The 109,987-nt window shown below is 46.5% G+C and overlaps 3 protein-coding genes and 1 non-coding gene across 9 annotated transcripts; 3 read left to right on the top strand and 1 right to left on the bottom strand.

Moving 5' to 3' along the window:
- The first annotated feature begins 28,125 nt into the window (after positions 1-28,125).
- On the top strand, positions 28,126-51,538 carry EIF4H (eukaryotic translation initiation factor 4H). Of its 2 annotated transcripts, XM_037054744.1 has the most exons (7): positions 28,126-28,199; positions 43,736-43,923; positions 46,094-46,158; positions 46,244-46,340; positions 46,641-46,700; positions 50,538-50,675; positions 50,916-51,538. In XM_037054744.1, exons 1-7 carry the CDS (start codon positions 28,141-28,143, stop codon positions 51,053-51,055), a joined length of 747 nt encoding a protein of 248 aa, XP_036910639.1. In that variant the 5' UTR covers positions 28,126-28,140; the 3' UTR covers positions 51,056-51,538. The 2 variants fall into 2 exon arrangements, with proteins under 2 accessions (XP_036910639.1, XP_036910640.1); XM_037054745.1 differs by lacking the exon at positions 46,641-46,700.
- Positions 51,539-58,658: 7,120 nt separating this feature from the next.
- LAT2 (linker for activation of T cells family member 2) lies at positions 58,659-72,609 on the top strand. Of its 5 annotated transcripts, none has more exons than XM_037054742.1 (13): positions 58,659-59,078; positions 62,989-63,122; positions 63,599-63,638; positions 66,066-66,109; positions 66,278-66,323; positions 66,579-66,616; positions 66,805-66,840; positions 66,920-66,950; positions 67,510-67,565; positions 68,709-68,777; positions 69,093-69,164; positions 69,631-69,751; positions 71,824-72,609. In XM_037054742.1, exons 2-12 carry the CDS (start codon positions 63,014-63,016, stop codon positions 69,732-69,734), a joined length of 645 nt encoding a protein of 214 aa, XP_036910637.1. In that variant the 5' UTR covers positions 58,659-59,078; positions 62,989-63,013; the 3' UTR covers positions 69,735-69,751; positions 71,824-72,609. The 5 variants fall into 5 exon arrangements, with proteins under 5 accessions (XP_036910637.1, XP_036910638.1, XP_036910635.1 ...); XM_037054743.1 differs by having other exon boundaries at positions 58,659-59,080; positions 62,993-63,122; XM_037054740.1 differs by lacking the exon at positions 58,659-59,078 and adding an exon at positions 60,732-60,827 and having other exon boundaries at positions 62,993-63,122; positions 68,712-68,777.
- A 1,267-nt stretch (positions 72,610-73,876) lies between these two features.
- Positions 73,877-92,017, bottom strand: RFC2 (replication factor C subunit 2). The gene is made up of 11 exons (XM_037054738.1): positions 91,882-92,017; positions 89,037-89,106; positions 86,879-86,920; positions 86,466-86,572; positions 83,616-83,717; positions 82,522-82,622; positions 78,787-78,944; positions 78,511-78,576; positions 77,039-77,119; positions 75,489-75,602; positions 73,877-74,292 (listed from the first exon to the last, which is right to left on the bottom strand). The coding sequence occupies exons 1-11, from the start codon at positions 91,986-91,988 to the stop codon at positions 74,182-74,184; spliced, it is 1,059 nt and encodes a 352-aa protein (XP_036910633.1). The 5' UTR covers positions 91,989-92,017; the 3' UTR covers positions 73,877-74,181.
- LOC118992893 (U6 spliceosomal RNA) lies at positions 84,882-84,987 on the top strand. Its single transcript, XR_005067729.1, has one exon. It is a non-coding gene; the product is annotated as a U6 spliceosomal RNA (small nuclear RNA).
- Positions 92,018-109,987: the final 17,970 nt, after the last annotated feature.

Here is a 109,987-nt window from a genome sequence, read left to right as displayed (position 1 = left end):
CTTTCCCAACTGCTTACCACCCATTGATATTACTGTCAACATCACCCCTCACCATGCTCTTTTGCAGCACTCCAAGTCAGGTCAGGCCCAGCAGCGAGGCTGCCAGCTTTCATGGCTTCCATGGCGTTTGGAGGGGAGGAGAGGGACTTGGGAGCAATTTAGAGATAAAATGCCATCGATGTTACTGTTATGACAGTAACAGTTCAGGGGTTTCAAGGTTCAGGGGTTTTTCTTGAATACATGCCTTTCAATTTGGTGCATGCCTTTAGTTTACTTCCAGAGCACTGAAATGGTTGCATTTGATAATTTTTCCAGTTTCACCGTTGGTTTTTTTGAGGTGAGATCTTCCCTCCGTCACTTCCCTTCTATATTCTTACAGTGCTCTGTGTAAAAGTTTCTTCTTCATAGAGTAAATCCGTTAGCAATTGTTTCAGAAAGGATCTGCGAGTGATAAAATCTTTTTTAAATCTCTTTTTCTTATGAGCCCAGTTAAAATTATGTTTAGGATTTATAGTGTTTCTTCACTTTTGAGAATTATGATTCAGCTATTCCAGAAAATTCTTAGTCATTATATCTTCAAATACTATTTCTACCTCATTCTTTCCACCTGGGGACTCTATTACACATATGTTGAATATTCTAATTCTATTGTCTGTGTCTCCTTTTTTTCATATTCTTTATCATCTCATTTCTCTGTACCTCAAATCTCTCTTTCAGTTCACTAGTCTTTTCTTCAACTGTGTTCAATCTGCTGTTGAATCCACCCATTGAAGGATTTATTGTGATCTTTGTTTCAGTTACTACATTTTTCATTTTTAGAACTCTATTTAGTGCTTTGAAAAGTCCTCATAGCTTTATAGTGTTTATTTTCTTAAGGCTTAGATTTCTTATTTTATGTCCTTAATAATTTTCAACATAGTGACTTTTTAAGAGATTTTATTTATGTATTTTTAGAGAGAAGCGGGGAGAGGGAGAGAAACATTGATGGAAGAAACATTGATTGCTCTCCTCTCGTATGTGCCCTGACCAAGGACTGAACCCATAACCCAGGCATGTGCCCTGATCAAGAATCAAACCTTTAGTTTTATAGGACAGCATCCAAACATTCAGCCACACTGGCAAGGGCAACACAGTGAATTTTTACATTCTCTTTCATGTTTTATTTGTATAATCTCAACATCTAGGGGCTCTGATTATCTTAACTGTTGTACTTTGAGTCTCACATGTGAAAATTATTCCCTCGAGGTCTTCAGCCTTTCTTAACTGCAAATTCATCTCTCTCTCTCTTTTTTTTCACTCTATTTGAGAATCCCCTGCAGCCTGGGGGCATACCTTCTGGGCTCTCCAGTCCTCCATCCTCACTTATTTTTTCCTACCTCGGGAGTATCTTTATTTCTGTTCATTTCTTGGCTTCCAACTTATTGAACCATTTCTAAGATGTGATCTGGAATCTCACAGACATTTGAAGCCAGGTCAGGGCTTTGACTTCTCTGGCTGAGGCAGGGAAGCTTATCACTGTCCTGAGAAGACACATTATCTCTAGTCTGTCCTTTGACTGGAAGTGTGGATTTTCAAGAGTCAAGTTTTTTTTTAAAGATTTTATTTATTTATCTTTAGAGGGGAAGGGAAGGAGAGAGGGAGAGATATCAATGTATGGTTGCCTCCCATGCATCCCCCGCTGGGAACCGGCCTGCAACCCAGGCATGTGCCCTGACTGGGAATCGAACCACGACACTCTGGCTCACAGCCCTGCGTTCAATCCACTGAGCTACACCAGCCAGGGCTCAAGAGTCAAGTTTTACAGGGTTCTTGGGTACAATTTCCATTATAGGTGGGCCTAGGTTGACATATATAATGTCCATCTCTGTATTTTATACATACACACACAGGAATCCTGTATTATCCTGTCATTTTTAAGTATATTTTATTAATTATACTGTTACAATTGTCCCAATTTTCCACCTTTGCTTTCCTCTACCCAGCAACCCCATTCACTCCAGCAATTCTCCCCTCAGTTCCCGTCCATGGGTCATGTGTGTAAATTCTTTGGCTTCTCCCTTTTCTGTACTATTCTTTACATCCGCCGTTTATTTTGCTCCTGCCATCATGCTTCTTAATTCCTATGCCATCTTCCCTTTTTTCCCCTTTTCTCCTTCCAGTTGATAATCCTCCAAATGAGCCCCTAACTATGATTCTGTTCCTGTTCTGGTTGTTTGCTTGTGTGTTTTTGTTTTTGTTTTTTACATCCAGTTGTTGATAGTTGTGAGTTTGTTGTCATTTTAATGTTCGTAGTTTTGATGTTCTTTTTCTAAAACAAGTCCCTTTAACATTCCATGTAATAATGGCTTAGTGATGATGAACTCCTTTAGCTTTACCTTGCCTGGGAAGTACTTTATCTGCCCTTTTATTCTAAATGCTAGCTTTGCTGGTCTATAGGTTGTAAGTCCTTGCTTTTCATCACTTTGAATTCTTCTTGCCAGCTCTTTCTTGCCTGCAAAGTTTCTTTTGGAAATCAGCCGATAGTTTTATGGGAACTCCTTCGTAGGTAATTCTCTGCTTTTCTTTTGCTTTTAAGATTCTCTCTTTGTCTTTAACCTTTGGCATTTTAATTATGATGTGTCTTGGTGTGGTCCTTTTTGAGTCCAACTTGTTTGGAACTCTCTGTGCTCCCTGGACTTTGTGTCTATTTTGTTCACCAGATTAGGGAAGTTCTCTTTCATTATTTTTTATTCTTTTTATTTTTTATTTATTTATCTTTAGAGGGGAAGGGAAGGAGAGAGGGAGAGAAATATCAATGTATAGTTGCCTCTTGTGTGTCTCCTACTGGGAACTGACCTGCAACCCAGGCATTTGCCCTGATGGGGAATCGAACCACGATCTTTTGGTTCACAGGCCCACGCTCAATCCACTGAGCTACACCAGCCAGGGCTCTTTCATTATTTTTTTCAAATAAGTTTTCAATGTCTTGCTCTTCCTCTTCTTCTAGCACCCCTATGATTAAGAAATTGATATATTTAAAGTTGTCCCATAGGTTCCTAAGCTTCTCCTTGTAGTTTTTAAATTCTCGTTTCTTCTTTCTGTTCTGGTTGAATGTTTACTCCTTCCTTTTCTTCCTAATTGTTGATTTGAATCCTGGCTTCCTCCCCTTCACTGTTGGTTCCCTGTAGATTTTTCCTTTATTTCACTTTGTGTAAACTTCATTTCTTCCTTTATTTTGTGGCTGAACTGAATGATTTCTCTGAGCATGCTGATCCCCAGTGGTTTGAACTCTACATCTAATGGTTGGCTATCTCCATTTCATTTAGTTCTTTTTCTGGGGTTTTGTCTATTTTTCATTTGGGCCATATTTCTTTGTCTCCTTAATACGGCAGCCTCCCTGTGGGGTGGTTTTCTTTTTCTGTGTATTAGGTAGAGCTGCTTTTACTCCCTGTCTTAGTAGCATGGCCTATATGGAAAAGGCACCTGTAAATTGTGTAAGGCAGAGCCTTAGGTAATAGCCAGGGTAGGGCAACCCATTTTACTGCTTTGTGGCTCTGGGTGAGGGGAGGGGGCTCAGAGACGGGACTCAGAGAGGGGACATCTCCACTGCCTGGCTTCTGGAGGTTTTTCTGGCACTTGCCCCATTTGTAGTCACTTCACCTACTTCCCGTATCCAATGGGCACCTTTCTAGATGCTGCCCTGGGATGTGCATAATTTAACATCAACTGGACCTTTTAAGTGGTGAAAACCCAGTAGTTCTTCCACCCCCCCCACCCCCCAGTGGTTTTTACAACCAGAGGTAATGGGGGTTTATCTTACCTGTGCTGGAACCCTGGTCTGTGTTGTTCTGCCTAGGGCTGGGATAGCTCACTCCCAGGGTATCCCTCCCACTTTTTATTTACCACACGTGAATATGAGACTGTCCATGCCACCATCACCTCTCCGCCCTGTCTCTGCAACTCCACCCATCTTACCTGTATGGATGAATGTGGCTTCTGTAAATCATTGGTTGTCAGACTCCTATACAACTCGATTTTCTGAGGGTTCTGGGTATTTTTTGCTTTTGAGATCTGGTTGTAATTCTTTCTATGGTTGTTTCTTTCTTTGCCTCGAGGAGGCAAAGTGTGTCTACCTATACCTCCATCTTGACTGGAAATGCTGTATTATGCTGTTTTGTTTTCTTCTTGGCAACCATAGTGCAGGGCCTCATCTCCTGTCGCTGCTGATTACTGACTCTCCTTGACACCTAAGGGAAGACACATTATCAACTCACTGGCTGTCATCTACGATGTTTTATCCCCTATTTCTTATGGGACTCCTGAGATTTCCCTTTCTTTTGTGGGATTTAAATTTTATCACACATTTCAAAGAGTTTTAATAGGGGAATTTTTGTTGGTTATCTAGCCTGCCAAATCAGAAACATATGGGGAGGTTTTTCAAAGTATGTTTCAAAACCCCTCTTCCTCTGCCAAAATTCTGATACAGCCCCCTAAGGAATATGCAGAATTTGGGTGGAGTTGGGCTAGTAATTGGATAGAGGTGGAGATTATTCCTGTACAATTTGAAAAACAACACATAACTCACTTCCCTAGTGTTCTGATTCAATTCCTGGTGTTTTAGACTTTTGTATCCCCTATCCCCTAATAGTGCCTAGTGCAGTTTCGTGACCTATAAAAGACACTAGGTAAATGTATACTGAATGGATGAATGAATGAATGATTATCAGCACACACTTTGTGATCAATGTAAAATAACAAGAATGCCTATTGTGCATGTCTAATATACAATCAAACTAGACAGTACCTGACACAACCCAACACATAGTAACTGCTAAACAAAGGTCCATTTTTCCTTACCCCAAAATGGGAAAGAGGAGCTCACCACTACTCCAAGGGTTTTGCAGGCTGAGGTCTGACTAATTCCAGGGTGTGGACAACCTGCATTCCAGCCTCAGTCCAGGTCTCTGACGACCCTGATGGAGGTCAAGTGGGAAGCATGTGGGTTGGCCTAGTTTCCATTCTTGGATTTGGACCACAGGTGCTTGATGACTGGGCCAGTCAGCCTAGAGGACAGGCCCTAGGGGGTGTGTCAGGAATCTGTATTAGGCCCCACCTATTCATCTGTTTAAAGGTTGGCACAGAGTTGTAAAGAATTAGAAACACATTCAGTTAGCACCCAGGATGGCACCTTTTGCCCCATAGTCTTATCTTTCCTTCTCCATTCCCTACCCTCTCCTCCATTCTGTCCTCAGCCCTTTTCTGCCTCTGACTCTCTCCAGAGAGCTCCTCCTCCGGCACAGCTGCCTACCCACGAGGCTCCAGCGTATCCACTCCCCAGGTGTGTAGTCTGTTGCAGGGGGGCCCAGAGGCTCTTCAAAGGCCATATGCCCAGGCAGAGACTCCCCTTTCCTCCGTACTCTGTCCTCCATGAGTCCACCTCCAGAGTGTCACCCTGGACTCTACCTCCCCTTTTCTGCTTAGTCACCATATCTCTGGGTGGAGTCCACCTCTGGGCATCTCTGCAATCAGGCCTCTGACAGCCACTCTCTTCACCATCACCTGTCAGCCACCAGCACTGCCATCTGGATTATCACACCAGGAATGGTGGCCCCTGAGCCTGACCAGGGCCTCAGAACTGCTTTATCTGCCTCAAACAGTTGTTTGCTTTGCTTTTGTTTTTAAATGAGCTAAGACTATAAACTAGAAGATTTCACATTTTAAAAAAAAGAATTCTGTCTGCCTTTGAGAAGTTGGCTGAGCCCACATACAGTTCACTCCCTTGGAGGGAACATCAGCTGCCTCTGAAGGCAGTTGTTCCCTTCAGAAAGGACAGACTCCTGACTAACACAGACCCGAACCAGTCTGCCTTGCCCCTGAAGGCCCTAGAGATTGAGCTCCTGTCTCTCCAGTCTGTCATCACCCTCACTGCTCCCAACAAAAATGCCAGAGGTGACCCTGCCATTTAGCACTTGTCTAAGTCCCATAGAAGAAATCAGCCTCTTTTCACTTCTGCCAAGATGGAGGCATAGGTGGAAACACTGTGCCTTCTCCCACAAACAAGTTTGAATACAACAAAGGTTTGGAGAACAAAGACACAGCAAAAAACCGGAAAATTGAATTATACGGAAGTCTGGCAACCACTAACCGTTCAATGGGGACGGTAAGAGGGGCGGAGCCAGCAGTGAGCAGGGTCGGGCAGGACAGATCCCCCAACCTAGGCACGGAGGCAGCCCGGAACCAGTTGGGGTGCGGGGCAGACTGACCGTGGTTGCACATTCGCGCACAGTGAGACGGACCACACAGGCCCCAGGGGGCGAGGGCTGATGGCGGTGGCACACTCGCGTGCAGTGGGACGAAACGCTCGGGCTGGGTAACAGTGGCAGCTGCAGCACCTGTTGGGGCTGCGGTGGGATGCGGCAGACAGGACGCCATAGTTCCTCGTTGAGCCCGCCCCCACATACAACGTCACAACCCAGCGACTTAGTTGCCCTGCTCTAGTGAACACCTTAGGACTCTGATCCTGCTACGGAACAGGCACGAACAGCCCGAAAGATGGCGCAAGAAGAACTCAAAGTCCCAGAGCCAATAACTCTAAGAGACCGAGAAATTGCCAGCCTCTCAGAAGCACAATTCAAAACACTGTTTATCAGGATGCTAACAGAACTGGTTGACTATAATCACAAATTAGAGGAACATATGAAGGCTAAATTAATTGAAATGAAGGGAGATTCACAGGAAACCAATAGCGATGGAAAGGAAACTGGGACTCAAATCAATGGAATGGACCAGAAGGAAGAACGAAACATCCCACCAGAAAGGAATGAAGAAATGAGAATTCAAAAAAATGAGGAGAGGCTTAGGAACCTCCAGGACATCTTTAAACATTCCAACATCCGGATTATAGGGGTACCAGAAGGGGGAAAGAAACAGCCACGAATGGAAAACTTATTTGAACAAATAATAAAGGAGAACTTCCCCACTCTGGCAAAGGACATAGACTTCCAGGAAATTCAGGAAGCTCAGAGAGTCCCAGAGAAGTTGGACCCAAGAAGGAACACACCAAGGCACATCATAATTACATTAGCCAAGACCAAAATGAAGGAGAGAATCCTAGAAGCAGCAAGAGATAAGGGGACAGTCACCTACAAAGGAGTACCCATCAGACTGTCAGCGGATTTCTCAAAAGAGACCTTACAGGCAAGAAGGGGCTGGAAAGAAGTATTCCAAGTCATGAAATCCAAAGACCTACAGCCAAGATTGCTTTATCCAGCAAAACTTTCATTTAGAATGGAAGGACAGATAAAGTGCTTCTCAGATAAGGTCAAGTTCAAGGAGTTCATCATCACCAAGCCCTTATTATATGAAATGCTAAAGGGACTTATATAAGAAAAAGAAGATGAAAAATATGAACAGTGAAAGGACAGCAAACTCACAGTTATTAACAACCACACCTAAAACAAAAGCAAACCAAGAGGACAGCTAGATCAGGAGTGGAACCATAGAAATGAAGAACACATGGAGGGTTAGCAACAGGGGAGTGAGAGGAGGAGAAGGGGGGAGAAGGCACAGAAAATAGCATAGAAGGTAGGTAGAAAATAGACAGGGGGGAGGGCAAGAATAGTGGGGGAAATATAGAATCTAAAGAACTTGAGACACGGTTATAAACTAAGGGGGGAGAATGGTGGGGGAGGGAGTGTGCAGGTGGAGGGAAATGAAGGGGAGGAATAGAACAACTGTAATGGTATAATCAATAAAATATATTTTAAAAAAGAAGAAGAAATCAGCCTCTTTAACCTGGTATTCAAGATGCTTCCCCATTCTGTTTCTGGAAAGGGGACCTGACCCTAAGCAGGTCTGCCTAGGGCTGGCTAGTAGTGTGTGGGCTCTTGACTTTATGCAGGAAAGATTTCACAACACAAGTCCAGATGATTTTTAGAGGGTGTGTATTAAAGCTTGGGGCAGTCAAACAAGGAAGGGTCTAGGATAGAAGAAGCAACAGGAGAGGGACTAGGTGGGAAAATGAGCCTAAGCCGGGCTGCTTCAGCTCACTAAGAAGTCAGAGAAAAGTGTCCTTGGGGACAGGGTCATGGGGTTAGCCCGGGATGATCTGCCACTGCAAGTCTCATGGGGTCCCTTAAAGTTTAGGAGATGTGTGCCCACAGGGAAGAAGAGGAGAGGGAAGGGAAAGGTGCAGGTGTGCTCCTGGGAAGGAGAGCATGCGCCAGAACCTGCATATTGAGGATTTTTAAAGGCTGAGAGTTTAGAAGAGGATCTCAATAGAATAGTTACCAGTTTTATGCTGATGTGCCAAAAGGAGATTTATCCCCTTAATTTCATCTGTCCTTGGGTGTGGTTGGCAAATGGCATTAATTGGATTTCTGCTATCCATCTCCCCGAGTAGGGAGATTTAAGCTAGGTACCTTCTGGTTGGGGAGAAGACAAACCATTTACTTTTAACTGTTCTCCATTTAGGAAAGATAAGACTGACTAGACAGTGGCATTTTGACTTACTAGATTGCTGCAAACTGCTTTTTTAACTACCTCAGGTTCCCTATTCAGCTTGTGCTGGCTTACTAGCCTGTCTCAACCCTTCCCATTCCATGTCTCTAAACTCGCTCCAGTCCTCTCGCTCCCCTAGAGCACCACAGCTTACTGCCTCACGGGTCTTCTCACATCTGTTTTCCTGTTTTCCCAAACCCTTCTTGCATATAAGGTGGCCCTTTGATCCTCCTTAGTTTACATAAGAATAATTGTACAGAGCTATACACACCAAAGTGTCCATGTAGGAAATGTCCAAACCGGTAGGGAATTTTTATGGGTTTATTTGAGCCAAACAACATATGCCAGGGAGCAAGATTTTAAATACTCCAGAGAATAGCAGTACTGCAGTTTATTTTATGCATTTGAAATTAAGGAGAGAAGGAAAATTACATAAAAGTGGGAGAAAACAAGGTGGAGAGTGGATTACAGGAAGTTAACCAGATTATGTGCTCTCTTTGGGGTGGTCACTCTTTAGAAGAAGGCGTGTTTCAAATGTGCGCTAACCCAGGGCACAGAGACAACGGACAGGGCTTGGTGAAGGCAGAAATGGCCTTTTGCGAAGAAGTATGTGCCTGAGTCATGACTGGCCACCGTGACCTGCCCAGTTAAAAATTTATGATCAGATTGCCCTGTGAGGTTGCTTCCCATAGATCCTCTTTTTCATTCACATGAAGTATAGAACTCTATCCAATGGGCTGTCTTGGAGGAGAGATTTTTTTCCCAAACTTTAGGTTTGGGGAAAATCATAGGTTAATGAGTCCCTCTGCCCATCATCTACGTTCAAGAATAGATACCATATGCCTATGTGGATATAGGGTTGGTTAATTGGTTGGTTGGTTTTGCTGAACCACTTGGAATTAATTCATAAACATCGTAACATTTCCCTTCCTGAGTACAGTGAATATTTTAGCATTCATCTCCTAAAAGTACATTCTCTTCAAAACACAATACTATGATCAGAGTCAAGGCAACTAACAATGAACAATTTCCAGTATAATATGATCTAGTCCATAGTTTCCCCAACTGTCTCAGAAAATATTTTATATGTTTCTTGTTTGGTTGGTCACATCAGGATCCGATCAAGGCTTGAAGACTCCCCTGCCTGTTGTGTCATTGTGTAACTGGGCAGTATGGGGTCTAGCTGCTTGTCACCATGTATACGCACAACATGAAGATTTGTGGGGCAGGAAATAGGTTTTTATTAACAGAGTCCCCAATTTGAGGGGGCTGGGAGCGCTCCTGTTCTGAGCCCTTCTCTTCTGCAAGAAACAGAACCTCCCTTGCTCCTAAAAAGACTGCAACCCAAAGCCATGCCCAGAAGTTCCATATTATTGTTCATCTGTCCTTTTGGAGCTTAAACTGACCATGCAAATAGGTCTCTATCCTCTTCGGGGTGTGCACTTGTGGGTTTCGGAGTCACCATCATCTCACAGCAGCTCACGCTCCCGCTCGCGCTCGCTCTCTCTCTATCTCTCTCTCTCTCTCTCTCTCTCAGGTTCTCAGGTGCACTGCCAGAACACTCCAGACAGTCGTGCAGTGGAAACTCCATCTGCAAGGAACTTTCCAGCTCATGCCTCCATGTGCTGCTCTCAGAGCAAAAAGAGTGGAAGCAGTCCAGGACCTGTGTGCCATGTTGCACTGTGTCATAGCGTCCCAAGGGCTGATGCCCAGTGAGGCACACATCCCAGTGTGTGACCCTGCCTCCGGGAACTGGTTTCCAACCCTGTGAGGCCTAAGCCCCAAGCAGCCCTGGTGTCTGCCACTCCTGCCCATGCAGAGCAAAACAATACAGAGCATGGGAAGCCCAAAGGCCAAGCAGCCAAGCGCCAAAAAAGTGGGTTTTTGCCCACCCTCTGTTTAAAAGCCCTGTGGCAGAATCCCAGGTTCTCCGGAAGCCAAAGGGAGTGTCCAGCTTTTCAACCAATGAGAGCTAACGTCGGCCACGTTCGCCTTTGCACCTCTTCCGGCCGCCATGTTGCCTGCGCGGGCAGCCTCCTGAATCAGGATGGTTTTGTACGAGCTGCCCTCTGCAGAGTCACGAACTCGGCGCCTGCCTCTGGCCCTTCCCTTCACCGTTGGGGGGGGGGGGGTGCTGCTCTCGATCTTCATCTCCGCTGGGGGTTCTCCCTGCCCTCTGCCTTCTGCAGCAATTTGGCCTCACCAGCCTGTTACAGTTGCCTCCGCCTATCCTTTGTCCCTTACTTTTTTTTTTTTTTAAGCAACCAGGCCAGTTGTCTCATATAAAGTTCCATCTTCTGGATTTGTCACATTTCCTAGAGTTGTCATTTAACACATTCCTCCATCCCCTATATTTCCTGTAACTGGGAAGAGAAGCTAATGTAACTGCTTGTCTGGGATCAGATTAGACGTTTTGACAAGGATACCTCTTAGGTGATGCAGGGTACATAGGGGAAAGGAGTTTGATTTCGTCTCCGAGGTCAGACTGATTATCTGGAACTAACTGGTGAACATTACCAGGAAAAAGAACAAGCTGTGTACAGAGACCAGTGCCGCTGAATGTGGCATGGGCTGCCTTGTGAGACTGTGAGCTCCTTGTCACTGGGAGTGTTGGACGTCAAGTGCACTCATGAGGAGTCTCCTGCGTTGGGCAGAGCATCACCCTCCCTCACTCCAGCGGGACACTTGGCTGTCACAATGACTGCACATGTTTATAGACAGCGAACTTACGGCCCTGGGACAGTCCCATAAAAAGAACCGAGAACTTCTGGGTGAAAAGTTTGTTTTAAAAATGGCTTTCAACCTTCCTTCAGCAATGAAAATATTTTTCTAACAATAGTTTTGCAGACCCAGAATACATAATAGAATCACAATGCTTAAAGCCAGAGCGGCTTCCACCAGGGCCCCTCTCCAGAACACTAAGACACCAAAGAACTTGTGTGAAAACCACGGAGGTTGGTCGCCTGAGATCCAGACATTTCTGAAAGTCTCTGCCTCTATCACAGGCACAGGACATTCATTGCAGTCCTCACAGCCGCCATCACTCAGGCTCGGACCCCCTCATGCTCTGCTGAGGGGACAGCAGTGCCCACCCGCTCTTACAGCGTGTAGGAAATGTGGCCCAGCCAGTGCCTGGCTTGTGGCAGGGGCTCCATGTTTGTTAAAGCCAAATCCAAGTTTCTTTTTTAAAGATTTTATTTATTTTTAGAGGGGAAGGGAGGGAGAAAGGAGAGAAACATCAATGTACAGGAGATACATTGATTGGTTGCCTCTCACACGCCCCTGACCGAGGACCTGGCCCACAACCCAGGTCTGGGAATCTAACAGGCGACTTTTTGGTTTGCAGGCCAGCACTCAATCCACTGAGCCACACCAGCCAGGGCCTAAATTTCATTTATTTGCTTGAATTAGAAATACATTGATGTGGCAGCAAATTCAAAAGCTGCAACGATTTGTACCGCAGCTGTGCCCAGCAGATGCAGATACTCTCCCCCAGCTCCCAGCATGCACTTGTTTCTAACAGGCATACACACCTTTGTTCCTTCGATGCACCTTGTAATCTCAGCGATCACTTCATTCCAGTACATGAAAAGGTTTCTCATTCCTTTTTTTGTAACTTCTTTTCAAAGTGTACTACAAACATGTTAATGTGTACCTGAGGACACGTTCAGTGACTTCTCACAAAGTGAAAGCACCTGTGTCACCAGCACCCTGATGAAGACACAGGAGAATCCAGCCCCTCATGCCAGCACTGAGCTACCCTAAAAGTAACCACGACTCTGACTTCTAACATTGGAGTTTAGTTTTGCCTGCTTTTGTATTTTTTTATGGACACTCAGAGTATGTTCTGTTTGGCTTCTTTTACTCAACATTGTGTTTGAAATACATCCATGTTTCGTATAGTTGTAGCTGACTCATTCTCACTTCTGTGGGTTACTCCGGTGAAGGAATGCATGACAACATATCCATTCTACTGTCCACGAGTGTCTGACAGGGTCTAAGGTTTCATTATAAGTAATAGTCATTCTGTGAACATTCTAGTCCATATCTTTTAACAAACAAAATTCTGTTTATTTCTGATAAATAGGTACCTATGAGTAGATGCCTCATTTGTTTTAAGGGCTGCAGAGTAAACTGCTGTGTGGATGAGCCATAACTTGTAGGTATTTAAATTACTTCCAACTTTCTTACTGAAATAGTCTTGTATATATGTCATTTCCCATGAGTGTGAATATAGTGAAAGTGGAATTGTTGTGTTTTAGGATTCTGTATAAAATGTTTCATTACTAAAATAAAACTTAAAACTACTCTTCAAATTAATCCTTTCTCCCCAGTGTTTCTAAATACAGGCACTCTTAGCATTTTAGTCAACCTTTACTGTGTGCATTGGCCCAAAAAATTGGCTTCATTAAATGTCAATTGGATTCCCTAGTCATAGAGAAATTTAAAAAAATATTTCCCACACATTTCCCATTGGGAAGAGCAACACTTTCCCTATGGGGATTATCGCTGCAACCAACATGAGAATTGCCTCGTCAGAACTCCTGAGTCATACCACACGCCTGTTGGAATAGCTCCAGTGAGGGAGACCTTGCTGACTCACAAGGCAGCCCCTCCGATTTCAGGCGGCTCTGATCACTGCTCGGCCCTTCCTTCTTCTCTTTCAGCCATTACCCAAGTTTACTTCTCTCAACATGCGAATGGTAGATCTACAGTGTCTTGAGCTTCAGCTTTCTCTTTTAAAAATCCCCAGGTCATCCTCTTTTTACACATAGGACATGGTTTCCAAACCTTTCAAATACAGAGAAGGAGTATCATTTTGTTTATTGAACTCTAAATTGTCCTGCTCAGAGCTGACAGCCTCCCTCGCAGTCCAGGAACACTCATTCTACTCGATCTAGCTTGTGTTAGTTGAACTCTTATGGTCTCTTGATAGAAACCAACTCAAAGTGGTTTAAGAAAAGCAATACAAAACCCAAATCAAAGTCAGTGATTCGCATAGCAGTCCCAGGTTAGCAACCCAGCAAGGGGGATTTGTCTCCCTGCAAAGGTGCATCAGTCCAGGGAAGGCTACTGATTGACCTGTTGGGTCATGTGCACACTCCTTAGACCAGTCATTGTTGCCAGGAAGATGGGTGCTATGACTGCCTAAGCCTGGATCCTATGTCCTCACATGGCAGATGTGTGAATGTGATAAACAGCAAAGCTGACGAGATGAAATTCAATCGATGTCTATTACTTTAAAGATGGGTGGCATTTGCTTTTTGAAAAGCAGAGCTCATTGAATCTCAGAATGAGAAATGACTTTATGGATGACTACAAAATTCACATCAACACAGTTTAAAGCCAGGTCTCAATTTTCCTGAAATAACACTACAAGCATTTTCAAAACTCCATTTATTTAGCAAACATGTTGCACACCCAGTTACCAAGATGAGGGGGATAAAAATAAACCCCATGTTGCCCTCGCACTGGCGGACCCACAGTTCAGTGGTGAGGCAGATGTGCTAACAGACAGTGTTGTACAACCAATGCTGTAAGGAGCTCCCAGGAGGAGGTGGCACTTGCAATAAGCATACAGAAGGAGCAGGTGTTTGCCTGGTGGACATGTGGGAGCAGTGAGGACAGACAGGAAGAGGGGCAGGGACATTCTGGGAGAAGTGTGTGCAAAGGCACGGGTGTGAACAAGGACTAGGAGTGTCTCAGAACCACCAGGAGCCCAGCACTGTAGGAGGATGCACTATGGTGGAGAGGCTGGGGATGGGGCTGGTAATTAGGCTGGACCAGATGGTGACTTCCAACCAAGCGTGGTGACTCCTGTAGCTTGAGTCATCAAGTTCCCATGAATGTGAATCGCCATGATGCCTTACAAAGGAGGCAAATTTCCACCAGTATTCCAGAGAAGCTGGGAATGGCTGAGCCTGAAACATTTGCACAGTCGACAATGTAAGAAACATCTAAACCTGTAGGGAACTTTTATGAATTTGAGCCATACTGAGACACATGCCTCAGTCTGAGCATATGCAAGATCTCAAATGCTTCCTTACAGGTGGTCTAGAAAAGAGGTTTACTCTGGCATTTCGAAGGCATGTTAACCTCCACGCACAAGAACAACAGAGAGGGTTTGCTTAAAAACCTTTTCCTACAGAAGTTTCAGGCCTGGGGCAGTGACTACCACCATAACCTGCCCAGTTGAGAATTTATGATCAGATCACCCTATGAGGTTACTTTCAGAATTGCCACAGCATTCCTTTTTTGTCCACAGCACTGATGGGTTTGATTGTCCAGGACAGTATCGGGAGCCACGGCTAATGTTCACGCATAAGATCGTCCTGGGAACAAATCCCAGCTCCTACCCTTGGTGCCCTCGGAAAGCTACCAGGTGAGTTTCTTAGTAGCACTGCCGTCCATGCCTCTGTCAGGGGTTCACAAGTTTGAGTTTAGGGTCAGATCCCTCATTACAGCTCCACCACGTTCCCTATCCCAGACCCCTGTCCTCAGACGGCCGCAGTTTTGGTTTGCCCAATCATCAAACCCTTCCTTGGCGCCCTGCAGCCTGCAGAGAAAGAACAAGATCATCCCTGCCTGGCACTGTCTGATAGGTTAAAAGAAACCCACATGGCCCTTAGGGAAGGATGTCCCACAGCTGTTGCCCTTGGGAAGAACTGGGTGGCTGGAAACCCAGCGGGGTGGGGAAGGCAAATGTTTCACTCTATACTTGTGGATGGATTTTGAATCTTGCACATTGTGCATATAAAGCTTCCTTCAAAAATGAATTTTATATTTATATATGCACTATATATATATATCCATATATATATATATCCATATATATATATATATATATATATATATATATATATATGGATTAGAGTAGAATATGTATGTTAGCAAGTTTTGAGAGCATAGTTTTGAGAGCATAGAAGTTAGGTTTTCTAGGGGAGGTAACACTGGAGATTGGTTCTGAAAGAGGATTAAAATGTACCCATCAGGCCCTGGCTGGGGTGGCTCAGTGGATTGAGCACCAGCCTGTGAACCAAAGGGTCGCTGGTTCTATTCCCAGTCAGGGCACATGCCTGGGTTGCAGGCCAGGTCCCCAGTAGGGAGCGTGTGAGGGGCAACCACACATTGATGTTTCTTTCCCTTTTTCTCCCTCCCTTCCCCTCTATCTAAACAACAACAACAAAAATTCAAGTGTATGCATCAGGAAAGTGGGTAGGGGGTAATACAGAGAGTTTGCTAGGAAGGCGTACAGCATGGGCAAAGCCTACAGGCTTGGGAAAGCAAGATGTGTTTGGGGAATCATGAGATGTGTGAGGCTGAAAATGAGGTACCTGAGGTAAACCAGGGAGCCGTAGCTGCTTGGGGCACCCCTGCTGGAGGGGCTCTCCAGGAAGAATATGAGGGTCAGGAAAGGGCTGAGGACAGAACATAGGAAAAGGTAAAAAGCCAAGGTTTAAAGGGCAAAATAGTCAAAGTTACAACTAAACTATAGGACCATCACTCAGAACCATTAGAAATCAAATTGAATGGAAGTCCAACAATTATGGAATTAAAGAAACCACATCCATCCACCCTGTAGGAAGGGTGGAGACATGGAATGGTCTGGTCCCACACCTACGTGTGGTGGATACAAATCTGGAAGGGCTATCTCAGGAGTGAGGAGTCCCAATCCCACACCAGGCGTCCCAGCTCAGGGTTCCAGTGCCAGGAAGAAGTTCCCATAACTTCTCACTGAAAAATCAGCAGGGACTGAGTCAATGGAAGAAACTTCTAGAGTCCCAAGCAGTTCCTCTTAAAGAACCTACACATGGACTCACTCCCTCTGAGCTCCAGCACTGGGACAGCAGCCTGGAAGGCACCAGTGGCAGACAGAGAGCAACTGAAGTACCTGGTGAGAGCTGGGGGACAGCTTTCTTCCAGACAAAAACAGTGGCAATGGCCATTGTTCCCTTTTAGTTTTTTAAATATATTTTACTGATTATGCTATTACAGTTGTCCCATTTTTTCCTCTACTTTTTCCCTCTCCACCTTGCACTCTGCCTCCCACCAGCATCCCCCCTCCCCCTGACATCCCTTAGTTCATGTCCATGGGTTGTACGTGTAAGTTCTCTGGCTTAACATTTCCAATACTATTCTTAACCTCTCCCTGTCTATTTTGTACCTACCTTTTATGCTTCTTTTTAAAAAATATTTTATTTATTTTCTTTAGAAGGGAAGGAGAGAGGAAGAGAAACATCAATGTATGGTTGCTTCTCGTGCATCCCCTGCTGGGAACTGGCTCCTGCAGGGAACTGGCCTGCAACCCAGGCATGTGCCCTGACTGGGAATCGAACCACGATCATCTGGTTCGCAGGCCCACGCTCAATCCACTGAGCCATTTATGCTTCTTATTCCCTGTACCTTTCCCCCCATTCTTCCCCTCCCCTTCCCCACTGATAACCCTCCATGTGAACTCCATTTCTGTGATTCTGTTTGCTCTAGTTGTTTGCTTAGTTTGTTTTTGTTATTTTTATTTTTATTTTATTTTATTTTATTAAAATATTTTATTTATTTATCTTTAGAGAGGAAGGGAAGGAGAGAAGGAGAGAAATATCAATGTATGGTTGCTCCTCGTGAGTCCCCTGCTGGGAACTGGCCTGCAACCCAGGCATGTGCCCTGACTGGGAATCCAACCACGATTGTGTGGTTCACAGGCCCGTGCTCAATCCACTGAGCTACATCAGCCAGGGCTATTTTTATTTTATTTTTTAATTTTTATTTATCTTTAGAAGGGAAGGGAAGGAGAGAAGGAGAGAAATATCAATGTATGGTTGCTTCTCGTGCATCCCCTGCTGGGAACTGGCCCCTGCTGGGAATTGGCCTGCAACCCAGGCATATGTCCTGACAGGGAATCGAACTGTGATCTTCTGGTTCACAGGCTCGCGCTAAATGTTTTTGTTATTTTTAGATTCAGTTGTCAATCGTGAGCTTCTTGTCATTTTACAGTTTATAATTTTGATCATCTTTTTCTCACACACTTCCCTTTAACATTTCATACAATAAGGGCTCGGTGATGATGAATTCCTTTAACTTGGCCTTATCTGGAAAGCACTTTAACTGACCTCCCATTCTAAATTAAAGCTTTGCTGGATAGAGTAATCTTGGATGGAGGTCCTTGCATTTCACGACTTGGAACACTTCTTTCCAGCCCCTTCTTGCCTGCAAGTTTTCTTGTGAGAAATCAGCTGAAAGTCTTATGGGAACTCCTTTGTAGGTAACTGTCTCCTTTTCTCTTGCTGCTTTTAAAATTCTCTCCTTATCTTTGATCTTGAATAATGTAATTGTGATGTGCCTTGCTTGTGCTTCCTTGGGTCCAACTTTTTGGGGACTCTCTGAGTTTCCTGGACTTCCTAGAAGTCTATTTCCTTTGCCAGATTGGGGAAGTTCTCCATTATTTTTTTCAAATAAGTTTTCCATTTCTTGCTCTTCCTCCTCTCCTTCTGGCACCCCTATGATTCAGATGTTGGCATGTTTAAAGTTATCCCAGAGATTCCTAAGCCTCTCCTCATTTTTTAAAATTTCTGTTTCTTCATTCTGTTCTGGTTGAATGTTTATTTCTTCCTTCTGCTCCAAATCATTGAGTCCCAGTTTTCTTCCCTCCACTGTTGGTTCCCTGTATATTTTTCTTTATTTCACTTTGCATAGCCTTCACTCCTTCCTTGACTTTGCAACCATACTCAACCATTTCTGTGAGCATCCTGATTACCAGTGTTTTGAGCTCTGCATCTGATAGGTTGGCTATCTCTTCATTGTTTAGTTCTATTTTTAGAGCTTTGACCTGTTCTTTTATTTGGGCTTTTTTTTTTTTTGTCTCTGCACTCCTGTTACATTCTAAGGGGTGGAGTCCTAAGTATTTCCCAGGACTCAGCAACCCTCTTTGCTGTGTTGTAATGCTGTATGTGGGGGAGGAGTTCAAGAGGGAGCAATGCCATTTGCTCGGCTCTCAGATGGATTTCAGTCACTTCCCCCACTACCCACAATCAAATTGGGCCCTTCTGGTGCTGATTCCTGGGTGGGTGGGCTTGTGTATGTTCTAGGACCCTGTGGGTTTCTCCAACAAACTCTCCTGTGAGGCTGGCAGTTTCTCCTGCTGCTGCAACCCCCATAGAGATTTTTGCAGCCAGATATTTTGAGGGTTTACTTCCCTGTGTTAGAACCCTGGGTTGTGTGGTCTGTCTTGCTCCCAAATTGTTTATCTGCATGCAAATGTGCGACCCCTGGTCTGCCAGCTGCCACCTTGCCAAACATCCTCTCCACCCCAGCTGCCCATCTCTGCCCCTCCTACCAGTCTGAATGTTTCTTAACTCCTTGGTTGTCAGACTTCCATACAGTTCAATTTTCTGGCAGTTGTGGTTATTTTTTTTAATTTGTTGTTGTATTCCTTTTGTTTGTGTGAAGAGGCAAAGTGTATATACCTACAACTCCATCGTGGCTGGAAGTCCTACCCATTGTTCCTTTTCTGGACCCTCCCCCAACAGAGCCACACAGCCATCAGGCCAGTGACATACCCGAGACTCTATCCACTGGCCAATACTGTTTTCCCTGCCCTAGAGATCCCCTGAGGCTCTGAACCACCCTAACTTATGGGTCCCCCCAAGCTGTAGTTTTTCCATGTGAATGGCTGGTAGCTTTTCCATGTGAATGGCTGGCCTTGGCTCAGGCTTCACAACTTCCTAAATCCTCTCAAACAAGCAACAGCTGGCCTCAGTGAGCCCCCCAGTACCTGTTCCTCTTGCTAAATGGCCCCAGGCCCAGCACTAGCAGCAGCCAGCCTAGGTTCACAGCTTGGCCTCACCTAGGCACCTCCAAGCCCAATAGAAGTAGCAGCCACCTCAGATTGCTTTGTAGCTCATGCTGGGTGGCCCCAGGCAGAACAGAGGTCGGGGTTGGACTTGGCCTGCACCACCCAGGGAACCCCAGTGCCTGTGTACCCAGTGGGCAGCTACAGATCATGTTGGAGCACTACTACCCTGCCTCTGCACAGCTGATCCTCCATAGAGGGGGGAGGTTAGTGGTCAGTGGTCAGAATCAATCCTTACAGCTGACTGGCCTAGATAAATCCCTCCCGTTGACCTGCAAATATCAATCAAGGCTCAACTACATACGGCGGGTGTACTCAGCCAACATGGAGGGTGCACCAAAAGTACCCAGCTTGGGTGATAAGTAGAGTCTGTGCCACTGGACCCTACAGGACACCTACAACATTAGGCCACACTGCCAAGACACAAAGTCATAGCAACTCTGCCTAATACACAGAAACAAACATGGGGAAGCTACCAAAAATGAGGAGACAAAAAAATGAAAGAATATCAAAACTCCAGAAAAAGAACTAAACAAAATGGAGATAAGCAATCTATCAGGTGCAGAGTTCAAAACACAGGTTATAATGATACTCAAGGAACTTAGTGAGGACCTCAACAGCATAAAAAAGATCCAGTCAAAAATGAAGGATACATTAATTGAAATAAAGAACAATTTACAAGGAAACAGTAGTACAGTGGATGGAGTCGAGAATCAAATCAATGATTTGGAATATCAAGAAGCAAAAAACCACCAATCAGAACAAGAAGAAAAAAGAATCCAAAAAAATAAAGATATTGTAAACGGCTTCGAAGACAACTTCAAATGTTCCCATATTCACATCATAGGATCACCAGAAGGAGAAGAGGAGCAAGAAATTGGAAATCTATTTGAAAAAATAATAAAAGAAAATTTCCCTAATTTGGTGAAGGAAATAGACATGCAAGTCCAGGAAGCACAGAGAGCCCCNAACAATTTACAAGGAAACAGTAGTACAGTGGATGAAGTCGAGAATCAAATCAATGATTTGGAATATCAAGAAGCAAAAAACAACCAATCAGAACAAGAAGAAAAAAGAATCCAAAAAAATAAAGATATTGTAAACGGCTTCCAAGACAACTTCAAATGTTCCCATATTCACATCATAGGATCACCAGAAGGAGAAGAGGAGCAAGAAATTGGAAATCTATTTGAAAAAATAATAAAAGAAAATTTCCCTAATTTGGTGAAGGAAATAGACATGCAAGTCCAGGAAGCACAGAGAGCCCCAAACAAGATGGATGCAAACAGACCCACTGCAAGGCACATCATAATTAAAATGTCAAAGGTTAAAGATAAAGAGAGAACTTAAAAGCAGCAAGAGAAAAGCAGTTAGTTACCTACAGGGGAGTTCCCATCAGACTGTTAGCTGTTTTCTCAAAAGCAACTTTTCAGGCTAGAAGTGACTGGCAAGCAATATTCAAAGTCATGAAAAGCATGGACCTACAGCCAAGATTGTTCTACCCAGCAAAGCTATCATTTAGATTCAAAGGGCAGATAAAGAACTTCTCAGACAAGAAAAAAACTAAAGGAGTTCATCATCACCAAACTATTATTATATGAAATGTCAAAGGGACTTATTTAAGAAAAAGATCAAAACTATGAACAATAAAATGGCAATAAATACAGATCTGTCAACAACTGGATCTAAAAACAAACCAAGCAAACAAGAACAGAGACAGAATCATGGATACAGAGAGCGTTTTGATGGTTGCCAGATGAGAGAGGGTTGTAGGGGAATGGGTGAAGAGGTGAGGGGATTAAGAAGTACAAATTGGTAGTTACAGAACAGCTGTAGGGATGAAGTATAATATAGGAAATGGCGCAGTCAAAGAACTTATACACATGACCCATGGACATGAACAAAGGGGTGGGGATTGCCTCAGGGAGTTGGGGGTGCTGGGTAGAGGAGGGCAAAAGGGAAAAAAGACTGGGACAACTGTAATAGCATAATCAATAAAATATAATTTAAAAATAAATAAAGGGCAAAATGGACCATCAGAATCCTGACTCCTCCTGACCACCCAAGGAGTCCCTGCTCCTTCACAACTTGGTGCCATGCCCCAAGCAGCCAAAGAGGTGAGGCCTAATGCACATCCCTGACACACCCCACTGGGGCCTGTCCTCCAGGCTGATTCATGCAATTCATCATGCACTGGTGGGTCCAAAGCCACAGAATGGAATCTAGGCCAGCCAACATGCTTCCCACTTGACCTCCACCAAGGTCATCAGAGACCTGGACCAGACCAAGGTTGGAATGTAGGTTGTCCACACCCTGGAATCAGTCTGACCTGGGACTCCCAAGGCTGTGGGGCCATGGTCAGCTCCTCCTCCTCCTCTAGGGCTTCACTGTCTAATATGGGAGCCAGTAACCATGGATGGCTATTTAAATTTCAATGCCAATTAAAATGAAATAACATTTAAAAATCAGTTCCACAGCCACATTTCAAGTATTAAATAGCTCTGGTATTTCTAACTTTGCCAATTAAGTAACCTAAATATTTTCTCATCACATATTCTTTTAAATGACCAATGAAACAGAATAGAATTTATTTAAAATGCACAGCTGAGTTCCCATGACAGGAAGAGAAACAAGATGGGACTGACCCCTGCAGATGACAGCTAATGAGCTCACCCTGAGTCTGCCTTGGGATGAGGGTGGAGTGAGCAGCAGGGACTCATGCTTAGAGCCCATGTGGGGACAGGACACAGCCTTGGGGTACACCCAAGGTCAGAGAGGACCTGAGATCTCCACATAGCTGGACCCTTGTAAAGGCACAACTCTCAGTAAGAGGGCAAACTTGAGAAAATGTGCCCATCTACAAAGAGGTGACAAGCAAGCCTGTCTGTTTCAGGCCGAGAACCCAAAACTCCCAATTCAGCATTACATGGTTTGGGATGTCAATTTACTTCCTGCCGATACACTGGCACCCAGTCCAGTGATACCCGGGGGCATGAGCAAAAGGGGAAAAGCCTGAAGCCACCCTCCCAGCATCCAAGGTGGCAACAGATTGTATCTGAGGTAAAAAAATAATTAAGACTCAGCCACCCTAAGGTTGAATTCACAGTCCTCTGGGATTGAAACTCAGGAGACACAAACAGATGATCTCCAGAACACACAATCTGAACTAGCACACAAAATGTCTTAAAAGTGGCTATGAAGAGTGTTTGCCTTTAGAAGGAAGGAGTGCCTGGGAGGCCTTATGAAGGCTTTAGGGGGCGGAGCTGGAATGTTCTCTGTCCGGACCCCGGTGCTGGTTATGAGGGTTTTTTTCAGCCTTCGAAAACTGAGTGAGGTATACACCTATAATTTGTACACTTTTCAGGATGTATATTGTAACTCAATAATATGATTTACAAATGATTAAAGAAAAAATATTAGGATCAGAAAAACATTAGAATCAGAACTGTACAGAATAAAATTTTATAGGGGGCAGGTTTGTAAAAGAACCAAATAAAACTTAAAAACAAAACAGTGAAACAGTTTTAAAAAGGAAATGTTACTTATCAGGTAAAATGTACCTGAAATGAAAATTAGTGAACTGGGAGACATGTCCAAGGAACACACTATCTGAGCCTAGATGCACAAAAAGCTAAAAAGAGGAGAAACACAGAAGTTAGGAGACACAGAGGAAAGAATAACAATGTATGGCAGACATCTAATAGGAGTCTACCAGGAGAATGAAAAAAACAGGTCAAAGACAATATTTAAAGGGAGAACAATTCATGAATTTCCAGAATTGACAAGACACAAGAAGCACAAACCCTCCCACACTTAGAAGTCTACACTTAGTACCACCATAGTAAGAGTACAGAATAAAGCCAAATGGCAAAAATGTTTAAAGCTACCATAGAAAAAAATGCTAATTATTTGACAAGATTGACAATAGGAACCATAGCAACAACAGAAGATTAAAAAGAACAGAATACCATCATTGAATTTTATAGGAAAATAACTCTCAAGTGTAAAATCTATACCCAGCTTAATTATCCTTCAATAATAAAAGTAAAAAAAAATTCAGAAAAGACTGAGAAAATTTATCTCTCATAAAACCTTTCTAAAGAATTGTAAAGTACATATTCCGGGAAGAATAGCAGTTCAGAATGAAGGGGTAGGATGCAAGAAGTGAAGATTGCAAAGATATTAGTATGTATGTGGATAAATCTAATAAGCATGGACTTTTAAAAAGCCTAATTTTAGTTTTAAAAATAAAATACTGGAAATCAATAACTTGTAAGATGTTGTATTTGTTTTTTCAGGTCTGTGCTAGCGACTGCCACAAACTGGGTGGCCTAAAACAGAAATCTATTCTCTCACAGTCCTGGAGGCCGGAAATCAAGCTGTCACCAGTGTCGCTTCTTTCTGGAAGTTCTGAGGGAGAGGCCACTCTGTGCCGCTCTAGCTTCTGGTCGCTGCTGGCACTCACTCCTTGGCTTGCAGCTGCCAGTTGCAGCTGCATCATGATTGTTTCTGCCTCCATCTTTACATATATTTGGGGGCCACTATTCAACTTACTACAGATGGCAAGAGAGTTATTAAAGCATTCTAGGGCCCTTGTTTTGTTTGGGGTTAAATTTTAGACTTTTTTTTTTAGGGGAAGGGAAGGAGAGAGGGAGAGAACTATCAATGTATGGTTGCCTCTTGTGCATCCTCTGCTGGGAACTGGCCTGCAACCCAGGCATGTCCCTGACCGGGAATCGAACCACAGTTGTTTGGTTTGCAGGCCTGTGCTCAATCCACTGAGCCACACCAGCCGGGGCAAATTTTAGACTTTTTAAATCAAATATGCATGCTGGAAATTGAACAGCAACTTCTAATTTCTAACATATTTGAAACTGGGGAAAGCTGGGGAAAGAATAAAAATTTTGATCAAAGCCCTGGCTGGTGTAGCTCAGTGGATTGAGCATGGGCTGTGAAGCAAAGGGTCGCAGGTTCAATTCCCAGTCAGGGAACATGCCTGGGTTGTGGGCCAGGTCCCCAATGGGGGCCACACGAGAGGCAATCACACACATTTCTCTATCTCTCTTTCTCCCTTCCTTCCCCTCTCTAAAAATAAATACATTAAAATCTTTGAAAAAAAGAAAGAAAAAATCAGTAACACTGATCCTGTCTGTATTTAAAATACTTATATTCAAAAAAATTTGATCAATGGAAGATAAAATCACAGAAAAGCAATCAAAGAAAAACAAAGTATATAGAAAGCACAAAAGAGGGTGACATAAATAATCTAAATATATCAGTAACCACAATAAATGAAAATGGACTAGCCAAATGATGGGTAAACATAATCTGATCATTTGCTATTAATTATAGTTTAACCACATGCTATTCTTAAGAGGCTAACCTAAAAATATAAAGATTTAGACCTGGCTGGTGTGGCTCAATGGATTGAGTGCCAGGCTGTGAGCCAAAGGGTCATTGATTCGATTCCCAGTCAGGGCACATGCCTGAGTTGCTGGCCAGTCCCCCAGTAGGGGGCGCATGAGAGGCAACTCTCCCACCCTTGCCAAGCTGATATTAGAAATAAATAAGTAAAATCTTTAAAAAAATAAAAATATAAAGATCCAGAAAGGCTAAATGTAAAGTGATAAGGAAAAAATAAACTAGGCAAAAGGAAGCTGTTGAGCATGTGTGTCTTATACCTTATGAACATATTTAGACTTTAAAGCAAAAATAAAAAAACACTACTATATGTTGAAAGGAGTAGTTGACCAAAATAAAGTAATTCAAACTTGTATGCATGTAACAATATAGTCTCCAAATATACAATGCAAAAATTACAGAATTACAAGCATAAATGGACAAATCCACAAGTATAGTGAAAGATTTCTTTTTAAGATTTTATGTATTTATTTATCTTTAGAGGGGAAGGAGAGAGGGAGAGAAACATCAATGTATGGTTGCCTTTTGTGCGTCCCCTGCTGGTAGTTAGCCTGCAAGGAACCAGCCTGCAACCCAGGCATGTGCCCTCACTGGGAATCGAACCGCAATCGTCTGGTTCGCAGGTCCACGCTCAATTTCTTAGGATTTTCTATATACAAGATTATGTCATCTGCAAATAGAGTTTTACTTTTTCTGTTTCAGTCTGGATACCTTATTTGCTCTTCTTCCCTAACTGAACCTCCAGCACAGTGTTGAATACAAGTGGCAATTGGGGTGGTGAACACACAACACAGTGTACAGGTGGTGTGGTATAGAGTTGTGCACCTGAAACTTGTATAAATCTGTCAATCGGTGTCACCCAATAAATTCAGTAAAAAGGAGAAAAGGTAGTAAGAGCAGACATCCTTGTTTTATTGCTGATCTCAGGTAGCTTTTAGTTTGCTTTTGGGATTTTTGGACACCCTTTGTCAAATGGAGGAAGTTCCTTTTATCCTTCATTTGTTGGGTGTTCTCATCATGAAAGGTCATTGAATTTAGTCAAATGTTCTTTCTGCATCTATTGAAATAATCATGGGTTTTGTAGGCAATATTTGAATTAGAAAAAAACACTAATTTTCAAGTAGTTTAGTATGAGCTATGCCAGCCAGGGCTGAAAGATTTTAATATAAATCTCACTTCTCCCACTGAGAGTTAGATCAGACAAAAATTATTGTGACATAGATTTAAACTACCTTCATAAAACTCCAGAATCAATAATTAGAGAATATACAAGCAACATTTTCAAAAACTGACCATCTAAGTCAGAAACAAGCCTTAATAAACACCAAAAAATTCATATCATACATACCGTATTATCTGACCATAATACAATGAGAGAAATCAATGACAGAAAGCATAATCAAGTCTCCATACAGCAGAAACTTTAAAACAGACTGAGTATTTACTGATCAAAGAAGAAATGAACACAACACATTAAACTTGTAGGATGTGGCCATATGAGTATTCAGGGTAATTTTTTTGTATCTTTGTCCAATGATATGTTTATTGATTTGAGAGACATCCATTGGTTGCCTCCAGTACTCCTGCCCAACTTAGGACATCAAACCCACACCCTAGGTACGTGGCCTGACTGGGGATTGAACCCCAAACCTCTTGGTGTACAGGATGACGCTCCAACCAAGTCACCCAGACAGAGCCCACCCTGTGTTTTTTTATGACTATCTATGATGGGGAAGGGGACTCAAATTTTGGAAAAAATTTAGTTCCAGGTAATAGCTAATAAGCTTAGTAATCAATGTATATAAAAAGCTATTGTTTCATCAACTGAAAGTGTGACCCACCCTGACTCCGGGAGACCATAAACGGTTCCACCTTTGTGCCTCAGGAAGACTGCAAGGAATGAAGATGGTATCTGAGCCATTCTGCTCCAGGGTTGGACGGCCACCACCCAGGACACAGACAAAAGAATGCTGTTTTCTATCTGATTAACTTTTTCCCTGAATTCCAAAACCCTTACCTACATTTTTCTTCTCCTTATAAAAAGGACAGGTTTAAAATGAAATTTAAGATGGGCTCTTAGGGTATAAACCCACCACCTTCTCATATCACCATCTCAATAGAGTGCCCATAAAGATTCAATCCCTATCTCTGCTGTTTGGGTCTGGTGGGAACCAGCAAGAACGCTGGCTTTTCCGGTTTCATCTAGAATTCCACTATATGGTGTATCATAATCTAACTAGTCTCCCATCAAAGATCTCCCTTCAGCTGTTACAAATAATGCAGTGAATTGGTTTCCACAAATGAAATTACAGACTCAAGAGGTTTTTGAGCTTTTGTTTTTGATAGTTGTTTCCAAACTGCCCTCTATAAATGTGTAGTGTCCAACAGTGGATTGGAGTGCTGTTCACCCACCCACACTATCACCTTCACAGTGATCCTCTAAGTTTTGCCAAGCTGATACTTATAGTGAATGAAGTTGGGTACTCCATATATATTTTCCTTTTCTTTCAACTGTCTATTCCTTTTGACCATTTTTTAAAATTACTGGGTGTTCTTAACTTCTATTTAGGTGGTCTTTATATAATAGAGAAATTAGGCATTTTTTCTGTGATGTATTACAATGTTCAAATCATCAGAGACTCTGCAAAAGCGAGGGACACCAATTCGATGACAATCTACACTCTAATCTCATCTCCAACCCCTACCCCAACTCCAATACCCAGGTCTCCATCAGACCCTGGAAAGCGACTCATATGTGCATTCCCACCTCCTCACAAGCTCGGATCTGACCCCAATCTCACCCCTTCAAGGCCCTTCGCCCCTGTGCATTCTCATCGAGAGCCCAGCTCTGGAGTCTCAAACTGGAGGTGGCCCTTTGGTGCCAGCCGGCAACCCCCTGGCCAGGAAGAGGGTTTTGGAGTGGGGCGAAGCTGAGCAAGATTACAGGTCCTGGCGAGTCCTGGAATAGGAAAAGCTAGGAGAACGCAGAGAGCGCAGGGTCCAAGGCCAGCAGGGAGAGCGGCCCTCAAAGAGCGCTGCACCGGAGATCCCCGAGGGAGGCAAGGCTCGCGCCACGGGTGGGGCAGGGGCAGGGGCAGGGGCAGGAAACGGCTGGCGGTGAAGCCGCAGAGCTAGCACACAATGGGCGGGGGCGCGAGGCCAGGCGCGGAACAAACACGCCGCAGCAACACGTGGGCCGCAGAGCTCGCTGGGCCCAAAGCAGCCCGTCGGCCCAGGCAGGGCGCGGCGCGGCGTACGTGCGCGCGCGCGCGCGTGCGTGCATGCAATTTGCGATCAGGCGTCGCTGCGGACAGCCCTGGCAGCGAGGGGGAGGGGGGGAGTTATATTGTGGGGTCCTTCCTCGCTCACCCTGGTTCCTCTCGGAGCGGAGACGGCAAATGGCGGACTTCGATACCTACGACGATCGGGCCTACAGCAGCTTCGGCGGCGGCAGAGGGTGAGATGGCCGGGCACGGACTTTAGCCGGGTGTCGGGGACGGGCGGAGTCCAGGACCCCAGGGCGGCGGCCTCCCCGTTCTGAACCCAGGGCGGCGGGAGGTAGGGTCTGGGCTGGGTCGGCAGAGGCCTGGAATAGGCGCCTGGAGGGCTGGGGCCTGGAAATGGCGCGCTCGGGGAGGGGGCAGTTAGGTTACTGGGGTCGTGCTCGCAGGGCGGATCCCTGGCTCTGCCGAAGACGACGTTTCGTCTTCCCTCTTTCTCAGTCTCAAAGCCAGGCGGTAGCAGCATTGAGCACCCGGGAAGACGAGCTCCCCCATCCAACCCCATCCCCCAGTATGCCAGCATGGGTCTCTGCTGCAGCCTGGAGTCGGGGCCCGGCCTGCCCCGATTGGGTTGGGGCCCGATCCCCGCTTCGACCCTCCTGGCCTGCCCCGATTGGGTTGGGGCCCGATCCGCGCTTCGACCCTCCTGTTTGCTTGCGCAGCAGGCACCCTGACCGTTTTCGCCGGGAGGCCAGCCGACTGGGTTAGGTCGGGAGGCCGGGAGAGGGACGATCCACTTCCCCTTACCTGTGAGGCAGGGATTTGGTGACTGGAGCCCGGGAATGGTCCGGTTTACGTCGGAAGTGGGGAGACCAACCGAAACAAATACATCAGAGGGTTTTTTATTCTTTCTTGAGGTAGAGTGCTTTATTGACAAGGTGCTACGTGCTTGCTGGCAGAAAATTTTATTTCTCCTAGTTTCTCGTTCTGATTCCGGCCAAATACAGACTATGTATATTGAGGTGCCCGGTTGAAAAGAAAAAACTTTGACTAGTGAATAAAAAGCTTGTGGTGTTTAATTCCAAGAGCCCACACTGGAGTACTTTTTTAATACAAGTTACCTCATACAGAATTTAGAAGGTAGGCTATAAACATCTTGCTGTTTGTCAAGGACACACTTGGCCTTTGTGTGCTTTTACAAAAAGATTACTTTCCCAGGATAACACCACAATAGTACCTACTGAGGTGTCCAGTCTCCTGGGTTTCAATCCCAAAAGTATCTTTGTTTGGTGAAGAATGATCTTTTAATGCCTTGGTTTGGGAATGGCTCGGAGGCTTGTTTGGGTTTGGGAGTGTACCCAATATCATTCATTACACTATAACGTGGAAGTGGAGCCACCTGTTATTTCAAAGAATATTTTATTTGCTAATAAAAAAGAAATAGATGTTGGATGACATGTGAAATAATGTTGCCCCTGGGATAGGTTTCTAGAGATCAGATTTGTAATTGAAGTTTAATAACTAGGATTTTTTTCTCTCCATTCATTTAAAAGTATCCAGTGAACCTACTCTTAAAACATAGTGGTTCAATGTAAGGCAGATCCAAGGATTTTTAGTTGGTTTGGGACTACTGTGAGTCATTATACTGAGCCTGGGGGTTTTGGGGGGGTTAATTCCACTTTTTCACAGATTTGCCAGCTTTTCTGGTGACTTGAGGTGTTCAAGTTCGACTTTTAGTGAATGTCAATTTTGACTGTTGGAGTGGGTTAAAGTGGTCAGAAGTAAAATTCTCGTAAGATACTATTTCACATTTCAAAAGACAAATGGAAATGTTAGCCATTTGCCCAGATGTGCTCCAAAAACTGGTAGGAGGGAACAGCAGCTAGCACTCTGTATCACTGTAGCACTTCTAATAAAAAGTCTCTTTACTGTTAAACATCTATACCTGACCTTGAAGTTTTCCATTTGACTTCTTATTCATGTAAAAGTAAATAGGAAATATTGCTCAGGTTCTTAAAAACCTACTGATGAATTTGTATGTTCATTCAGATAGTGTCTGGAGTGGGTCCCAATACTTCGCAGCAGACCAGACTTATGTTATTGTGATCTCTGGAATTTAGCAAGGTGGTAGAATAGTTGGCTGGATCCTTGTTTAGGGTAATTGTACTTGTTATTTGAAGTATATTCACACCAAAATGTCTTGGTGCTATTTGCTTATGTTCAGATACAATGCTTAAGCATTATAGAAGATTATACTACCTATAGAAAGCCAGTCTTTTTTTTTTAATCTTTAGAAGGGAAGGGAAGGAGAGAGGAAAAGAAATAATCAATGTATGGTTGCTTCTTGTACGTCCCCTGCTGGAAACTGGCCTGCAACCCAGGCATGTGCCCTGACTGGGAATTGAACCGCAATCTTTTGGTTCACCGGCCCGTGCTCAATGCACTGAGCTGCACCAGCCAAAGCAGAAAGCCAGTCTCAATGTTGCTTTGTTTGGTACTTTTATAAGGTGCCTTCCCTCTAGCCTAAAATACCTTAGGATGCCTCAACTCTAAACCACTTGGGTAACAGGTAAGAAGAATTCAACTTTATGAACTGTACAGTCATAATCTAAAAACTTGGTTTTTTATAATTACTCATTCCCCATAAGTTTATTTTATAGCCATATGTAATAACCAGTGCAGTTGTAGGGAAACAGTACTGGCTTGCTTTATTTTCCCAGCCTGTAGAGGCGTGTTCCCAGCAGCCAAGCAGAGAACCAGAGACCACACTGTTGCTCAAAAAGGAAGACAAAACAAAATTCCAAAGTATCAAGAGTTGATTATACCAGAACTTGAATGTATTTTGTTACCACATTTGCTAATTTGTTTTGAGGTTCCAGTTTTTCGTTTGCCATTGTCGATAAAGTGGAGAGTAAAGTGGTTTTACATTCTTGATTGCAGTAAAGCCTTTTGAGTGTTTAACCTAAAACCATCAATCCTGAAAATTGGGTTGGAACTTGGAATTAGCAAGAATTGAGGTAGCTGCCCTAGCCAACATAGCTCAGTTGGTTGGAGCGTCGTCATCCAGTAGACCACAAGGTTGAGGGTTCAATTCCAGGTCAGGATACATATTCGGGTTGCAGGTTCAATCCCCAGGTGGAGCACGTACAAGAAGGCAGTGCTTCTCTGTTTCCACTCCATCTCCCCCACTGTAATTCCCGTGTCTCAAAAAGAATGAGAAAAAATGTCCTAGGGTGAGGGTTAAAAAAGGGGAATTGAGGTTGCTGGAATGGTACCTGCTAAAAGTTGATTAAACTACCAAACTTAAAATATTCTTTATTAGTTTACAATTAAGGGGGTTAGAATTTTAAATTTCTGAGTCTTATAGGACTTAAGCTTGCATCTCTAAATTTTTAAGCATACTTTAACTTAAAACTAAAAGGAAAGCAGTGTATAGTAACAGTAGCTATTTTCACTGACACCAGGATCTGTAAAGGTATTGAAAAACTTATTTTAAAATTCTGTTTATGTTCAAAAGTTGTTTGGGTTTATTGTTACCCTTCTCTTCACTCCCCAGTCCTCTAGTGGTTGATTCCAAATCGCCCTCTTTGGAAAGGTTTACAATTACAAATACTTGGTTTTATCAAGAAGTATCTGGGAGACAGTTTAGGCAGAAGCCCTACTTCAGAATCAGGCAGACCAGAGCTTGAGTGTCAGTTCAGCTATGTATTTAGCTGTGTGATCTGGAACAAGGTCTCTCACCTTGCTGAGCCTCATTTCCCCCACATGTGAGATAGAAACTTGTCTATAGGGGCTGTTGGGAATATTAAATGAGATATATCTAAAGTGCACAGCACAGCATCTAGTGTATACAAATGCTTAGTTATTGGTAGCTATTGGTTTATTATTTTTAATTATTAAAATATTTCCTTTGTGGTTAGTGGGGGGGCTGCTTAACTGGCTCTATTTTTAAACCAAGTAAGAGAAATCTGTTCATAAGTATTATAAAATGAGTATTAAGTAACTCATTCTTTGAAATTACTGGTTTGTTACAGAATTTAGAGTCAGACGCACTACTGTTGTGCTACAGAATTTATTACAGATTTATTACAGAATTTATGGTTAGAATATTTAATATAAATGCCTCCTAGATTTCTCAAAAGTTTTTTAGCATATTTTTTAAGTTCATATTTCTGTTTGAAATTAACAGTATTCTGGGAAGACTTGACATAATTTTAGTCTTCCCAGAACTTTAGAACATCCAAAGCAGAATGTTTGCGGGAACTGGGGGATGGTCAGTCCAAAATCAGATTCCATCTTCCAGTTTTTCAGCCTCCCCTGAGAAACTGAAGGGAGAGTTGGGCTGAGGAGCCTGCCCTTCCTCTTGACCTTTTCATCAAAATTGGCTTTTAAAATTGAATGTCCTGGGTTCTTTCAAGTTTTCCCCATGCCATAGTTTCTGAGTTTCTTTTTGATGGGTCCTTTGGATATATTCTAACATGTTGATACTCCATTGAAAATATGACACCTCTAGTTAAACATTTTCTTCCAGTATAGAGTAGGTGGAGATGTCCTTGTCTCTTGTTCTGCACACATTCTTCTGTGATTAATCAGTTGCATTTTTGGAGTCTTTTGAATGTCTGACTTAATAGGAAACAGTCAGTTTCCCATACCTGCTTCTGGGATAGGTTCTGGTTGACATAGGTGTATGAACAAAGGTACATGCTGTACTCCAGCCTTGCACAGTTAAGTAGTTGGAAAGGGGAGTATTTTAATAGCTTCTTCGGCGATTGTGGATATTCTTATTTGCTATTATACCAAAACTCAACAAGTGGTAGTTTACATAAAGGTTAGTTGATAATCTGAAACTTTATCAATAGACTTTTCATACTGTTACATTAAAATTCTTCAGTCTGTCTTAATACCTTGAATGACATGATGCACAGTGGTCATTTGGGAGATATCAATAGACTGAGTTATACAAATCTTCCAAATGTTGACACATTTCTTTATAAAGTATCAAATACAATGTTTATTACTATCACCATCAATTTCACCTGAAAAATTTCAGGTATTGGAATTCTGTCAAGCTTACATTGATGAATACAACTTTTCTAATATATATGGCTTGAAAGCCTGCATTTTATCATCAGCTAAAGGTACTATTATAGTTGTTTTCCTTGTAGTGACAGGCTCACTTATTTGTTTATTTTATTTGGAGAGAGGGAGAAAAATAATGGATCTGTGATTCCACTCACTTACGCATTTTCATTGGTTGCTCTTTGTATGTGCCCTGAGCAGGGGGTGAGCCTGCAACCCCGGCCTATGGGGACGATGCTCTAACCAACTGAGCTACCCAGCCAAGACCATACTGACTTCAAGAAAATGTCCGCCAAATATCCAAATCTGAATGACCAGTTTGTCAGTTCTCTCAGGTAAAAATGTAGTTTCATAAAAAGAATAGGGAATTCATCTTATAACTCCTTTACATGAGGGCTTTTCCTGGAGATAACCATTGTACTTCTGTAAGCAGATGTGCTTTGTCCCTATTTCATTCATTAGATATAAAAAATGTGTCACGATTTAATAAAATTAATAATTTTTACTGTTTTATGAAGGACATTCCTTATTGAACCTTATTTTTTTTCCTTCCTCTCCTTTAAATACTGCAAGTGAACCATGAGTAATAGTTGGGTTTGGTGTTCTAACCAGTGTGACTCAGTTGGCTGGCCGTCATCCTGCAAAGCAAAAGGCCACAGATTCAGTTCCAGGTGAGGGCGTGTGCCTGGGTTGCAGGTTTGGTCCCTGGTCGGAGCACATACAAAAGGCAACTGATTATCACTGTTTCTCTTGTGGATATTTCTCTCCCTTTCTTTCTCCTTCCCTTCCTCCCCTAAAATTAATAAGTAAGTAAATTAATTAAATTAAATAAATAACCTCTAAAATGACTACAATATCACATATGAAAAATTAATACAACAGGCCAGTAAATACTTAGATTTCTCTGATAGCATATGTTTTTAAAAGATTTTATTTATTTATTAGAGTGGGTGGAAGAGAGGGAGAGAAACATGCATCTCATACACGCCGAACCAGCAACCCTTTGTCTTGAAGGATGATACCCAGCCAACTGAGCCACACCGATCAGGACTTAGCTTATATATTCTGATGTGCAGCTGATATTTTTGGGTCAGGACCAGACAGGATTTGTACATTGCATTTGATTTTTCTGCCTTTCAAATATTTTAATTGATAGGTTCCTCTAGTTTTCTTCGCTGTTCGTTTGTAAAGAGGGAGTATGTATAGCCTTTTTTTTCCCAGGTACTTATCATACATTAAATTGTTGTAATGTGTGAAGTAAATATAAATTAAAATAAATTTGATATTGGTATACATAATTATTAGTGTTGAGTATTCATTATAATATTGTTTTTTAATACTAGTAACTTAGATTTTTGGTTTTTCAAATGTTACATGAAGAAAGGGTCCGTGATAAGCTAAGGTTGCAGGTTTGATCCCCAGTCGGGCATGTACAAGAGTCAACTAATGAGTACATAAGTAAGTGTAACAACAGATTGATGTGTCTGTCTGTCTCTCTCTCTCTCTCTCTCCAGTTCCCTCTCTCCTTCTCTCAAGTCAATTAAATAAAAAATTAAGAAAAAACGCTCTCACTGAATGCCTTGAACTCTAGATTTTAAATGGTAGTCTTCCTATAACATTTTGTAGTTATCTAAATAGTTGAAAATTTTGAAATATAAATTGTAGAGTTGTAATTTATTTGTTGATCATATGAAATACAACATTGAATGAAAAACTGAAGTTTCATTTAAAATTAATTGCAGCTGGGTTGCGGAATGTCAAATCAAATAATAAGCATTCTAACTTGGGGGGGGAAGAACTCTTGGCATATAAAGTTCAGAACTAATCCATAGAAATACTTTACACCATAGCTTTTAACACTAGTGTTTTTATGTGGCAATATTCTCTGAGGGCCAGTAAATAGATCTGAGATTTAAGATTTTATTTCCTTTGGAAAATCTGGGACTTTTGGATTGAGTAACCCATATGAAGTAAATTGATTACTCATTTATTTGCTTTCATTAATGTGTGGGAATCCAAAACTTTAATATAATACAATAAATGCCTTTTGCCTAGTAAGAAAAATTTCCTAAAAGAGTATGTAAACCAAAAGTCCCCCTGTGTTCACTGTTCATCTAAAATAAGGCTTACGGGCTGCCTGTTGTATCCTATTGATAGATGATGGAATTAATTATTGGGTCCTGACAAGCATTTTTGAAGGTGAAATATAAATATACATTAACTTAGTATGTATTACTGAATTAGTACTATTGGGCAAGCTTTTATTTGTATAGTTAATGTGTAGGCATGTATATATGTATGTATTGTTAAGTCATGATGTAAAGTATATTTATTAGTGTTGGTCACAGTCAAAAAGTTTTTTGAAAAACACCTAAGTGTGCCTAATTGGGGATGTCAGCTAAATACATGGAACCCTGCCCTGCCTGGTTGGCTCAGTAGATTGAGTGCTAGCTTGTGAACCAAAAGGTCACTAGTTCAATTGCCAATCAGGGCACATGCCTAGGTTGTAGGCTGGATCCCTGGTTGGGGGTGTGAGAGAGGCAACCAATCACTGTTTCTCTTACTCTCTTTGTCCCTCCCTTCTCTTCTCTCTACAAATAAATAAATAAAACAGGGGAAATTTAAATTCAAAATAATTAATACGTGGAACCCTCTGGTGTATTCAAAAAAGTTTTTTCTGGGTAAGAATACCCATATTAGTGAGAGAAGTTATTTGCAATGCTAAAGAGACCTCATTGCTTCCACCTCTGGTAAGTATCAGATAATACAAAGTTCTGGAGATAAAGCAGTGTACAAGACTGAATTTCTGGCTTAGAACTACTTTGCATTTTCCTGCAAGGCTTTTTCATCTTACTGATGTGATTAAGATTCTAATGAGATTATTAGAATCTCATTCACAGCAGAAAAGAACTCCTTGAAATAGGGTACATTGAAGAATTCACCATAGATACTGCCCTGCCTCCAGTGCTTACCAGGAACTTTCAGAGGCTTCCATGCACATTCTATAGTAAATGACAGTTGTCATGATGAAGGGATTTAATTTTGAGTGCTGATTGAGGGCCTTGGAAAATGAATATACTCAGAGGAAGATATGTTTGGAAATAAAACATGAGCTAGTTTTTTTAAACGTTACAACTAAAATCCATGTGGTGTCTTTGATGGGATCTTGGAACAGAAAAAAGGACACGGTAAAAACTAAGGAAATCTGAATAAACTGAACTTTAGTTAATGTATCAGTGTTGGTTCAGTGATTACAACTAGTATATGTTTACTAATGTACGATGATAGGTGGTGTAAATGAAATAAGGGCTTCGCTTTTGAGAGTGTAACTTTTTTTTTTTATTGTTGTCTAGGAACTAGGTTACACATTTTGACCATTCTTTTTTTTTTTTTTTCTTGTAAGCATGCTCACTGGGTTCTTTTTGCTTGGCTTGTATTTTACTCTTCTAACAACAGTCTTACTGTGATTTTTGTGTAGGATCTACATGCCAAATGATATGTAGTAGTAAGTGTTTCTAGGTGGCACATGAAAGAACAGGGTTGTTGATCAGCACTGATGAAATTATCTCATTTATCGCCTAAAGGTAAAAGTGGGGTTAACCCCTCCAAATACCAAAGAGGGGTTAATACCTCTTGGTTTCTTAGCATTGGTCTTGAAATTTTAAGCTTGGCAGCAACAGTGCTTAAGTTGGGTGTAGTTAGTTTTTAATTCACCTAGAAATCTTTATCACCTAGAAATCTTTATAAATTTTTTTCCAGAAGTTAGCATATGTCCTACATTTTTCATTAACTTTTATAAATACTTTGGAAATAAGCCTTAAGCACTTAATTTCTCCTTTATCTGTTTGCTAGATCTAATCCCAGTCATAATAATTTTTTTTTAAAGATTTAGTTGTTTTTGGAGAAGGGGGGAAAGAGAGCTAGAGAAACATCGACTGATTATTTCTCACACTCACCCAGATGGGGGACCGAACTTGAAACCCAGGTGTGTGCCCTGACTGGGAATCAACTGGCACTCTGTGGAATGACACCCAACCAATGGAGCCACAGCAGCCAGGGCCCAGCCCTAGTAATTTCTAATCTTTATATTGTTTCTTACGGTCACCGTTTAGCCTCCTTTCTGTCCTGCATACTTCACTAACTCCCACATCGCCATCTTGTTAAGAGTCCAGTGCTCTCCCTGTCTACTCTCTGGAGAGTAGTGTCCAAGTCCCTGTTCTGCTCTGCAGTGACGGCTCTCATTGCTGTCTCCTCAGTCTTCTGCAGTCCTTTGCTCGGGATGGGATTTCCTCTTCCCAGGTGCCTGGACACCCCCCTCAGTTGAATTATAAGCTCCTTGAGGGCAGAGACTGAGGTTTAGGTTTGTTATACTGCGCTCTGTACTTCATGGACATTTAGATACTTTTAGTTGATGGGAGTGAAGAAAAGTGATTTGTCTGAAACGTTTTGGTCATACTTGGAGTTGAAAGTGGGATTTTGTAATTCTAAGGGTGCAATTTATTACCTTAATTATCACATGTATTTTGTGGTTTTTTAAAGATTTTATTTATTTTTAAAAATGGGGAAGGGAAGGAGAAAGGGAGAAACATCAATGTGTGATGTGTGAGAGAAATGTCAGGATCACCTGCCTCTCACATACCCTCAACTGGGGATCTGGCCTGCTACCCAGGCTTGTGCCCTGACTGGGAAGCGAACCAGTGACCTTTCAGTTCAGAGGCTGGCACTCAATCCACTGAGCCACACCAGCCAGGGCTCGTGTTTTGTTTTGATTTAAGTGTTTTTTTCTTTTATTGATTCCAGAGAAGAGGGAGGGAGAAAGAGAGGAAGAGAATCATGAGAGAGAAACATCCATCTGTTGCCTCTTGCACACCCCCAACTAGGGAAGGAACCCACAGCCCTGGCATGTGCCCTGACTGGGGATCTAACCTGCAGCCTTTTGGGTTGCCAGTCAGTGAGTGCCCAAGCGACTGAGCCCCACTGGTCAGGAGAGTCACATGTTTTAAAAAGCAATGGACTGTCCCCCAAGGGACAGTAAGAAGGGGTAATGCACAGGGAGGGTCATTGCTCAGTGGTGTGATGGTGTGGCCAGGGAGTTTGCTGCACAGACCTTCCGGTGCCCACTCTGAATGGGGAGGAGGGCCTGCCGTTTGTGTCAGCTGTTTTCTGGTTTGCACATACCCACTGCTGGTAGTGTGACCTCCAGCAGGTTAGCCTTCCTATAACACGAAGAAGTTTCGTTAAACTTTTATAAAGCAGTTGGTATTTATGAAGTGTTTTTATGGTCAATTTTAAACTTCTTTAAAAATTAAGATTTAAAATAGACAAGGAAACTTGAGGCACAGAGGTGATTTGGAAGATGCTCTACACTAAACTAAGGTCTCAAGTGAGTCTTTTCTGTGTTGTTTTTAACCTGTCTTAGGAAGTGCTTTCATGTGATACAGCTTACTGATTTAGTTAATAGCCCCTTCTAAACTTATATTAGCTCAAAGAATTTTCTGACACCAGATTTTTTATTTGGTTGATAACAGAATGTTTATTTCATTATGTGTGTGTGCATGCTCCAGGATTTGTCACTCAGTTGCTGGCACACTAGATGCTTCATAAATGTTGGAATGGATAAATTGAAGTCTAGCTAGATTGCTCCATTTGGGGGTGCCCTGCAGTATCTTCAGGGCACTGCTCAGTGAAAGGCTTAAAAATGCTTAAATCCTGTAAAACTGTGTCAGATAGGGTATTATTTAGACCTGCTTCAATAATTCTTGAAAGTGGTCAGAGCAGCAATTTTTGGCCTTTTTATCTCGTGACACACATAAACTACTGAAATTCTGTAGCACACCAAAAATTAGGGTTTTTTTTCCTGATCTCACAAAAAAAATAGGTGTTTTTAAACTTTTTTTTTAAGATTTTATTTTTAGAGATGGGGTGGGAGGGGGAACGTTGATGTGTAAGAGATATACATCAGTTGGTTGTCTTTTTCATTACCCCAGCTAGGGACCTGGCCTGCACCCCAGGCATGTGCCTTGCTGGGAATCAGACCAGTGACCCTTAGGTTCACAGGCTGGCACTCAGTCCACTTAGCGGCACCAGCCAGGACTAAAATACTTATTTTTTAGAGAGAAGGGAAGGGAGGGAGAAAGGGAGAGAAACATTGATGTGAGAGAGAAACATCTATTGGTTGCATCTTGTACACAGCCCAGCCTGGAACCAAATGCACAGCCTAGGCATGTGCCCTGGCCAGAAATTGAACCGGCAACCTTTTCTTTGCAGAATGATGCCCAGTCAACTGAGCACACTGGTCAGGGCAAAAATAGGTATAATTTTGATTCATTCACACTGGATGGCTGTTGTTTTGTGGGCGGTTGTCTTTTGTTGTTGTTGACAACCTAAATAAAAGAGGTTAGTGCCTCTGAGTAGTCAGGTGTTGCATGTTTTAAAAATTCTTGAAGCACACCAGTTGAAAATCGTTGGTCTAGAATGTTAAGCCACTGATGGTTTTGTGATACTAGAGTGAAATGAGCAAGTTGTTGGATTTGGGTTAGTTTGCCTGTTTGCACATCTCTAGCTTGTAAAATACTGCTTTCCTTACCTCCTCAGTTCTACACGGAACACCCTCCATAAGTTCTCATATATGCATTTAACATACCCTTTAGCGAGCCTTCCCACCTCCATTTTCCTGACGCAGCAATCACACACATGGAATTTGTCAATCTCTCTATCTTCCCCTTTACCTTAAATTTTAAAAAAACATGATGGATTTTTGTTTTTTTGTATATATTGTGCAACAGGTCCTCAAACGACTTCATTTCATTCAACGCAATTTCTTAACAATGACATGGTGCTATAGGAGCTTAACTCTTGGTTTATATTTGTTAGCCTGTGGTAAAATTGGTTTTGTTGTGTGTTGTTTTGCTTAAAGTCACAGAATCTATCAGTAATAAATGAGAATTTACTATATGTGTACACACATGCACGAACAGCTACATGCATGTGTGCAGTTATTTGTGTTTTATAGGTACTATTCAGTTGTGAGGGGCTTGAAGGCTGTTTTCCATCAAGATATTTTATGGATGTTGCGCGATTTATTTAAACTGTTTATTATTATTCATTCTCCATTTTGGCATTTTTTCCATATGGTTATATATTCAGTATCCAATTTCAAAGAGTATCTTACTGAAAATTTAGGTTTTATGCTTATTGAGATAATAATAGTTGTGTACTATCAGTAGTGTTACAGATGCAAAAATGAGTCACATTTGCTAAGCTTTAGGTGGGGGAAGTGGGATACGATTCACTTATAAACCTGTTTTTCTGGTGTTCTTACAACAGAATGCAGAATAATACTTAATACTTCCTATTGGGAAGTAGCAGAATTCTGAGTCAGTAAACTTAATTTTTTACCCTCTGAGAATTACACCGTGGCTTGGTTCTTCTGCTTCAGAAAAATGTCTTAAAGAATGATATTTAGCCCTAGCCAGGCAGCTCAGTTGATTGAAGCATCATCCAAGACTAATACTCGTAGCCCTGGCTGGTGTAGCTCAGTGGATTGAGCGCGAGCCTGCGAACCAGACGATCAAGGTTCGATTCCCAGTCAGGGCACATGCCTGGGTTATAGGCCAGTTCCCATCAGGGGACTCATGAGAAGCAACCATACATTGATATCTCTCTCCCTCTCTCCTTCCCTTCCCTTCTAAAGATAAATAAATAAAATAAAATAAGACTATTACTCGTATTTCCCCTGCAAAAAGGATGACTTTGGGCAGATCTTTGTTGTGATAAGATTCATTTATTTTAAATATTCTTTTAAAAGAAACAATACTCCCTTATTCATTTTTTTTCTCTGTGTTCTGCAAACATTGTATTTTGAAAATTTTCCAAATCTACAGTTGAAAGAATAACACAATGGGCTCTGATAGATTTTTAACAAGTTTCACATTTATTTTATATATATATACATATATGCTTATATGTCTTTCATGCTGAACTCTTTGAAAATACGGTAAATGGCCCTCAGTGGATTGAGTGCGGACCTCTGAACCAAAGGGTCACCAGTTCGATTCCCAGTCAGGGCACATGCCTGGATTGTGGGCCAGGTCCCCAGTGGGGGAGGGGGGCGGGGGGGCATATGAGAGGCAACCAACCACACGTTGATATTTCTTTTCCTCTCCCCTTCCCCTCTCTCTAAAAATAAATAAATAAAATCTTTTAAAAAGAGAAAGAAAGAAAATACAGTAAACATTGGCTATCTTGGCACTTCATCCTTGACTACGTTAAATCTCTTGAGAATAGGGGATTCTACTGACTGCAATACCAGTTGTCACTCGTAAGAAATTTAACATTGATACAAAAATCTATACGTGCCATATTCAAATTTCTCCAGCTGCTTTTTCTTTTAAAGCTGTTTATTTCAGAATCCAAACATCATACGTACCGTTGGGGGTGCTTTTTTTTTTTTTGTTAGATTTTATTTATTTATTTAAGAGGGAGAGAAACATGGATCAGTGCCTCTCACATGACCTCCAACTAGAGACCTGGCCCACAACCCAGGCATGTGCCCTGACTGAGAATCAAACCTGTGACCTTTTGGTTCACAAGCCGACGCTCAGTGGACTGTGCCACATCAGCCAGCTCCATAGCTTTCATATTTCATTATTAGTCTCTGCCTTTTTTGTTTTTCCTGGCTGACATATTTGAAGAATCTACACCAATATAGAAGGCATATAATATAATGTGAACTTGTTCCATTATTAGTGGTACTAATTACCTGGTTAAGGTGGTGACTGCCGGGTTTTTCCATTTGAGAACCCCCCCCACAGATTAATAATCAGTGGGGTGATAATTTAAGACCATGTGAATATCTTGTGTCGTTCCCCCCCCCCCCCCAAAAAAAACTGTTTATCAGTGGTTTTGGCATCTCTTGATGGGCCTTGGCCTAAATCAGTTACTGCTAACCACATTGCAGAGTAGTGATGATTCCTTCAATGTTTATTAGCTGGCATTCTTATTGATGTAAAGAATAGCCCCCCTTCCCATTCATTCATTCATTTAAATAGAACTTTTTAGAGCACTTTTATTTTATTTTTAAATTTTTTTTTAGCCCTGGCTGGTGTAGCTCAGTGGATTGAGTGCGGTCTGCGAACTAAGGAGTTGCCAGTTTGATTCCCAGTCAGGGCACATGCCTGGGTTGCAGGCCAGGTCCCCGGTGGGGCCACGTGAGAGGCAACCACATATTGTTTCTTTCCCTCTCTTTCTCTCCATCCCTTCCCCTCTAAAAATAAATAAATAAAATCTTTTTAAAATTTTTTTAAAGATTTTATTTATTTATCTTTAGAGGGGAAGGGAAGGAGAGAGGGAGAGAATATCTATGTATGGTTGCCTCTCGTGTGTCCCCTGCTGGGAACTGGCCTGCAACCCAGGCATGTGCCCTGACTGGGAATCGAACCATGATCGTCTGGTTTGCAGGCCCGCAATCAATCCACTGAGCTACACCAGGCAGGGCAGAGCACCTTTAGATTGACAGCCAAACTGAACAGAAATGGTAGAGTTCTCATATACGCCCTGTGCTTGCACATGCACAGCCTCCCCTGCTTGCACAGTAGTAGGACATTCACTGCAGTCGGTGAACCTCTGCATTGAAAACATCATTGTCACCCAAAGTCCAGTTGCATTTGGGTTCAGTCTTGGTGTTGTACGTTCTGTGTGCTTGGAGAGATGGTCCCACTTAATTATCTGTAAAACGTTTTTAACCTCAGGTTGTCGGTGGCAGTGACAATACTACTTGTTACTCTGCATACATACTGTCTCTTATGCAGTGTTTGTTGAAGCACCTTATATTTGTTATTTCTCAATAATTCAAGGTCTTAATTAGTACTAACCCAATTTCACAAATAAATAAGTGCTTAGAGAAAGTGAGCCTATTAGATCATATGGCTGGTAAGTGGCAGAGCTGGGATTTGAACTGATAACCTCTGCAAATTAGCAATGATGGAGTATAATCCAGGCCCTGCCTTTGCTACTTCTTAGCTCTGTAACCAAAGACAAGTACACCACTCTTGTTACATCTGAGGAAATGGCATTGAGGTTTAAATGGAAAAGTAATACACACCCCATATGCGTATTTGAGAGCCCAGTGAAGTATTGCGTGGGTAATAGAGAGTAGTATATACACAGTAGTTGCTAAATGAAATCTAAAATTTCTGTAGTGTTATCATCCATAACCAAATAAAGGCAAGAAACAATTGTATTGTTAATACATTAAACTTTGACAGCTTCAGTAGTTCCTCTTGAGTTCAACACAGTGACTGTGGGCGGTCCATTTATGTATGCAGTAGTATTATTGAGTGTGAGGGAAGGCGTTTGCTTAGGTTTTAGGAAGTGAACACTTTGCAGATACCGATTCTGTGTGAATATGAGACAACCATTAGGCGCACGTGTTAAATTTGCATTTGATTTTTCAGAGAAATATATGTTTACATAGAGTCTATGATTCTGTGGACATTTCTATCACTAAAAGTACAAGCACCTTTTTCAGAAAATGATATTTGGCATCCTCATAATTTTCAGGTAAAGATAATGGTACATCAAGGAGAAGTGTTTCACGTGGGTGGTGTAGCTAGCTGGGGGGGCATTTTTATTGTTCCTGGTCTGGGGCTGGAACACATGGGCAGACTTGAATTCTGACTGTTTCATTTCCTAGGTCCCGTGGCAATGCTGGTGGCCATGGTTCCCGTAGCCAGAAGGAGCTGCCCACAGAGCCCCCCTACACAGCATACGTAGGAAATCTACCTTTTAATACAGTTCAGGGTGACATAGATGCTATCTTTAAGGATCTCAGCATAAGGAGTGTACGGCTAGTCCGAGACAAAGACACAGACAAATTCAAAGGTGAGTTTGAGGGATATTCTTATTGTACATTATTGTAAAGGGGGGGGGGTCTAAACCAGACTGTTAGTGAACTAGAGGGCTTTAATACTGAAGTTTTAAATGTTTGCTTAGGGTTCAGGTGTTATATCTGAAATAAACAGCACTTTAACCGGAAGGCCCTCAGTTCTACTTGAGGGAAAATGTTATACACATCATTTGGAAGTATATGGCACATACCCAGGTAAACCTGCTGTCTGCCTAACTTACATAGCAGTCCTGTGTGGCAGTGCAGGTGTTCACGTGGAGGGCAGTGGATAGATGTGAGCATACAGATCTGAAGACTTCAAATATGTATCACCTTAGCCAATACATGCTTTTTTTCTTGGTAGTTTTCCTATAATTCAATTATTTATTATAAAATCCAAAAGATAACCCAGTAAGTTATCACTATACATTTGTGACTTCAGAGTACTATATTTTTAGTACTATAAGACACACCTAGGTTCTAGAGTAGGAAAAAAATTTTTGAAGCAAAAAAAAACTGTAAGATATTTAGTAACCCATGGCCTTACTCCCCCACCACCCCAGCAAGCCAGGCATGCTACATTCGGACTATAAGACGCACCCCCATTTTCCTCCCACGTTTGGAGGGAAGGGCGTCTTATAGTTTAAAAAATAAAATATGTGTTTGGGAGAGGGTTGGCTCAAAATTCAGATAGTGTCTATAGATTAGTATCTTCAGGGCACTTGAGCAGAGAAGGAGTAAGAATGAAGTATCGAATGACATCATCACCTAGCTTTCAAGGTTGCCCAAGGGAAAATGTGCCCAGCAGTGAAATACGTGGTGCAAGAAGGTACAAGGTGTCATTCATCTGAGTGGTTCTGTGTGGTGGTGGCATTTATCTTTTGAAAGGTGTTTGACCTTAGAACCTGAAGCCTTGTCATCAAGTGATCAAACAATAAAACAAATATATTGACTAAACTTGGGTAAATCCTACCCAGTTTGCTTGCTAACAGACATTAGGAATTCACACTTATAGTCAAAATGTGTGAATGAAGCCAACCTTCGAGCTGAGTGAGTAGCAGCAGCAGGTTTTTGACTTTGTTCTGCAGACGGTCCTCCTCGTCGGTGTCGGCAGCTCTAGGGTATCAGGCGTGTGACTGGGCTGTTGTTGCCTCTTTGAACTTCAGAGTGGTTTTCTCGATTCCTCTCAACGTATTAAATCCACATAGAGAATAAAGTGGGGGTGGGGAGACCGGGGGACATTCCCCAGCCAAGCAGTGCATTCTTTGTGTGAGTACTTACTGAGCAGGTGGTGAACAGGAAAAGTCTGGACCCAGGCCTTCGAAGCACTTGCAGTCTCGTGGGCTTCAAGTAAAGTATAATCTTCACATAGGATGAGGGTACTCTGGCAGGAGTGGGGAGGGAATACAGGGTGCAGTGGAGTATGTTAGGGCAAGGAGAGTATTTAACCCAGATGTAGACTCTGGAGCATGTGGTCAAGAGTACTGCACGTGAAGGGAAATGCTTACCCAGAGATTTGTATACCACCTACCTGCGTAGTAATAGGCGCCTTCAGCCTCTCCTTCAGAGCATGTCTTTACTGACTAAAATCTGTCCTAAAATTCCATTTAGATTATATTAAAGTCATTCAGAAATTAGAACCAATAACTCTGCAGTGATCCAAGAAAGGTGTTTTTTTTTTTAAGATTTTTTATTTATTTATCTTTAGGGGGAAAGGGAAGGAGAGAGGGAGAGAAATGTCAATGTATGGTTGCCTCTCGTGGGTCCCCTGCCGGGAACTGGCCTGCAATCCAGGCATGTGCCCCGACTGGGAATCAAACCGCTATGCTCTGATTTGCAGGCCCGCGCTCAATCTACTGCGCTATACCAGCCAGGTTTTAGTATTATGATTAAAACACATGAGAAGCAAGTTTTATAAAACTACAGCTGCCGTTTTAGTGCCTGTTTAGTTAGCGCTTTCTGGTAGAATATAACTGAGAGGGAGGATTACCAGTCAGGTTCTACTTACTGAAGAGTAAAACCTGTTCTTTCAGGATCTGCTAGTCTTCAGTCATCTAGAGGCAGCACCAGTGGTAGTTCCGATGTGGGCAAGTTGTGCAAATAGGGAGCCCGCTGTATTTTTGACCTGTAATTTCTTGAGGAAATGGAGTTCGTTTTCTCTTACAGGATTCTGCTATGTAGAATTTGACGAGGTGGATTCCCTTAAGGAAGCCTTGACATACGATGGTGCAGTAAGTATGTTCATGTTTTCTCTGTCATGTTAGTAGTTGGGCTTTTGTCTTGCAAATACTGACACTGTTTTCCCCTTACCATTAGCTTTTGGGCGATCGGTCACTTCGTGTGGACATTGCAGAAGGCAGAAAACAAGATAAAGGTGGCTTTGGATTCAGGAAAGGTGGACCAGATGACAGAGGTGATTGGTTCTTCTAAAACTGAACATAAAACTTACTGGTTGCAACTCTGGAAGGTTACTGATAGAACTCTGTCCTGTAGGTGTGATAGGTTTTTGTGAGCTTTTTATAAAAATAAACTCTTAGAATGGATGATGCTTCTGCAAGCCTGGGGTTGTTTTTATTTTTCCTGTTGGCAGCAAAAACTCTAATTCTGTTGAACTTCCCATCACAAGTTGTACATCGTCCCAGTGAATTTTTCCATGTTTGTGCAGCAAGGTAATGATCCAACCTCAACTTTACTCTTTTTTGTGTATCCTCAGGAATGGGTGGCTCTCGAGAATCTAGAGGTGGATGGGAGTCCCGGGATGACTTCAATTCCGGTATCAGTATTTAAAGTATCACCACTTAACCTTTTTCAATGGCCTTGGCGCTATTGTACATTTCCTGTGAGTAGCCGACCTGGCTGGGCTACTTCTATAGTTTCTTTGACGAATGAAGCTTTCCCAAAGGTACCCAGGCATGCAGCAGTTTTTTCTCGGGCCTGGCCAAGGAAGCACCTTGGTGACTCTTGTGTGTGTGGCACAAAAAGAAATCCAGTTACTTCTAGAAATAGTATGGAGGTTCTAGAAACGGAGGAGAAGCCTTGTAACTGTGGTTTCTGGTGGCTCCCTCTGAGATGGTAAGAGTCTGATGACCTGTTTCTTCCTGAGAGGCGAGGGACTCGTCCCTTCGTGAAGGGTGTGGCGTGCCCTGCCTCGCCGGGTCTCACCGACCACGGCAGGCCAGTGGGGGCTGCCTCGGCTCAACTGAAGAAGCCAGTTTGCCCTCTGCTTTCAAAGATCTCTTAGACATTTCTCCATCTTAATTATACTTTTTAAAGTAATTCATATATTTAATAAACCTGTCAATTATAACAGAAAGGCAGGAAATTTTTAAGGGTTTTCTTCCCTTTGAACTTGAGGTTATTTCTGTATTGTCCAATATATGAGAACATCAGCATACCCCCCCCCGTCACCTAACCCCCACCAAAACAAAACTCAATATAAAGTAATGGGTAAGTATGGAGAAACTGTTGCAGAATGTCTCGTGAGTCTTAAAAAGTTTAAAATTTTATTTCCAGTACTGCTTTAGCTAAACAGATGACAGTTTATATCTGTTGAATAATTTAATTTTTAAAAGTCCTATAGCCAGTCAGAAATGAGCTTATTCATAAAAGTACAGTATAATCCAGTAAACCTGTAATTTTATGTATAAGCTAATCTCTGATTGAAACATGCAACAGATGTCTTCTCAAGGCCAATCCAGGAACAGCAGTCAGTAGCTTGATAAGCGGTGGCCTTTGACCTGGCAGTTGTGCGTTTCCTGGTGCTTTGGGAACGGCACAGTGAGCTCATGGCTCTGGGACTGCGGAAGTTAAGTAACTAATGCCTTTCTGCTATTGACTTGGCTTGTACTTTTACTCTGAAGCAGAGACGCATACAGTGAACACAGCCAGAGAAACTACCTTGCCAACCACCAGGTTCACTGTGAACTGCACTGTTTCAGTGAAGTGCCCACGTGGTAGAGTAATGTCTACTCATATGTTATTTGTGAAAATGGATCTCTTTTATTCTTTTAAAAAATGACGCTATTTTTAAGTGGAACATGCTTATAAAAAATAAGCATTACTGAAGAGCAAGTAAAAACCTAAAAGTTCCACCACTAGAAATAGTCACTGTGTTAAACTAAACTTTGTAAAGAAAACTCAGAAGATTCTTATGAATAGTGTATCTCTTAGAAATCTCATCAAATTGATTAAAAGATACTTGTTAATATTAGCCTTGCTTTTCTCTCGTAATCTCCTCACTGCTCTTACCATATTTTGAAACAATCAGTGATAATGTACAGGGTTTTCTCTTCTGCACTTATCTCATGTGGACACAGCAGCATTTGTGTTTATTTGCCTTGTCAGTGTGGGTGTGAGCTAATGGATTTTTGCTGAACTGGCAGCATAAAGGACTTAAACCCCAATAAGAGAAAGTACTTTTCATACTCAGTGGAAAGGTACACATCACAGTTTAGATTGGTTTGGGGAATGTCAGGTTCAAAGACTGAAGAATCTTACACTTGACTGTATCCCAATGTGTCTTCCCCCAAAGCAGTGTTCCTGTTGGGTCTAAATCCTTTTGGAATTGTTTTTATTGCCCATTTTGTTAAAGTTGGTATTGTTCAACTCAGCCTCTGAACTGGGTTTTTAATAACTTGATATATTTCCAGAACCCTTGCCACCCTTAAAGAATAGGAAAAGCAGCGTTGTTGCAGGTAGGGTTGGGATCTCCGACTCTGCAGTGGTTGGGTTCTGGAGAGTCGCCAAGAACACCGAATCAGCAAATGCTGACCCACTGCTTCCAGGGGCAGCGACATGGTCAGGGTCCTTTGAGCCTCTGATCACTGCATTTTGTCATCCAACCAGTCAACACAGACTTGCCTTATGTGTGTTTCTGTTTAAAGACACCTCATTTAATATGCATCGTTGATTCATTAACATTGAACTCATAGCCAACAGCATTGTAACTCTGCCCCGAACGAAGCTTATCGACATACACTAAATATAAATATAAATATAAATATAAATATAAATATATATACTTTCTCCCTGACACCTCACACTTTTCTTGTGCTTAGGGAGTACTACAAACTCTTCAGTGCTGTTTGGGGGCTATTTTAGACAGAAATCACCCACAAAAAAAATATAAGAGGGGAAAAAAACTAGCACTTAACAGATCATAAAAGGGTCTGTTTACATTATGAGCTAAAACAAGGCATTGTTGCCTCAGGTGTGAACATGTGCCTCTCGCGACCCAATCTTCAACTGCTCTGCGTGTCTGGATGGCGGAAAAAGCACCAAAAGTGTTGATTTGGGGCTTACAAGTAAATTTTAGGGAGTCAGTAAAATTTGTGAAAAGGACATCTTTGGATAATGGGGATCACCTCTCTAGAAGAACATGCCTCAGGCTTAGGTTTCTTAAAGATACATTCTTAAAAACTTTGGGCATTGGCGCCATTCTTTGAGTGAGAGAGAGTCAGCTTTGGGAGCATGGACAAAGGTTAAGCACATCCGTTTCATCACAATCTCATTTCTTATATTCTTAGTGGAAGTTAACTAATTTTAGTAGGCTATACTATTAAAAGGTTACTTAGCTTAAACCCCTGTAACTGAAGGCTTTCACTTAAATACAACACTGAAGCCTAAGCTTCTCAAAGTCTATTGAAAAAATACTCTATTCTACACACTGATGACAATTGTAACTTAATTTTTAGAGAGGGGGAGGGGAGGGAGAGAGTGAAAGAGACATCTATATGCCAGAGAAACATGGATAAGTTGCCTCTCACACGCCCCCTACTGGGTACCTAGCCTACAACCCAGGCTTGTGCCCTGACTGGGAATTGAACCAGTGACCTTTTGGTTCACAGGCCAGCTCTCAATCCACTGAACTACACCAGCCAGGGTGTAACTTACTCTTAACACTTATAAATGGAGATGAATTTTACTTGTGTTGGTAATTGTTTTAGCAGATACAGAAATGAATGAAGAAAACCCCATTGCAACCAGAGGAGGTGAGATAAGGTTGGGTGTGAATGAGCCCTCTTCAGCACGCCCCCCTTAGGGGGTGGGCCTAACTCGGATAACTGCTCTGTTTACCACACAGGTGCTTTGCTTTTAGAATGATCCACGCTGAAACGCAGCAGGAACAGGGAAAATGGGGAGTGTCACCCAGAGGTGACTTTGTATTTTTATTTTGTCTTTGATCTAGTTTTTTCTTGTGATTTTTGCATTCTAAATTGTAACTTCTAAGTTTCAGGTTTATCTTCGTAATAACTATATAGATTTATAATAGAAAACAATAAAATGTGCTTTGAGGACTTTCATATTGTTTTAAACCATATTAGAATATAGGCTTATATTGTTTTCCACTTTTACTTGCAAGCTAAGAATGTAAATGGCTTATTTTATTTTTCTCTCCTAAGATTCTTTTTTATTTAAAAAGTCTGTTAGCATTGAAATTACCAAGCAGATTCACATTTGGACTCATTTTCAATGCACTGTATTTTGGAAGAACTTCAGACGCTGGACAAACTAAAGAACTTAACGTTTTGAAGTCAGAAACAGTCTATTCAAGATCGTATCCACTTGGAGACAGTTTAAAAAGTAATTCAGTGTCGTTTTTTTGCTTCAGGTTTCAGGGACGACTTCTTAGGAGGCAGGGGAGGGAGTCGTCCAGGGGACCGGCGAACGGGCCCTCCCATGGGGAGCCGTTTCAGAGATGGCCCTCCCCTTCGAGGGTCCAACATGGATTTCAGAGAACCAACAGAAGGTATGGCGACCACTGGTAAATGGAGGGTGCCTTTCACAATACCTTCTTAGGCCATGGACACCTCCCTTAGTCTTAAATAGTAAGTTTGCCTTCATTAATGTATCTAGGGATGGAGTAGTTTTTCAAGGCTGATAATTTTTAGAAATTGGGCTGGGCTGTAGGGATCAGCATCAGTGTAGCATTTTGCCCGGTGGGGAATAGGAACCATTCTTTAAAAACCTTGTTTTTCCCCCCTACCAGAGGAAAGAGCACAGAGACCACGGCTCCAGCTTAAACCTCGAACAGTTGCAACGCCCCTCAATCAAGTAGCCAATCCCAACTCTGCTATCTTCGGGGGAGCCCGGCCCAGAGAGGAAGTTGTTCACAAGGAGCAAGAATGAGCTTGCGGTTGGGAGGGAATGGGGTGTAGGGGCAGTTAGAGCGAGACCGCAGCCCGGCTAGCCCCCTGGACTGGTAGTCCTGCAGTTACCATTCCTGCGCCTGACCTTTGTCCTTCTTACAAAGGAAACAGAGCTTGTGAGTGCATGTCAGCAGTTAACAAGTGGTTTTTAGTACATTCTTGGCTTTGCTGTATCTAGTGCCTGTTTCGTGCATTTTTTTTCCTGCCACTCCTCCCCCCATTTTCCTTGTGTCTTTTTTCCTTCTTGCTCCTTGTTTCCTTCCAGCACATGAATTTCTCTAGTGGGACAAAGGCAGCCGCCGTGTGGGAGGTCTCTGGGTATAGGTGCTGCTTCATTTTTCTGCTTTGCTTTCTCTTCTTTCTTTAAACACATTGGCCAGACTCCAGTCACTTCCTTTGATTTTCTCAGTGCTTCTGACCTGCATGTTGAGTTCTGTATTTCTGTGGCTTCCCGCTCCCCCCCCCCAAAAGGGTCACAAAGTGAATATATCTTATTTTTATTCAGCCTTGTTCAACATACAGATTTTGAGGCACCTTGTTTTCAAATTCCTTCCATCTCTATTTATAGGTAGTCCTGTCTCTCTTGCCCCCTCTCCAAATGGATTATTAGAGCAGAATATATTTGGCTCAAATTTCAAACAGTGAAACGTAAAGAGTGATGTGAAATATTTATAGGGAGTTTACACGGGAGAGCAGTTGAATGCACTATTGTGTGCACGCATCGATTCCTGCTTTTCAACACTGTCCGAACTGGTTCCTTCCTTCCTCAGCTGTGTCAGAGGCTCCTTGGGCTGCTGGGTGTAGTGAACTGCCTGCTACTGGTCTCTTCTCTGCTGGGCACAGGTGCTTTGGGGGACTAAAGGTTGGGGACGAGGGTGGTGGCAGTAAAGCTGTGCTGGGCTAACTTTATCGTGTAGGCATTGCTTTTTCCAAATTCCCATTATCTGTGTGTTCTGCGTCTCTCCCTTGCGTTTATCTGTCTCCTATATAACAATAAGATACTGTGCTTCCCACCATCCCTTAATTTTATAATGAAAATGGGCCTAGAATCTGGCACTTTACTGTTTCACTTGATGAATTGAGAATTTTACTATGCAGTGCTATCAAGAACCTTAAAGTAATTGGTGGCTTTAAGTTGCTGGGTCTCATTTTTGAAACAAAGTTTATTGTTTGCACACACTGTGTGCAGCGTGTCCACAGGGCTGGGGGCTGGGCAGTAGCTTTGGAGCTTGAACACCCACGTGTGGGCAACTTAAATTCCTTAGCACCTGGGTCCCAGCTGTTTCATTCAGAGCAGTTTTGGGGCAGCCAGCAGCTGGAGCCTTAGAGAAAAGAGACCCCCAGCAGCATGACCGGAGGGCCAGGGATATCTGGCCGACACAGCGCAGTGCGCTGAGACAGGAGTTCCTCACTAGCTGGCATCCTTGGCCCCTCCTCTGTCCTTGTTACGAGGGCTCAGCAATTTACAGAACTCTCCCTTCTTTCCTTCCACCTGTCATCTTTGCTTCTGGAATAAGAACCATTTGTGTAACACCAGTACTTAACTTAAGAAAGACATGCATTATGTGGTTGTAATCAAACCTGATGCTTTCAGACGACCTACTTATATCTTCAATGTGGAAAAGACTAAGAACAAAACAAATTCATCTAAACTTCTGGCAATCCAGTTGACTTTTAAATGTAAGAATGGAATTCCAAACACTTAACACATTCAACTATATGACAGAAAGTAAATCTATGGATATGGTATTTTGTGAATGATCTTTTAAATAAAAGAAAACCTTACGTAATATTTAATGCTTGTCTTTATTTTTGAGTTTTTACCCTCATGAAATGAGCAATTTCAGTATCCAAATTTAGTAGACTACTGCAATTTAAGTGAGAAAAGCCTTTTTTTTTTTTGAAGTTTCAGGATTAGTAAGATTATCTTTAAAGGAATTAATGATGATTAAAAATGGGCCGGCAATTTTTTTCCTCTTTGTTGCCTAAAAAATACAATTTTCCTAGCACATAGAAACCTTGTATGATGGTGTGGCTATAGTTTTGGGTTGGACAAAGGGACTTTTTCCCCCAGTACGGAAGAAATCAGGTATTTCATGTACCCGCTTTGTTTAACTGCTTGTTTTAGGAGAAATTCTAGGTACCCTTCCCGACAGTGCTGGGTGCTACTCTGGGGCAAGTAGGTCATGTTTGGGGAGGCACTGCTTTGTAGTTTGGTGGTTTTGTGGCCTTGGGCAAGGTGCAGAACTTCCAGCCTTTTGGGACCAGCCTGGCCCGCACAGGAGAGGTGGAGGGCCTGGCGCCATGCAGAATTCCCTTCCTTGAGTGGGGAGCCTTGATGGTGCTCAATCTAGAGAAATAAGCTTGAAGAGGGAGTGTATGAGTGACTGTTCAGCTACTCCCCAGCCAAGGGCGTGCATGGAGGAGAGGACTTGATACCTGCTGGTATTTTCTTTGACTCCCTGAGACCGAAAATCCTCTGCCCTAAGTTGAGTTGGGACTTGTCTCCGGGAGGGATTTCCTATGTCCAGAGGCTTGAAATCCAACTCTGAGGCTTCTTTCTGAAGGTCCTTTTAGATTCCATCTTTGAAGGGCCTGTGGAATGTTCAGACCCTTGCACCAATCAGCCAGATTTGCCAGGAATTTAGAGGGAATTAGAATGGAAATGAAACTCCTGTGCAGCTGCCTTTCTGCCTTCCCTCCTGGTCTGCCAGACTTCACAATGGTGGCATCTCACAAGCACCTATATCCCCTTGGGGTGTAATACTCAATGTTACAGAAAACGTTTTAGTATCTGCCTCCTGTCCATAAGTAGCTTAATTAAGAGAGGAGGGTGTGTCTTTCCCCAGAGAAGCACCTAAATAAATAGTGTCATTTCCATAAACTTTTGCACCTACTTTGTGAATGGTCCACAGATGAATTTGAGTTGATGCTTGATTTCTCTCTACTTTTGAGCTGGCTTCAGAGAAAATTTCATGAAGTCACAAATGAGGCCCCTTGGTTATTAATAAGGGGCTCAGGTTTCTAAGAATGTTTTTACCTCCAGTCCATTTTGCCAGAGGCCAGATTGCTTCTCTAAGGCCCTAGGGAAAGAGTTGTTTCCACTGCAGACAGAAGCCCTGGTTTCCTGTCAGGACTTAGGTCTTGTTCCTTCAGGAAAGAAAGAATTCGGGAGGTGGGCATCCAGTAAAGCAGGGAGGCGTTGGACTTCCACTTGCAATCCTAGGATAGCCTGGTTTTTTTTCAGTGAAGGAGATTACTTGGTAGAGATTAAGTCTAGAACGAGAAGAGCTAATTAACTTCAAGGTAAAGCCACTCAAGCTTGAGACTCACTAGAAATAGCATTTCTTTGCAGTGTGCTCTGCAGCCTCCAGAGATCCTGGTGCCTATTTGGTTTTTAAACAGCCTTAGGATCTGCTTTTTCCAGGTTGTACTTTACATACATTTTGTTCTTTCCCCTCCATCCCCTTCTCCAATTCCAAATGGCTGTTGAGGTCATGCACGGTCACTACCTCTGTAACAAGGTGCACACTGAAATGTCCACTGCAGCAGGACCTGACAGCCCAGGGTCATCCGTGGGGCTCCTCGATCCGCTGGAGAAGTGGGTAGGCAGCCCGTGTTCTGCTCAGCCACTTCTTGTCTGTCCAACGGGACATCTCACCTGTGCACTTGCAGGACGTCAGGAGTAGAGAAGGACGATGTGGCACACCTCAGATTTCCTAAGGGATCTTCATGACAAGACAGCAGGCCATGGTGTGTGTGGCAGGCAGCTGTCACCCGGGCTGCCCTACCATCACGGAGGGCAGGCCACTTGCTCGGCTGGGCTCCTCGCGTTCAGAGGAGTGGCCGACCTGCGCCTGGCCGCGAGGGCCCTTTTTCCCTGAGGAGCTTCACTCCATCTTCCATATTTTCTTGGCCAGTGTTTTACGACATTGAGATGTTCGAGTTACTTTTGTTTTGTGTGAGGTTAACGGGCATATGAACATATCCAGTATCCTAAAGTCTAACTTTGGCGATTTTGTGGTCATGAAAATGAATCAAAATAGGAAGACTACATATTTAATTATAACTTCTAATCTCTTCCCCTACCTGTAACCTCCCTCTAACTGTAAAATATTAAATATACCAATGAAAAAGCAGACTTTCACAGCAACAGGCTCTTCAGTATTTGGTTGGGACAGCAGACAGAACCCGTCCCCCGTACCTGGTCTCCGTTCACCATGGGAGACCAGGTACGATGTTAAAATTGTTACTGACCTACAAGTGTAATATTTCTAAACGGGATCGGGAGGAAGGGGGACCAGAGCAGCTTTGTAGGTAGCCCAGAGTTTCAGTTAAAGTACTTTATCAAAACAAAAGGGAAAAGACGTGTTACAAACTTAAAAAAAGATGAAAGATATATGAAGAATTCTGCAAGCTGGTAAAACAACTAAGCAAAATTCATCAAAAGGTATTTCACAGAATAGGAAATACAGCAGAAAAATATTCTGTCTCATTAGCAATCAAGGAATTGTACATCAATACTAAAGAAATAAAACACGTTCACACCCATTCAAATGGCAGATCAGGATGCCTGAAAGACCAGTATTGGTGAGTTTGTGGGATTCAGCATCTCACAGATAAAAGTGTCGATGAGTGCAGCCACTTTCGGAGTGAACTGGAAAACTGAACATCCCTGTACTCCATGTCTGGTGGTTCCCCTCCCAGCTATATATCCAAAAACCTGTGTTCAGATGATGGGATGTTGTACAGAAGACTAAAGGAATGAACTACTGCCACTCACAACAGTGTGGATGGGTCACGGTGATGGTAATAGAAAGTACCAAATGCTTACAGAGGGCATGATACTTTTCTTTTAAAAAGCAGGTACCGTGAGGCAAAACAATGGAATATTCTAGGTTCCACTGAGTAGCGAGTTGATGAGCAGAGAAATCTACATGGCTGGACATGACAGGTGGGAGTAATGCCCATTTGCACCTTGAGACTTGGGGATGGCAGGCAGACAACTTCACAGTGGGTTCCAGGGGCTTCTAGAATGTACACAATTCACAAGATGCTTTTTTTCCTGAAGAAAATCTGTAGCTTCCTATTGGCCTTTGAAGGATGTGTGACCCCAGGAGATTCTCATTTTGGGAACTGTTTTGAGTTCTTAGAGCTGCTGCATTACTACCTAGGCGTCTTGCTGCTGTAACAAGTGTGCACACAACTTAATCAGCTGTGAACTAAAAAGCTAGATAGGCCCTGGCCGGTGCAGCTCAATGGACTGAGTGCCAGCCTGCAAACCAAAGGGTTATCAGTTCAATTCCCAATCAGGGCACATGCCTGGGTTGTGGGCCAGGTCCACAGTGAGGGGTGCATGAGAAGCAACCACATAGTATTTTTTCCTCTTTCTCCCCTTCCCCGCTCTCTAAAAATAGGTTTCTTAAAATGCCAAATAACACTGTTTGGAGTGATAAAGTTTTGAAACTAGTTATGGTTGTGCAACATTGTGAGTATAATTAATGGTACTGAATTGCACACTTAAAGTGGTTAAAATGGTAAATTTTATTGTCATATATAATGTAATATACCCAAGCCCATTGAATTGTGAAAACAAAAATAAAGTAAGTGCACTTGAATTTATACAACAGGACATAAACTGTCTGGTTTTTTAAAGCTTATTTTCTAATTCACAACTAAATGTTTTTTTAAGATTTTATTTATTTTTATTTTAGAAGGGAAGGGAGGGAGAAAAGGGAGAGAAACATCAGTGTGCAGTTGCCTCTCGCACACCATGTACTGGGGACCTGGGGCCCACAACCCAGGCATGTACTTTGACTGGGAATCAAACCAGCAACCCTTTGGCTTGCAGGCTGGCACTCAATCCGTTGATCCACACCAGCCAAGGCCACAAGTGAATGGTTTATAAATAAAATAGAACCTGGAGGGATTTGAGAAGTGCCTACAAGGGGGGGCAAGGTCCACTCAGGTCCAAAAAGGGGTCTTTGGGCTGACAGGCCCGTTTTTGTAGGTGGAAAGGGGCTCAGAGAGGGTCCGAGAGGGCCCCTGGTCACACTGTGATTGGGCCTGGAGACTGCCAGTGGTCCGAGGTTATTGCTAAGGCCCAGACAGACCAGGAATATAGAACAGAAGTCCGTTCCCTCACATGCGTTGGCGTTTCTGACTCTGCAGGCAGGAAACCCCTGTGAGGCACGTGGTCCAGGGGTGGGTGGAAACCACTAAGGTTCGTCCCAGTTGTGTGGGGAGGGGCCAAGCTGGCAGCCAAATGAGGAGGGCTGTTGGCTTTCACCCAGGCTTTTACCCACTGACGTCCCTGCACTCGGGTGGTGGAAAGACAATGGGCTTTGAATGCTTTGGAGGCCTGGGTTCAAATTCAGTTAACATCCGTGAGCCACGGTGTTCTTGCCTGTGTAAGAAACTAACATAAATGTGGCCTCACCCTCATGACATAAGGGAGTATGGTGGTGTGATTGCACTATCACAGGCTTGGGAGTCAATTGAGGTTAGTTTTAGTTCTGGTCCCACCCCATACCAAGATGGGGGCAAGGTCCTAGCACTGAGGGTCCATGGGATCTCCCAGAACAAGCTCTGGTCCCTGCACTGCTCTTCTCCTCCACAGGGTGTCAGCAGCAGGCCCAGCCCACCCTTGGTTCCTGTTTCGGTTGCGAGTCTGCTGACTGCACTTGGCCCTTGGCCATCCCTGTCTGGGCCTTGGCTGCAGTTTTTGGCCATCCCCCGAACCCACCCTGGGGCCACAGAGACATCCTGTCCCAGGCCTAGAGCTGGGGAGAACAGGCTCTAAAAATGCAAGATTGAGGGGTGTCAGGCGACCCTCGGGCTTCCCAGGGATCTCCGGCAAATGGATGCCACTGACAGTTCAATGGCCTTGGACAAGTTACTAATGACCAGCAGCATGAACCCTGGAGTGCACTCACGGTTATCAATCTCCCAGCGAGCCGGTGCCCTCCAAGCCTCCCATCAGCCTCCCACAGCTGAGCAAAGGGCTGGTGTCGGGAAGGCAGCCATTGGAGTGGGGTGGTGCCCTCACCCTGCTCTGCGCCTCCATAAACCCCATCTGGAAAATGGGGGTGAAGAGACATGGCTCCCAGGACTAGAGGGGCCGTGATTGTTCTTCCTTCTGTCCCACAGCATGGCTTCTTGTCTTGCTCCCCCTAATGCCATGGCTGTTCCTCCATCAGCAGTCCTTGTCTCCAGCCATTAGTTTTGCCTTCTCCATCCACCCAGGTCCCATGTTCTCTCTGTGTGTGCACTGCCTGTCTCATTCTCGGGACTCTCGCTGTCCAAGTACCTGGCTCTGGCTCTCTGGCTCTGTGTCCCTGACCGCCTGTGCGTCTGTCTCTCTCTGTCTCCCTGTGTCTCCGTCTTGCTGAGCCTGAGTCTCTTGGTTGACCCCAGGCTCAGTCTCTGCCTGTCCTCTCTGTGTGTCTGTGTATGCTGTGTGCTTCCCTTTCTCATTCTCACACTGCCTGTTCCTCTTCTCTGTCTCTCGCTCTCTGCTACCCGGTGTCTCCGGGTTTCTGTGTGTGTGCGTGTGGTTTTAGTATTGGTGTGTATTTGTGTGTTCCTTAGTGCTTCTCTGTCCTCCTACTCTCTTGTCTGTGTGTGTCCCAGTGAAAGCTCCCATTGCATTCTTTCTCCCTGCCCTCGGTGTGTGTCTTGCCCTCCATGTGACCTGTGTGTGTGTGTGTGTGTGTGTGTGTGTGTTCAGTGTGTGTGTGTCCATGCCTTTCTGTTCTCTGCATCTGTTTGTCTCGTTCTCTCCCTCTCGAGCCCTCTCTCGTGTGTGTGCGCATGCGTGTGTATCTGTCTTGTTCACAGCAGAGCCTGTCCGGCAGGGCAGCGGATGTGTGAGGGATGATTCAGTGGCTGACAGGAAGCCCGCCTGCCTTGCCTGCTGCCCGCAAGTGTCAGTGGCGTTGGTGTCGGCTCCAGCAGGTGTGTGGGCTCAAGATGATGTGGCCACAGTGAAGAGCTTTCAACTCAGGTAAGCCTTTCCTAGGAGTGCCTGGAGCCTGGCCCTGAGGGCAGGGGTCCTGAGTCTGCCCCAGGCCTCCGACACCCCATGGAGGTTGGGGTGTTCTCACTGGCCCAGCAGGAGCACTTGGCGGCCCACTGGTTAGAGGGGGAAGACGTCAGGACACCCGGCACCCCCTCCTTTGGCCCCAGTCCTGCCCTGGCACCCCTGAGGAGGGAGCCTTCACCCTGGACCCCGCGGTGCTCAGCAGGGCAGCCTGTTTCTGGGGCTTCAGCCACCTTTCTGCCTGCACCATCCCCAGCCCAACCTGCAGTTCTAGGAAGCCCCAGGGTGGTCCCATCACTTCCAGAGATAGCTGAGGGGCCGGGACAGTGGTTCCCCAGCCCATGCCCACGAGTCGAGGTATCTTCATCTGTAAAATGGAACAGTAACATCCCTGACACGGGCTGTGGGAGAGTGGGCAAGACTCTATAGGCAAACATGCCCAGGTCCTGCCCCGTGCCAGATGGAAGCATCTGTCCCATCGCCCCTACCCAGTCCCCAGCCTGACCTGCCAAGCTCTCTGAGGTGGTCCCGAGAGGCTAAAGGCCCTGGGGAGCTCTCTGTGCCTAGCTCTGTCAACAGGTGGCCCCAGCCTTCACCAGTCCCCCACCTCTACCCTGGGACTGGGGCTGCCCAGGCCGTTCAGAGTCACTGAGCATTGAGAGCCTCCAGTAGGAACATCTTGCCTGGTCTTATCTGAAGGCCAAGGTTATTTGGGAAAACAAAACAGACCCCAGAGCACAGCCCAGTGACTAAAGCCTTCCCAGGGCTCAGACTGGTACCTTTCATTCCACCCCCACCCCTAGCCTGTCCTACAGCCCTAGTGGGCCTCAGTTTCCCCATCTACAGTGTGATGAGTGCTGGGAGAGTGGGCAGTACCAGCTCCAAGGGCCTTTCCAGGCTGGAGGTTCAGATGCCAAGGCCCAAGCCGCCCAGCCCTGAGGGCTTTCCCACAGCCAACTTGTTGCAACCTTGTTCATATGAAAACTGCCCACTTCCCCTTGTGCTATTTTGGCCTGCAGAGCCATGAGCTGTGGCAGCCTCCCGCCCTACCCCACCCAGCCCTGCTTGGCTTCTTGGGGCCTCCTGGAGCCGTTGGGTCTGCCTCTCCTGGGGCCCAGCCTCCTCGCCCTCCTCCCTCACCCACCCACCTGCTCTCAGAACATGGGTGGAAAGCAACAAGAGAGGGCAGGTTTATTCAGGGTAGCAGGGAGGGCACAGGAGTTTCCCTCAAATCAGCCTCTTTTAAAAAATAATTTCATTATTATTGAAAATGTAAGAAAAACATGAAGGTGTGTGGCCTTTGGAAACAGCCTGCCCTGAGTTTTGATCCCAGCTCCGAGACCGGCCCACTCTGTGGTCTTGGACAGGGTACTCCCCTCTCTGGGCCTGCTGTCCCCAAGCAGGCTGCTGGTGTCTGTGACCACTCACTGAGGGGAGGGGCAAGGCCACGCTCTCCTCCTGTCCCAGCCCCACTCAGGGTCCCAGCTCAAAGCCCACATGAGGCAGTAGAGGGAGGTTCAGCCTGCCTGTCTGGGAGCCAGGCGGGAAGCCTCCAGACAGAGTGGAGCCACACTGCTCGCTGCAGGCCGCCCAGCTAGCTCTGTGCCCCACGACAGGCTGCAGCTTCCCCTGCCCCTTCCACTGGGACCGTGATAGTGGCCAGTCACGGTGGTCACGGCCGACCATGCGCCACCCTGCACTGGCACCTCAGGTGTGTCATTTTGACACCAGGCCCCATGTGACAAACCCACGGGAAAAGCGTCACTGTTTCCCCTGTTTAACAAAAGGGGTGACCAACGGCCCATGACCCTAGGATTCAACTGTTTTTCCCAGGCAGAAGTTGCATTCTCATACCCCTCTTCCACACCTCCTCCCGTGCCGGGTGGATGGAGACGGCCAGGCCGGGGCCACCCGTGAGTGTACTGTTCACTTCAAGAAGCAACAGGGCTCTCCTATGGTCAGGGTCCCCCGGGGTGGGGTCCAGGGCTCTGAGTGCCAGGTGGGCTGTGTGAACTTGCTTCTGGGATCTTAAGCATCCCCTGGGGATGGCCGGTGGTAGACTCACGTCCCAGCTCCCACAGGGGGCATGTGTGTGACCCACCCCAGGTATCTGTGCCCAAATCTCCTTTGGGGACAGAGTCACTGTCTTAACCAAAGAGCCAAGTTGTCAAGGGTCAGGAGCCTGAGGGAGCAGTCCCAACCAGCCAGCTGGAAATAAAGTTTCTCTTCTGAAAGCCCCAGCCATGAGCCTGACCTGCCTGGGCATGATTGACCCCGTGTCCCAGATGAGAAAACTGAGGCCGGGAGATGAGATGCTGTGGCAAAGGCAGGATTTGACCCTGGAGCCCTCCCTCTAAGGCAGGCGTTCCCCACGTCAAACAGCCGGAGGTGGACGAGATGGACGTGGGCCGTGCCTAGGGGCTTGGGAGGGAGTCTGCCCTGGGGCTGCCACATGAGGCTGAGCCAGGAGCGGGCCAGCCCCTGAGAGGAGGGGGTCAGTCTTTCTCCTCATGCAGAGGCTGCCCCTTCACGAGATTCGGGAATTCTCGTGTTCCCACTGACTCACTTGGAGTTTTGGGGAAGGAGAGGTGGCCTCTCTGTGACCGGTCCCTGACCAGCTCTCTGTGCTGCATAGAGACCCCCTTGTCATCTTAGCCACAGAGATTCGGGAAGCTCAAAGAGGTGAAGGGACAGCCAGGTGCACACAGGCCTCAGGGGAGTCTGAAGCAGGAGGTGGGCAGTGCAAAGTTCATCTCCGCAAGCCTCACCCTCCACGGCTGTAAAGTGGGGAGCAGCCCTCCTCCCACGTGTCTGATGCGGGGGGCACAGGTGTGCACAGAGTGGGCGCTCAGGGGCGGGGGCTCCATGTGTCCCATTGGGCATGGCCCTCTCAGAGACCCCCTGCTGCCCTCAGCTGTGTCCCAGCTATTTTGAGGGGCTGAGTCTCTTTGTATTTCAATACTTGCCTTAACCAGCCCCTGGTGTGTGATTGAGATCACCCACGCCTGGCCATCACAGTGCCCCAAGGCCGTGGCCTGGCCCAGCCACTAAGAAGGTTGGCAGTGAGAGATTCAGGGCCTCCTCACCCTGCAGCCTCTCTCCTCCAGCCCCACATCCCACCACTGGCTGCCATGGGCAGCAAGCTCCCTCTGCCCCGAGCTCACTTCTCTCAGGCTCTCAAGCCCACCTCCTCCAAGCAGCTTTTCTTGATCTCCTGCCTCCCAGCTCCCATGACAGGAGGAATCTGGGTGCACCGGTGTTTAATGAATGGAAATCCCACCCCCAGCTTCCCCAGGAGGCCACGGATGGGGTGGCGAAGTGTTCTACGTTGGGCGAGGGCTGTTGGGAGCCTCCATCCAGAAGGGCCCACCGACTCGGAGTTTGGGGAGTAAAGCTGGATTTACAGGAAGGAAGGGATGCCATGTGCAAAGCCAGAGTTGGAGTCTGGGGGCTGGAACTTGAACCCTGTCTTTCTACTCAGCATTTCCGAGATCTCTGGCCTCAGTGTCTTTATCTGTGAAAAGGAGCAGCCTGCCCTTCCAAGGGCAGTTGTGTGGGTTGAGTGAGGGCATCTGCAGGAATGTGCACATGCAATTGGTGCTGTCTGGTGGGCCCCAGAACCTTCTGGCACTTATCAGAGTGCTGGCCCGGGAGGCCAAGAACACAAGCCTGGGGTCAGGTGGAGGAATGGGTCTGGTCCTGACCGGGTCCTCCAGCAGGGCCGGGGAGGGGGGGGGGCTTCCACAGCCTGAGCTCAGCTGGGGGGCTGTCAGGGAACTTCAGGGGTAAGAGCGCAGAGAGTGAGGGGCTGGGCGGGTTCCTGGAGGGGCAGCCCTGCTGCCCTCCCACCTGACTCATGGGAGCCTCCGGTTGCAGGGAAAGTGGCCAGGAGCGGGCATGAGTGCAGACATGAGTGTGGACACTGAGCTGCTGTGGCCTGGGGCGGCCCTCCTGCTGCTGGTGGGGGCAGTGGCCGCCAGCCTGTGTGTGCGCTGCTCCCGCTCAGGTAAAGGCTAGATTACGACGGGAGGGGGGTCACGGGCACAATGGAGGGGGAAGATGGTGCGCCCAGAAACCCTCCCAGGCCCAGCCCTGACTGTGGTTGGGAGGGGCAGTCGGATGAACCTCACAGTGCGGGGATAACTCCCCTGCAGACTGGCCCCAAACTGTGCCTGAACACAGTGGGTCTGCCTCACTGTGCAGCTTTGGTTTTGCCGGATTGAGGGTGTACCTGGGGTGGGGATGTTGCTCTGGACAAGGTGGGGAGGTTGGGCTGCCTGAGCGGCCACCTTCTCTACATTCTGCTTTTCTAAATAAACCGAGAGAAACACCCTGTCGGTGTCAGGGGCCCGCAGAGATTGGCAGGCCCCCGTGTCCTGTCCTAGGCCTGCACAGGGCACAGGGGCAACAGGGGGAGGGGGGCCATGGATCTTGGTCCCACTCTGGCTCTGGATGCTTGCAAATCTGGTCCTGTTCTTGTAGGTGTGAAGCGGTCCGAGAAAATCTGTGAGCAAAGGAATCTGTGAGTGCCTCAGTGTCCCCAGCCTGGTGACTTCATGTGCCTTGTGTGGGGTGTCCCTTCAGGCATCCCTGCATGCTGTCCCCCACCCCTTCAACCCACATGTCCTCCATGCTGAGCTCTGCTGGGTCCTGAGCAGTCCAGGAAGGGAGAGGGGACACCTAGGGGCTGTCCAGGCCCTGGCCTAGCCTGGTCAGCAAGGGCTTCAGCAGGAAGGGATGCCACCCTCCAGCTGGCCCAAGAACATCTCCAGAGATGCTCCCTGTGAACCCAGCCCAGGGCAGCCCCCATGCTGGTGGTTGGGGTGGGGTGGGGGCAGGGACAGAGGAATCCCGCCCTCTGGAGCAATGCCGGTTGAGCGTGGGTGAGAGACTGGGCCAAATGTGAGCCGTGTCTGTGTCTCCCCCGGAAAATGCAAAAGAAGCTCGGGGGAGGGTGTGGGCCTGCTGCTGGGTGATTAAGGATGGCCCCAGGCATAGAGAAGGTGGGGAAGAGTTTAAGAGAGAAAGAGGCAAAAGGGAACATTCCAGAGAGACAACAGTGTGGGCGGTCACTGACACAGGACCATGCTGGACACTGTCTTCCAGGGATGAGGTGGCAGGTACTGTGGTCCTGGGAGCAATGAACTGGGTGAGCCCTTGGTGGTGGGGAGAGGCCTTGGCCTTTGTGCCAAGGTGGCAACAAAAGAGCTCAAATCAAGGGCTTCTGTGCCTCAGGAAAGGGGGTTGTGGGGTAGAGATGAAACTGGGTTAGTGACCATTTCCTGCAGTGTGGCGGGACCCCAGGGGTGGAGCTCTAGGTACATCGAGGGCCAGTTTTCTGCTCCATGAGCCCTGGGAGGCTCAGCCGTGCTGAACACTGCGGACCAGGGGGCAACCCAAGAACAGCCCCAGGTGTGGGTGCAGTATCCTTACTTTGAATAGGAACGTGGCCGATGGGGGTCCTGGGGGACCGCTGAGGCCTGCGTGTGCACATGTGCACAGGCCTACATGCCTACTCTCGCCCACATGCTTCCTGCACACTTGCTCATGCATGGACTTCTCACACACACAGCACTGCATGCACACCCGGCCACTACTCACATACAAACATGCACACACACCCTTTTCTCATTTCCTTTTGCAACCGAAAAACCACAAGGAGATTTGAAAATAGAATTTTCCCATCCAGGCCCAGGCCTGGGGCCAGGACTGGATCTCCACCAAGGTTGGCTGGGCTCCCCCACTGCCCCTCCGTGCTCCTGCCCCAAGGCGAAGCTCGGCAGTGTCTCCCCTCTGCCCTCCTCCCTCAGTTCCTGCCACTCAGGCCCCAGACTGACCTTAGAACTGCAGACTAAACCTCCTCATGTAGGGAGTGGAAAATGGGGCCGGGGGCGTGGGGAGGAAGCTCGGGTTGCCCCCCCGCCCCCCCAGCCCTGCCAGCCTCTGTGTGTGCCAACCCAGCCCCTGCACCACTCACTCTGGAAAGCCCTGCCTGACTCCTGGGCATGTAGGGCATCCTTCCCAAATCAAATCACCCTGACCCCCAGCACCCCAGGAGCTTCTGGGAGGCTGGGCCAGATACCCATATTAGTTCAGAGGAGGAAGCCCAAGGCTCTTATGATTAGCTAATCTGCTCTACTATCCTTACTTGTGGCTTCCATTCTCAAGGGCACTTCATGGTCCAAATGGCAGCTAGGGCTCCAGCCCTCATCTCTGCATTTCAGGCAGCAGTAAGAATGAAGGACAAGGACAAAAAGGCTGTACCCCAGTTGCCAGTAACTTCTTTCAGGAGCTTTCCTGGAACTCCTAGCAACATTGGCTTGCATTTCAAACAGCAGAGCTCAATCACTTGGTGCAAGGGAAGCTGGGAAACACAGTCTCTTAGAGGGGCATGCTGCTGGCTGAACAAAAGTCAGGGTTGTGTTTCAAAGGCAGGAGGGGCCCCTGGGCAATGGCTAGCTACCTGGCTGTGTCTGCTAACCCAGAAATAGTCCCACAGTCACTCGGAAGTAAATGGTGTGTTTGAGTCATGTGCTCTCTTATGTTTACCACTCCTGGAGGGGGAGGTGGTGGGGGCACCTGTTGCTCCTGATTGACCTGCTCCCCACTGGGTCCCTGAGCATTTGCCACAGGAGTCTCAGGGCTGCCTCCCTGGCCCCACCCACAGACCCTCTGCCCAGGTGTCCCTGGGGTTCTCGGGTAAGCCCAGGTGAGAGGTGGGCCTCTCTGGCAGCTGGCTGCAGCCCAGGGCCATGTGACGAGGGTGGGCACCAGGGGACAGGGCTCTAGCCCTGAGACCTGGAGGGGTAGCAGCTCCTTCTCCTCACTCTTGCCCTGGTGTGTCCCCCCTCTCTGTCCCTTGCCCCTGTCTGTCCATCTCTCCTGTCTCTCTGTCCCTTGGACTGTGGGAGCCAAGGCCCTACCTCCTCACAGCCCCATGCATTTCCAGGCCAGAGGACCAACAGAACTTCGCAGGGGCCCGGACCTATTCCTGTGAGTCCCCAGACAGAAGGGTTCCAGGGACTGGGCTCGGGGGTGGGGAGTCCTATCAAAGTCCCTTCCGTCTTTATCACCCTGAGGTTGTGGCCTGGTCTGACGGAGTGACGGGCTACCCTGGCAAGCTGGCCTAGGGTCCGGCCAACACCCCTTTGTCCTTTACAGTGGCCAGGCCCATGATGGACATAGCCTCCAACATGACAGCAGCACGGTAGGAATGAGCCACTTGTCCTGGGCTCAGAGGGGTGGCAGCCCCCAGGGTGGGGGGCAATGAGGAGAACCAGGGTTCCTACCTGGCTGAGCCCAGGTCAGGACCTTACTCCCCCCTCAGACCCCAGAGTTGCATGGCTGGATTCCAGAGCCCCACCATGAGGCTGGAGAGCTGTGGCCTTCCAATCCCCCCAAACCCTAGGGCCATTCCTTGCCCCCTGGCCCCTCCTCAGCCCCTGCCTCCCTTCTGCTGCAGGAAGGATAAGCTGCTGCAGTTCTCCCCCAGCCTCGAGGGTGAGTGAGCCTCGGCAGGGGAGCAGGGCAGGGCAGAGGGGACTGAGACAGACACGGTGCAGAGGCCTTTGGCAGAGGAGACAGACAGCCGGGCTGGGAGTCCTGATAGGCTTGGCCAATTGGGGGAGGGGACAGAGAAGAGGTGCAAAGGTGTGAAGAAGATAGGAAGCCCTTGGCCCTTCTTCCAGGTTCTGCGTCCCCCAGGTACCAGAACTTCAGAAAAGGTAGGCGGGCTCCAGAGATGTGGGGTCTGCGGTGGGGGGCACCTCTTGGAGCTTAGGCCTAATTCTGCTCCTCCTGCAGGAAGCAGACTTGGATCCGATGCAGTCTACGTGTGAGTGGCCTTCTCCCGGCCCTGGCCCCTCCTCCCACACCCACCTGCCCCTGCCCCGAGCGTCCTTATTTTTGGTGGAAAGTCCAGCAGCCCAGGCCCAGGCAGGCTCTCTGCAGCACTGTCTCCCTTCAGTTGGTCTTGTGGGGATGGGGATGGCGACAGGAACATGGCCCTGCTCTGGGGACAGGCTGTGTTGGGGGAACTCATTCTTTGTCACCCTGTTAGAGGCAAGTGACAGAGGCACCTGGAGCCCCAGAGAGGAAGGGCCCTCAGACATCTCGTCTCACAGATGGGCAGACTGAGGCCCAGGGAAGGTGGAGACTTGCCAAGTGTCACATGGCAAGGTGGCTAGTGCCAGGCTGCCACGCCCTCAGCCTCAGGGAGGTTTGGGAGGCCGGGGAAGTGAGGTGGAGGGAGAGAGGAGACCCTGGCTCAGCCCCCATGGGCCCCTGGGGCAGTGATGGCTGGAGCAGCCCTTGCCTCACTGCTCCCGCAGGAAGCCCCCGCCCCGACCACGGGCCTGCCCAACAGCTGGTATTGTGTTTGTGTTTTCTGCCAGAGACCCCACCACCATGGACCATTACACCTGGGAGCAGTTCCAGAAGCCCCAGGAAGGTGAGGCAGAGGGAGAAGAGGGGGACAGGGAGGAGGAACATGGGAACTCAGCTCACTGGTGGGACCAGGGGCATTTAGGAGGACTCAGGGGAGGAGCTTGGGCCTGTGTTTGGATGGATTGGGGAGGGGAGGGAAGATGAGGGGGTTGGCACCAGGGGCAGGAGCCCAGGTACAGAGGAGGGAAGGGATGTGTGGGAATCTGAGGGTGGGCCACAGGGGTGAGGGAGCAACGGAGGGCTCCGGGGACGGGAGGAAAGCCGGACCCCTTCTCATCCAGGCCCCTTGTCATCCAGGACCCATTCAGGGGTGGGCACATAGGGGACCTCGGAGGAAAGCCCTGGATGGGGCAGACTTGCTGGTGGCTGCTGAGCCCGGCAGGCTCTAAGGATGCTGGCACTGTAGGCTCTTTATACCTTTGCTTTATAGAAAGAGAAAGAGGACTGAGGGCAGGGAGTGCCTGCCGGGAGGTGCGCAGGCCAAGCTCCTGCCTGGGCCCTGCTAGGGTGTGGGGTGAGATGCTGTGGTGGGCAGGGAGTGGGGTCCTCTTCTTTCCCTCTGCTGCTTCCAAATTGGGGTGGGGCCCACATTTCTCAGAGCATTTTTTATGTAGATGGACCTGGATGGGGCAGTGGTTAGAACCCAGCTTTCTCACTGGAGGTGGGGGTGATGCCAGGGTGCCAGGCTCTGGCATGCCACACCACCAAGACCCTGGGCCAAGACTCCCAGCCCAACCAGCCCTGCCTAAAGGGTTCTGCTTCCAGATACGCTTAGACCCGGTTCCTGTCTCCTGGGCTCCCAGGGGCTCTCCGTGCCCCTCACTGCCTGATAGAGATGGGCCTCCCTCCATCCAACCATCCATCCTGGGCCTGAATGCAGCCCTGTCCCCTAACCTCCCCTCCCCAGTGCATTTGGGGGTGACCCTGGAGGACAGAGAAGGAGCCTGGGGTGGCAGCTGCTGAGTGAGGCCAGTGCCCATTTAGAAGCTTGTCCAGGAAGATGTCTGAGGCCCCTGGGGGACCCAGAGGTCTGGGGGCTTGGCAGGACAAGTCATCTGCCAAGAGAGTGCTGGGTGGAGGGAGGGAGGAAGAGCCAGGCTTGATGAACAGGTGTCACCATAACCAGAGTCCTCACCCCTCTCCCCAGCAGATGACGACGACGATGCTAATTCCTATGAGAACGTGCTCATCTGCAAGCAGAAGCAGCCCGACTCAGGTGAGGCTGCCAGCCCAGAGCTGAGCAGGGCTGGTGAGATCTGAGGTCCTCGTGGCTCAAAGGCATCGCCTGCCTTGCAGCCTGAAAGTTCGCCAATACCTCTAGCCTTCGGTCAAGCACTGCATCGTGTCTTGGGAAAAGTCCCCATCATCCTGGGCCTCAGTGGGAATGCTCTATGGGGACCCCTTCCTCCCCCTTGGGGCTGCCCATGAGGGCATAGGATGCCACTCTGAGGGGCCGTGGCACCCTGTGGGCCTGAGGACTAGCCCTGGAGGCTCCCACCTGCAGTCCCTCTCCCGGTTTCTCTCCCTGCAGGTGATGAGGGGTCTGAGGATTACCAGAACTCAGCTTCCATCCAGCAGTGGCAGGAGTCCAGAAGGGTCGCCGGTAGGTGGCCTGAGAGCGGGGACTCCTGCACCATCAACTGCAGCAAGCTTGGAAGGATGGGGGAAGGGAGGTGGGGATTGCGGGGCCAGCTTCGGAGGGCCAGACCAGGGCGGGCTCTCCTGCAGCCAGTTCAACTGATTTCAAGTGAAGCCTTCAGCAAATCAGCCGCTTCATTGGCCTTGAACCATGCCAGGACGCCACTCAGCAGCCTGGCCCCCGGAGGCGGGGTCCTGGTCCTGGGCGGCCCATCCAGCTGTGTAGATGGAGTCCCACTTGTTCTGCTTCCCCAGAAGGACAAGGGGGCAAACCCCAGAACCGGGACAGACACGCCATCCAGAGCAGCCTTTTTTCCTTCAGACCGTTTTGTGGCATCTGGGGTTTTGAGTCCCGGGTGGGCACGCCGGCTCAGGGAGCACATCTGGGTGTGTCTGAGTGAACCACCTGACGGTTGATTGGTGGTCCCCAGGGAAAGTCCCAAGAGGAGCACCCCCCTGCCCTGCAGGAAGCCCGGACGAGGACGACGAAGAGCCCGATTATGTGAACGGGGACGTGGCAGCCGCAGAAGCCTAGGGCAGAGCTGAGAGGAGGTACATCTGCCCTGGTGCAGGGTGGTGGCCTCACTGGCCAGAGGGGCCCCTTTCCAAGGGAGATGGTGGCTCGGGCTGGAGGAGCCACGGTGCTAGCCAAGAGGTATAGCACCCATGGGTGCTGGAATGGGGTGGCTCTGCAGGGCGCTGTGCCTCCTAAACAGGGCCTGCCCACCCTGCCCCCACATCCCATGGCAGGCTTGGTGGGGTGGCAGATTCGTGGCCAGCACAAGGGTCTCATTCTGTGGGGCTGTTAAATAGGGAAGGCTGGTGAGTCACTGGTTAAAGATGGGCTCTGGGTGGGTCCCTGCAAACTTGGGGGAGGGACTTAACCTCCCCAGACTTATTTCCTCATTTGCAAAATGGAGCTAATAGGACCTGTATCTTAGATAAGACACCACACACAAAGCATGAGGCCAGGAGGGCTTGGCCAGTGTTGGACTCAGGGCCAGGGGCCAGGACTGGGAGATGAGTGCCGGTGCCGGTAGTGGCTGAGCTGCGGTGAGCAGCCACTTTGCCAGCCAGCATGGTGCCAAGTGCTAGACACACCATCTCTTACCACCCCGCGGGCATCTAGCACTAAGCCATCTGCCCGATGTCACACTTGGAATCAGTGGAGGAGGGGACACTGGGGAGGCAGGATCCACCCCAGGGCCCTTGAAGGTTGTCCGAAGTCCCTATCAGAGGGACATGTGCAGTCCTCTCAGTGGGTGGTGGGCTTGGGCTGGTCAGGAGCCAGCCACAGAAGTCTGAGCTCAAGTGCAGAGAAGCCCACTGCTCACTCCTCCACCCAACATTTACCACGCCTGCCAGGGCCGAGTCCCGCCTTTGGGGTCAGGGACACAGTGATGGACACAACGCACAAAATGCCTGGCATTGCGGTGGGAGAGAAACAGGTACCGTGAGATAAGAGGTAGGACAGGAAATAAGGCATGTGATGTGGTGTTCACCTGAGGTGGTGGTAAGTCCTTTGGAGACACCACGGCAGGGGAGACACAGGGAGTGAGGTGGGGCCTTAAGCAGGGAGGCCCCCTCCTCACCCCTCTGGGGTAGGACACCCCACACGAGGAGTGATAGAGACGGACAGGAGGTGGAGGCCAACGCTGTAGGGCCAGCATCTGGGTTTTTTCTGAGATTTGGGGCTGAGGATTTGGGGACAGGAAGGTTTGAAACAGAGACTTGATATTTCTAGAGGACCACTGGCTAGGGAAATGAATACAGCTGGCCCTCTGAATCCTTGCATTCAACCAACCTCAGCTGGGAAATATTCTGGGGAAAACAAAAGCACCTCAGAAAGTTCCAAAAAGCAACATTTAAATTTGCTGAGTACTACACTGAGTCCACACCATTGGTGTGCAGGTGTACCCTGCTGCAGCCAAAGGCAAACACACCGTTTTACATTAGGGACTTTAGCATCCTTGGGTTTGGGTATCTGGCCGGGTAGGGTAGACAATCCCGGAACCAAACCCCAGGATTCCAAGGGGCGACTATATGCAGGGGGCCAGCAGTGGGAGCAGGGAGACCCATAAGCTGAGTCCAGGCCAAAAATAAATGCCACCTTGGCCCAGGAAGACAGCGGGAGGAGGGTACTGAGTGTTGTGTAGCGTCAGGAGGCATCCACTGGGTGTGGGTGCAAGGTGGAGGGCTCAGAGGATTTTGGGTTCTGTGTGAGCAATAGAGGGTGTCCCTGTTGGCCACTGAGGTCTGGGAGGCTACATTACAGGCAGAGCAGGTTTTGTGGGCAAGTCCAGTTAATTTCTGAGCCTGTTAATTGGAGAGACCCACGCAGGGGGCAACCTGCGTGCACAAAGGGGAGAAGGGGGACCAGAGAGGGACACTGAAGATGGGCCAGAACAAGCCAGGCCCCGGTTACTACTTGGACCAAAGAGCAGTTGGGATTTCCAAGGAAAAGCAGAAGCTCCTGGAAGTGCTCAGTTCGGCAGGCAGGTTCTCCCCTTGGCCCAGCTGTGGGCGTGCAACTGAACACTGACCACTGTGTGTCCCTCTTCCTGGCCCAGCTGCTCCCTTGCCAAAGGATAAAAGTGCTAGCCAAGCAAACCTTTTCCTTTTAGCCAACCATTTCCATCTTCACCGAAGGGGCCCAGGAACCCAAAGCTCACAGGAATACAGACTGTCTTCCAATGACTGCTTCTCCAGAGCTGCTCGACTTCCGGACCCCAACAGTTACTCTCAGGAGGTGCACCGTGTCTCAGGGACCACCCCTCTGGCCGTGCACAGCCAGCCTGGCGCTGAGGGCAGTGCAGCTCCCGCCGTAATTGAAAGCCCAGCAGTGAGGGCAAGTCGCATCTCCGTCCCATCCAAAACATCACACAATGCTGGTGTTTGTGTTCTTTTCTGCTTTGGATTTGGATCCCAAATTGCTTACCAATGTCCGTTTCTGGGATTTTTTTGTGATCAATAGTTTGTATAATTAATTTATATAGATGGAGCTATATTTAGTATTCTACATTCTAGGGCAGATTTGGTCTGTCTCGTCTCCTGTAAGCATTACACATACTGACTTCAGCAGACACCCGGGGGAACCCTGGGGCTTCTTCCTTTGGGCCTCAGTTCACTGAGGAAGAGAGGAGGCTCCGGCATCCGCATGCCCCTTCTGTGGGCACATTCTGTGGACAAAGCACATCAGTTCTGCTGAAGGGGCAGGCGGGTGCGGTGGAGGCGCCCATCAGTTGCCCCGAACCTTCTGCTCCAAGGCTGGCCTCGGTCAGTGGACTGGACAACATGACCCTCTCTCCACAAGGGCAGAGGCCCAATGGGACCTTGAGTCAGAAGAGCCAGGCAGGAAAATGCCTCCTCCAACTACAACCCTTTCAATAAACCTTTCTAGTTTAAGAGCAGTAATTCTCCAGTGTCTGCTTTCCCTGATTCCTGTAAAACCAAGGGAATCGATCAGCCTCATTTCACAGAACGGGGCCCTGAGGCAGAGAGTGAGAGAGAGAGAGATTGGTCAGTCTGGGAGCAGAGGCCTCAAGGCAAGCTCCTTCCAGGATGCCACACTGATTCTTTCCATGAGAAATTAATGCCACAAATTAGGAAAAAAGATTTAGAACACAATTGCGGCCACTTGTCACCTCACACCCTGAAGCTGCAACCTCACAAGCTCAGAAGTCAGCCTAGGCCCTAGCGGGGGATCTGGGGGTTGTGGGGTCAGCACCGCAGGAGTGCCTCCTCGGCTACAGGTGTGGAAACCTTGCTGTCTCTTGGGCCCCTCACCCGCACACTGGGCACAGTCACCTCTCCACCTCACAGGGATCCCAAGGATCCAGACAAAAAATAAGGCCAAGGACATGTATTTTGTAAGATTTCACTTTGCAGTTTCTGAGGACCTTATATTTCTCCTAATAGAAACCCAAATCTAAAGAGCCAGCCATCTCAGAGCCTTATGTGTCCCTAGCCAACAACCGGGTCTGGGCAAGTGGAGGGACAGCACTAAGTAGAAGTGTGGCAGGCCCTCCCCCTCCCTGCTCCGGCCGCTGGGAACCAAGCCTGGGCACGAGGAAAGCAGGAGGGCTGTCCAGCTGGCCCGGCACTGCATGCGGCAGGGCGCACCTGGCTGCACGCTAGGGCCCTTTGCCCGGGAACCCATGGGGCAGGAGCCAGCCTGTGGCACAAGCATCTTTAATCAAAGCTTTTCACAAGACCACTAGTCCCAGAAGCTGAGTCACTCCCACCCCAAATACCTTAACAACACCACGAGAACACGACGTCTGGGGTTTGCTTTGGAACAATCCCAGAGTGGGCTGGGGAGGGGGGGGTGCAGAGGAAACAAGGTTGGCCGTGTCCTGGTATAACTTTAAGATGGATGATGAATATGCGAAGGTTCACTGTATCATTTTCTTTTATGTACAACTGATATTTTTCATAATTAAAAAATAGTACCTTGCCAAGAAGAAATTCTACAAGTTAATATAAAATCCACTGAGAAACTCTAAAGCACCAAGTACTACTGCCCAGAAAAGGCAACAGGACGGGAATGTTTCTAAACAGTCAGTCCTGCCGCATGTGAACTGCCCTCCTGCTTCTAGAACTCAGACTGGCTTGAGCAGTCCACCATCTAAATCACCTTTTCTACTCGCAGGGGGCACACAGAGACAGGAAGCTGGCTTTCTTTGCGGCTGCGCATTGCCACATTATTGATGACAATATTGTGTGGTTTTATTGGGTAAAATGCCAACATCTGCCCAGACTGGGTGCCATGCCCTGGAGGTTCTCTGGGGCCTTTCCCACCACCACGTTCCTGAGCCTGGGGCTGAACACAAACGCCCCACAGCTGTGTGGGGGCACCAGGAAGGCCGCACCGCGCTACAGAGAGGCGAGTTCCACTGCAGCCTGGGCAGCATTTTCTTCCAAGGCAGGAGCCTGGGACTCCACGCCCTAGGGACTCTCATAACCCGACCAGTGAGTTCACTCTAACTGGCCACCGGGGCCATTGTCTTCTGACACAGCCGGGCCAGCAGCCCTGACATCTGCAGGAGAGAGTTCACACCTTCTGCTATCTTCATATGAGTGTATCCAATTTCCTGGAAAACAAATCAAATTGAAATCGGGTTAAGTGAGGGAGGAATGAATTTATTTTTAAATCTGTACTGATGATTTACTCAAAATTGATTCAATGAACTCAAACTCCAACCAGAAAATGAACTCGAAGTTGTCATGGGTTATCTTTAACTAAAGTTCAATTTATTTTCTAAAAGGATGTTGATATTTCTTTGTAAAATACTGTTAATTCAAAGAAAAAGTCAATATTAAAATATTTATAAAATACATATCTGATAAGATTTGCATCCAAAGTATATAAAGAACTCTCAAAACTCTTACTAATCTACCCAATTAAAAACTGGGTAGATTTGACCAGATGCTTCATCAAAGAAGACTTTGAATGGCAAATAAGCACATGAACTAGTGCTCGACATCATTAGTGGCTGGGAAATGCAAATTAAAGCCATGAGATACTGCTACACACCTATTCGAATGACCTTAAAGAACCAGCTGAGCGCTCCAAGGGCGGGCTGGGACGTGCACAAGCACAGATGCTCACACACGGCTGGTCGGGCGCAAATGCTACAGACACTTCGGAAGACAGTTTGGTAGTTTCTTATCAGTTAAACTTACACTTACCATTTGACCAAACAATCTCACCTCCATATAGTGGAACACTACTCAGCAATAAAAAGGAATGACCCACTGACACTTGCAGCAAAAAAGATGTATAAATCCAAAGTGCATTTAGCTAAGTAAAAAAGCCAGACTCAAAAGACTGTTTTTGTTTGACTCCATTTGGACAGCGTCCTGGAGGATCCTGCCCCCAAATGGAAAGTACATTGGTGGTTTCCCGGTGCTGGAGGGAGAAAACGACTACAGAGGGGCACGTCAGTCTGGGGGGTTAGAGCTGTGTGTATAGGACCAAATGTTTTGTCAACAGAATGCCCCTAAGAGGCCAAATCTTACTCTATGTAAATTATACTTCAATTAACCTGACCTTGAAGATAAATAACCAAATCTCTAATGGGGACAGTCATCCCCAGGAAGAGTAGGGCACTGCCGGGCAGCCTGGCTGAAGCAAACGCCCAGCCCCCAGGACAAGCGGCCACCAGCCTCCATCGTGGCTGGGAACACTCGCTGAGCATCTTTCTGGTGCCCGGACATGAGTAAACAAACCAAAGAAACCCAGTGTCCGCATTCTTGAGGAGAGAGGCCTGGCTCTACTCTCACTGACCTTAATAAACTCCAGTTTCAAGTATTCTGCCATTTGGAAGGTTTTGCACACTCGAAAAATGTTGCCAATGATGTCTTCTGGTGAGTAGCCCAGATGCCACAGGTGAGCGAGAATCTACACAGAAGAAGGCATCTGTAAATGACAAGGACACTCGGGGGAAATGAGTTTAAGTCACACCAGCCTTGGGCCTATCACACTGCCAGGAGCGGACAGATCATCTTACCAAACCCAAAAGACGCTGAATCAGCTGAACACTGTGGTGCTGTGGGCCACACCCCGTGTACCATGTGGGGATAATGTACGTGGTTTTCCCAGCAGACAGAAAGATAATACTGCAAGTGTTTTGAAATGTATGACAAGGTCTGCAATGACCCTGAGGCTCTTTAAATGCTTCATTAATCACTCCCAGAGCGGAAAGAGTAGCTAGCACCCTGTATCCGCCACACTTCCCCTCGCTACGAGCCCTAACGCACTGTCTGCGGAGCCACCCTCACACGCCCGGGCCAGGGCGGAGGTCACAGCAGTGGTCTCAGCCTCTGCCTTCTCAGTCCCCAGTCCACCGCATCCAGACCACACGGTCTGGAGTCAGTTTTGGTTTTTTTTTTTTTTAAAGATTTTCTTTATTTTTTTTAGAGAGAGGAAAAGGGAGGGAGGAAGAGAGGGAGAGAATCATCAATGTGTGGTTGCCTTTCACATGTCCCCAACTGGGGACCTGGCCTGCAACCCATGCATGTGCTCTGACCAGGAATTGAACCAGCAACCCTTTGGTTCGTAGGCCAGCACTTAATCCACTGAGCCACACCAGCCAGGGCTAGAGTCAGTTGTTTTTGCCTTTGCTTGGTTGTGTTGGGGTAAATTCAGGGTGTGGGGAAGCTCTGGGCACCTAAACCCAAAGGCTTCCTTCAGGCCCACTCAGTGATCTAGTCCTGGTGCCTGGGTCTCTGCCTCAGTCTCCCTGCCTTGCACTTCACTTTCATGTTAGGTCTAGCCCTGCCCTAAACTCAGTCACTTCTAGGCTAATCAGATGGGAGCAGGGAAACCCACAATAGTCTGACCAATGGCCTAAGATTACACCACTGCCACCCATGTGATTTGAGGGTCACTTGAACCCCAAAGGTGCCCACTGGAACCTGCTCACAGGACCAGACTCAGTAATTAGGCCAGAAACCTCCTGGGCTCCCCTCTCCTGGCCAACTGGGGACTGCTGGGTCCCAGGATGCCCACACCCACATTCCCTGGGAGGGTGGCGGGGAAGTCTCCCCTTAACAGAGACAGATGGGTTCACTGCAAAGCAAGGAGTTGGGCTGGTCCTTCCTCTCGGGTTAGGTGCAGAGAATATAATTACAGTACAAAGGCATGCCTGAATTCCAGGTCTACCACTTTTAAACAGTGTGATACACACAGAGAAGGGAATTTAGCCTCTACCATGGCTTTCTCATCGGTAGGGCGTACACAGCACCATTTTAAGAACTAAGGGGAGCTCCCTCAGCCCTGCTCAAGAAGAGAAAGGCCCCTCGGGAATCAGGGGGTGGGGTGGGAAGGAAGCAGACCTTGTAAGCTTCGTCGATATTGGCATTCACACAGTGCTGGATCATCTCCTTCACCAGCAGGGGGTGTGGCTCGTCGCAGACCTGACCAAACCAGAAAGAAACGGCTGAGGGCACCACCTGAGGAGGACCCCTGACACCCCAACTCCTGGACAATTTATGTGACCAACTATTCTACTTGTTTTCCATCAAATTCTCTAGCAAACAGCAGCAGGTTGGGGAAAAAGCCACTTACTACCAAACAAGGCACCAAGTAAAAATACGATGTCGACCTACTGCAGTGAGGAGAGCTTCTGACACCACATTACCAATTTCTCCAACAGAAGATGAATCACCAAGGGCCACTGAAGCATCTCCATTTGGGGGCAGCTTCAAAGCTATTATCAGTCACATCTCAGACCACTTGGCTGATCACTTACTCAGAACCACTTAGAACCCACTTAAGACTTAGGAGATCTTTCGGGCAGGTCTCCCACTAGAACTGCAATTGGCTTTCCCGGGACAGGGTCCCCCAGCCTCAACATGACCCTCGGAGCCGCCCGGTAAGTGCTGGGGCAGCTGTTCCCAAGACCAAAGGCGGCCTCCAGTGCAACATCAACATGTCAATCTAAATGAAAGCCTCCTGATGTCTCAAGATAGTGCCTACAGCTCCCCTTGGCCTTCTCTCCCCAGTCCAATTAACTGCCCTCAGAAGTCCTTGTTTCTGGGGCCCCCAATGCTGTGCTCCAGGAGGACACAAGACCCTAAGTGTCACTACCAGTGACTAAGTGAGTTCCCCTCAGTGTCCTTGGGTGCGCGTCACTGCCAGGGTCTAACTAAGCAGAGGCTTTTAGCACAGCTTTCTTTACCCAAACACCTGGAAAGAGCTACAGACGGAACACATGGACAGCCCTACCCGATTCTTAGCCCCAAATAAGGGGAAAACCAGACACTGAGCTATTGGATATGGCAATGGGTTTTCAAAAGTATGCCCAAAAGAAAAATCCTTTGCCAGTGTGGGAGAGGAAGTCTTTTGGCTCGGCTCTGAAGAGACGTGGCTCGCCCCACAGGCACCAGAAATGCTGAGGGCAGTCCGAGCTTCGGTGGGGAACGCTCCATGCTCTCGCCTGCTCCCCCCAGCCTCGAGCAGCTGGGTGGTCTTGGGCAGGCCACCTGAGCTGCTTCCTTAGCTGCAAAATGCTGCTGAGAACCTCTGCGTGCAGGGCTCCTGAGAGGCTTGGCACTCGAGGAAAGCACCCAGCACTTGCATCGGTCTCACTGTGGCGGCATCCCCAAGTCCCTCCCAACTCCCCGGAGTGGGGAGGCAAGTGGACAGACTGGAGCCCGGCAAGCTCCCCGCCCGCCCAGGGCCAGCCCGGCACAGCGGTGATACGAAGTCCGTCCCCTTCCGGCCAAGACCGTCCCACCTCCACTCCACAGGCCCCTGTAGATAAACACTGTTTTCGCATGTTGTGATGCGCATGCCAATCTGGTACCTTGAACACATTCTCACTGTTGATGAAGCCAAATCCCGAGAAAGTGGACTGCAAGTTGTTCAGTGCCTGTTGAGGAGCAAAAACACATGGAGGCTGATATTCAACCTCAGCCCTTCTCCATTGCTCTTAGCTGAACACCCTCCCGGCAAGCCTGCTCTCCATCAGCCCAAGGCCCCAGTGCTCCTCCCTCTGGCTATGCAGCGGCACTTCCCTCTTCCCCCTAAAATAAGGGGCATGCACAGGAGGTCTGCGCCTCACAGCTGAGACCACACCCACCTGCCTCATGTCTCCCTGGGCGGTGAAGATAATGGCTTCCAGACCATCGTCAGTGTACTGCACCTTCTCCTTCTCGATCACTGTCAGTAACCGCGCAAGGATCTGGGCGTCGGTCAGCTTTGTGTAGCGGAGCACGGCGCACCGGGACTGAATGGGCTCTGAATGAGATACGACGCGCGTGAGGCACCCTGGGCAAGGATGGCGTCAGCCTGCCGGCTCTTTAGTCACCGGGATGCAGCTGCACAACCCACACGGCCAAGCCACGCTGGCGCCACTCTCTCTACCCAGCAGGCACTCACCAGTGACTGACTGACTGGGGCTAAATTTCAAAATATCAACCAATAAGCAACACGAGAGGCCTCAGTCAGCACTGCCTGGGACGACCTCGGCTGGCCACGGCTTCCAGAAGGGAAAGATCCTCCAATACAGAGACCTCTGCGTGCCACAGCCCATGGGCCAGTGCCAGCCCAGGCGGACCCAAGATTACCCTGTGTCTGCGGAACACCAGGGTCCTTCTGGGGAGGTCACACCCTAGCCAGCTGGGTAGGCACAAGACACCTGTGTGGTTCTTTAAAGATCCACAGGTGATTCTGACCACAGCTAGGGCTGAGAACCACTAGACAGACAAATGCAGAATTCTGGAAGCTGGCCTTGACCCCTGGTTTGGACTACGACAACAGCTTCTCCAAGCCCCAGTTTGGTCTCTGCTGCCACAATGGCCTGCCTCAAACTGTTCTGATCTGTCACCTCTTCTTGCCAAAGCAAGCCCTTCAACAGTCCCCCAAAGTACAGTACAGTTCACCTCTCACCCTTGTATGTAAAATCTTCTGCATACCTCACCTGTCTCAACTCTCCTAACTCCATGCCTGGTACCTTCTCTCCTGCAACAGATTTTGCATCTCCTGGAAGGCTCTTGCCACTTCAGATGGTAGGATGTTCTTTCTTCCAGTTCCTTCCCACTTAAACCCCAACCATCATCAAAAGCTCCTCTCGAACCCCCTCCTCACACAGCTGGCCCGGATCTCCCAGCCTGCAGTTACCTCCCTTCCTTCATTCACACTTCTCAAGGAACATATTCCTGTTAGCCTATCTGCATGAAAGAAACCAGTTAGCACCCCAGGTTTTGGGGACGCAATGAATAAATATTATGATGAGGTCCTGGCTCCTCAGAGCCTAGGTTTATCGGGATGGAGGAGATATGAATGAGAACATTACAACACAGTAAGACAGGGCCTTGGCAGAAGTTTCTCGGAACAGCTCTGGGAACCCTGGCCAGACAGCGAGATCGACTCAGCCTGATGGAGCTTCTCAGTGGAGACGCTGGGTTTTGGGGGATGAGGCTTTTAGCCTGGAAAGGCAGAAGGAATAGCACATTCAAATGCAAGAGTGAAGACAGGGCCCAGGGGGTTGAGGAAGGACGAGACTGCCCTGTGTGGGGGTGAAAGGAGATGAGGCTACGGGCACAGGACTCTGTGTGTTAGCCTAGGGTGGGCTGGGAGGTGGAGGCATGGCTGTGTGGGCGTCGGGAGGCCACTAGAGGGTTAAGCAGGGGAGTGGAAGGGTCATGAGCTGAGATGACTCTGGCAGCCCACTCAGGTGCAAGAGAAGCTGGGAGAACACTGCACCAGGAAAGGGTAGAAACTGAAGCCAGACCTGGAGTGAGTGGCCGAGGGTAGGAGTTTGCGACACTGGGGAGGATTTGATTGGGGGCGGGGCTGGCTGGGGTGTGAGCAGACAGAGGAGGACCTGGGGTGGGTGGCGGCCGCTGTGCAGGGAGCCCCTCTCCTGTCCACGCATGAGGTCCTGCGGGGCCGGGACAGAGCCTCACACGGGCCTGTGGCCTCCGCTGTGCCTCGTGCAGAGTGGATACTGTGTGCACATCTGCCAAGTGGGTAAGACTTCAAAAAGCAGCTTTCCTAAGGGTTAGTCCACTGCGACTTCTCTGAAAGCAGGAAGCCTCAAAACTGAAACTTACTTGCATATTTGGCTTATTAGCAAAGATGAGAAAGATCAGTTTGGAACTGGAGCCCATATTTTAAAGCAATTAATATTCTAACTACACTATAAGTTTCCGTTAGTAGATGTTTATCTTTTGAGGAAGTCCCCAAACTGAATTCCTAGGATTTAAATACATGTGAGAATAAGGCAGCCGTGGCCTTCCTCAAAGTACGCCTTTCTCTCAATTGTATGGCTCCAGGAACCAAAGTGAGACTCAGCTACTAAGTTTCAAAACTCAGCTCTGCAGCGATCTGATCTGGAACCATTTCTCTAACGCTAGCAACTCCTATAGAGATTTCATTTGTTTGCCCTATACTTTTAAAAATTAAAAATAATGCAAGACCTGTATCACAGACATTACTTTCATAAGTAGGGAGGGCCGGAGCTTTCTCTAACAAGTGCAGTTTCAAACCACTGTGACTCGTTAACACACAGCCCTACACAATGTGTGTGGGGAGGGGGCCTCTAAGCACAGTACCTCCCCACCCTCACAGATTTCTCACTGGCTAAGGAGACAAACCACATACACATCTGTCAGTTGGGAACTTTTAGTACAGTTTCCTCCACCACACTGTTGATGTCTCGAAGGCAGAGAACGTTTCTCATTAAACTCTGTATGTTCTGCACCAGTGGTACCCAACAGCTACTGAGAACAAAGTAAATGCTTGTTGAATGCATGGCTGAATAAACTAACGAACAAATAATGCCCATCTAGAAAAACTAAAAAGGCATAAAGGATTCCTGGTAACTTGAGGAGCCTGCCACCTTTGTAGGGGTGTCACAGTTGGTGACCAGCTTGTCTGCAGCAGCACACAATGGCCGGGTGGAGTAGGGGCAGTCAGAGAGCTCACAGAGGCTGGGGTCTTGCACAGTGGACATGAAGCAAGGACAGTGGGACAAGAGAGCTGTGAGAAAAGTCAGAGAGAGAGAGAGAAAGCTGGACTATGCCTGCAGTCTTTACCAGAAAGGGAAGGATGTGACACCACCAGGAAGTTGAGCCATGGAGACAGGAGGGCTCAAAGCAGTGAGAAGACAGACTGACGAGAGGGAGGGAGCGAAGGAACTGGCAGGACAAATGCCAGGTTGGAGAGAAGACTCAGAGGTAAGGTCTCGCATGTGAGGCAACTGCCAGTAATGAGCAAGCCCAGTGTGCAGACACAGTCTGTGCCAAGCACTCAGACACACAGACAGTACAAGAACATGTCTGGAGAGGGGCAGTGGCTATGACACTGCACAGGATGTCAAAATGTCACGTGTGCCTGGGATGGTGCAAGAGTCGGAAAAATGTAGGGTTCCAATCCCACTTCCACTTGCTGTGTAACTCTGAGCAAATTACTCGACCTCTCTGTGCCCCAGTTTTCTCATTTCTGATGTGGTGCTAATAATACCTCTGCAAATAATTATATAAGAATAAAGGGAGCCCTGGCTGGTGTAGCTCAGTGGATTGAGCGCGGGCCTGTGAAACAAAGGGTTGCTGGTTCGATTCCCAGTCAGGGCACATGCCTGGGTTGCAGGCCAAGGAAGGCAACCACACACTGATGTTTCTCTCCCACGTTCTCCTTCCCTTCCCCTCTCTCTAAAAATAAAATATTTTTTTAAAAAAAGAATAAAGGGAAGAGATGAGGTACAGTATAGTGCTCAGCTCACGACAGGCAATCAAAAAGTCCCTACTCTCCTGCTGCTAAAGAGCCAAATGAGCACCAGGTGGACCCCGAGCTGCCCCAGGCTGACCCTCACCTATGATTTTATCCGAAGCATTACAAGCAAGAGCAAAGCGAGTCGTTTTGGAGTAGATCTCCATGGTTCTCCTCAGGGCTTGCTGGGCTCCATCAGTCATGCTGAGAAGAGAAACATTGAGAGTGCAATTTGCAACCACACCCAAGGCCCACTGGACACAATCCCTCCCTCCCTACAGAGCCTGGGAACCAGATGTCCTGACTGAGCATGCTCAGCCTCTCCTCAGGACCCCGACTCGGTCTTAAACGGACAGGCTGCACACAGGCACAGGGCGGGGGCTCTGCAGCCAGCTGCCCAGGCTCACCTTGCAGCTCCTGCTTCTGCTAGTTTTGGGACCCCAGGCAAATTACCTGAGCCCCAGTGTCATCACCTATACGGAGATGATGATTCTGCCTGCTTAGAGGGTTGTGATGACAATTAAATGAGGTAATAACGTGTAAAGTGTTTAGCAGAGTGCCTGGGATAACATAAATGCTTATATAGAATTGCTCAATAAATGTTAGCTGCTGTAATGTTATAGTAAAATAGGGTAAGGTGCATTGTACTATAATATGGCAATTATAAACTATGTTCTAAACAAGATTCCAATAATGTAGAACACTGCTTTTTACATTAAAAGGTAAACCAGGAAACAAAAATTATTTATATATATTATCTCAAATACGTAAAAATGCATAATGTAGAAAAAGAAAAGAAAATAAAGCAAGATATTAACATTTTCTAAATTTTCTTCGAAGAATGAGTAACTTTAAAAAAAATGTCATATTGTGAATGTCCTAAATGTCACTGAATTATAAACTAAAAGGGTTAAAATGGTGAACTTTATATTATGGGTATTTCACAATTAAAAAAATAACATTTAAACAATTCACAGAAGTGATGCTGGAACAGACACACCAACTGGCTGTCTTAGCCAACGGTTTGTAAGTTACTTAATTAAGACGGGTTCAGGGCTCAGGCCGCCTATGAAATGGCTTTCAAAGACAAGCGAACACACCAGGAAGGTGCCAAGATAGGAGCCCTTTCTCCGGATTTCAAGAAGCCCAGTAGCAGATTCAGAGGTCAAGGTCAAAATGTCTGGCAAAGCACTCTACCTGTCTGCTTCATCCAGGATGATGATCTTGTGCCGCCCTCTGGGGAGAGTGACTTTCTGCTGGGCGAACATTTTGATTTTGTTCCTCACGACGTCAATGCCCCTGAAACAAGGAGCCGACGCTTCACTCACCTTCTGAGACAAACCCCTTACCTCCACGGGAACTTCCAACCCACACACGCCATGGGGAACCCAGCTCTGGTTTTCGAGTTTCCTTTTCGAGAAATTCTAACTGTTTATAAGAACTGAAATTTCATCACTCTTATTCCTTCTAGAAGGTCTTCAGATAAACAAACAAAAAAAACTTACTTACTACTTAAAATATAATAAACTCATCATATAACTACCTGTGGGTCCAGTGAATCGTTTTATAATCAAATATACTTTAAGGTTTTAACAACCATATTATTCCTATATCTTGAAACTGTTTAGTTTTTATCATCCCATTAATTGTTCCACCATTACTCATTACTTATTCCCAACCACACTAAAAATAACTAAAATAAAAAAATTTAAAACCAAAGAATGAAATGGGGGGTGGGGGGTGGGCTGGGGGTAAAAGGCAGAAAACTATACTTGAACAATTAAAATAAAAATTAAAACACAAAAACAAAAAAACGATGCAATTGCCCAGAAGAATAATACAATATTAGATGGAGGAAATGCTATAACTATCATCTCATCCTTCACTTTTTTAAACAGATTTAAAAAATATATTTTATTTATTTATTTTTAAAGACAGGGGAAGGGACAGCGAAAGAAGCATTGGTGTGTGAGGGAAACATCAGTTGGTTGCCTTTTACACACTCCCACCTGGTGACCTGGCCCATGACCCAGGCGAGCGCCCTGACTGGGTATCAAACCAGGGACCTCTCCCTTTGTGGGACGATGCTCAGTCAGCTAATTGAGCCACGCCAGCCAGGGCTAATCCTTTATTTCTTTATCATGTTGCTTGATGTACCACATTGTCTTTCTAGAAGACATAAAAGATCAGATACCTTGTCTTTGCTCTTTTTAAAAGATTTCATTGACCAAACTTTAAAAAACATCAAAATTTTTTTATTTTCCATCTACCATGTCATAGAGAAAAAAACTGACAGAGGAAGATATTTCATAATTATGGGACAAATCAGAAAATGACTGCAAAGAAGCAAAAAGCTCTCTAGACTCTCATGATGGTGACACTGGTCATGTAAGCAACATTTCCGCTGTTTCCCCAGATGCCAAAATCCTAGGTGAATTTTCTCGAATTTTAGAGTCAAGGAGAGTGCTCACTTTGGCAGCACATACACGAAAACTGGACGAAACAGAGAACATTACCATGGCTCCTGCATGAGGGTGATATGCAAATCTGTGAAACGTGCTGTATTTTTAAAGTCAGTGAGTCCTGGGACAGCACAGGGAATACAGTCAGTAAAACTGAACAGCCCATGTGGTGTCAGACGGGCACTAGACTTGCCACGGCAATCACCGCACTAGTACACAGAGGCTGACTGACTGTACTGTACACCTGAAACCAATATAATATTGTCTACTGACTGTTATTTTAATAAAAATAAATTTTAAAAAAGAATCAAGGAGTGAACTATACGTTTCTAAGGGCAAACACTAACTTTATTTTCATGCAATTGGTCTTCCACCAGGAAGGACTTCGTTCCCCAAGACCCTACGACAAGAACTTGGACCTTTGGTTTTGATACAAGAACACGTGGCAGTACTCTCTCATCGTCTGTGACATTCGTGCACTAACACTCACAGGCTGCAGTTTGGAAGAGATCAAAAGCTGAAGGCGGGTCTGTACACAAAGGTGACTGGAAAGAAACAGTAGATATAGAAATGGAAAAAAGTCATTGTGCCAATCATTTAAATAGGTGTTTATAAATCTAAAACTGAAAATATTTGCAACTATAGGCCATTGTTTCTTCAACAAAATTATGAGCCACCAAAGATTTCAAAAATAGTGAGTTTGATAATGCAAGTGTGAGAAGAACAAGAGGTAAGGATAAAAATCAGCAATTGCTATAGCAATTGCTATCCTGGCTGGTGTAGCTCACTTGGTTGGAGCGCTGTCCCATGAACCAAGAAGTCCAGGGTTTGATTCCCAGTTAGGATACATGCCTAGGTTGCAGGTTCTGTCCCTAGTCAGGTTGTGTGCAAGAGGCAGCCAATAGATGTTTCTCTCTCACATTGATGTATATTTCTCCCTCCTCCTTTTCTCTCTCCCTCCCTTCCCCTCTCACTAAACACACACACACACATACGCATGCACAATCAATAAGCATGTCTTCAGGTGAGAAAAAAAAATCAGCCCTGGCTGGTGTGGCTCAGTAGATTGAGTGCCAGCCTGCGAACCAAAGGGTCACCGGTTCAGCTCCCAGTTGGGGCATATGCCTGGGTTGCAGGCCAGGTCCCCAGTGGAGGTCATGTGAGAGGCAATCACACACTGATGTTTTTCTCCCTCTCCTTCTCCCTCCCTTCCCCTCTCTGTAAAAATAAATAAAGTCTTAAAAAAAAAAGGTCTAGAGATGGGCTGCACAACAATGTGAATATACTTAATACTATTGAACTGTACACTTTAAAATGGGTAAGCTTTATGTTATGTGTATTTTACCACAATTAAAAATAGTATTTTAGATTTCCATTACGAAAAGTAAGCCATCAAGTCATGTGCCTATGATGCCGCCCTGACAAGCAAGCAATTCCCATTCGCTCTCACTGGGCAGGATTGAAGCAAAAGACAAAGCTGGCCAGGCAAGCTCCATGTACGGCACAGCACAGAAAATATGCTGTTTCTCTAACAATCCAAAATATATGACACTCGCTGCCCTTCGGTCCTAACTCCCGGGTGCACCTGTCGTTTGAAGCATTGAGTTCCAAAACGGCATCCTTGAGAGCTGGACCCAGAAGGGCTCGTGCCAAACACAGGATGCTAGTAGTTTTGCCAGTTCCCGGGGGGCCCTAGAGAAGAGATCTCCAGTAAGCGCTTCCAGCCAACAGAACGATCTTAGCGCAGCTCCCGATTTACTGCTCACCACCCTTCTGCATTCACCTCCCCTCAAACCCTCAACCCCAGCCCACAGCACACACTAACTCAATACAGCAGCCAACCCACGGCCTCCTGACCAACTGTTTCCCTTCGCACAGAGGAATATAAGGGCTCTGGGAGCAATGGGCTTCTCTGAGGAAGAAGCTTTGTGCACAAGAGTCACTTCCGAGGGAAGTGAAAAAGAGACCTCAAGACATCCACCAGGACTGAGTACTCACAGCAATGATAATATTGGGCACATTCCCTTCTCGTGCAAAGACCTGAAGGAAGAAATGCCCGTTACAACTGGTTAGCCTATAAACCGTAAGGGACCGAGCCTCCCCAGCCACTCGCAGGCCTGTGCAGTTAACACGGCTACAAACTTCTCCGTGTGGACGCCCATGGAGCTCTCTCCTCAGCATATTCACAACTGAATCCACACTTGAGGCCTCACCCACATTTCCCCTTCCGCAAACTGTCAGTGCCAACCCCGTCACCCACGCCAGGAGCCTGGAGTCACTGTGGCCCTTGACCAGGCCCTTCTCCTCACCCCACACAGCACCTTTGCTACGAAGGCTTAGTTATCCCTCATTCCCTGGCCGGGGAATCTTGCCTCGCTCCCGCCCACTTCCCATGCTGTAACCACAACTAGTTTCTCAAACACACACCTAACTGATGTACTTTTACCTGACTGAGACCCTTGGGCACCTCCTCACTGCTCTCATCATGAAACCCAAACTTTCTCCCTTCCTCATTTATTTATTTTTATTGAATGTATTGGGGTGTCACTGCTTAATAAAGTTATATGGGTTTAGTGTATAATAATTCTACAGTCAATCAGCTGTATACTGTACTGTGTGTTTGCCACCCCAAGGCAGGTTTCCTTCCATCACCACCTATCCCTCCTTACCCTCTTCTACCTCCCCCACCCACCCTCCTTTCCCCTCTGGTAATCGGCATGCTGTTGTCTGTGTCTATGAGGGTTTTTCCTTATTCCCTTCACCTTTATGATTTCACTCATACATAGAATCTGATGAACAAAATAAACCAAGAAACAAAATAGAAGCAGACCCACAGACAGAGAGCAGACTGACAGCTGTCAGGGAGCAGGGTGAGGGGTTGTGAGGCTGGTTGAAAAAAGGGGAGGGAGCTGGGGGTTTTCTAATGTAAGTTGAGCGGTGTGCGAGGCTGGCTTCATGAAGCCCACACTCTGAAACATGGCTCATGAGGCCCTGCCCACCGTAACCTGGTCATTTCTCACACACCCCAATAAATGTGCCCTACAGCCTTATTATCAGTGGGGCTTGTGGACCAGCAGCATCAGCGTTCCCTGGGAGCTTGATAGAAATGCAGAACCTGGCCCCACTCCAGAACTACTGCACCAGAATCTGCATTTTAACAAGATTCCCAGGCAATTCAAATGCCCATCTATGTATGGAAATCAGTACTCCAATCAGATGGCACTCGCCCACCCAAGACAATCCAAGCTTTCTCACCTCAGGGCCTTTGCACATGCTATTCTGGCTACCTCTTCTCTCTCCACCCCTTCACTCCACTCTAGCTTTGGTATCACTTCTTCCACTTGGGAATGAAAACACTGTGAAGTTACGTCTCCCTGAACTTTTCCCATGTGCTCCTGCAGCCCTTGTACCTCCTCTGACACAGTGCTCACCACGTTGCCTGCTGACTTTAATGCTGCCCGTTAGACTAACGATCTTACTTGGGTAAGAATTCTGTCTATTCTATTCACCATTATATCAATAGTTCCTAACACTGTCCCATATCTGTCCCAGAGAACATACTATTTACAAAATGAATAAATTTGTGAAATAAGTAAATACCTTGTTAGCACTGAATTCTAAGCCCCAGCTACTATAGAGACTGTCTCTGTCATGTCTCAAATAGCTGGGCTTTTAGATTCTGCTTCAAGACCTCAATAGCTAGGAATTCCAAGCTTGCTCTACCGCTAACCATTTCTGTCTGTCCATTTTGAAGCCACCTGCCCCATCACGCAGCCCCTCTCTGTATTCAAGGGTTGGTAAACTATGGTGAAAGGGGCATGGGGGGTTAGGGTAGTCCACCCTGAGGCCCGTTTTTATAAGCCCCCTAGCTAAGAATGATTTCCACATTTTTAAAGGATTGTTTAAAAAATGAACAAAGAGCCCTGCCTGGTATGGGTCATTGGACTGTGTGCAGGCCTCTGAACCTGAAGGTCCCAGGCTTGATTCCTTGTCAGGGCATATGCCTGGGTTGCAGGCCGGGTCCCTGATTGGGGGTGAGCAAGAGGCAGCCAATTGAGTTTTCTCTCAAAAATCAATGTTCCTCTCCCTCTGTTTCTCTCTCCCTTTCCCACTCTCTAAAAATAAATAAATATAATAAATTAAAAAAATCACTTACCTCCAGCCTGCTTACAGTATCTTCATTTCCGACAATTTCATTCAACTTTACTGGTCTATATTTCTCAACCCTGTTTGTAAGAAAATGTATAAAGAAGTTGACATAGCCATTTTCATGCTACACAAAAGAAAGCAGTAGCCCTGGCTGGTGTAGCTCAGTGGATTGAGCACGGGCCTATGAAGCAAAGGGTCGTCAGTTCGACTCCCAGTCAGGACACACGCCTGGGTTGCAGGCCACTTCCATGTGAGGGACACATGAGAGGCAACCACACACTGATGTTTCTCTACCACTCTTTCTCCTTCCTTTCCCCCTCTATAAAAATAAATAAATAAATATTTAAAAAATAAGCAGTAAAGGTAGCAATCCTGAGAGCTTTGTCAGATGATATACATATATATCATCTGATATATACATATACCAAAAATATAGTAAAAATATACCAAATGGCAGCAGGTTTTAAATTTAAGGGGGTGCTGAAATGCCATTTGAAAAATGCGTGAGGATTACCAAAAAAAACCCCACCCCAAAACAAACAAACAAACAAAAACAAACCCTGCTGTTGCTAGAGAAGGACCAGAGCAAGCCGTCTGGACCGATGTGATACTGTACAGAAAAAAGTCTGCCCATCACAAAAGAGGTTCAACACACCTAGCATTGACATCATTTTACCTGACAGACGTAGGTGCAACCAAGCCCCCTTCTCATCCCTTACCTGCCAGTTTCTGCAGACTTAGCGAGGTGCACAGCAGGGCTGGTTAGACAGAAACTATAGGCCTATCCTGTGACCCTATTGAAATGGACAGGCTAGTGGCTTAGTCAAACCAATACTTCTCTCTTTTGCAAGCTATGCTATGTGAAAAAATGATTTTCTTCAGCGAGAATAAAAATGAACAGAGATTTGCAGTGATTTGACCATCAGGACTTCCTCTGTCCTTTACTCCCTGATGTACAATATTATGCTGGCTGTGCTCCAGAAGCAGCCGCATGCAAAGCTTTTTAGTCACATACTATGGGAAAGAAAAAGACAGGTCTCCTCCACGACTAGCATATAGAGCACGCTGGTTCCTACTCATTTATTCTTCATACTCAGCCCCTTCCAGGTGCCAGCCACTGTGGAAGGAGTTAGAGATCACAAGGGGAGGAAAGCAATGATACAGAGATAAACAAGACATGGTTATTGCTTTCCCAATGGCAGGGAGATAGAGCTTAGCAAGTCCTACTACAGTGCTAAACTTGTTATAGAAGCCAAGGGCTGTGGAAGCCCAGAGGAGGGACAAAATCACCGCCTGGGAATGTTAGGAGCTAAAATCTGAGCTGGATTTTGAACAAGGCAAAGATACTCATCTTTCAGGGCAGTCATAGATGCTCCATCTACCTGAAAGGTTTATCCACAGTTGCATGTCTCACTCCCTGAGTTCAGGTCTTTGCTCGAATGCTATCTTATCAAAGGCCTTCCCTGAACACCATAGCAATTTACTCCATAGCACTTGTCACCATCAATATACTATATAGCTACTTGTTTATTTTTTTACTGTCTTTATCAAATGTAAGCTCCATGACAGCAGGGTTAGTTTTGTATACTGAAGTATCCTAAGCATGTACTGTTGTGCATGAAAAATATGTTAGTGTGGCTCAGTGGACTGAGTGCTGATCTACAAACCAAAAGGTCATCGGTTCAATTCCCAGTCAAGACACATGCCTGGGTTGCAGGCCAGGTCCCCAGTTGGGGATGTGCGAGAGGCAACCAATCGATGTATCTCTCACACACTGATATTTCTCTCCCTTTCTCCCTTCCCCTCTCTCTAAAAGTAATTTTTTAAGTTTATATATGTATATATATATATATATATATATATAAAACATCATATATGCAATGTATGTCATCTATATGATGATATATATCTATATATATATTCAGCCACATATGTAATTTTAAACTTCCTGGTAGCCACGTTAAAAAAGGTAAAAATAAAGAAAACAGATAAAGTTAATTTTACTAATATAAACTATTGAATCTAACATATTCAAAATATTATCATTCTCAACGTGTAATCAATATAAAAATTACTTGTGGGCTTTTCTTAATACTAAGTCCTCAGAATCCAGGTGTAGAGTCTACATTTATAGCCCATCTCAGTTTGGGCTAGCCTCATTCGCAGGGCTCCCGTGGCTAGCGGCTGGGGGGCTGCAGAGCAGAGCTGTAAATACTCCAATAAGCTATGCCGCGCTCCATTTAGGTTTTCTGCTGTCATCAAGAAGAGGAGTGGGCTAGAGGGATGGAAATACACAGAATTTACACCATTACAGGGTGTAAACCACTACGATGAGCCGTGGAGAGTTCTGAGAGATGCTCTCAGGGCGTGGGACAGAGCAGAGCGCCTGCACCATACCTGTGCCAGGGGCAGGTGACTTCCCAAAGACACCATTTCCTCCCAGCTACCTACGATGCTGCGATTTAAAGCAAGCCAGCTACAGAAAGGAGGCGGGTGCCTTCTGCACGCAACCAGTAGTCCCAAACCTGCATTCGACACTTCCCGCCAAGTCGCCATCCGAGTCGCCCTTGGCCTAGTGCAAAGTGGGTGGTCACAGGGGGTTGCTAGACCACAGTTCACAATGTTCTGACCGACACTCCGCTTCCAGAGGTCAGACCGGCCACTCTAGGCCCCAGGTGGGCTCAGCGACCCTCGCCCTCTCCAAATAATCTCTTAGACGCCACCCTTGGAGCCTCCTGCTTCGCTCAGATGTCCCCCGAAATAACTCCGGCCCCTGGCTTCTCCCGGGACACGATCTGTCTCTTGCCCCCCACGCTTCCAAAGCACCCATTATCTATGGCTTGGGCCCTCACCACGGCAGCTCGTAGTGGCCGGCGCTGCCCGGAGCCCTGCTAGGGGCCGGGGCAGGATCCTGGGCCACAGGGTCGGCCGCATCACTGCTGTTCTCCTGCACCTCCATTCTCCCACCACCTCTTCCCGCCGCCCGAGGCCCCGCCCCATGATGCAATCACGCGAGCCCCGCCCCGGGGACGTGCTGGACACCGGAAGCAAGAGGAAGCCTTGTGGCCTGACCTTTCTGCGCCTGCGCAGAGGGCACCGGCCTGGCGTGTTGCTAGTTGCTAGAGGTCGCGGTTGCTATGGGAGACCTGACCGCGGCCTGTGAGAAAGAAGGCGAGACCTGACCGCGTAGCCTTCCGAGAAGGCAGGGCGCCCCGGAAACTGACGCGCGGCGGTTTTCGTCCTTGTGTGACTCACTGGGAAGCACTCTCCACGCGGCTGGGCCTAGGCGGGGCCGCGCGCTGAGGCCGGCCTGGCGGGAAAGGTGCCTGCTGCCTGTGCAGAGAGGAGCAGGGGTCTGTAGATAGTCCGTCCAAATGCAGGACCCACGGCAGAAACACACAAGGACTGACGTCCAGCAGCGCTGAGGGGCAGAAAGCCGACGTCTGGAACTTGCTGGTGTCCAGTTTTCCCGATTGCTCAGAATGTTCCAGTGCAATACCAGCTCCTATTGGGTGGGCTCTGGAACTTGATGTTTATTATCAGGGAATTCTCACAACGCTGCAAGATGGAAATTACTCCCGATTTGCAGAGAAGGCAATTGTCCCTCTGCAAGATGTGATTCAGTATCATTTCAGAGAAATAGGTACCTCATATTCACAGGCGATTTGAGCATTCTTTTTGGCTGGTTTTCTACGTATTTTCCTAATCTTTCCTCCCATAGCTCAAATTTAGAATAATAATTACATATATAAATAATGATTGCCATTTACTATTACCTGAAATCCCTTGGTGGTAGATAAGGGGCCAGGAGAAAGCAAAGGAGAGAAATCTCCGGGATTGGGTAAAAAGGCAAGATAAAAAAACACTTCTTTTACATTGGTGGGTACAGGATGGTTAATAACGAACATTTTACAGCACATAGAGGTGGTATTGGGGCAACAAGATGACAGTGAGGGGTTCTGTAGTCTCATAGCAGCAATTGTACCTTGAGGAGTCTGGAAAAGAAAATTACTGTGATCTTTCAAAGGAATGCAATCTTAGATGAAAAAAAAAAGTATTCAGACTCAGTTAAGGTAAGACTGATCTTTGTCGAGGAAGCTGCAGGCCTTGACCAGACTTCCCACTGTGACCCTCCTTTGGTTAGGAATGTTTATGTTTGGTAAGGCCTGCCATGCCTGAACTCGCCAGGCTTAGTATGTGGTCCCTTTTTCATTCACAATATAGAACAGATAGAACTTGTCTTCTGGGTGATTGATTAGTCATTCAAATAAATATGGGCTTCAGAATCTATATTGTAGGTGATCGTTTTTCTATTTTTATCCTTATCTTTTTAGTTGTCCTTTCTCCCAAAAGTCCTGCCTGTGATGGAAATTTGTTGGGGTAGACAGTATTGCTCTTGTATTTGTCTTTCATGTGTAAATTCTGTGCTTCATCTTTCCAACCTGTGTGTTTAGCTCCTTGAGGACTTGGTACTTGCCCTTAATTCCTAGTTTCTTCCCTTGCACAAAGCAGGCGTGGAGCTGATGTCTGCAGATTGCTCATTCCAGTTATGCTGCCAGGCCAGCCAGGCCCCAGCAGCAGGCACAATTCACAATTGTGTTCTGTGCGATGGGACAAGAACATGTGCTTTCCCATCCTTTTCAAGTTATTGCCAATTGGCAGAAACCTCAAATGACTCAAATTCTGAAGCAGTTTGTTTTAATGATGGTAATTAAAGTTTCCAGGTTCAGAAATTACTCCGTGTTTTTCTTCTTTTATATGATTTGGAAAAAGCGCTTGAGGTTGGCTGGCTCTCTGCTGTTGCCCTTTGAACTACTGGAGCCATTTTGCATATTTTTAGTTCATTAATTTTTATATAGATTTTAGAGACAGAGAGGAAGGGAGAGAGAGAAGCAATGATTTGTTGTGCCACTTATTAACACATCCATTGGTTGATTCTTGTATGCGCCTTGACTAGGGATCAAACCCACAACCTTGGCCTATCGGGACCATGCTCTCACCAACTGAGGTACCTGGCCAGGGCCACCCTTGCCTATTTTTAACATCACTGTTCACAGGTTCTTTATTTCCCTGAGGGAGAAAATGTAAATTATTTTTGAAATAATAAACTTCTCCTAAAATTTCTCTTTGTGGTTTTTCCTGGGATTGTTTCCACGTGGTAGTAACGTTCATATTTCCCTTAGAGTCAGCTGTGACATCTGCACACCTCCCACCACACACACTGGATGTTTGTGATTAGAAACTAAACATTCTGGCCCTGGTGGGTGTGGCTCAGTGGATTGATCACTGGCCTGTGAACCTAAGTGTCGCCAGTTCAATTCCCAGTCAGGGCACATGCCTGGGTTTTGGGCCAGGTCCCAAGCTGAGGATGCTGGAGAGGCAACCACGCATTGATGTTTCTCTCCCTCTCTCCCTCCCTTCCCCTCTCTCTAAATATAAATTAATTAATTACATCTTTTTAAAAAAAGGAAAGAACCTAAACATTGTCGATAAATGCAGAAAACAGTGCACAATTCTTTCTTCTTTCATGGTTCTTTTCCAAAAAAACCCCTCTCTACAACAGGCCTGTTGGCACCCCCAGCGCTCTGCTTTTGCTAATGCGCCTGGAATGCCAGGAGGATCAGAGGAGGTGACCTTTGGGACAGAACTGCGCTATCAGGACATTTTTATTTTCCCTAGTCTGAGCCTTCTATGACTTGCTGGACTTGGGCCCAGATAGAGCTAAGAGCTTAAGAATTCCAGCCCTCCCCTAGGGCCACACCGAAGGGAGTCTTGGGAAAACCACAGGCTTTTGTGCCAGAGCAAAGATGAGCCAGAGTTAATTCCTACTCTTCCCACCAAACAAGCCTGTGAAATCCCAGGAAACTGAATTCACCACTAGGCTAAACTTCCAGGTTGTTTTCTCACAAGAGGGCAATTAGTCGTACAAAAGAGGAAAGACTGAAAAGAAGAGAAAATTGAAAACAAAATCTTTACTTAAAGCCAGAGCCTTCCAGTCAAATTATCACATGGGACAGGCAACAAACCTTGGTTAAAATGGTACCTTGACCTTTACCGGTAGATTATAGCCCACTTTCCCCTGTTGCTGGGTAGAGCTGGAAATCTGCTCTCCTCTCAAAACCTCTCAAAACCAGGACTACTGGCTACTCCTGCTTCCCACCCACCCATTGGCCCAGGACGTTGGACCTGCCGGATGCTGTTTGCCTTGTATACACTGAATTTAAAAAAAAAAATTACTTGTTGCTTTCCAGTGCATTTCTTTATTCATTTTAGCTATTGTTTTAAGATGGTGCTACTATTACTGAAATAATTGTTTTCTCTCAGACACTAATGTTCCATCACCGTTATAGAGTTTCTCTGACATTCTTATTAGCATTTTCAGTATTAAAAGGCTCATTATGTAGTGAAAAAGCATGTTTCCTAAATATATCTATAGTGTAAAACTTTGTCATTTGGGTAACATGTGTCCTCATGAATCGCTGTGAATAGCTTTGTAGAGTTTGGAAGCCGGTTTAGCCTGACTCTTGGTTTCTGTGTTTAACTAACATTGATTCAGTGCCTGCAGCCGCTGTGACAGACACAGGGTGTGTGAACCCGGCAGGCTTCTGGCCCCCAAGTGGCTAACAGACACCAAGCAGCCAAACAGACGTTTACTTCATTACAATTATGATGCATTAGAAAGGCATCGATTGATCGTTGGGATATCAGCAATTGGGTTCCACCCCACCTGGGGACAGGCATTTGTTGCGAGATCCGAGATCTGAACACCTGATGGCCTTGCCTGGAAGGCTCCTCCTAACACCCTCCCTGCCTCTCACTGTTCTCTTCCCTATCGCCTTGTTTAGTTCTTTATTGTACTTATCCACAATCTGTAATTACCTGGGTTTATTGCCTTGTTTATTGATCGTTCCGACCTCCAGAATGGCAGCTCTCTGAGAAAGGGAACAAACTGTCCTGGTCACTATGATGCCCTATGCCTCTACGGCTGGCCCAGCATAGCTGCGCCCTATGTGCTGAAGGGGTGAATGACTGACTGACGGCGAGGGTGGAGTGGCAGTGGTCAGTCCGGGGCGAGCGGGGGTGGGGTTGGAGAGCGGTGAGCCCAGGGCAGCACAGAGCAATGAGAGCAATGAGCAACAAGAGAGCAATGAGCCCCTGGCGGAGGCCAGGTAAAGCTGCCTGAGCCGGTTTACACTGTAGATCACTCTCGTTGCCACGTGGCAAGTGGTCTAGACGGAGGCAAGGGTGCGTGTGGGGTCAGGTGTGTAGGAGTGTGTCCTCTTGTTTTTTTATGATCTTTTATTTCTAAATTTTACATTATAAAACATTTCAAGCATACTGAAAATAATATCACTGTTCATGTGCTCACTGTCAAGACAGCTATTACAGTTTTGTCTCCGTTTTTAAAAAAAGAAATAAAGCATGGATACTGCTACAGCTCTCCACTGTGTTGCTTTCTCTTTCCTTTTCACTCCCTCTTTACAGAAGAGGAAACTGAGGCACAAAGAGGGGACCAGTGTCTCTTGGTGAGTAGGCGAAGACTGACTCTAAACTAGATGGTCTGAACCCAGGACCCCTATGTTTTATATACTTTTATACTTTGATGAAACTTAGATTACCTGTTAACATGATGTATTATTGTTTGGTGAGTGTGGTGGATTTTAAAAATTTCCATAAATTGAATCATTCTTTGAATAACTTTCAGTTTGTTTTGTTTTTCACTTAACATGATGTTTTTCAGGTTTATCTAATCAGTATATTTCACCTTATAGAATGTAAAATTGTCTCTTTTGTTCATTGCCTGGCATAGAGTAGATGCTCAATAAAAACTTGCTGAAGGGATGCACTTGTTTTCTGCCATAGCGTGTTCCACTGTGTTTCTGAGACAGTTTCTCTAGAGTAAATGCCTAGAAAGAGAACTGTTGGGTGTCAGGTAAGGGCATCTTCAATGTAATAAGGATCATTAAAACGACTTTCTGTGGAAGCTCTCCAGACAAATCCTCACAGAATACTCAGGGTCAAGGTGGGATAAAAATCTCCCTTTCCACCACCCTCATACACTTGATTCCTGTCTCACGGGCCTCCTTGCTCTAAATGAGAAAGCCCATGGACACCCTCACCCCAGGGCCTTTGCACTCACTCTTCCCTTGGACGTCCACGTGGCTTGCCCCTGCCTCATTCTGGTCTCTGCTTGGTGTCATCCACTCATTGAGGCTTCCTGCTTCCCACTGGTTCTTTTCCTCTCTACCCTGCTTTCCTTTTTCTATTACATATAACTCTAGCTGTCAATGTATTCTGTATGTGTTGAATGTGTCCCCCATTGGAATAGACTTCATGATAGCAAGGATCTTCTCTGCCAGCCACTGCTGTTGTCAGTGCCCTGAATACTGAGTGCTTGGCCTTTTGCAGATATTGGTGAATGTTTTTGAATCAATGGGTAATCTCAGGGACTTTCAGAAGTACAGACATGATGAACAAAATAAAAATTTTGTATTAGTACTTTTTGTAGCACTCATACACAGTTGTTACACATTTGATATGTTAAGAATTTGATCTCTTGCTGGTGTGGCTCAGTGGACTGAGTGCCAGCCTGCGAATCAAAATGTCCCTGGTTCCATTCCCAGTCAGGGCACATGCCTGGGTTGCAGGCCAGGTCCCCAGCTGGGGGCACGTGAGAGGCGACCTATCAATGTTTCTTTGCCTCTCTTTCTCCTTCCCTTCCCCTCTCTCTAAACGCAAATAAAATCTTTAAAAAAATAATTTGAAATGCTTTTGAGAACTTGGCATACTAGCGTTTAACTAGTGTTTATCATTCTATCAATAATTTAAACATAAGATTAAATTAAGTTTAAAAAGTGACTTTAGATTGAAATTTACCAAATTTATAAATAGTATTCGGATGTTTAAAAGAAGCTGAGATTCAGCATATTACAAGTTTTATTTATTAGCTTTAGAAGATATATTTAAGTACTTGGAAAGTTTGGCAGAAAACTGAGATACTTAAAAAGAAAATCAAATATATTAAACCTATAAGTGTAATTTAAAATGTTTCAGAGAATTTAATTATATTGGGTCTAAAAAGACCTTTAAAAGTTATTGTCAAAATTTGCCAGAGTTAATAAGAAGAAAAGTAAGACATGTAAAGGGAACTTGAAAGTTTGAGGAAGAATGAGGTTTTTTAAATTTGTACCTTTCAGAAGGCAAAACAAAAGTTTTAAAGTAACTTTCCATATAAACTTTTCTTTTTTTTAAAGATTTTATTTATTTATTTCTAGAGGGGAAGGAAAGGAGAGAGGGAGAGAGAAATGTCAATGTATGGTTGCTTCTCGTGGGTCCCCTGCTGGGAACTGGCCTGCAACCCAGGTATGTGCCCTGACTGGGAATCGAACCGCGATTGTGTGGTTCACAAGCCCGCGCTCAATCCACTGAGCTGCACCAGCCAGGGCTCCATATAAACTTTTCAATGGACAGAAGTTGTCTCAGGGTGCACCAGAAACCCACATTCCTGCAGGGCCGGCACTGCCTCTGTGTCCTGAAAGGTTGTTCCAACATGTAATCCAACCGGCAGTGTCAGGAGGTAATTTTTTAAAGTAGTTCAATTCAATAGGCAAGTACTATTTTTTTTTAAAGATTTGATTTTTAAAAAAAGATTTTATTTGTTTATTTTTAGAGAGGGGAAAGGAGGGAGAGAGGGAAACATCAACATGTGGTTGTCTCTTGCACGCCCTCTACTGGAGACCTGGCCCACAAGCCAGGCATGTGCACTGACTGGGAATTGAACCAGTGACCCTTTGCTTTGCAGGCCAGCACTCAAAACACTGAGCTACACCAGCCAGGGTGATTTGACTTATTTTTAGAGAGAGGGGATGGAGGGGAGAAAGAGAGAGAGAGAAGCAACAATGTGCCAGAGAAACATGGATCTGTTGCCTATCACAGCCCCCCAATTGGGGGACCTGGCCCACAACTCAGGCATGTGCCCTGAACCTCTGACTGGGACTTGAACTGGCGACCTTTCAGTTGGCAGGACAACACCCAATCCACTGAGCCACACTCATCAGGGCTCAACTACTATTATTGAAGATGAGAAAACTGAGGGCTGCTGAGATTCAATGAGGCCCTGCTGCAAATGCATGCTCAACCCACAGCTGCTACCCCAGGCCTGCTCTTCCACCTTGGACAGCTGCCTCGCAGCCTGCCAACCTGGCCTCCCCTCAGTGTCTGGGCTGGTGACAGTCTTCAGGCCCTGCTGAGGGTCAGTGATAGTAACTAACAATTGGGCCAGATAAAAGGGCTTTATGCTTTTCTTCAAAACTCTTCTGTGAGGTTGTTATTACCTCCATGACAGATTTGGAAACTGAGGTATATGGTACTGCACGTTTCTCTGTGTGTAGAAGACAGAGTCCGGATTCAACCTAAAGGTCCTCCTCTGAGCCTGTGCTCCTTCCGTGTCTGAGCAGCTGCTCTCACGTCTACCTCTCTGAGGACATTTGGCCGGTCCAGGAGCTCCCTGGGGGCCTTGGTGTCCTGGGGTTAAGGTCACTCTGTCCACAGATGAGGCACACCTGCCACCTGAAAGGTCCTCCCTCCATGCCTGGCTCTGCCTCTCTGAGCTTCTCCCTGAATCTGGTGTGTGTCTCCGAGTATATAAGTGTGTCTCTTGCTCCTGTCATTCCAGTTAATGAGTTCACAGGGTGACATCCAGTCAAACTGTCTCCACAGGCACCCACCCCAGAGAGGGCTGCCCTTTCAACAAGGACAGGCTCTGCCACAGAGTCTGGGTGTGACTCTCACACGGTCAGCGCACAGAGGACCAGCCGTGTGTGAGCACTGTTTTGGGAGCACTGTTCGGACCATGGTGTGAGATGCAAACACAAGTTTGACAACAAGTTCACGGTCTGAGAATCCTGGCAGATGTTTAGATGTCCTGCACACCTGAAGAGCACAGGAAGGGAAGGGTCCCTTGTGGCTGGAGTGGCCCAGGCTCTACAGGGAGGTGACCTGTGAGCTAGGCCTTAAACGGAAGCACGGCACAAGCCTAAATTCGGCGCCCCTGAGCCAAGGTGTCCAAGAGGACTCGTGTCTTTTCGGTTTCCACACCTCCCAGCAGTGAAGCTCTGGTCCTGTCCCCCAGGACCAGTGAAGCTCTGGTCCTGTCTATTTTGAGGGGCTGAGAAGATGTCTATGAAATACACTGAGATACATCTTTTCAGACATTTATTTTTTCTCGCAAGCTGGCATTTTAGAGTGGGTGAGGCTGATGATCTCAAGGAGAGCCTGCCCTGCTTTAAGCAAATCCTGAATAGTGATGCTTCAATAACCCTCCCAGAGAACAAACTGTTCTACATAGAGACGAGCTCTGGTTAAGTGCCCTCTGTACACAAAGGTTTTTGTTTGAACTGTTCTGTTAAATTTAACAATTGGGAAACTTTGAAAACTGCTTAACACACTTCCTTACCCTCTTAAAAACAAGGGTACCAGATTTTCCCTGGCACTTTAGGGTCATTACCACCAAGGCCAAGTGATGTGTGTGCTGTGATGTGGGAATGACCCCAGACTTCGGGCGTGTGGGGGACTCTATACCCGCACTCTACAGCAAGGATCGTTAGGCTGTTGGAGTCTTTACGTCTAATTTTGTTCTGTTTGTTTATTCATCCAAGCTCTCCCTGCTTCCTGTTCCCAGCCAGCATGTCTGCTCTGGCCTCCATGTGTCCACTTCCAAGTCTGCTGAGGGGGATGGGGCCACCAGAGCACCGAGCTCCTTCTAGCTGCATCCAGTTATTGCTCCATCAACAGCATATGAGAGCTGGGAGTGGCTGTTTTTCTTTGCTTTCCAATCTGGTATGTGTGTGTAGTCTGTCCAGAAGGTATCCAACCATGTACTATGAAAAATAGAGACATTTGTTGAAGAAGATACAAGACACATTGTACATAGGACAATGACACCTCAGTCCCCTTCGAAGTAGGCACCTTGGGACCTCACACAGTTTTCTCAGTCACCATCAGCTGCCCCCTTGTATTCTCATGAATCTCACCAATGGTCTGAAATCTCTTCCCTTTCAAAGGTGATTTTAGTTTTGGGGAAAACCAGAAGTCACAGGGTGTCAAATCTGGGTTGTAGGGTGGCTGAGTCACCTGGGTGATTTGATGTTTCCCCAAAACCTCTGCCTGAGATGTGATGTGTGAGCAGCGTACATCCTTTTACCCAGAATTTGCTTCTAGAAACTTGTATTACGGAAGTGTTTACACATGTGCACAAAGACATCTGTACTAGGATGCTCAGTGCCCTCATCTGTACTCACTGCAGCCAGTTAGGAAGGCAGACAACAGGAAATGGTAAGACATGTCCATCACCGCTGGAATGGGTAGGTAAAGTTCCACGTGGTATGACGATATGTTCATACTACATAGTCACTGAAATACAAAGGCCATCTATGATACTAATGTTGTGGGCGGAAAAGTCACAGAAAAAATAATCTAATATATCTAAAAAGAAGCTATAACTCTGCCTGGAGCCAGAAACGTTAGTTGCGTCTCCCCGTGAGAAGGACAGTGGTGTGGAGGGAGTGCGGGTGAAGGGGGTGAGGTGAACTTTCTCTCATGGTTCGCTCCACGCATTTCTGTTAGTTTTAGCCTTCTGCAGTAAGAATTGTTTGTGAACTGCTTCTGTCCTCAAAACTTTATTTCGAGTGAAAATTATTCTGCCTAAAGTCTTGCCACTTCCGGTGGAGCCCAGGGACCAGCAGCACCAGCTTCAGCTGGGAGCAGGTGAGAAACGCAGAGTCTCCTGCGGGCCCGGTCAGGTTCCCCAGACTGGCTACACAGAATCACCTAGAGTTTTAGCCAAATGCTGAGTCCTGGGCACAGGGGTTCTGACGCAGCAGGTCTGGGGGCCTGAGCACACACCAGGGCTGAGCCTCTGCTCTAAGACACCCCATAAATGCAGAACAGCCGTGTGCGTGGCAGCCTGGGCACTTCCAGAAGGAATGTGAAGGCCAAGGCAGGCCCTGTAGGCTGCTGTGGGTCCTTTTTTTTTTTGCTTCCTGTTGGGCTCTCTGTTTCGTGGGATATTTGTACTGCTAAATCACGGAGACTACTTTAAACTAAGAAGTCTTATATGTACGGAAAAAAATCAACATGTTCACACAGGATGAATTAGAGGTTGATTAACTGTGCTTAAAGAAACCTCACCCAAGCAGTCTGACATTTCTTTCAATAGCAGTCTCCCCGGGACATTATTTCTCAGCGTGAGGTGGCGCCTGCCACTTCCATCCCACCTCCTCTGCAAACTGAGTAGTTCAGCTGGGTCCAATCTGGCCAGCCGGTGCTCCAGTTTGGGGTGTGTATTTTGTGTTTTTCCTAATTCAGAAGTAGCCAATCGGGGTCTCATGATCTGAAGAGTGTCAAGAACATACTGAACGAAGCTTAGTTCCAGCATGCCTGCTCACACCCATACATGCTCACCACATTCTTTGGGAATCCTGGGAAGGGTGCCATTTCCAAGAAGGTTATGTCTCACCGAAACGTTTTCTTCATGCCTGAGGCTGCTGGGTGCAGGGTGTAACTTTGAAAATCCTTTTTACCCTGTGAAAGTCCACCAAGACTGCTACTTATGATGCTCCAGGCAGTGTCCTAGGTGCACAGACTTGCAAAAATGAACAAGGAATGCACAGTGAGTGTAAGGCACTGAAGAAGGGCAGTCTGACTTCCGTTGCACAGATGCGTGGGAGTGAGGGTTCCATCTGGGAGTGAGGGCGAGTCAAAGATGGCCACAGACACAGGCAGCAAATACACTACGACTTCACCCATCTCTCCACGCATCCACCCATCCATCCATTTATCCATTCAATTATTCAACAAGTATTTACTTCGTGAACAGGACTGAAGGGTCTGGGCCCTATCTGAGTGCGGGATAAGGAGGAAGGGCCTCAGCTCAGCACTGCAGGTGCTAAAACAGAAGTCTCAGGCAGTGGGGAGGAGGAAGGCTTCAAGCCCAGATTTGGAGAGGAAGCATCAGGGACAGTTTCTTGGAGGAAGTGACACCCACGCCAGGCCAGGTAACTATAGCTGAGCAAGAGTCATTGTCCCACGGGAGCCCAAGAGGTGGGGTGGCCTGATTTGAAGGGGAAACATCAGGGACAGTTTCTTGGAGGAAGTGACACCCACGCCAGGCCAGGTAACTATAGCCGAGCAAGAGTTATCGTCCCATGGGAGCCCAAGAGGTAGGGGAGCTCTGAGTTCCAGGAAAGGGGCGCTGTCCAATGCAAACATCTGAAGGGAGTCTTAGAGACCAGCGGAAGCCTAAAGAGGTAAATTCACACCAGGTGGAACAACTGGAATAAGCAAAGGGACAGTGCCACGAGAAGGTACAATTTGGGGAACGGTAAGGGACTCCACAAAGCCCAAGAGCTGCTTTCTGGCACTTCGGCAAGTGCCTAAAAGCCAGTCCCAAGCCACTCTCAAGCTGAGGACGGTCCCGTGATAACGGAGACGGGATGCGGCATAAGGGGAAGCAACAACCCCACTCACGTGGAGGGAACCAGTCTCCAAACCAGGTCTCCAATCAGGGGTACAGCCTGCACAAGCCCCCCACCCCCCACCTATCGCAGAGATGGAGGTGGGCGGGTCCAAGCAAGCATTGTCCTGGCGGTCCCCACTTCGGACAGTCCCTGCTCAAATACCACCTCTCCACCACCACCCGCAAATATTTACATCCTGTTTATGCTGAGGCCTCCCAGGGCCTCAGTGTTCATGAATAAAATATGACTCTAGGCCGAGCCAAGAAGGGAAGAAACCCCGCCAGCTGGTAGGGACCGGAAGCTGTTTAGTGTTTCGGTTGCTGTCACCGCCCGGATGGTATTTGGGAAAACCGATTCGCCAGGGCACGGGGCAGGGACTTGACATTTTCTATTCTACCTGGGGGCTCCTAGAACTAAACTTCCTGCAGTACACATTCCCTGAACTTTACTCTTAGGGCTGTTTCCTGAGAGACTCAGACTGTCACTCTGTATCCTTCTGAAACAATAGTAAATAGTTAATAGTAAAGGCAGAGCAATTCAAAGCCAGAGGGAATGTTTAGAAATAATCAAGCACAATGCCTCATTTTAAGGATGAGAAAATTAGGCTCAGGGGGCAAGGGGCTTTCCCAGGGCCACTCGGCTAACCAGCGACCACTGGTCAGAGTTCCCTGTCACCTGGTCCCATGTTCTTTGCACCACGTCCTACTTCCTGCAAGTACACAAGCTTTAAATTACTTGACTGTATTTTTCACAACGGTTTTATATTTACAGAAAATTAAGCAGATAGTACAGAGAGTTCCCATGTAACTCCCTTTACAGGCACACAGCTTCCCCCGTTATTACCATCTTGCATTAATGTGGTACATTTACTACAATGAATGAACCAACAGTGATACATTGTTGTTATTCACTAAAGCCCATAGTTTACATTAAGGTTTGCTCTCTATGTTCGTCAGTTTTATGGGTTTTATAATGTAATGAAGCTACTATTACAGTATCATACAGAGTAGTTTCACCATCCTAAAAGTCACCTGTGTTCCACCCATTTGATCCTCCTCCCTCCCTTCCCCTAGCCCCTGGCAACCACTGATCTTTTTGCTGTTTTCAAAGCTTAGCCTTTTCCAGAACGTCACAGAGTTGGATTCGTGCAGTCTGTAGTCTCTTTGGCCTGGCTTCTTTCACTTGGCAATATGCACCACATATATGTATATTTTAAGTGTCCATAGAAACTTCTGCATGAGTGACAGAGATCTCATGAGTTGGTTGAATGTTTCACATTCTTTGTCCAAGCTGTGCTCCTTCCAAAGCTGTGGAAATTCTTGAAAAACTACACAGAATTCTCCCTTAATTATAATTGGAGGAGAATTCAGGTTGGTGCCTCGAGTTGCTTCTTTGAGTTTCAGGGTTTTTTCTCCCTTGCCTTCCTAATGCCTTCTATTCATTCTTTCTTCACTGCGAACTCTTCTCATGAATTTTTAGCTCTCCCTTTGCCTCGTCCTCTGTTTGGACCCCTCTATGAAGCCTCGACTGGGAGGAGCTTAGGGAGAAGTTCCGTCTCCTTGGCCATTGAGGGCTTTTCCTATGCCGGTGTCTGCGCTGGAGAAGCCATTTACTGTGACATTGTATTTAATCTCCACAAGTCTATCGTGAAGAAATTTTTTTCTATTTTTATATGCAGTGACAAACTGAGTGAGGCCCTGAGTGATTTGTCAAAAGTCAGATCATCAGCAAGCTCCTCGGTGAGGGTCTGGGGGGTGGGGTGGGATTTGAGCCCAGGTCACCAGGCCGAACCAGGGCTCTGAACCTCCACTGCTTCACTGGGCAGTCTGTAATCTAAAATTTCATTCAGATAAAAGTCCCAAATCTTCCTCATTTTCATAGTGGGATGAATGTCAGTAATCTGAAGAAATACTTTTTATGGGAAAGAAAGTTTTGTTTGAAAACTGCTGATGGAAAACAAAACAGGAAGTCAGCATTCCAGCTTAAAAGAATCATCTGGGAATCTACTAGGTTAGTCCTGCCATAGGCCTGGCTGTGCAAGCTCCCCCAGGGCTCAGGGAGAGGGGCTAGAGACTGCAAACAGCCCTGAGCCAGGTCTGCCTGCCTCAGGGACCAGAGTCGGGGTGGTCAGAAGGCAACTTCCGGGCTGAAGCTGGCAGCGTGGAAGAGAGGAGCAAGGTTGGCAAGAGCACAGGATGCCACCTCACTCATGGGAAGCAGTGTGGCTGTGTGGGTGGAGGGGGACACAGACACCGGGGCTGGGGAGGATGAATCAACCTCAGAGGCATTTGGAAAGCCTGCCTGGCTGGCGCTGGGGCAGCTCTTGCAGTGCACTGTCGTCATTTCCTCCCAGCGATCCCTTCTCTGTGAGCTCATAATTATTTGCCCCTACATAGTACTTGCAGCATTCCAGGCGTTGTGTGAAAAGCCCTAAAGAAAATGTTATCTCAGAGAGGGAAACTGAGGCACAGAGTAGAGAAGGCTGTTGTCCAGGTCACACAGAGAGTGAACAGCAGGACCAGAATCCTAATGGGGGCTGGTGGTCCGCAGAGGCTGCATCACCCAGCCCTACAGCCTTTATCTTTGGAAAGACACTCCCATGATTTTCCAGAAAGTCCACCAGGACCTGGGCCTGAGGTGTCATCTCATCTCATACCTGAGGCAAAAAGTGGGGAACAGGGATGAGGGGTCCCAGGTGTCTGCGGCCGCAGTCTGGCCAGATGGTTGGAAGAAGCTGCCATGGGATGGGGGCTCCCTGGAAAAACAAGATTCATGGATCCCTTTTTAAATATATATATATATATAATTTATTTATTTTTAGAAAGAGGGGAAGGGAGGGAGAAAGAGAGGGAGAATAACATGGATCAGTTGCCTCTTGCACACACCCCAGCCTGGGACTGAACCACAACCCCAGGCATTTGCCCTGACAGGGAATTGAATGGTGATTCCCAGTCACTTTTCACTTTGTGATAAGACACCCAATGGACTGAGCCACACAGGTCAGGGCGGATTCATGGATACTTTCCCAGCCCTGGACTCCTTGGGTTGGGGCCCCAAGGCCGAAAAGCTGGTAGGGCCCACAGGGCACCTCCCCACCCCAGCCCACCCCTGGCAGCTGCCCCACGAAGGCTGATCCATCCAGCTGGGAGATAAATGGGCGTGTCCACATTGTAACAGCCAGACCACGACCCAGGTGGAAGGAAAGACTAGGTGAGGTTGGCAAGGACCTTCATCTTCCTCCTAGGGGTGCTATTGCTGCTGTCAGGGCCAGGGAGGTGAGGGAGATCAGGCACAAAGGGCACCTTGGTGGTCGGCTACCCCAGGCCCACTGTCAGGGCCCAAGGCGGGCAGCAGGCCAGGCACCTCACTTGCGTGCAGGTCTGAGGTGGCTGAGATGAGTTCCACAGTCGACAGGCCACATGTCCACAGGCAGCCATCCAGGTTTGAGGAGCCCATCCAAGGGGAGGGGCTTCCCTGGACACCCCCACACCTCTGTTTCTAGGCAGCTCTTCCTCGGTGGGCCTCTTGCAGCTCAGGATCTCCAGAAAATAGACCTTAGTCTTCTATTTCATAAGATGAGGGAATTTGGTCAAAATGTTCCAGGATCCCATAACACTCCAAAATACTGTGATTTTGTGTCATTTATACATTTGTTATTTAAAACAAGTACTAAGTTTACTCAGTGACTTTCCCTGGAAACTTGGATTAAAAATACATCCATATTTTAAGTGCATAACCAGAGCTTATGTACCAATGTTCTGAAATTACCTCGCAAAAGGAAGAATCATCTTGTGAACTGGATTAACTTAGTTTTATCTGGAAAAAAAAGTGGCTGAAGAGTCTCGGCACCCTGGAGCCTGGCCTGGTGGCCCGTAGCTGGCCTGGGTTGCGGGCTGAGTGCTGGGTGGCTTCTGGCAAAGTTTGTAGAACTGTCGTTGATTTCTCTGTCTTTACGCTTCTTATTTCATTGTTGTTGCAATCAAGATTCAATTATTTAAACGAAATAAACATGTGCATCACATATTTATTTTATTAACTATTTAAAAATATGTAACATTAGCCCTGGCTGGTGTTTCTCAGTGGATTGAGTGCTGGCCTGCAAACCAGAGGATCACTAGTTCAATTCCCAGTCAAGGCACATGCCTGGGTTGCAGGCCAGGTCCCCAGTAGGGGGTGCTCAAGAGACAACCACACATTGATGTTTCTTTCCCTCTGTTTCTCTCTCCCCTCCCCTCTGTCTAAAAATAAATGAATAAAATCTTTAAAAAGAAAATGCGTAAAGTTAATCTGCATGGCAATTAGATCTTTGTTTTATGATAGTTTTCCCAGGAAATTTTCTTCCAGAAAGAACTGGCCCGGTAAGGGGGTGGGCATTCAGTGTGGGAGGCCATTTGTGCTTTCCTTTGAACAAAGAGCTATGTTGCTAAAAAGTAAATTGAAACTCTCTGGTTTAAACAAGATCCCAAAGACTTAAACTGTGACCAAAAAAAAAAAGACAATAAATTTTACTATATTCCTACTGCTGCCCATTTGCATACATACAATTAAGTTGAAGGACAAGCCACTGACTGGGAGAGGTCTTGACAATTCTTTAAACTGATACAGGAAGAGTGTCGGAGACATGTCAATAACCCTACACATCATGAAGAGAGAAGACAAACTGCCCAGTGGCGAGCAGACAGACGCACGGATGGCTATTGCACAGACGAGGAGGCATTCAAAAGGCTCCTCATGTGTAGTCTGGCTTTGGTTGCTTTTTTGCTTTCCTTTTGTTTTTCACAATAACCAGACCAGCAAAAAATGAAAAGGTCTGACAATACACAGTGCTATTATGGATACCAGACCGCAAGGACTTGTATTCTGCTGTGAAAGTATAAATTGGTACAAACACTTGGGAAAACAATTCGACAGTATCGTATAACCATGACTCTGTCACTTCCCTCCTAGCTGTGCACCCGGGAGACACCTAGGCAATGGACTCCACGAGTTTTGCAAAAACAACAAAACTAAACAAGACCCCACACTGGAAACAACAGCAGACGAGTATGTTGAGGGACACTCTGTGGCCAACCTCATCTGTGTGGCTAAATCCCAGACGTCAAATTGCAGCACAAGAGAAATCACAGAAGAACACCTACTGCACAGTCCCATTTACATGTAGTGGGAAGCATGCAACACGAACACAGCCTCAGTTGAGGTGTATGTACACAGGAAGAGAAGCCAAGCAAAGGGAGGAGAAACACAGTCACAAAAGCAAGTACCTTCAGGGAGGGGTTAGAAAGGTCCGTGTAGGAGATTCAAGGTCCTGGTAAAGTTTTATTTCTTAAGCCAGATTGTTTTTTAAGTCCTCACCCCAGGATATTTTAATTCCTATTTTAGAGGGGGGCAGGGAGTAACACTGATGTGAGAAGGAAACATTGGTTGGTTGCCTCTTGCACGTGCTGTGACCGGGGATAGCACCTGCAACCTACGTGTGTGCCCTGACCAGGAATTGAACCTACAGACTCTCCGTGTTCAGGAAAGTCTGTACGATGGTCCGAACGATGGTTCGGCTAACTGAACACCCGGCCAGGGCTTAAACCAGATGTTCTTAACATAGGCATTCATTTTATTATCTTTCAGTCATGTCTACAAATGTGCTCTATATGTGTGATATTTTATAATCAACACCAAAAGCAATCTACCACCAAGCTCCCCCATCTATGAACCAAGGGCGAGGATAGTGGGGGCAGAAAACTGCCCAAAGTCACACAGTGGTTCCACCCTCAGCCCCACCTTGGTGTAGAGACCCTCATCCCACCTGCACCCTGGTCTACAGACTCCCCCACTATAGGGAAACTCCCTGTGTGTCTCCTTACTCGCAGACATAATTCACTTCTGACACCAGATATGTGGATTTCCCACACCAGGCAATTCTCTGCGACACCAACTAGGTGTCCTATAATTTCATTCAGTTCTGACACTGCTTCCCTGGAGTTAGTGCAGCCCCCACAGCTCAAGGGCTCAGTTCCACAGGATGACCCCCTCTCCCCACATCAGGCACCAGTCACAGTCCAGGCTGTCCCCTGTGCCTCTGCTGGGCAGGCTGGTAGACAATACCCTCTTGATTTGTGCAGGTTCTCTGACTTCCTCTGGGGCCTCTGGGATTTCAGTTCCCAGGGCTGAGTGGGAGCCTGCAGTTGCTGAGGGGAAAGGGAGCCTCAGGGGTAGGGGGCCTGCGGGGTGAGCGCTGTGGGAATAGGGCCCCACTGAGTACTTCCCTGCAGGCCACTGGAGCACTCTCAGCCTCCATTGGAGGAGCACTTTGGCTCTGGACTGAGCCTACCTGTCCTGGGTGTGGAGGTGGAGCCTGTTGTTCACATTTGGCAGACTAGGGGCTGGAGGCTGGGACCCAAGTTCCTCATCCAGGGTCACATTCCTGGTACCTCACATGCATTGAAAG

The sequence above is a fragment of the Sturnira hondurensis genome, unplaced genomic scaffold (assembly GCF_014824575.4).
Source record: "Sturnira hondurensis isolate 20B ecotype Veracruz unplaced genomic scaffold, ASM1482457v3 Scaffold0008380, whole genome shotgun sequence".
Taxonomy (NCBI): Eukaryota; Metazoa; Chordata; class Mammalia; order Chiroptera; family Phyllostomidae; genus Sturnira; species Sturnira hondurensis.
Note: the sequence above shows the minus strand (reverse complement) of the source record. Positions and strands in the feature narration are given on the sequence as shown.

Excerpts from the sequence above, each read along its gene's own strand:
- LAT2 (XM_037054739.1), top strand. The coding sequence starts at position 60,801 with ATGCGCCACCCTGCACTGGCACCTCAG. Across the intron at positions 63,639-66,065 it reads ATCTGTGAGCAAAGGAATCT|GCCAGAGGACCAACAGAACT; the intron begins GTGAGTGCCTCA and ends ATGCATTTCCAG. Across the intron at positions 68,778-69,092 it reads GCAGAAGCAGCCCGACTCAG|GTGATGAGGGGTCTGAGGAT; the intron begins GTGAGGCTGCCA and ends CTCTCCCTGCAG.
- EIF4H (XM_037054744.1), top strand. The coding sequence starts at position 28,141 with ATGGCGGACTTCGATACCTACGACGATCGGGCCTACAGCAGCTTCGGC. Across the intron at positions 28,200-43,735 it reads AGCTTCGGCGGCGGCAGAGG|GTCCCGTGGCAATGCTGGTG; the intron begins GTGAGATGGCCG and ends TTCATTTCCTAG. Across the intron at positions 43,924-46,093 it reads AGACACAGACAAATTCAAAG|GATTCTGCTATGTAGAATTT; the intron begins GTGAGTTTGAGG and ends TTTCTCTTACAG.
- RFC2 (XM_037054738.1), bottom strand. The coding sequence starts at position 91,988 with ATGGAGGTGCAGGAGAACAGCAGTGATGCGGCCGACCCTGTGGCCCAG. Across the intron at positions 89,107-91,881 it reads GGCCACTACGAGCTGCCGTG|GGTTGAGAAATATAGACCAG; the intron begins GTGAGGGCCCAA and ends TCTTACAAACAG. Across the intron at positions 77,120-78,510 it reads ACAGTGAGAATGTGTTCAAG|GTCTGCGACGAGCCACACCC; the intron begins GTACCAGATTGG and ends TGGTTTGGTCAG.